This window comes from Zeus faber, assembly GCF_960531495.2.
Source record: "Zeus faber genome assembly, chromosome: 14".
NCBI classification, from domain to species: Eukaryota; Metazoa; Chordata; class Actinopteri; order Zeiformes; family Zeidae; genus Zeus; species Zeus faber.
Window position 1 is genome coordinate 27904301 of NC_137200.1, and position 130000 is coordinate 28034300.

General features: G+C 44.5%; 9 protein-coding genes across 13 annotated transcripts; 4 read left to right on the top strand and 5 right to left on the bottom strand.

The window, feature by feature from the left end:
* Positions 1 to 16: 16 nt before the first annotated feature.
* ripply1 (ripply transcriptional repressor 1) lies at positions 17 to 2272 on the top strand. The gene is made up of 4 exons (XM_080013161.1): positions 17 to 127; positions 604 to 682; positions 1596 to 1669; positions 1781 to 2272. The coding sequence occupies exons 1-4, from the start codon at positions 33 to 35 to the stop codon at positions 1983 to 1985; spliced, it is 453 nt and encodes a 150-aa protein (XP_079869287.1). The 5' UTR covers positions 17 to 32; the 3' UTR covers positions 1986 to 2272.
* A 3977-nt stretch (positions 2273 to 6249) lies between these two features.
* Positions 6250 to 13096, top strand: prrg3 (proline rich and Gla domain 3). 2 transcript variants are annotated; one of them, XM_080014359.1, is made up of 5 exons: positions 6250 to 6289; positions 8200 to 8248; positions 8726 to 8886; positions 9825 to 10118; positions 10841 to 13096. In XM_080014359.1, the coding sequence occupies exons 2-5, from the start codon at positions 8239 to 8241 to the stop codon at positions 11090 to 11092; spliced, it is 717 nt and encodes a 238-aa protein (XP_079870485.1). In that variant the 5' UTR covers positions 6250 to 6289; positions 8200 to 8238; the 3' UTR covers positions 11093 to 13096. The 2 variants fall into 2 exon arrangements, with proteins under 2 accessions (XP_079870485.1, XP_079870486.1); XM_080014360.1 differs by lacking the exon at positions 6250 to 6289 and adding an exon at positions 6620 to 6645.
* Positions 13097 to 13593: 497 nt separating this feature from the next.
* Positions 13594 to 23591, top strand: LOC307239747 (mitochondrial fission factor-like). Its single transcript, XM_080013297.1, has 8 exons — positions 13594 to 13808; positions 18386 to 18586; positions 18955 to 19076; positions 19677 to 19783; positions 21352 to 21480; positions 22457 to 22522; positions 22863 to 22932; positions 23023 to 23591. The coding sequence occupies exons 2-8, from the start codon at positions 18397 to 18399 to the stop codon at positions 23152 to 23154; spliced, it is 816 nt and encodes a 271-aa protein (XP_079869423.1). The 5' UTR covers positions 13594 to 13808; positions 18386 to 18396; the 3' UTR covers positions 23155 to 23591.
* A 143-nt stretch (positions 23592 to 23734) lies between these two features.
* Positions 23735 to 47288, bottom strand: amot (angiomotin; the record flags this gene model as incomplete). Of its 3 annotated transcripts, none has more annotated exons than XM_080014063.1 (14): positions 23735 to 26442; positions 26552 to 26785; positions 27009 to 27241; positions 28410 to 28538; positions 29072 to 29268; positions 29765 to 29911; positions 30229 to 30374; positions 30463 to 30555; positions 30649 to 30793; positions 32280 to 32901; positions 33307 to 33979; positions 34564 to 34758; positions 36530 to 36727; positions 47123 to 47288. In XM_080014063.1, 12 exons carry the CDS (start codon positions 34694 to 34696, stop codon positions 26321 to 26323), a joined length of 2874 nt encoding a protein of 957 aa, XP_079870189.1. In that variant the 3' UTR covers positions 23735 to 26320. The 3 variants fall into 3 exon arrangements, with proteins under 3 accessions (XP_079870189.1, XP_079870188.1, XP_079870187.1); XM_080014062.1 differs by lacking the exons at positions 36530 to 36727; positions 47123 to 47288 and adding an exon at positions 36007 to 36067 and having other exon boundaries at positions 32280 to 32747; positions 32829 to 32901; XM_080014061.1 differs by lacking the exons at positions 36530 to 36727; positions 47123 to 47288 and adding an exon at positions 36007 to 36067.
* A 3600-nt stretch (positions 47289 to 50888) lies between these two features.
* pgk1 (phosphoglycerate kinase 1) lies at positions 50889 to 63572 on the bottom strand. The gene is made up of 11 exons (XM_080014156.1): positions 63445 to 63572; positions 59413 to 59463; positions 59007 to 59162; positions 58370 to 58514; positions 56973 to 57076; positions 56693 to 56812; positions 55289 to 55403; positions 54171 to 54350; positions 53496 to 53673; positions 51780 to 51878; positions 50889 to 51628 (listed from the first exon to the last, which is right to left on the bottom strand). The coding sequence occupies exons 1-11, from the start codon at positions 63507 to 63509 to the stop codon at positions 51588 to 51590; spliced, it is 1254 nt and encodes a 417-aa protein (XP_079870282.1). The 5' UTR covers positions 63510 to 63572; the 3' UTR covers positions 50889 to 51587.
* Positions 63573 to 66559: 2987 nt separating this feature from the next.
* Positions 66560 to 75072, bottom strand: rab24 (RAB24, member RAS oncogene family). Of its 2 annotated transcripts, XM_080013284.1 has the most exons (10): positions 75008 to 75072; positions 73776 to 73842; positions 73504 to 73674; positions 72773 to 72841; positions 71168 to 71246; positions 70462 to 70529; positions 69892 to 69991; positions 69049 to 69099; positions 67729 to 67788; positions 66560 to 67587 (listed from the first exon to the last, which is right to left on the bottom strand). In XM_080013284.1, exons 3-10 carry the CDS (start codon positions 73618 to 73620, stop codon positions 67520 to 67522), a joined length of 612 nt encoding a protein of 203 aa, XP_079869410.1. In that variant the 5' UTR covers positions 73621 to 73674; positions 73776 to 73842; positions 75008 to 75072; the 3' UTR covers positions 66560 to 67519. The 2 variants fall into 2 exon arrangements, with proteins under 2 accessions (XP_079869410.1, XP_079869411.1); XM_080013285.1 differs by lacking the exons at positions 69049 to 69099; positions 75008 to 75072 and having other exon boundaries at positions 73776 to 73951.
* Positions 75073 to 75942: 870 nt separating this feature from the next.
* Positions 75943 to 82801, bottom strand: pgrmc1 (progesterone receptor membrane component 1). The gene is made up of 3 exons (XM_080014293.1): positions 82497 to 82801; positions 78856 to 79011; positions 75943 to 77257 (listed from the first exon to the last, which is right to left on the bottom strand). The coding sequence occupies exons 1-3, from the start codon at positions 82798 to 82800 to the stop codon at positions 77163 to 77165; spliced, it is 555 nt and encodes a 184-aa protein (XP_079870419.1). The 5' UTR covers position 82801; the 3' UTR covers positions 75943 to 77162.
* A 1942-nt stretch (positions 82802 to 84743) lies between these two features.
* On the top strand, positions 84744 to 86468 carry cox7b (cytochrome c oxidase subunit 7B). The gene is made up of 3 exons (XM_080014310.1): positions 84744 to 84888; positions 86100 to 86215; positions 86309 to 86468. Exons 1-3 carry the CDS (start codon positions 84852 to 84854, stop codon positions 86393 to 86395), a joined length of 240 nt encoding a protein of 79 aa, XP_079870436.1. The 5' UTR covers positions 84744 to 84851; the 3' UTR covers positions 86396 to 86468.
* A 3003-nt stretch (positions 86469 to 89471) lies between these two features.
* nsd1b (nuclear receptor binding SET domain protein 1b) lies at positions 89472 to 112505 on the bottom strand (the record flags this gene model as incomplete). Its single annotated transcript, XM_080013589.1, has 24 exons — positions 112369 to 112505; positions 111514 to 112107; positions 109768 to 109909; positions 109196 to 109368; positions 105790 to 108805; positions 104884 to 104996; positions 104315 to 104561; positions 102094 to 102212; positions 101759 to 101798; positions 101385 to 101611; positions 99956 to 100075; positions 99725 to 99848; positions 99074 to 99274; positions 98707 to 98886; positions 97931 to 98087; positions 96292 to 96497; positions 95602 to 95714; positions 95126 to 95272; positions 94654 to 94776; positions 93179 to 93295; positions 91133 to 91274; positions 90813 to 90919; positions 90499 to 90688; positions 89472 to 90055 (listed from the first exon to the last, which is right to left on the bottom strand). The coding sequence occupies exons 1-24, from the start codon at positions 112483 to 112485 to the stop codon at positions 89472 to 89474; spliced, it is 7299 nt and encodes a 2432-aa protein (XP_079869715.1). The 5' UTR covers positions 112486 to 112505.
* Positions 112506 to 130000: the final 17495 nt, after the last annotated feature.

The following is a 130000-nucleotide window of genomic DNA, read 5'->3' on the forward strand; positions in this document are numbered from 1 at the left end:
CAACCAGACAGACAGACAGACAGACAGACAGAATGAGCTCCGCCTGTCTCGTCGCGCACCAGACGCGCTTCGGCGTCGCTCCGAGCTCGTACCCGGGGACGCACTGCAGCCTGCGGGCCGAGCGCAGGTAGGAGCCGCGCACCGTGGGGCGGGCTGGGGGTGGAGGGTCGGGACGGGTCGGGACGGGTCGGGACGGGTCGGGACGGGTCGGGACGGGTCGGGGGGTTAGGTGTTACAGAACATGCACTTTAATCCAAAACCTCCGTGCGTGTCACCGCAGACAGTATTGGCGCGAGTCCGGCTTGAGAACAAATGAGATAAGAACACATTTCATGTCCCACTGGGAATAAACAAAACATTTGTCGTCGGATAAATTAAAAATAATGCATTATTTTGTTAAACCTGTATTTTTTTTCCTCAATTTAAAATGTGCATCTTAATTTCCAGCCGATAATTGTTATAATTGAGATAAAGATTTTAAAAATGTAAACATGCGGCAAAGTTGAGGGAATAAACCCACGTGTTCTGTTGAAGCGCTACGTGTCAGTGTTTTAGTAAAATTCACTTTTCTTCATTTTAACTCGTCTCTCCTCATTTTCGCAGTCGCGCGCCGCTCTGGAGACCGTGGCTGGGCACGCGCACGGACGCGCGGGGCGCGCGCGCAAGGAGCGCGCTCTCGCGGGTGAGTTCCCCCCCCCCCCCCCCCCCCCCCCGGGCTGCGGCCGTGCACTGCGCATGCGCGTGTCGGGAAGGCCCCTGGTGACCTCATCGATCACGTGGCGGCCTGACGCGGTGTTGAAGTACTTGTTACAAGTAGTACTTGTTACCTTTCATTTCTTGTACTTGTACTTAAAGGTGCAGTGTGTGGGATCTACGGTACGGACTTGGCAGAAACTGAATATAATATTCACAAGTGTGTTTTAATTAGTGTATGATCCCATGAAAATAAGTATTGTCTTGTTTTCGTTACCTTAGAATGAGCTGTTTTTATCTACACGGGGAGCGGGGGCGCTTCACGGAGGCCGCCATGTTGCGCCGCCATGTTTCTTCTACAGTGGCCCAGAAGGGACAAACCAAACACTTGGCTCTAGAGAGGGACTTTCGCGTTTTTTTGTTTTTGTTGCGGCCACCGTCTTCTCCACGGAGGCCGCTGCGTTGCACTGCCGTGGGGAGCCGGGGATTCAGCTGGTTGCGTCATCAGGCTGAGCCTGTGACCCGTCGGTCGCGGTGGCGGTCGCTGTGACAACAGTTGGTGTTTGGAGGTGACACGTGTACGGTGGCACCATATGGCCTCAGCCTATTAGCACCTAGCAGCTCATGTTAGCACCTAGCAGCTCATGTTAGCACCTAGCAGCTCATGTTAGCACCTGGCAGCTCATGTTAGCACCTAGCAGCTCATGTTAGCACCTAGCAGCTCGCGTTAGCGCCTGGCAGCATGCTAACACTTCACACCAGCGCAGGGAACCAGTTGAGACCCTTTGGCACTGAAACTGATTTTTAAGCAACTATTTCCAGCATCGAACCTTTGGGGTGAATCCATCTATGACTCCGTGAACTCCACACTGGTGCTAAACCCCCCCCCCCCCTGTCCACAGCCTTACTCCCGACCAGCGCCCCCTGGTGGAATCTCCTTCGACGGGAAGCTCCAAGCCTTCCAGCACCCCGTCAGGTCAGTACGGCCCCCTGGGAGGACCGTCCGCCATGGAAGTGCTCTGGCCTGAAGGCGGCGATCGATCGATTGATTAATTGATTGATTTCCTTCCTGCTTCTCCCCACGCAGGCTCTACTGGCCCAGGTCCAAGTCCTTCGACTACCTCTTCAGCGATGGAGAGGCGCTGCTGAGGAACTTCCCCGTCCAGGCCACCATCAGCTTCTACGACGAGTCCGACAGCGAGGACGAGGAGGAGGAGGAAGACGAGGAAGAGGAGGAGGAGCAGAAGGAGGACCTCGTCAAGCCCACGTCCCAGCTCACCTCCTACAACTGAAGGACCTGTTGGACCTTCTACGCCTTTCAATCCAAGGATCCAGCCTCGAAAGGGTTCACGGACAGACCAGAACGGAAATATTTTGGTGTAATTTAATTCTGCTGGAAAAGCGGTCGCGTGACTTCCAGACAAAGTATTGATTTTAACATTTTCAAATCAATACAGCGATGTCAACGATAGATTGAATAGTATCGGACTGTGTTTTCGTTGTTTTTAACCCCAGTCCTGCTAAGAAGACACGTGACTCGGGTCACATGACTCCAGTCCCATATTGGGATTCTTGCGGTGTTTACGGGACCTTCCGACGGTCACACCATGTGACACGTTGGCATTTCAATATCAATTATAACTCTGTAAAAACGCTGTACATAGAAACATATTTATATTTTTATACAGATTTTATACTTGTTTTCTGCAACGACACAGCACTGCCTGGAACAAGGTTGTTGTTTTTTTTTTTATTAAATATAATGATGTTATTAAATATATTTTGCCGAGTTTGTGTATTTTGGTCTTCCTGGTTTGAATTCTTCATTGAGGTGTTTGGATCCAGGCAGAACTATCCGTCTGCACACACACACACACACACACACACACACACACACACACACACACACACACACACACAGAATACAGAATTAAATAATCTTTTAGTCTTTGATTCCATCAATCTTTAACTTAAATTCAATCCATGTCATTTCGCACCCCCCCAAAAAATTATATAAATATATTGATAAATATATCGAAGTGTGGGAGTAAATATAAATAAATACATATATAAATAAATACATATGTAAATAGAGAATATGAAAACAAATATACCATAAGAAGAATAAATAAATCAAATACAAAAAACAACTGTATGAAAAGGTCAACTACAAAAATAAAGATAAATAAAAAAATACTTGTGTAATTATCTGATGGTCATGGTTCTTCCAAGTCTTCCGTATAGACAGTTTGGCAACGGCAAAACAAAAAACCAATAAGAACGCTGACCAACTTTCTAATTGCTGCGTACCTGTGGCGGAAAATTAAAGAACTACTGTGAAAAAAAACACACCTAGCCCTGACACCATCCCTGCAGCAACCTAAACATCCCTGCTAGCCTAGCACACCACAAGAAAAGGTGCTCCACAGTCTCTCTATCCTGGCAGAACGGACAGCCCTCTCCTCTACATGGATCCAGGTGCGCCACGTGCCTATTGGTGGCTATTATCCCATGCACCACCCTCCACTGGAGACACCGCGTCCTTTTACTGATGGGGGGCTAGTACATGGAACGGCAGCTGCTCATGGGGAAGAGTCCGGGCCGAATGAGTCTGTCCATCTGAGGCCTTCGCCCCTCAGAGAGAGCGCAGGTGTAGCACCTTGGTGCAGATGTGGTAGGCCGTTCTCTTTCCCACTGTCTCCAAGCCGTCCAGGTGTGGAGTTGTGAAGGACAGGAGTTGCCCCCTCTGTCCATCCCTCCGCAGCAGGCCAGACTGTCAGAGAGGGGAACATGTACTCATACTCATCATCCCAGCAGTCAGCTATGGTACAGTCCTCAATCATCACTCTCATTGGTCTGGTCAAGGCTACGCGCACCTCCTCCAGCAGTCTCTGCAGCATCCTCCCAGAATGGATCCCCGTTTGTTCTCCCAGCCTCGCTGTCGGTGTTGTAGTCTGGAAGATAACAGACTCTGGGCTCGCAGGCCGGCGTTAAAGAACAGTGGCTCCTTAATTCACGTTCTTGGTGTAGGGCTGGCCTCACGCTGGGCCTTGAACACCTGCCAGGACTGGAATACAGATTTGCAGAAAGGTGTCAACCCGGTCATGTTCATTTCTTGCTGCTGGAGGAGGAACAGGTGTTTGTCGTAACCCAGCTGGCCAGCCCTCCTCAGCAGTAGCCTAGCAGCGTCCAGCCAGCTCAGTCCTGGGGTGTAGAGGAGCTTTTGTACCAGGAGCCTGTAGCAATTGCTCGCCTGACCAGAACAAACGGGAATGGTGTTCTGGATCTTCTCTATCAGGCCCTTGGTGGAGTTAGGACCCACAGTTTATGCCACAGGGTTGTAGCCACCAGGTTGTTGGCCACCACAACTCTCCCCCTGTAGGGCAGCACCCATTCCCACCTGGAGAGTCGGGCTGTCACCTTCTCCAGCAGACCCTCCCAGTTTTTCTCCTGAAACTGCTCTGAGTTTAGATGCACCCCGAGCACTTCCATCCATGTCCTTCCCACCTGAGACGACCTTGCATTCCTCCACCTGCGGGGACCCCATTCTTCTCCCAGTTTACTTTTTTAGACGAGGCCCCTTGATAGATTTTAAGGCAGTCTGCGAGTGAGGTAACATCTCCCTGGCTCTGGACGAAGACGTTGATGTCATTGTCGTAGGCTGAAACTGTGATGGCCTTGCTATGTGGTAGTCCCGGTGGCGAGAGCCCCGTTAGTCTGTCCCTGATCTTGCACAGTAGGGGTTCTATGGCCGAGGAGTAGAGCTGGCCGGACATGGTGCAGCCCTGTCTAATCCCCCTCCCTACCGTTATGGGACAGCTCAGACACCCCCCCGCCCCCACCCATTGACCATACACGATGCCCCACTGTACAGAAGCCCTACAAGTGAAATAAAACCCTCACCAAAACCACTCAGAACAGAAAATAAATAACGGTGATCAATCCGATCAAAAGCCTTCTCCTGATCTAGTGAAAGTACACCCAGAGTGTTTACGTGTCAAAAATGTCCCTCATTAAAAATAAATTGTCTGTGATGGTCCTGTCAGGGATGCAGTAGGCCTGGTCTCTGTGCACCACCAGCCCCAGGCGTTCACTAAGCCTGTTGGCCAGCACATTGGAGAGCACCTTCTAGTCGGCGCAGAAGAGGACTACAGGCCTCAAGTTTTTGAGGAGCGCCAGGTCTCCCTTCTTGGGCAGGAGAGACAGGGCGACCTGACGATAGGAGGCTGTCAGGGAACTCCTCCCCACTCAGCACCAGAAGTGCCTGAGAAACTCAACGGGAAGCCGGTTCACTCCTGGCGCCTTGCCCACTGCCATCTGCCCCACTGCAGCGTTGAGTTCCTCCAGGGTGACGGGGGCATCCAGGGCGATCCACTCCTCCTCTCCTGGCTGAAGGAGCCCCTGAAGGAGCTATGCGGTGGATTCCTCCTCGCAGTCCTCCGCTCTGTAGAGCGGCCGCGTCCACCGCCCTGGTGGAGGGCAGCACCAGCGACGACACCTGCACGAACAGGCCGTCCACCGAGACGCCACTCTCCACCAGTTGGGCCGCGAGGCGCCCCTGCTTCACAAAAAACCACCACCGCCCCGCTCGTTCTAGCGGCGGGAGGCCCCGACCTCAGGGGCCACAGCCTCCAGGACCCGCTCCGCACTCACACCGGGGTCTGACTGGACCCACGCTCAGGGCGGCAACACCCGACGCCAGCAGACAACAAAACTAAACAATAAACTAAAACCGGACAATAAATTAAGACAAATGTTACACGACAACACACAGACTACTACGGCCTGAAGAAAGAAGAGAACAGACAGTGAACTGCTTTAAGTGTGTGGAACAAACACATTACCACGCTCCCAGCTCACATGTCCGACTCCTCAGGGAGAGAGAGGGAGAGAGGGGGGGGGGGTTGATGGAGGCTTCGGTGGTATATAAGGAGAGTTTTTAAGGAGGAAGGTAAAAAGGAAGAGAAGACAGAAAAGAGAAAGATTGTCTTACTGGAAAAGATAAAGAGAAGGAAACAAAACACCCCCAGTATAATAACAATGTAGTACAATAAGTATAGTATAAAAACAGTAAAATATTAATATGTATTACATTATTAATATACTGATATGGCAATAAAATCACGAATACGCCTAACATAACTTGACCTAGTAAAATCACTGGGACTCGCGCCAGGAACTCTGGGTAATGTAGTCTTATGGACCAAGGTGTGGCTTGGCGGACAATGGCCTGATTCTTCCAGCCTGTTGCTACCGACACAGCGGCTCTTGAAAAAGAACACCTAAATCGGATAGAAACGGGAAAGATTCATCGGTTTACGGTGGTATTATCTTCTCAACGCGGCGATTAATTCTTCAAAAAGCTTATATTCGTTTAGAGACCAACGGCGCCGGTCAGGACAACTACACTTCCCAGCGGCCTTTGCTCCCACGGGGGCGTTCCTCCGCGGGCTCTGACATCATATCTATGCTGTGATTGGTCAACCGGCGGGAATCCTCGCTCCGGATTGGCTGACCGCTCTGTCAGTAAAGAGTGACTCAGCGGCTCTCCCTCCGTTATGAAGCAGGGAGGCTGCTCTGCAGCGGGAGCCGCCAGGTAGGACCTTTTTCTGGGTTATCTTATGGGTTTAGCTCCGCTCCCGGTGGGTCCTCCGGGCCCTCGATGCCTTGATACTTCCAACACGTCTAGTCCTGTAAAAGATGATGAAAATTATACCAAAACGGCTCTCGGCAGAATCTCTGTCTGTGACTCCACATGAATATTGATTAATTGTTATATTCCGTTATAGAAGCAGGACAATCTGAGCTCATCAGGCCACTTCTTGCCTAATAAACTAGTTTATTACATTTTGTATGTGGTTAAAAATGTTACTGTGCCGTTTAGAAGTAACTGGAAACTATTTATTTGCTCCAATTATTTCCGAATGGGGGCATCAGATCCAAGCCGTGTTCGTGAGTCCAGACACAGTGGGGAAAAAAACCCAAAACAGTTTTAACATGTGCGATGGAGACTGTGTGGAAAGATGCGATTGATTAAGTGTTGACAAATAGAGGATACATAGAAAGAGAGGGGGTGTGTGTGTGTGTGTGTGTGTGTGTGTGTGTGTGTGTGTGTGTGTGTGCGTGTGTGTGTGTGTGTGTGTGTGTGCGTGTGTGTTCGCTCGCGTGTGCGTGTTTGCGTGTGTGTGTACGTGTGTGTGTACGTGTGTGTGAGCCCTCGGTCATCCTGATATCAGATCGATTACTCAATACTGCCGTCTCATCTTTTTTTATCATTATCATTTTTATCACATCGTCGTGACACAGTTTTATTGTAAAACCCGAAGGTTTCTCACAATATCAGCCGTATTACAGACGTAACATACATTTCATTGTAATATAATAACGTGTGACGTCATATGATCGCTGAGTATTTTGTGTTTTTTTTTGGGATAAATTGTAGTTTATTTTGGTCTGGATTCTCTCCGGCTCTCGCGCGAATCTCCAGTCTCTGTTGCCATGGAAACCCCCCCACCTCCATCTATATTTATAACTGGAATGTAGTTTCCATCTTACACTGGAGATAAAACCAAACAGTTGAGGGAGAGGAGGGGGGCAGGCAGGGACAGACAGACAGACAGACAGACAGACAGACAGACAGACAGACAGACAGACAGACAGTTGTTCTCCATCACGACTCTCATCACTCACTTCTGACTTGTTCATTAAACTCATAAATAATTCCTTTTCCATATACATAAGCATATTCCTTCTATCTATTCCATTTTATCTCATTTTATTTTATTGTATTTTATTTTATTCGATATATCTTTACTTTATTCTATAAGTATTCGACTTACTGTATTAAGTTTTAGGAGTCAGTTAGTTGGTCTATTAGAAATAAATTTTTCCTAGGACATATTGTGTGTTATCACCGGGTGCGTTGCATTACATTTCACTGCATATATGTATTAAAGTATGTATATGTATGTGACGAATAAACCTCTTGAATCTTGAATCTTAAAGGGGACCTGCTCCTTTTTACACAAGTAAATATAGGTCTCTGTTTTTAAAAAAATGTAAAAAACAAAAGATGTTTTTGAATTTTCTTTTTTGCTGACAATACCACTCAGATGATGCATTCCAGCCATTCTAACATGCTTCTAAAACCATCCTATTCCATAACGGGCTGTTTCAGTGGGTGGAGCCACGAGACCCCTAGTTCTGTGAGCCAATTGGGTTTGAGCACAACTTCAGGGTTTCGTGGTATTTACTCTGTAAAATTTGACTGATTTCACCTCATCCGTCCACCAAAATCAATTTCTGAACAAATTGGATGCGAGAAATAAACAATCCAGTTGCTGAATCTTCACTCATATTAGTTCTAAAAGGCCTCATGTAAAAGTTTGTTCCGAATTTCGCTGCTGTGCTCCAGGCTTGTGAGAGACACAGCACCGCAAGTGACACAAAATAGATTGATGAAAATCTGAATAATTCCTTCTTGTTCCTTCTGTTTTCTGCCTCCAGGTGCATTGTGGGACGGTTAGCGTGTAGCTGCACAGTAGTATGGCTGCAGGTGAGACGCCAACTCCAGATCATCAATCATAATAAATAACAATAATCATAAAACAACCAGCTGATAATGGTAGGTCCAAACCAGTAGCACCAGCAGTAGCCAGTAGTAAAACAGAGCTGTCTCTGTCATGAAATAATAGTTGATTTAAGTTTAAATTGTCATAAAAAATAATTACGATTGACAATTTAATTGTCTTTTTTGTTCATTTTATGCCATTCTCACAGTATAACGTCATAACAGTGGAATAATTCACATCCACCTCATGAAGAACAGACATAGTTTGACATGGACAGTTACATTTGGCATCTCATTCACTTCATTTTATTAGTTGCAGCATTTCTAATTGGTTTTTTTTCTAGTCAATTACAAAAGCATGACTACTTTGCCATTTGTTTAAAATTCCAAAAGTGTCATTATGGAATCTTGACAAATTTACAAAATGCTAATGTAATAATACCAATATATGTGGTGCTGCAGCCTTCCTGGACGTGCGGGACGCCCACTCCGTGCTGCGGCGCCTCCCAAGGGCCAACGGCTTCCTGGAGGAGCTGCGGCAGGGAGACATCGAGCGTGAGTGTGGCGAGGAGAGCTGCAGCTTCGAGGAGGCCAACGAGGTATTCGAAAACAAGGAGCGCACGGTGAGAGCACATACACGTGGCCGTGCACCCACCCAAGCGCACGCTCATCCAGTTGAATGTACATCAGTCTTAGAACTGTCCTTAAAGTCCAAAAGAAAACGTCAACACAGCATGACACAGTGAGATTCAGAGTGTCTGCATACTGGATGGTACACTGCATACTGGATAGTACACTGTACTGGTTAATACACTGTACTGGATAGTCCAGTGTGTACTGGATGGTACACAGTATACTGGATAGTACACTGCATACTGGATTGTACGTGGTGTGCTGGATAGTACATTGCATACTGGATAGTACACTGTAATGGATAGTACACTGCATACTGGATAGTCCACTGTATGTGATAGTCCAGTGTGTACTGGAAAGTACACTGCATACTGGAAAGTACACTCCATACTGGATAGTACACTGCACACATAGTATATGGTGCACTGGATAGTCCAGTGTGTGCTGGATAGCACACTGCGTACTGGATAGCACACCGTGTACTGGATAGTCCAGTGCGTACTGGATAGTACACTGCATGCTGGATAGCATAGTGTGTACTTGATAGCACACTGAATACTTGATACTACACTGTGTACTATGCATATTATATATTACCATGGAAACAGGTACAGTGTCAGTGAGTTCTGCTGCTGCAGCTATGATGACGCAAGTTAAAAGTTGAGGAAGTGCTTAAATTGGACGTACTGGTTATAAAATCATTTTAAATTCATATTCTGACTCAATGTATTATTTTATCTAGTAAGTAGTGTGTAATAGGTAGGAAAAGGTGCAGCCAGACGGTCATTATCACTAAATCACCCCCTTCGTAGTGATACCAGGCCTGATCACCCTGTCGGGGGTTATTTGGGGATAATGACCGGCTGGATGGCCGTTATCCCTGACTTATCGGTTTGCTTCAGAGGACTTAACCCAGTGTTCCTCTCAGATGGAGTTCTGGAAGACCCGCAGCATCTACACGGTGAGCAGCGGTGCTGACGGCCGCTCAGAGCGGGCCGACACAGTCTACATGGTGGTCCCTCTGCTGGGCGTGGCCCTGCTCGTCATCATCGCGCTCTTCCTCCTCTGGAGGTGTCACCTGCAGAAGGCCACGCGCCGCCGGCCCGCCTACACCCAGAACCGCTACCTGGGGGCGGGCCGCTGCCCCCACAGCCTGCCCCGGGTCCTGGTGCACCGTGAGGCCGATGCCACGCAGGACCACGTCTCCCGGCCCACTGTGGTGGTGAGTGGACGGGGCCTTCACCGTAGCTAGTTGGAGATAATAATAAATATAGCTGCAGACAGCAATACGCAGGATGAATTTTAGTTGTGTGAGTGAGGAATTACATTTTGAAGCGTTGATGTCTCTCTGTGACTAATTACAATTTCAAGGGTTCAAGTTTTCCGCATGTTCCTAGTACATGAACACATCATTCATTCCCACAATTTGGTGGACTCAACTCGACGTTGTCACGAGTTTCTGTGGATTCATGTTTTTTTGATGGGTTACTTTTCCATGAAACCGGAAAATAATTGACATTTTTACGTGACTATTTCAATCTTTAGGGTACTATTTTCTCTGATTCGATCCAAGAATAAAAAACCCATCATGCACTCGCTGATTTGTCCTGTTCCGGACACTTTTAGCCCAAAGAATTCTGTGAATAAAAAAATAAATACAAATATTAATAATATAAATACAATTGGGGATCCATCCCGTAGGACTAATAATAGTAATAATAATAATAATTCTTATTATAATAACAATAACATAAATAATAATAATACAGCCAATAATTTCACTGGTTTAAATTTTACATTGATTTAGCTCCATCACATTGATTTACGGTAAGTGCATGACAGTCATTTAGATATCAGCTGTATCAACACTCTTGGACTTTGTAACAGATAGTGGATTTCAGACAGGAAGTGATGTGTGTGTTTGGCATGTGTCTATCCCGACAGGTGAGTGGGGTGGAGCGGGGTGGTGGGGTGGGGCGATCGGGCGGTGCGCCCCCCCAGCAGAACCAGCGGTCCCTGTACGTGCAGGACCCGCCCCTCTCGGCGGCGTCCCGCCTCTCGGGCTCCACGCCGCCCCCTTCCTATGAGGAGGTGACAGGACGCCCTGAGAGCAGCGGCGATGAGAACTCCGCCCCCTCTGGCCCCGCCTACTGCGACGCCCCGCCCAAGTACGAGGAGATCATCAGGGGGACGTGAGTTTGAGGGTCCCGACCCGGCTCCTTTTCCTCCTCCTTTTCTTCCTCTTCCTCGTCCCCATCGTCTCTCTTCGCTCCTCCTCCCGCCTCCGGCCGGACCTGGAGTGCTTCCTAGCAACCAGCTGACGCCAGACCGCTTGCCCAGCATTGCCACGGAAACACAACAAGGCAAGGAGTGAAGAAGATCACTTTGCAGTGTTACTAGCTATCGGCTAACGGCAAGCTAACCAGGCAGGATGGAAGCAGGCGGAGCTTGGGGAGGTCACCGATGGATCCTATCGGATCGTTTCATTGGTCCATCCAGACGGCCTCTGCTGCATGGTCCAATCAGAAGCTGAAGTGGAGATCAGATCTACATTCCAGACGCAGCGTCCTGTGGGAGCTCCACCTTCCTGTAGGGGGAAATGGACCTCCACCATCTGCTGGGGGAGCTCCATCCACCTCCTGGGGGAACCTCACCCACCTGCAGAGGGAACTGGAGCTCCATGCACTTGCAGGGGGCGCTGGAGCTCCACCCACCTGCAGGCGGCACTCCCTCCAACTGCTCCACAAAAAAAGTAATGCGTGCCAGCGACGGCCTTATGGCAAAACCAGATCAGTGCCATGACGATGAAACCCAACTTGTTTGAACTGGTTGGAACTGGTTTGTGGCCAAACAGACTTTACCCACAATGCACTGTTCTGCTCCACCGCTGCACCGCTGCTGCTTTCTCCACCTGCCGACCAAGCGGCCTCTCCACCTTTAGATTTCTGCAAATGAATCCACTCAGAGAGAATGACGATGCACACATTCGCTCCGTCACCATCAGGACATTTAAGTTGATAGTTAATTTTAATACAAATAATTGTGATTATCAATTTAATTGTTTCTGTTTTATTTTATGGCACAACAACAACAACAAAAACAATTTAACAATAGAAACGGCTAAACACAGTTTACCATCGACGATCAAGTTTGAGGAAGAGTTGGTAGGCAGCAGAATTTACCACGATGACGTTTTACTGTTTTTTGTTTTTCTTTTGACGGGTAATGTGATCTGGTGATCTTGCAGTTTGTTTTCATTTATTTTCTATTTATTGCCTTTTGTGATGACTTGTCACTCGTTCACTCTGAAGCTTTTCCTTCCAGGTCGAGGGTCTGGACAATGTTTACCTCTTATCACTGTACAGCGACACACACTGCCAAAATCTACAGGAGCCCACATGTGCCAAACTGCCCAATCAGCTGAACTGAAATGTGTAAAAGCTGTTTACAGCTTCTACACACACACACACGCACGCACACACATATCAAATGCCTTTGTGTGAAAACTTTATTGTGTGTCTTTTTTATTAGGGGAAATTTAATTTTAGAATTTGATTGTGTTCAGAAACCATGACAAGCGCTTTGTGGGAGTTTGTGTCAGAAGTGTTCATGAGCAAGACGCTGGAGTTGAGTAGGTCTAGCAGGGCCACAGGGTTAATGAAGGCCCCGAGAGGTAACCAGGGCCCGACCTGTCGAGCAGCACCACAGCAGCAATCTGCCTGTTGGTACTGATTTATATAAATGTTTCTCCATCTTGTCTCACTGATACCTGATCCATACGCACTATAGTGTGTGTGTGTGTGTGTGTGTGTGTGTGTGTGGCATTGATATGTAATCATATACTGTCTGCATGCTAAATATAATGTAAGTTCACCTGCAAAACACCTCTATGCTCTATCTATCTATCTGTCTGGCATCTCTACACTATGTGCCTGTGTTAACTGTGTGTGTGTGTGTGTGTGTGCGTGCGTGCGTGCGTGGATGTGTGAGTGTAGTTCTATCTTCATTTATCTGGGAAGCAGCCACACCGTTTCTGCTTAAAGTCATTACTAACAATGATCTGGTTTTCTTTCGTCTTTATTGACCCCGTGTTCCGACTTGTGGTTCAGTCACCACTCCAACAAAGTGCCGCTTTCCTCGACTCCTCTGTTTGTAAAGCACTGATTATTACTTTGTAAACATATTAAATTGTGTTTTAAGGATAAATGAATGTGTACGGTGTAGTTAATTCATTCCTCATCTGACAACCCAAGCTGTGGAACGGAAACCTGTGGTCACAGTTTAAACCGATTAAATACAACGATGTTTGATGAATTTCGACTCACAGAGTGAGAGGACAATTAAAAACAAGATGTATCCACTTTGGATTTACAGAACAGACATAAGGATTTTTGATTTGTTTTGTTTCGACCGGAACGTTCAAATGCACAACATTTCAAAAGGCAAAAATCCAATTAAACCCAATACATGAATAAAAAAATGAAATGAAATGGCGTCAATAAAGTAGACGAATCCATCAGTCATTCTTCTCTCCATATTTACGAATTAGACTTTTCTTGATTACGTCAATGCACGTGACGTTTTCCTTCCTTTATTTCACGTGTTACATCTTCGTTAGTTTCCGGTGACGTCGAGTCACCGGCAGTTGACGCCGGATCGGCGTGCCTACGCGTTGACGTCACTTCCGCTTCGCCGGCGCCCGCCCCGGAGGAGCCGCGCACGTCGCCTCGAGGGCGTCGCTTGACTCGCTCCAAACGCTCTGACGCCTGGACCCGAGGCTCCGGCCAAGGAGCCGCTCGCAGCCCTCAAGTCCCGGCGCTTGTGGAACTTTTCCCGAATGTAAAGCGGCCTTCGAGCGGGTTTTCCTCCCCCCGCCCCCCGCGACACCTTGAGCTGATCCTCCGCCGCTCAGGTGAGATCGACCTGAGTAATTGGAACCGAATCCAACAGAATCGGCTGTTTGATGGCAACTGACCCTCATGAGGACGAACCAAACTGCAGGTTGTGGTGTCGGTGTTTTAGAGCCAAGACGGCTCATTTGGAACAGCTCTCAACGATATGATAAAGTCCACAACTTATGCTAATAAAGTTAATTAATCAGTCAAACTGTGTTCGTTTATGGGTTTAACATGTTTTCTACCGGGTGTCATTTCAGGAAACGCTGCTAACTTGACTGGCAAAAAGGAATTTGAATCATTTAATAATTGAGGGATAATATCCCATGTAATTATAATCCATTTTTCAATATTTAAGCTTTTCACACCATTTTTTTGAGTCAATCAGTGAACCAGGAAAACACATTTTGCTTGGTAATTTCTAAACATAGGGAGGTATACCCTGTTATTTATTTAACATAATACATATTTGGCTATTTCTGTTTTGCATTTTTGGGTATTTTTTTGCTTTGGTTTCATTATTTTATTTTTAGGACTTAATGTTTTTAATGCTAATTGTCTGTAGAGAAACGAACAAATCCAAGCGGAATAAACAGATTCTGATTCTGAAAAGTGTTTAAAAAAAAAACGATGGTTGAAAATAGCCCAAATGTGGTTTCCCATCCCAGGCAACTGTTATTTTTGAGCCCTGATTCAGGAGTAATGAGCAGCTGGTTAAAATGTCCCATTTTCCCCTATATTTTATAGGGTTTACATTTAGTCATTTAGCAGACGCTTTTATCCAAAGCGACTTACAATTGTTCAAAGACCGACGGACGCAGCCATCAGGAGCAATTAGGGGTTAAGTAGGGTTAATAGGGTAACTGGTATAACTAATAAGATATTTAAGGCCCCAGTATGAAATGAGGCAACCTTGTTGTTTTTGTGCAGGTTTTTATTATTAGGAGTCCACCCCTAATACAACTCATGTTATTGTTCGGGAAAATATTCTCTGAATTTTGAAGCCTAAAACTATCTGGAACACCAACTTCGGCAAATCCCACGAACACGGGTTGACGTCTTGTTTCATCGGCATCGATCCACATACGGAGCCGATATTAGCGAAAAACCGACCAAATTTTTAGCAATATTACACAGACGAGACAGTACACCTGACGCGGAAATATGTCCAACCGGGCTCAAACGATCTGGAACACATACTTGGGCATGAGCTTGAAACGTGGCTGAGATGTCACAAGCAGACATTCAAACCATGGGACCATGGTTTGAATTTCATCCAAATCGATACACGTACGGAGCAGATATTAGTGAAAAACCGAACAACTTTGACCCAAAATATTCAGTAGTTCTGGTTAACTGACACGTCATATGTCTCTCTAAAATGACAAAGATGACATTTACAGTAAGACTCTTTATGATCATATTATCATCATATTATTAAATATAAATGTACAGGTTCTGATTGAGAATGTCCAGTTGGACCGTGTCCAGTGTGCGGTCTAGGCTCGGTCACTCTGTAGTCTTTTTTTTTTAGATGTTAACAAACTATAGATTTATGTGTGTATTGATATAGCTTCTTACCTGGTAGATATTTTGAATCCCTGGTCCACATTTCTGTTCCGCATTAATGGAAAAAAGAATACAACCTAATTAGAACTAGCTAGAAAAGAATTCTTAAATTTGACAGTGCATCCCACAAACACTGAAATGTGCGACTGAGTGATGCGTTCAAGATCCAGCGAGGCGTCGGAAAAATAAAAGCTGGGCAGTGGTAATTATGTACAGGAATACCACAACGTTAATTGTATTTCATGAAAATTTAACTTGAAAATGTAATCCAAGGAAAAAACTCGACAAATAACGTGTTGGCCCAACACTGCACCAAACGGCCACCCGTCACTGAGAGTGCCCATACTGCGTTCAAGTAAACTCGGAAAATCGTACTGCGTTTCAGAGAACCCGGGAAACTAAAACAAACCCAACATGACCAAACTGGACCCTGTGTATTTCTGCCTGCACTTATTATTATAATTATTATTAGGGGTCCAGTATGAAGTGCAGGAAGATCCACATCGGACTATATCTGAAGGAGTAGTTTGTAAAAAAAATAAAATTAAAAATTAAAAATTTCTGTTAACTCCGTTGAGGTTCCAAGCTAGCTAATACCAAAAGGTCACATGAAAACCCTGCAGACTACTGATTGGTCACAGAGAATCTTCACTGTGTCATTGCATCACTGCGTCATCATTGCGTGACACGGGGCACTGTTTACCCTAGAGTTTTTTTCAGGCCTTGTGGTACATACCGAAAAACCTCCAAACAGATGAGGTGAATATTGGCGCGGTCAGCTGGCGCAGCAGAAGGCAGAAGGCAGAATGAGGAAGGTTTCTGCCAGACAAATTGAGTTTTTATTTTTGAAAAAAATACTGTTATCATTGGGAGGTTTGTTCAATAACATTCAAATTATGCCCTAACAGTTGATGACTTGAAAATTATACTGACTGTCATTTGCATCCACTATTTAGGAAAATCAGAGAAAAATATCATTTGCATAATAATTTGGAACGCAGTGTATATTCAAGACTTAAAACAAAGAAATCACAGGTAAAGGACGACTTAATAAGCTGCATTAACTGCATAAAAATAAGCTGTGTAACCAATGACCTTTGCAAAAACAATCGCACACATCATGAACATAGCGTGCATGATTCATTGCTGAACTTTATCTTCCTTGGCTTGGAGAAAAAGTTCACCATGGCATTAGGATATGGGCATTTTGCCACAGGAAGCCCATTTATTGAAATCTTCATTGTTTAGTAACTGAGTTGTAGCCCAATACCTTGTTGATGGTGGAGAAATCACGTTCACAGTTCACACTGCCCACAGGAACAGTGAGCGTAATTTAAAGTGACTCTGATCAGGGATACCGTGGTCACATGTGGTATAGAGCTGATTACCATGATAACCGCAAATAAAAATTAATATGCATGTATTATGCATTTTATCTTGCTGAACAAAATGTGTAAGTATCAAACTTTTGTTTTGTCACAGAGCTTATTTTCTGCAGTAATCCAAAATCCAATGGAAAAATCAATTGTCATTTTTGTCGAGGGAACCAGGGCAATTCTAACTTCTGGGTTGGCCTACAAAAATGTCATCCCTGCAGAACTCTATAACTTTCGAAACGCTGGTTGTAGAAACTCTAGAAATTCTGGCATCCATGAATCCCTTGGGATATGCCGTGTCTATTGCGCGTAGCGCCGGCCATTTGCGTCATGATAGATTGTCCGCTATTTCAAATTTTGTCCTAAACGGTTTTATCCTAACTCCTCCTACAGATACAGCCCAATTGAAACCAAACTTGGATGACAGCATGTCTGGACTACCTCAAATTCGATTTGTCCAATGGACCTTTGCTATGCCCCATAGTTTGGGCCCCATTTAATTTTCAAAGTTTATAAGAAATTTCGGGGCGGGGCCTATTTCACATATCTGCCTTAACTCATCAACACATTGTGCTATCATCATCCAATTTGGTAGTTTATTTCATCTATAGGTGGCACTATGGCAATCGTATAACTTTCAATGGCCATTTTTTTTGATTTGAATTTGGTCCAATGTTTACCAAAATTGGACCACAGCATGTCTGAACTTCCCCAAATACAATTTATCCAATGGACATTTGCTTAGTTTACAAAAGATGTCTGTACGGGGCCTATTTCACATAAACGGCATTGTGCTATCATTATCGACTTTGGTAGATATGTACAGGATATGACTCTGAGGCACTGTGAAAAATCTGGTGTACTTTGGTGAATAGGTGGCCCTACGACAAGCGTATAACTTTTAATCAATATCTCATTTGCCCACCATTTGCATAATTTTTCAGATTTTTCTTTATTTGGTCTGCAATTGATCCCATTGTTGGCATTGGTGCAATTGCTGGCGACTAAGCTGGACCCCATGCATTGCTGCCTGCAGTGATGTGTTTTCTTTCTCATTTTTAATGATTAACAAGAGTAAATAATGAAAACACCATTACAACAGTGATAAGCCATCTATGTTGCCTGTCTGCGTAAGATACTAGGATGGGTAAATGAACTCATTTTAAAATGTTGCCATAACTTTTGATGTAATTCTAGATTCAGGACTACATACATCTGGTCTAGGTATGTGGTTATGGTAATGTCATGTTATCGTTATTTAAACGCCTTTAAGGAGCAGTAAAGTAATGCAGTTTGCTGAACTTTTAAAGTTTCAGGCTGGGATATTGGCAACCCTATTATAATATTCCTACTGTTTAAATATCTTATGAGGGCACCGACGGTCATCCCCAAAATATTTTGAAATTATCAACATTGAGATATTTATCAAAATATGTTGTGATATTTGTTTTTGTCAGTATTGCCAACCCTATTCACTTGTAATTCAGGCGACTGACACATGATCGGCTTGGAGCTGCTTTAGCATCCTCACGTTGCTATGGAAACGTATCGGCTGACCTGCTTGAAGTTCTTCCACTTTGGAAAACGGTGTTTCCCTTTGTCTACTCTTCTGGGGATGTGTTTATTTATTTTATTTACCATGTTTAAAGGTCTGGTTGTCATGGCGTCCTTCCCCCCGCACCCGGAGAGAGGGTCCCGGATCCGAGACCCCACCTTCACCGAGGCCATCAGCAAGAACATGCGCATCCCCGAGCACCTGAGCGCCGGGCCGAGCCAGCGCTGGGGGGCGGAGCCTCGGGAGCCGCCGCCTGCCTACAGCATGCACGTCCCCGATAGGCTGACCTACACGGGTGGGTGTGGTGGGAAGTTTCTGGGCGCTGCCTCTTGTGTGGTGTCCCAATCTTGCTGATATTCTGCCTTTTCCATTTCATCCCACATTGACAGGCAAAAAAGATAAACATTTTAAGAGCAATCTTTATTATCGGGTCTGTTGGGAAATACTGCAATATCTCGGGTGGGTCCGGATCAGATCTCAGGAATTTCCCCGGGCGAATGGGGTTGTGGTCCGGATTTTGGGACCCTGAAGACCCATAGTTGACGGGCCAACGGAGGGGTCTGTAGGTTGTGATGCCACGACCTCAACAGCACTCGTCTGTATCATAACATTTGGTGTGTGTGGGTTGGTTGTGGGTTCTGAACCTGATCCTCCCCCGGTAAGGTGCTGACATGAGTCCCAGGCCGATGTTCTCCCCGGCTAAGGCGGCGCTCAGCCCCCCCTTTGCCCTGGAGCCGTGCTGGGAGTCCAGAGACCCAGAGCTCTTCCCCAGGGAATCCGTGCAGGTCAGAGTTCCCAGGAACTGAGGTTTTCACGTCGCAACTCGTACGCAATTCTACTGTCGATGTTAGGTTTCCAAAACCTCAACTCTGTGTTGCGCCCTGGTGGATCGGCCTGCGGCTCCATCTTGATGCGGAAGAAACAAAATGGAGGACCTTCCTGTTGAGCTTGGTCAACACTAGTGGTGAAGCTCTGGTTCTCATGTTTAAACGTTAATTCTGATTTCATTGTTTTTGTTGGTTATTCATAGTGACCAGCGATGGAGGGAAAATGTCTAATTTCTCGAGAACATAATTACAATGTTTTATCATTGAGAGTCTTGAGTAAAAAGGCAAACTAAATATATTCTGGAAACACGTTTATTCCTGTTGAAAATGAGATTCTGACACCGTCGTCAATCAGAAGTTTGAAATTTCTCAATGTATCGTCACTCGGTTGTCGTGGATACGCCGTCCACCAGGGGGCGCTGTGTCAGCGCTCCATCACAAAGCCAACAGACCAAACGTAGGATGATTGTGTACGAGGTGCATCAGCAGAGCAACTTTGTCATGATATATGTATTTATTATTATTAATAATAATTATTGTTCTGTCACTCGGTCTCAGAGCCCCATGAGGAGGTCCTACAGCGACCAGGGCTTCGGCAGGACTCCGCCTGGAACCCCCACCCACCCCAGAAACGCCCTGGTGGTGCAGAGCCCCCCACCCAGCTCGTAAGTAATGTAATACGACCCGCTGACCACTGAGCCACGCGGGGATTCGAACCCCCGACCCCGACCTCTTGCTGTGATGGTTTTGTCATCTGAGTGGATGAGGCGATCACAGGAGGAGAGCTGAGACTTAAAATATTTTTTTTTTATCACAGTGTTATCTTAAGTGAAGGAAATATTAAAAATAAAACATATTGAGATGAAAATATATGATGAAAACAAATTATGGGAAGCAAATAAAGAAATCTAATATAATTAGTATAATCCATGAACAGACTAGTGGTCATTGATAGTGAAATACTGACGTTAGGCAGCAGAGCAGGAAAAAACACTGAACGTGACTCAACGTGTACTTTGTGAGCAGAGCGCTGCAGTGGCAACTGGAACAGTTACTGATTTCCTTCCACACCGTAAGGCACTTCTCTTTGGACTTTTCTGTTTGGCATCTATTTGAGGGCAGGTAGTAGACCTTCTAAATTATTAGAATAAAATAATAATACGCAACAAGTGTGTGACCTCCTTTCTCAGAAAATAACCAGGCGTGGCTTGGCCAAGGCTCCCACATTACCCACAGTGCAATCTGTTAAAGCGACAGGCCCCCAAATCCAGCAACATGACATTCGCTTGACACCCGTGAACGACAGTTGGACACAGTCAAGTGGGCGGTGGCAAGACGGGGCCCACACCATCGGGCCCCCCAGCCTTCATAGAAAACCCGTCTGACGCGCACAGAGGGGCCCCTCTGAGCTACGTGGTGTTTGTACCTTAAGACTCATTTATGTCAATATCAAGAAAAAGTTGTTTCTCAAATCCTGAATGTTTTATTCCGTAGAGAAGAACTATGTAACAGCAATGCAATCTGATGTAGAGACGCCACACACACACACACAACCTTTATTACTGTCAGAAGGTCAGAAGAGAGGCCCAAAGTCCACTTCGTCATTGATGGCTGGATACAAAATTTGACTGTTTTAATTCTACCTTCTCTGATGGACGCTTTAATGTGTCCATCTTTTTTCTTTTTTTGAGATTATCATTACTAATCCTGGTTGTGCATTCTTATTTGAGACGCTGCCAGACAAGTCATGGTGTCAGAATTGACATTTCTCTGTGTGTTTATACGTCATGATGGTCTCGAAATCAGTGAAACCTTTGGTTTGTGGAACATTACAATGATTGCAATTAATGCACTTATATTTTCCTGTGAGTCTTTTTAAGCTGACTCTCTTGATTATCCAGCGGGAGATAATTGTGGTTTGAGTAGGTTTGAGTTATAATTTGTAAGATAATGATTTATAGTTATTTATAGTCATGACATCTGAAAAATCAGATGCATGCAGTACTGCGTGCTGCCTGCAGGGGGAGCAGCGTGTCCGTCGCCTACAGAGCAGCTTCCAATTGAGTCCTGATTGGTGGGAGGAGCTAGAAGCCCCAGGGGATTCTGGGTAAAGAAACCGAGTGATGGAAACTTGTTTTCTCTTCAGTATGAGATTGGTTTGATCTGGGTTTCCTGTCACATGACCCTCCCTTTCCTCTCTTCCTTCCTTCTCTTCCTTCCTTCCTTCCTCCAGTCTTGTTTCGGGTCTTCCTCGTCCTCCTCCCGCCCCGCCCGGCCTCCCCTCCGCTCACTCTGTTCTCCGTGCCGCCGTTCTGTTTGGCCTGCAGGCATCGCAGGGCCTGGTGCAGGCGGTCAGCGGCAGGTCAGGCTGCTGTTCGACCGGCTACACATTGGGAATGCAGACAGACAGAATGCATGCGGAGCTGTCTCTCTGCTTCTGAGTGCGGACCGGTGGTGATGGGTCCAGACTGCAGTGTTCAACACCCTGCACGCGGACGCTTCCTTGTTTCCTTCTTTCATCCGTCCATGGAGCGCTTCAGCGGCTACCTGACGTTGTGCTGCTGAGGTTCACGAGCACGAACGATGGCAAAAAGAGGGAAGGGCGAAGTTTTCCAAACCACACATGTGAAAATGTTTGAACAAACTGCCTCTGAAGTCTGTGCGACGAGAACCTCAGCAGATGAGTTGACGCTCATCTCATCCTGCCTGCAGCGCTGCACGCTGTCTGCCTGCTCTAAACATGCAGTCTGCCTGCTCTAAACATGCAGTCTGCCTGCTCTAAACATGCAGTCTGCCTGCTCTAAACATGCAGTCTGCCTGCTCTAAACATGCAGTCTGCCTGCTCTAAACACGCTGTCTGCCTGCTCTAAACACGCAGTCTGCCTGCTCTAAACACGCAGTCTGCCTGCGCTAAACACGCAGTCTGCCTGCGCTAAACACGCAGTCTGCCTGCTCTAAACACGCAGTCTGCCTGCGCTAAACACGCAGTCTGCCTGCGCTAAACACGCAGTCTGCCTGCGCTAAACACGCAGTCTGCCTGCGCTAAACACGCAGTCTGCCTGCGCTAAACACGCAGTCTGCCTGCGCTAAACACGCAGTCTGCCTGCGCTAAACACGCAGTCTGCCTGCGCTAAACACGCAGTCTGCCTGCGCTAAACACGCTGTCTGCCCGCTCTAAACACGCTGTCTGCCCGCTCTGAACACGCTGTCTGCCTGCTTCACTTGACGCGGAACGTCCAGCCTCTGCTGCGTCGCCCCCTGCTGGCAGCCTGCTGCACTCCGCCATGCAGTGGCAGGACGTGGGACAGACTGTTTGTCCTTCTGTCTCTGGAATGCAGGTTCGGTGCCCCGCCGACACCGGGGCCGCCCGCTGCTCCAGTCAACACGGAGTCGTCCAGGAAGAGGTGATGAGGGGGCGGAGCCTCTGAGGAATCTTTATTGATCGAACTTGAATTACTGCTGAGATAAAACTCCTCACTACCAGTTCTGAAATCTCCCTTTTGTTGTGAACACTGTGAGCTCTGACCTCATACTTTGTACTGTCGTATATTTATGGTACTTTGTGATTTGCTGCAAATATTATTAGTATTCCTTCTGTAATGAATCCTTCCATATAAGCTGTTCTGGAATCTGTGTGGATGTTCAACCGCACAGCGCCCCCTGTGGGTGAAACTCATACTGTTTTTTTTTTTTTATGGACCCCTTTCTCTCTCTCGCCCTCCCTCCCTGGCTCGCTCGCTGTAGGGGTGTAGACAGCTGGAATCAGGAGGATGAGGGTGGAGCTGCGGTGGAGATCATCATCCTCAGGAGACAGGTAGACCACTGTGTACCTTAATTACCCCCCCCCCCCCCGTGATGTAGTATCTCGTTGAAGTATTTGTCTGTTGTACCGTTCCCTCTCCAGGTGATGAAGATGAGCCGGCGTCTGGCCTCGCTGGAGCGACAGAACACGGAGCGGAGGAGCACGGAGCTCGCTCTCTTCTCCCTCCTGCTGTCGGCCGTCCTGCTCAACTGCTGGCTCTGGATCCGCAGATAACGCAGTACAACACACACTTCCGGACGTGATGGCAACCATTTCCCTTTTAAATTAAACTTGGACCCGGTCATACATGAATTGAAATGGAGAATCTCTGTATCGGATCGGAATTCGTTCCGTAAAATATTTTTTTACGATGACTCAGATGACTTTACTTAAAAGTTGGTACATTTCTCGTTATGTATAAAACGTCCGTACATTCTGAACAAGACCCAGCGCGACACGTCCTCCGTCTTTACTTCCTCGTCTTCTACGTTAGGTCAGGGGTTCTTAAACAATGTGAACAGAATAATAAACCCCCTGCAGCACCTCCAGGGACCCCAGTTTGGGACCCCTTGTGTTACGATCTTTAGGCTTCTTTTAAATCATTTAAATATGAAGTTACAAACAAACTCTGTTGCTGTGCAGTTTATTAATAAAAATATTTTCTATGTACCAAGTTAGAGCATCTGTTTGTTTTTTTAAACTGTTTAATGACTCTTTAACTTAAGTTAGTATTCAAAAGCAATATGAACACCATTGAGCAAGGCACCGGACCCGTGACAAAACATTGAATTGTGTAGAAATCAACAGCTCTGAATGTTGTCAAAAGTATTTTATTTAACAAAATAATTAAATTAACACTAACAGTCGACTCCTTTATGAAACAAACAATCGGAGACTGTTATTTTTTGGGGAACTTGTCAGATAAACAAAAAAAGATCTAAAGGACTTAAACCAAAAGGCCAAAAATCCTTTTTTTAACTGGAAATGTGTAAAAACTTGAAATCGGAACGAGGCACTGAGTGCTTAAAACCTTAGTCACAAATTCTTAACATTCAACTTCTTCTCACAAATTAAACAGGAATAAATGGACTTTGAGGAACAGGCGTGTAAATCCAGAACCTTAAAACAGTAACTCAATAGGAATTACAAATTCTGTCACAGAAACTTCCACTCAGATCAAATTCTAAAGTTATTGCTTGAGAAAAGGAATCACGTGTTAATAGGTCCAGCAGCAGAGATTCACACGTGAACGTACTTGTAAATCCATTTTCTGATCGTTAAATCAAGTCTCTTACTTTGAACAGAAAACGATTGAAAATGCAGACGTCTGGTGTTTGAAATGCGTTCGTCGCTACGGAAATGTTTTGTTTGGAACAAAATTGCATCAAATTCCTGCAAAGTGGAAGAGAAGTAAGACTGAACCAGTTGAACTGGCCACAAGGGGGAAATTCTGAACCACATTCAAGTCTTTGATCGATTAATTTCTACCAAAAAGGAATAAATACAAAATATACTTAGTATCAAAACGCTGGATATATGGGCACACCGGAAGATCGTCTGCTTCCAAATACGTAACATTAGAGCCCAATAATAATTAGAAAAACATTAAGAGTTAGTGAGAATATCATAAGTGTGCTCGCGGAGAACTCCGCTACAAAAGTAAAATACAAGTTGAAAGTTTGTACTGTTTGACATTCTCACTTTGTGTTTCCTCCAAACCAACAAACAAAAACCCTTCAAACCGTTTCATACAAAGCTGGAAAATCTGTCTCAAAAAGAGGTTTTTGATCTAAAAACGAAAAAAGTATCAAAATGTAAAAACGCTTTGAAAGCGGAACGCTCATCTCTGCAGAAGGTCACTTGGTTTGAATAAAAATCCTAAACCGTGTTTTAGGAATTCAGTAACGAATCCAACATGGCTGACCTACAACAACCACGTGGTACGACACGTAACAGGCTGCACTGCTGCTTTAACACTCACAGATTGACTTTTCGGCAATACGTTCAAAACGCTCCTAAAATAGTGGTTCATGTACAAACTTGTAGAAACGGTAGAGGAGCTTTAGGGACCAGAGCAGCGGCCGTGTTCCGGTCCTGAGGTTTCGGCTTTTTTTTTTTTTTTTTAAGCAACAAAGACTCTTGGTTTAACCGTGCAGGTCTGTTTGCAGGTGCCGGCGGAGTGCAGCAAGGGCTTCTGGGTGCGGGCGAGTTGTGAGACGACTTAACCTTGTTAAAATCCGGCCGGAGACGAGTCCAAAGAACACAGAAAACGCGACGGAATCAAGAACCGGGAAAGGAAACGATGAGTGGAGTTAGGGGGCTGATGTGGAACGGACACGCCGGGGAAACACCCGAGCGGTGAACGTGGGACCTTTTGGTTTGGAGAGGAAGGTGCCGGTTCGCGGCGGAAGCTTCGGAACCCGCCAAACGGACGCGCGTCCATCGGTGAAGTGTTTTGGGGCCGGGCCCGGATCGACCGTCCGTACGACGTGCTGACGCGAACACAACCGGGCCGAGGATCCCTCTACGGAGTGGGGGTGCAGAGTGTCTCAACAGGAAGTGGAGGAGTTGCCCACTTCACCGACACCTTCGGGACCGGCAGCCGGGGACGACACAGGGCAGAAGAGCCGGAGAAATGGTTCACGCCGCAACCGTTCGTAACACCGCCTCCACCCCCTGCGCAGCGAGCCTCACGACTCTTTCGCCAGACGCTGAAGCTGTGCTCGTCCGCTTGCAAAACCGCCTCCGCTCCCTTCGCCAACCCGGTCTCAAACGAGCGAGGACGCACTGCCGTTTACATTTTCACTTACCGAAATGTCCATGTCCAACTCTGGTAACAAATCACACATAAATACAAATATCTACGTCAGATGTGTGTAGTCATTGATAAAAACAAAAGGAACATTCTCTTAAAGTAGTGCAATGGATGCGATGAATAGTCGTCGGGTACGTTTGGTCAGAGAGGTCGACTGAACGACGCGCGAGATTTTAAAAACCTCCCGACAGGAAGTGGAACCTGCAGCGCTGCCTCTCTCCCGGTTGCCGTCCGCAGCCAGTCGCAGGCTCCGCTCCCAAAATATCCGTCCCGCCGCGGAAATGCGATCGGCCAACGGAGCAAAGTGGACGCCAACCACCCGAGCGGAAATGGTTTTAAGTATTTTTGAAAACATCTTGTCAAAGTAGTGCATTTTAACAGCCCCACCCTTCACAGAGAACCTCTCAACACCAAAACGTCATCCTTCACCTTGACTGAAGGTCGGTGCTATGTGCCGCCCGCCGGGAGGACACCGGCCCACCAGGAAGTGCCTACGTCTTTACCGTGCGGCGTCCAACATCTCTTTGAGTTCGTGTGATTGGCCCCGGAGAGAGAGGAGCCGCTTTTCCCTACTGTCCCGTGGACTCAGATGAGGATCTCCACCAAGTCGCTGTCCACTTCCTGCTGGGTGGGCGTGGCCTGGGGCTGCAGGTGGGAGTGGACTGGAGCTCGCCTCTCCAGGGTGCTGCTCTGAAACACGGCCACGTCTGGGGGGAGAGAGAGAGAGAGAGAGAGAGACCTGTGGTGAGACGGAGACTGTCGGTGGGTGGGTGGAACGGTCGGTCGGTGGGTGGAACAGACGGTCGGTCGGCTTGCCTGCCATGCGGTCGGGGATGTAGACCGGGCTGGTGCTGAGCCTCGCCGGCAGGGTCATGCTCTGCAGGGCGGAGGTCTTGCTGGCCTCCTGTCCCGTCTGGGTGCAGCTGTCCCGGCTCCCGGTTTTGGAGTGTCCCGCCGCCATGGGGGTGGAGGGCAGCACCGGGGAGGGGGACGAGGAGATGGACTCTGTCCTCAGGGAGTCTGTACGGAACTCTGGACCCAGAAGAACCCCTGGGAGACAAGGTCGGGTGAAGATTTTAGAACATCGGAAAAGTGGACGCTGATGCCGAGAACTTGACTCCTGCATCAGTCAGGCTGTTGAAATTAAGAGCTCAAATTTGAGCCAATCCCTTGAATTATGGCCTAATGATTTTAAAGCTCAATTTAGGACATTTTTAAGGACCTTCAGTCCAGTTGATAAACTCTACAAGTGCACGTGGAGCAGTGGACTCACCCAGACTGCCCTTCCAGCTGGTGTCCTTGCGCTCCTCGGTGATGGGGGAGGCGCTGAGGGCCAGGCTGTGCGACAGGAGCCCCAACCCGCCCGTGTTGGCGATGGACATCAGGGACTTGGAGGGTCTCATGGCGGAGGGGGGGTCCGACTTGTTGGGCTCCTTCCTGGAACGCTGGTGGAGAACCTTGATCATGGCGTCTTTCTCTATAATCTGAGCGTGGAGGTTCTTTATCCTGAGGAGGAAGAGGACGGGAGTTGATTCAGTCGGCAACGATCTCAACATGCTGCGCGATAACACGACAACAGGGAAACCAGAGATTCACAGGAGTGTATTTTGTTTTACTTCTTTCAGTTTTCCTCTCACGATGGAGGAACCTGGAGCGACGGCCCAATCTGAACTTGAGAGAGTGGTGTGTCTAGTGTCTAGTGGTGAGCGGGATCAGATGGTGAGGTCGCCGGGCAGACCCGGGAAGCTCAAATTGGGGTCGTGATGAGGTTAGAGCGAGGGGGAGGAGTTTGGATGGGCCCTGGAGAAGAGTTCTGGGCATCAGAGGTTCTGGTAAACCCTCCCTTGGCTCGGTAGGGGGAAAGCTTGACGCCACCTGGGCTGTTTTTAGCCTCGAGGTGTAACTTCTAATTTTTAAAAAGAGGGAGCGGAGGATACGTTCCAACAACAGTTCAATCACGCGGCCTGGAAATGAGGATCCACCGGGTGGTGGAGTCTCAGATGCAGGAGGAACAACACGGATCGAGTCCTGGCTGTGGAACAAACCCACTTTTTGGACTCTCACAAACCCTTGAGGGATCACTGGAATTTGCAAAAACAGTCCAGACAAACTGGCATTCAGCGAGAGGGAGCACAGGCTACAGGGGGCGCTGTTGCTCGTCGTTCGGTCCTTATGCAACGCAGCAGGAGCGTTGGCATCGTCCTTGTTGAGTCGAACCCGTTCCCCAGGGGCGTGGTGCGGTGGGGCTCTGGCAGGGCTGCGTCTGGCATCCTATTCTGTTGGTGGTTTTCATATAAATGACATCAAGCCGCAGCGATAGCGGGAGAAGCCGGGTGATCCAGGAGGACCAATAACTGCAGCTCCTCCTTGTGAGCCAAGTCCGTTCATGGGGTCAGGGTGTCCCCCTGGGGCCGACCCTGAAGCCGGGGGAGGGATCTCTCAGCTGCATGGTAACGCCTCTGAACCCCCCAGGAAACGCTTCAATGATTTGCTGGGAGAAGGGAAGACTGGAGCCGCTCCACCCAGATGACTTTCAAGAAAAAGGATTCACGGCCGTGAGAGCGTAAAGCAAGTGACACAACGTGTGTTGTCAAAGCGGGGCTTCCAGGAGGAGGAAACAACAACAACAACAACACTCAGAGTGGTGGTGGAAGGTTCTGGGGCCACAGCCGACCTGCTCTCCATGTCCAGGCAGCGTCTGTTGGCCATCAGGATCTCCTCCTCCTCCTTCTGGATTCGAGCCTCCACCGAGGTGTCGTAGCTGCTGCTGGGGGAGTGGCTTATCACCACCGCCGACGTGTCCCTGGAAATGGTGGCACGAGAGAACGATTAAGTCACCACACGGTTCCTAGAATCTTACTTTTAGATCGGCGACATCCGTTGAATTTTCTTATGATCTGGTCTAAAACTCTGATGTGGGAACAACTTCATTTTATTTAGGATTTATTTTTACATGTGTCCTTTCTTACAAGACTTTTGTTTTGTGACACTTTCTAGCTCACGATTAGTAAAGTTTATTGCTCTTATCATTAAGCTGTAGAACCAGTTGACCCGTTCAGCAGATTGTTTGTGGTTGCTGACAAACTAGGTCAGATTTGCCTCATGCGACCGGAGCGAGCGTCTGCGTTCACACGGTAAATGTTGAAGTACAACCGTACAACCGTGCAGGAGCAGAGTTAATGATAAAAATAAAACCACAGTCACCTGCTTCCCTTTGTACTCCTGGTCTAGAGAACCACCCAGGCTTCAAATGTCAGACTTGATTATTAATTACCAACCACTAATAAAATCCACTAATAGACACACACACACACACACACACACACACACACACACCTCTGGGTGGCGACGGAGGCGGCAGCGTCCAGGGCAAACTGCCTCATGACACTTTCCTCCAGATACTTCTGCTCCCACTTGGTCATATCGGCCTCCAGCGCCAGGATGCGCTCCTCTTTCTCCCGCAGGTGCTCCATCAGCGCCGCCGCGTTGTACTCGGAGGAAGCGGAGCCAGAGCTCTGGGCGGAGCTATGACGCTGGGGAGGGGGAGTGAGAAGTCCAAGTGAGGAAGAGGAGCCGTGACCACGAGAGCCTTTGATTTCAAGTCCTAATATTCATAATATTTATTTTTTAAATAGTTCAACTAAGGGGACTGATTATTTCTCTAATATTCAATAAAACATAAATCTACATGCCTTGATTTCATTCTATCAATTGTTTTTAAGCTCAATAAACACATAATATTTCTCCCATTTGTCTGGGACATTGAAATCTTCCAGGACACACACACACCCCTCTGTTCCCGGGGGTGGGAGGACAGGCTTTCTCCAGGATAATAACACGATTGGATCATTTTATTTTGCTATCCTTTTTAAAGGCCTAACTAAGCCATTGTTCTAACAGAACCTCCACTCTAGGGCCGGTATATTGACAGTCGCTGGGCTGAGGGTGGGAGCACCTTGGAGGTCCAGTAATGAGGGCGGAGTCAAGTTGAGCGCTCAGAGAAGCAGGGGGGAGGTGAGGCATCTGTACCTGCATCCTCAGGCTCTCCAGCTCCCTCTCCAGGCGGCTGCGGAGACGCAGCTCTAGCTGCTCTCTCTTGTCGCATGCAGCCTGCAGCTGCGCCAGCGCCTGCTGCATGCGCTCCACCTGCTGCACGTACACCTGCTTCTTCTTCAGCTGCACCGTACACACACACAGGAACCTTTTGTTAGTATTGATAGACACATTACATAAACGCAACGGTAATTCAGTATTATTCAGATTAGCTGTGAGCTGCAGATCCAAACGTCCGGTTTTAAAGCAAAACTTTAAAATTTCTAAGCTTGAGCCTGGATCTCATTTTAATAATAATAATAGATCCAATATTGCAATTTTTAGGTTGTTTCTTAGATCAGGTTTTTATTTAATTATCATTATTTTACCATCTTTGTTGTATGTTTTCTATTGTCAGGTTTAGGTCCATAACTACATTTATCTCTCAACCAGTCGCTCACCTCCTCCTCCAGTTTGACCACTCTGGCCTGGGCATTGTTCAGCGCTTGGTCTCGTATCTCTATGTGGCGACGCTGGTCATCCGTGGAGGAGCGCAGAGTGTGGAGCTCCAGATCCAGACGCTCCTTCTCACACAGCGTCTCCTTGTCTGAACACACAAACACACGGCGCAGATTGGTGAGTGTGTGTGCAGCGTGTTTTTGAACTGTCTTACTGCGCTTCAGTGCGATTCTCACTCTGCGCCAGGAGCTGAGAGATGGTCCTGCGGTGTTCCTCTGAGGTGTCGCACTCCTTCGCCGCCAGCTGCTTGTTGGCTGTCTCCATGCGCTCTGAAACGACATCAATACAAACATGTAAACGGCAGGTGTCGCGGGGTCGGCGTGAAGGCTTCTCTTCGGATCGATTCCAAGGCGTGCGCGCACCTCTGAGGTCGCGGTTGAAGTCGTGCAGGCGGCGGACCTCCAGCTCCAGCTTGGTCCTCATGGTTTTCTCCAGAGCTTCGCGCTTCGACGACGACTTCGCCAAGTTCTCGTAGGCCTCTGAAACCAACTGGATCTCTGTCTCCAGCTGGGGAGAGGGAGGGAGAACATGTACTTTTGTTTTCCACAGTTACCTTAACCGCATCTTCACTTACCTGAATATATATTTTGTATGTTTTACATTTCATGTATCATACATGTGACCCACCGCATCTCAACCCGGTGCATTTCGCCGTTCTGTACTGTCGGCTGTGTGTGAAAAACGTTGGAGATTCTCATTTTTGGTCCAAAATGAGATCATAGCAGATTTATGTTCCTCAAGTTGTTTTCAAAACTGAGTTTGATTTCTAAATATTAGATCAACATTAAGAAGTCGAGGCTATGAGGCTCGAGGCTCCATCAGCATTAGTTACTAGTAGTTAGTATTAGTTTAATGCAAACCTGCATATCCAGATCATGCTTCCGTATTCCGGGAAATCAGGTTATAAAGTGTATCGAACCGGGAGTGACAACCCCGCGTCCTGTTGGTGTAATAAATGCTGCGCTGACGTCAGTTCCGTAGACAATGTTTTGAAGAAACAACAACGAATAAACACCGGAAGCAAGAAATTTCACTCCTCCGTGAAAACGTCCTCTCCCTGTTGTTATGGAGGACGAGAAGAGGGCGGAGCAGGCTCTCAATCATATTGTGGAACTGGCAGCGGGAGGCGGCGGGGCAGGGTGCTCCCAGAATGAAGGACCCTGCCATTTGCATTCTGGCAGTTGCTGCCCCCTGGGGATAGGTTTTCATGTGTGGGATCTGAAATGGGCCACTTTCTTAAAACTATCATTGTTGGGAAACAATAAAGTCAGGAAATGGGAACGTTTAGAAGTTACAGAATAAGAGAGGACTCGTTATAGCACAGTGAGCATGAACTCGAAAAAAAAGTATTAACGTGAATTGTGCATTTTTTCAAATTTTGTTTTATAAATTCATGGAGGTAAGTTAAGGTAAGTTTCATTTAGGAGGATTGAATCATACAATTATATTATATAATTGTAGAACCCAGAAACGCGATTGTGGCACCGCCCCTCGCGAGCGCCTCGTGTCAGTTACATTTTACATACAGCACATTTTAGTATTTTTAGAGCTTATTGTGCGTACTCACCCGGTGTCATGACATTTCACTGCATATATGTATTTGTACACGTATGAATATGTATGTGACAAATAACCTCTTGAATCTTGATTCAAATATTTCAGAAAAACACATTCAACATGATCTCGTTGAAGGAGTTCAGCACTATCCAGATGTAAACATTTAAAGCACTTATTGTGTTTTTAAATGTGTATTTTGTGCAAAAGTTTGGAAATGTTTATAAAACTTTAAAGGTTGACTTCTCAGAACTTCTCTTTTCTAAACCTTCATCTTTAATAGGTCAAAGCTTCCAAAATATTTCCTTGATTCCCACAAGTGAAACCTTGTTTTCAAGCTCTGATTCTACACTTTCATATCATGTGAGAAAACAAAATTTTCCAATTTTCAAAATGTGACCCTAAAGTACACGGGCGTCACATATTTGAAGTCAGATACCTTGTGCAGCCTGGCGACCTTCTCCCGACACGCCTCCATCTCCTGGCGCAGCGCCTTGTTCTCCTCCGTCAGGGCCTCCACCACCTGGTGGGCGCGCGCCACAGCAGCGAAGGGATCCCCCTGAAGATGGGGGTGGTGGGGGTGCGGGTGAGGGAAGTGGGCTTGCTGCAGCTGGGGCGGGGGGAGGCCAGGGCCCTGTGGGTGGTGGTGGTGCTGCTGCTGCAGCTGCTGCTGCTGCTGCTGCTGCTGCTGTTGTTGCTGTTGCTGCTGCTGCTGCAGCAGCTGCTGCTGCTGCTGCTGCTGCTGCTGCTGCTGCATGACGTGGTGCTGCTGCATCCGGTGGGTGGAGCCGTACTGGTCGTGCGGGAGGAGGTTTGCCCTCTGCTGGTGGAACGGAACCATGCCGAACGGGGGCTCCCCCGGCTGGTGGGGGCCACGGGGGCCCATTGGGGGGTAGCAGGTCTCCATCTGCGGCGGGGGATACGGGGAGTGAGCGGAGCCAAGGAGGCTGCTGAGGGTGGAGGACTGGGTGCGCGACAGGGAGCCCACCGAGGTGACGGACGAGCAGGGACTGTGGTGGTGGAGAGGCCTCTGGGAGTGGAGAGAGAGGTCCTTACTGGACCTGGTGAGGGGGCGAGAGACAAGTCAGAGGGACGGGAGAGAGAGAGAGAGAGAGTATGATAAGAGCAGGAACTTTAATGTCACAAAAAAGTTTGTGATGAAACAGTTTGATTGATAAATAAAAACACATAATATAATATAATATCACATCATATAATATAATATATCACATATAAAATATAATATCATATAATATAATATAATAGCACATCATATAATATAATATAATATAATATCACATAATATAATATAATATAATATGATATAATATAAAATAATATCACATCATATAATATAATATGTATGTGACGAATAAACCTCTTGAATCTTGAATCTTGAATAATATAATATAATATAATATAATATGACATCATATAATATAATATTCCTGCAACTTGTGTCGCACCTGAAGGAGCCGTACTCCGGGGGGGGCTGGTATCGGACCTGGGGGACCTCACGGCCCCTCTGTTCCTGGTAGAACATTCCGGGGTCCTGGTGCTTAGGGGGGGAGCCCAGGGCCTTGAAGGGGTAGTCCGGAGGGGGCCCGCGGTGCTGGGGCTTGTAGTAGTCCCCCGGAGGGGTGAGGGGGGTGAGGGGGGCGCTGCAGACGGGGGCGTGGGCCTTGACGCCGCTGGTGGCGAGCGACAGCTGCATTAGCCTCTCGCTGAGCGAGCGCACGTGGCCCTGCTTCAGGTCCTTCAGGCCCTCGTCCTGGTGCACGCGCCCCCCCGCCCCCCCCGCACGCTGCACGGCGGGCCGGCCCTCCGTGCGCGGCTCCATGCGTGTCCCCGCCTTGGCCCCCGTTGCCCCTGTGACGTAGAAGGCGGGGAGGGGCTGCTGTTGCGGGGGAGGCGGGGGGCCATGGCCTCGGAAATACTGAGACTGCACCTTGGCCTCCTCATAGGTGGGGAGGTCCTCGGGCAGGGCCCCGCCCCCGCTGTTGGCCCTTCCCCGGGGCGGGGCCAGCTTCTCCGCCCCGCTGTCGGCCTGCAGCTCCTGGCCCTGTGGCTCCTGCCGGGCCACATGGGGGGTCCCCAAGTGGTCGTCCGGGGGTCCCGATGGCGGGCCGGGCCCTGGGCCTAGAGACACATGAGCACTGTTAGCTGTTGTCATGGAAACCAGGGGCCTCAAACCAGCAAAGGAACATATCAGTGAGATTCCCGTGTTTATCTGTTAGATCGGCACTGGTTCTCTATGTGCCACCGACAGTGAAGAGAAAGTGTTTGGCCCTACTGGCGGTGTCAGGTATTACAAGCTGCAGAAACTTTCTGTAGCTTTGGAGCCAAAACACCACATTCCATTCAAGGCGGGAATCTGGAAAGTCCGACCTCCTGCTGGGAAATGTGCAAAGGAACGGGCCTGAGTTTACCAAGATAACAGCTGTCGTCATGGCAACACGGCTGCGGCGAACTTAGTGCGCTTTGCAGCGTTTTTAAACTAAACACATTTGCTGCAGCGGCCATGTTTTCCTGAACAGAGGCTTCCAACGGAACAAGTCCATACAGGAAGTCAGTCTTGCTGCTGCCCCCTGCTGGAGCAGCTTTAAACTGCAGCTTCCTCTGTATACGCGAGTGGATACCAACTTACAACAAAATCTCAGGATGATCATTTTAATTTTTCAAATGTCCCTCTCAGTCCTTGCGCCCCCCCACGCTCCCGTCACCTCCTTGCTGCTGCTGCAGCAGGTAGCTGCGGTTCATCTGCTCCTGCAGGAGGCGCTGCAGCACCGTGCTGCCTCCTGCTGGACCTCCTGCGCTGCTGCCGCTCCCCGACGCCTCCTCCACCGCCGCCCTCATGTCTGCTTCCCGCTGGGCACGACCCTCATGGAAGGAGAGACTCCGAGCTCTGTCTATACTCCCTGGAGGAGAGACAGAGAGAGAGAGAGGGGGAGGAAAGTAGGAGAGTAAGGGGGAGAGAGGGAGAGCATCCAGGTGAGAGGTTGAACAAACAGCTTCCTCCACCAGAACCAAAACACACTGTGCCGCAGGAAGTGATGCATTGTGGGTCGTCAGGAACAGGACGACGTCGTCGGCGTAGAGAAGGATTTTCTGCTGAGGAATCAACACGTTTCACGGCAAACAAACCTCAAACCCCCGGGAGCTGTTTCGACGCTAACAACGCTAATTTGTAATTCAAGATGGCACTAGGCCGCGTGAAAACTCTGACATTTAAAGTCAAACTCAACAGACAATCAGTTTAAAATACTTTTACTTTTAAACAAACGTCCTCGTAATCTTGGGAAGAGTCCCACGGTTGTTTTGGTGCAGATCTGGGTTTCAAACGCTCATTCAGACCAAACCTGATTGATCCCAGAGTCGCCTGTCCCCACTCCCACACCAAGCAGAGCCTGAGTCAAACACGGATCATGCGAGCTGCGACCCAGGAAAGGAAAGCAGGAAACGCTCGAACCAGTTCCACTCGGATCAGAGTCGAAGGAAGGAGCAGATTTCAGCAAAACGTTCAAAGTCGTCAAAGACAGAGTTTTCTGAACCGACCGAATGTTGGGATTTTGATGTTTCGTCTCGGACTCATCAAGAATTTGTCCGGGTTGAGAAAAGAATAAGATCAGACTCCACGAAGATTGACTCTGATCTGGAAACACTTTGTTTACATTCAAGTAAATACCACCAGTCACATCTATTTAAATATTGAATTTCTATATTAGACCGAATTTGGTCTGTGAAATATTTTTGTAATATATATCAGGATAAAACGATACAACGATAAAAAACGATATGGAATTGAAATTGTGTCATTCAGCAAGACATTGAATTACATTACATTATATAATATAATATTAAATTACATTATATTCGATTATATTATATTACATTATATTAAATTACATTACATTGTATTATATTATATTACATTATATTAAATTACATTATATTATATTATATTATATTATCAAGTGAGGTGAATTAGTTTGCCTTTAAATATATGTGGACTGTTCTGCTGAAACGTAAAATCCCCTCAAAGCTATAAACTCTGCGCTTGACAACGTTGAAGGTTGGAACCCTGCAGATCTACGGAGGAGAGGAGGAGGAGGAGGAAGAGGAAGAGGAGGAGGAAGAGGAGGAGGAGGAGGAAGATGAGGTATTACATCTAGAGCTCTCTGTCATCCTTCTCATTCTCAAGGAGGAAGAGCCTTTTTTCCGAAACATCTGTTGGCAAACAGCGGGAAAAAAAAGGACATTAAAACCAGATCTCCACACTTCTCCTCAGGATCTTTTAGTTCATTACATTTATTCATAATCAATACAAATACAATAACAACAGGAGCCACATTTCCAAACAGTCAATTCATTCACAGAGAGGGGGAGAGGGAGCAGGAGAGCGAGGAAAAGAGGGAGAGAGCGGGGTAGAGCTGAGAGGGAGGGAGGGAGAGAGAAAGGGAGAGGGGGGAGGGAATGAGGGGGAGCGGGGGGAGTGAGAAAGACAGAGAGGGGGAGGGGGGTAGGAGGAGGGGGGAGAGAGAGACGAGGAGGGATGACAGTGTTTAAATGAGAAGACAGTGATTTATGTTTTGCGTGCACACTCACGTGCACACTCACGTGCACACACACACACACACACGTGAGACTAACCAGCTCCATGCTCTGGGTTGGCGTCCCGGCTCCCCCTACCTGTGCGGTCTCTCTCTCCGGGCGCTAGGGGGGTCAGTGCCGGCGAGGGGGGCTCATGGCAGGCAGCGAATCCAACGTGCGCTGGACGGGGGGGCGTGCGGTCCAAGTCCTGGCTCTGGGCCCCCTGGAGGCCCACAAGGCCCTCTGGACTGTCCAGAAGGTGGAGGCGCTGCTGGAAGTCCCCGACTCCAAACCGCTCTGCAAGCACAGGAGGTGTTTGGTTCAAAACCCAACAGTCGGGGGGTGTTTGGTTGAGCACGGAAACTTCACAATAAAAGCCCCCTCCCCCCTCTCGAGTGGCACTGTTACCTGGTTTCAAACCTGATTCTCAAACTTCTATGTGCTAGCTTGTTAGGAGGGCATCTTGTAATCACTCCCTGTTGTCAGACCTCATCTTTCAGCTTGTCATGGGTTTAATCACAGCAACTTGGGTTTGAGCTTCCTGTCACGACATGTTGGAGACGCCGATAAAAGTGAAAAGGTGTGAAGGTCGAGATCTAAATGATCTTTCAAACACATCTCGGTAGTAATCTTCAAGCATATGTTCATCATTTTTCACCCCGGGCCTTTTTGGAAAATGGGAAACGTACTTTATAGTCAAGTTTTTCAGGGTTTTATTGACTATTTTGCACGTTCACAAATCAGCTCTTCTGGCAACATGCTAACGGCAACATAAAAGACTGGAGAGAGGAAGGGCAAGACTAGAAACAGGAAGGGCAAGACTAGAAACAGGAAGCGTGAGACTAGTAATCAGAAGTAAGAGACAAAGAAACAGCAAGTAAATCTGCTTTCACACATGAACTCTGGACAACATCTGGATAGTCAGGTCCAGACCTGATTATCCAGATATTGTCCGGAGTTCCCCTTTCACACACGTAGCACACAACCGGAGATTGACGGGTCAAACGCGTTTACTCCACCTGGAAATACTCAGATTGGTTTAGACGAGGGGAGGAGCCTGGGTAGAGGGGGCAGGAGGCAGGACGTGGCGCAATGACTCTGCAAAGTTTTACAGCACACCCAAGACGGTGAAGAGGCTACCACCTTGTCTTTTTTGGAGTTGATACTCCACGTATTTGGACATAATATAAACAAAAGAGTGGAAAAGGAATATTAAGGAGAGCAGAAAGGATAGATAGACGATAGACGTGATAGAGACGTCATCAACACGCCCAATCACCTGCTCTGTTCACACAAACCGCTTAATCTGACATTACACTGACTTTGCACAAGGGGTGCTGGCTGGCTAAAGTCTGGGTAATGTCCAATCCAAATGATTCGGACATTTGCATTTACACATACAGCTCCTCCGGGTAATGTTCAGATAATTTCAGAGTTGCAGTACATGTCTGAAAGCAGCTTAAGAGACTAGAGACGGGAAGTAAGAGACTAGAAACTGGGGAGGGGGTCGACGGGGTGGGCCCCCTGACTGCTGTGTTTCGGCTCCTGGCGGCTTGCCCCTGGTGTGGTTTCTGGCCCACTGCGACATGGTGGGGCTGTGGAGAGTGCTGCCGGGTGCTTTCCCGGGGCCCCTTGGAGGCTGCTTGCCGTCGTGGATGTGGGCTGCGGCTGCGCTTGTGCCTGTACGCTGTGGTAGGTTGTTTGTGTGCGCCTCAGGGGTGCTCTCTGGGACTGGTTTGCGCACCTCGCATGGGTGTTGCTCCGCACAGTCCCGGCTTCTCTGTAGGTTGCAGGGTCTTCTGTGGCGGCGGTGCATTGTGCTCGGGGCTTTCTTGAGGTTGTGGGGTTTCTATACCAGTGCGAGACTCGTGGGTGGCTGCGAGGCCTTTTCCCCTGCCTGGAGGCTCTACAGGGGGGCAGGTGCAAGTCCCGTGCATTCACACACACACACACCTGACCCAAACACCCTCCTGATTCCATCTGCACATGTCTGGTACCTCAACTCGGAGCAGGGGGCCCCATCCTTTCCCGCGCCCCCCTCGCCCCCCGGAGCCGTGGACCGTGCAAAAGGCAAATACATGTTGTCATCTGACGTTTCTATGTTTATGTTTTGTCACGTTCATATTGTTGTTTGTTTGTATGTTTATTTGTCTCACCCGTAGTGATTCTCCCTCTTGGAGTAGTGATGATGATCATTTGTTTAAAGACCAAAACATGGTGAAATAGTTCTCCAAAGAGGGGGTTGGTGGTGGTTCTGTGCTCTGCTCGTCCCACAGCTCGTCCACAGGACAGACTTATTGCAGCAGTTGTTGATGATTAAAGAATGAAAACAGAGTCATTGCAGGTTGAGAAGTTGAACTCCACTTGCAGACTAACTCTGTCCTAGATGCAATGGAACAAATACTCTGTGTTGTACGTCCAGCATGATGACAGCACAGGTAAAAAAAATAAACAAAGAGATTTAATGTTGAGAAGTGATCCTTTAACGTGACAAAAGCAAAAGGTGAAGAACGAAGGATTCTCGATCGATCCGGGGAATCAATCAAAAGACGGAGTCAAAACGTTCTCACGTTGGTCCCACAAAACCTGAACCAAACCTTGGAATACAGATCTGTCTGTCTTCATCCATCCACCTGTCTGCCCCGCATCTCGAACATGAAGTGAAGTCAGACAGATCCAGACATCAGACAGCGATCTGTGATCCCGTTGGAATGTGACTCTTCAGGTTCTGACTCCACGGCGGTTAATCAGCCCACGCGCCGCTGGGGTATTTCCACTCGTTTTCACTTCCTTACGAGAATAGAGGGGTGGAGAGTTGCGCACCCCCCATCACCCACCCACCCCCACCCACAGCCATCAAACCGCTTTCCGTCGTTCAGACTCATTTTTAAACCCGATGCAGCTCATGGTTCCTCAGCTCTGCTCGTTGACAACATAAATCATTATTAATCAGGATAATAACATTAACTCACCTTCAGTCAGACGCTTCAACTTATTCCTGAGCGCGCGGCCGTCAGACAAACCTCGCTTCGAGAAAAGAAAAGAAAACACAAATAAACTCCCCCAAACTTCTCCTCCACCTTGGTTCCCGGATCACGTCGGCATCACGGCACAAATCAGATCCCTGCTGCCGCGATTCACACACCCCCCCACCGCCTCCCTGTCTGTCTCACCCCTCCCTGTCTCAACCCCCCCCCCACACACACACACACCCCATGACAGGTGGAACGGGGGGGGGGGGGGGGGGGGGGGGGGAGGGGAGACAGGTGACACTCCCTCATACCTGAGCGCTGCTGTAACCAACTGCCACACACACACACACACACTTGTAAACACAACAGCGTGTGTGTGTATATATATGTAAACAACTGTATGTAATGAAAATATATTTATCTTAATTGAAACATATTTATCTAAAGTATGGACGACGCTCAGTAATTGGAATTTAAACTGAACAAATGGGTCTTGTGCAATTTAGGGAACACCAAAACACCTGCTAGCCTCTGTAATGTGGGTAAAATGTCTCAGAAGACAAACAGGACACGCACTTCAGACAGACAAACACGTTTACTGCAGAGGCCATGTTTTCCTGAACAGACGATGGAGTGTTTAGCAGCAAGTGGGAACGAGCAACTCTGATCTACAAATTTCCGAGTTTCAATAAACGCATCACCGGCTTGTTTGGAGGAGAAAAGTAAGATAACAGGGATACGTAAGTGTTGACAAGCCTTTTAAATCACTGTGTTACTTGATGCGAACCTGATGTATCTGTATGAGGTTTATTAATCCCCGGAGGGAAATTCAGGCATTAGAGCAGCAAAAAAACTGTTCCGTCGAGAAAGATCCAAATTAAAATGAAATAAGAAATAAAAAGTATGTTCACATCCATCCCCCTACTCACGCTATCCTCCACTTCCAACCTAAAGCTGCCGGCTGGAAACGCCCCCGCGGTGCCCCCCGCACCCGATGGATTGATGCCGTCACAAGGGACCTACACCAAATGGACCTATCGCTTGTTGAAGCCGAGTCCCTAGCACTGGACCGACCCAAATGGAGAAGATTGGTGAAACGGATTGGATCTACGCATGGTGTCGCCCCCGTCGCCGAGCAAGAGACCTGATGATGATGTTCACATCTATCCAAACAAGTTAACATGCTAACTGATGCACTATGCTAACTATTGAGCCCAAGCCTGACATCGCCAGACCATTCGTAAATGCATATTAGTCTGGAACCTCATTTCCAAGAGGCCTGTTACCAACAGGTGCAGGCCACAATGTTTCTGGATGCAATTGGATACACCTACAACCAATCAGAGCATTGGAAAGACCTACAACCAATCAGAGCGTTGGAAAGACCTACAACCAATCAGAGCGTTGGAAAGACCCACAACCAATCAGAGCGTTGGAAAGACCTACAACCAATCAGAGCGTTTGATAGACCTACAACCAATCAGAGCATTAGAAAGACCTACAACCAATCAGAGCGTTTGATAGACCTACAACCAATCAGAGAGTTGGATAGATCTACAACCAATCAGAGCGTTGGATAGACCTACAACCAGTCAGAGCGTTGGAAAGACCTACAACCAATTAGAGCATCCAAACGTGTGACGTAGCAGTGAGTGGAGTTAAATTAAACTTTAACCAAATCCTGTGGGAAGTACAACAAACACATCTTTCTTATCAACAGAAGCTTTTTATAGAAAATAAAGCGTCCAGTTTGTTTGATACTGTCACCATAGCAGATACAACATGGTCATGGTATCAAACCCGGCCCATATTAGGTAAACGGTTGTGATTGGCCCAACGCTGGCAAGGTCGGGTGGAAACCTGTTTGAAGGGGAGGGTGGCTAGACGTATTCTGCAGAGCAAATGAAACATGAGCTGCAGGATGGTCTGGTTCCCGGGCTAAGTCAGCACCACATGGGCGAGAAAACTCAAACAAACCAAATATTACTGGACAAAAACATTTTTAACAGACCACACGATTTTCTTAATTTAGCGATAAGGCCAAAGGAATTCCCACGATGCATTGCTCCTCCTCCCCTTAACTGTTGAGCACTCAACCAGCAAGAGAAACATTCAATTGTGAGTCAAAACCATGAAAAACAGCCGGAAAGACGTCATTTATTAGGAACATCTATTATAACTAAAAATACTTTGCAGTCATTCCTCTTGCCAGCGACGCACGACACGGGATTCAAAGTGGTCAGATGGCTGCACTGTTCACGCCGCACAACTTTCTGTCTTGTGATGGGGAATCTTGCAGTCTTGTGGTTTCACACTACATGACTGATGGCGACAGGGGGTCACACGCTACAACATCTTTCACCAGGAGAAATCCAACTACGTTTTGTCATGAAAACACAAGCGAGAAGAAAACACAACAACTCGGGAAATGACACGATACTATGCGCTGGACAGGATTAGTTCTTTTTTTTTTTTTTATTATATTCTTGATCGCTGTGAAAAAGAAAATAAACCAATAGAAGCAGAATTTAAACAGGAAATATATTTAAAAAAAAAGAAAAGTAAAACAGGCATGTTGTGTGCTTCTGGCTGCGGCTCCGTGCACTCCCTGTCTCTCTTTGTTGGACTGATCAGAAGGAGAAACGCATTGTGGAGTAACGGTCTTTTCACAAGCTGAGAAAAAAAAAACACTCTCTCTCTCTCTCTCTCTCTACCGTTACAAGATAAGGACAGAGAGAGACAGAGACAGAGAGAGAGAGAGAGAGAGACAGAGAGAGAGAGAGAGAGAGAGAGCGAGAGAGAGAGAGAGAGACAGAGAGAGAGACAGAGAGAGACAGAGAGAGAGACAGGTCAGCAGAGAAGAAGGAAAGGGGAAATCTGAGACTTGGCTCCGCCCCCAACAGGAAGTGCAGCATTCCTTTCTCAGTTCATCCACACAGCAGAACGCAGCGTTGCCAGATCCACGGCTTCACCCCCTAAATCAGCCTTCAAACCGCAGCAAACACCACCGCAGACCGAGGGTTGCCATCTTTCGCACATACTTACCGCCCAAAAACTGCTCAAAAAACATCTTTGCTAACGTCTCATCAGCATCCATGTCCACTATCGGGTACATAACTCCACTATTTCCTTTCAGGGATGAAGAAAGTATCTATCGTATTATTTTACGTAATTGAACATCATATCAGACACTTTACACTCACTGAGCATTTTATTAGGAACACTACACTAATACCGGGCGGGGCCTCGCTTTGCTCTCAAAAAGGCCCCAATTCTCCTTGGCATGGATTCCACAAGATGTTGGAAACATTCCTTTGAGATTCTGGTCCATGTTGACATGATTCGTCAGCAGCACATTGATGCTGCCAATCACCCGTTCTATCACATCCCAAAGGTGTTCTATTGGATTCAGATCTGGTGACCAAGAAGGACACAAATTTAACTCATTGTCACGTTCCTGAAACCAGTTTGGACGACTTTTGCTTTGGGACACGGAGCATTATCATGCTGCAAGTAGGTATTAGAAGATGGTAAATTGTGGCCATGAAGGGATGCACATGGTCAGCAACAACACTCACATAGGCTGTGGCATTCAAGTGATGATGGATTGGTATTAACGGCCCCAAGTGTGCCAAGGACACATTCCGCACACTGTGACACCACCACCACCAGCCTGGACTGTTGACACAAGGCAGGTGGGGTTCATGGATTCATGCTGTTGGCACCAAGTTCTGAGCCTACGTCAGTGTGCCTCAGCAGGAACGGAGATTGATCAGACCAGGCTACGTGTTTCCAGTCTCTGACCGTCCAGTTTTGGGAGCCTGTGTCCACTGCAGCCTCAGCTTTATGTTCTTGGCTGACAGAAGTGGAACCTGACGTGGTTCTGCTGTTGTAGCCCATCAGCCCCAAGGTTCCATGTGTTGTGCATTCTTAGATGTTTCTCTGCTCATCACCGTTGTACAGAGTGGTTTTCTGAGTGACCGTGGCCTTTCTGTCAGCTCCAGCCAGTCTGGCCGTTCTCCGTTGACCTCTCTCGTCAACGAGGCGTTTCCATCCTCAGAACTGCCGCTCGATGGATGTTTTTTGTTTTTTCGTACCATTCTGAGTCAACTCTAGAGACTGTTGTGCGTGAAAACTCCCAGGAGACCAGCAGTTACAGAAATACTCAAACCAGCCCGTCTTGCACCAACCACCATGCCCCGGTGGAAAACACTGACATCACATTTACTCCCCTGTTTGATGGTGAACATGAAGTGAAGCTTCTGACCCCGATCTGCATGACTGTATGCATTGCACTGCTGCCACACGATTGGCTGACGAGATAATTGCATGAATAAGTATGTGTAGAGGTGTTCCTAATAAAGTGCTCACTGGGTGTATATTACGTGTAGCTCTAACCAGACACTGTGCTGTAAGCAGATCCAAATTATAAAGCGTTCTTTCATGCCAGCCTGCAGGGTTGCCAGATTCACCGTTTTCAGAGCAAAATGGGCTCTTTGGAAACACAACCATGGCTGAAAAACTGTGAAAAGGTGAGTTTTTGGCTGGTTTGTAAACTGCTACTACAGAAAACATGATTTAAAATGTTTTATATTATAACATAATTACAAATATAATACAATGTACAATATAACAGCATAATATGTAAAATAACACAATAAAAATATACATAATATAAATCAGCATAATACCATACAATGACAAATCCCTTGAACTTGAACCATATCTAGAACTAAGGATTAATCGTGAAACTGATTAGAATGTTTTTATAAATTTGACCTGTCGGTTTATTTGGAACACCTTAAGTGCTTGATATTTTCAGGACCTGGCAACCCGCACAAAGTGCTCCCTTGGTGGGGGAAAAAAAAAACGGTTTAACCAGAAGAATGTAATCCGTCTGTAACCAGTCAGTAACCACTAGAACAAACTATTACCAGTCTGACCTGTGGAATAAACTGGTACCAGTCTGCTACTACACAATGCATTGTGGGTGACGCTCCCTAAATTGGCTCGTTAGGAGGAAGAGTCAGTAATTCCAGGAAGGTTCCAGTAACTGGACTAGATTTAAAATAGTAAATCAGATTAATGAGAACAAATAAGAATCAGATTTAATGGAAAACTTTAACTTTAAACTTTTCCATGTGAAAGCTGCGCATGTGACCATAGAGATATATAGTCCAGTGTGTGTTTGTGTGTGTCTGCTTTGAACCGAGCATCCCGATTGGTTGGACATGCAGCGACCACAGTGATGATTCAGCGCTGTTGCTAGGATACCGCTAAGCTAACCAGCGAGCTAACCTCCATGCTGCAGTGTGAAGTTTGGATCATGTGTTCAGAGAGAGAGAGAGAAGGGAGGGAGAGAGAAATCAGAGGAATTCCAGGGTTCTTAGTCATTAGCAGAGGGCCTTGTAGAAACTAACAGACACACACACACTGTAAAAAAATACACAGCTCTTGCCGCGCTAATCTTAAATTAACATACTATTCCTGATTATTTATGTTTGTTATCTCCTTTTAAAATATTTTATCTTTATAAATCTTATTTCAGTTATTAGTTATTTTTATTTTATAGTTCATTTTTTTTATTTTCTTTCTTGGTATTTCCTGGTATTAGGAAGGTAGAGGACTACGTCCTGTTAGTAGGAAGATGGAGGAGTACTTCCTGGTAAGATGGAGGACTTCTTCCTGGTAGTAGGAAGATGGAGGACTACTTCCTATTAAGATCGCGGCCTACTTCCTGGTAAGATGGAGGACGCCTGCCTACTAGCATGAAGATGGAGTGCAGTGCAGTGTTTGCTGGGGGCACCATGCAGCAGCTGACCCTCGACCTCCGACCCCCTCACTGGGTGGAGGTTCCTGTTTTGGGAAGCACTTCCTGGTCCAGGTCACATGACCAGACATTTCCCTGCTCCACATTCCAGTGGAGAGAGCAACCAAATGGAAAGGAGCAAAAAGCTACACAGTACATACTGTGCACAACTGATCAGCCACAACATCAACACCAGTGACCGGTGAAGTGAATAACATTGATCATCTGGTTCCACTGGCACCTGTCAAGGGGTGGGATATATTATTTTATATATATATATATATATATGCACTATTATATATTATTATTATTATATATATATATAGTGTTATACATTATTATCATATGAGGCAGCAAGTGAAGAGTCAGTTGTTGAAGTTGATGTGTTGAAGCAGCGTAAGGATCTGAGCCACTTTGACAAGGAGCACATTGTGATGCTGGACGACTGGGTCAGAGCATCTCCACAAGCACAGGTCTGGTGGCTGTTCCCGCTGTGCAGTGGTTACTAGCGACCAAAAGTGTCCAAGGAAGGACGAGCGGTGAACCGGCGACAGGGTCATGGGGCCCAAGGCTCATTGATGCGTATGGGAGCAAAGTCCAGCTCGTCTGGTTCCATCCCACAGAAGAACTACTGCTGCACAAAGTGGTGAAAAATTGAATGATGCTATGATAGAAAGGTGTAGAACACACGGTGCATGGAAGCCTTCTACGTATGGGGCTGTGTAGCCACAGACCGCTCAGAGTGTCCATGCTGACCCCTGTCCACCACCCAAAGCACCTACAATGGACACGTGACCGTCACAACTGGACCATGCAGCAATAGAAGAAGGTGTCCTGTTCTTATGAATCATGCTTTCTTCTACATCATGTGGATGGACAGGTACGTGTGGTGCTTTACCTGGGGAAGAGATGGCACCAGGATGCACTATGGGAAGAAGGCAAGTTGCTGGAGGCAGTGTGACGCTCTGGACAATGTTCTGCTGGGAAACCTTGGCTCCTGGCATTCATGTGGATATTACTTTGACATGTACCACCTACCTGAACATTGTTTAGATGAGTCAGAGCTGTTTTGGCGGGACAAGAGGTATCTGCATGATATTGGGCAGACGGTTTTAATGTCGTGGCTGATTGATATTATTTATGATGTTATTGTTATTACTGTACTTAACTTGGTGATTTTACTTGATTTTTGCACGACCCACCATAGTTTTGATAACTTCAACTTTTTTAACTGTACTTATTAGTTTTTTTTACTTTAAGTTATTGTTTAGAAGTGAGTAATCACTCCACTGTACTTGTCACACACACACACACACACACACACACACACACACACACACACACACACACACACACACATCAATAAACCTGATCAGGTTGTCAGAGGGCTCTGATAACACGGTTGAAAGTACTACACACCTGGTACACAGTACTGCTCTGGAACAGTACTACTACTACTACAGTACTGTTTGGATCAATCATTCGAACATTATATATATGAATAAACTATAAATATTACATATATAGTTTGATATTAATCTTTGGAATCTGAAGCAGATGCCGTCTGATCTGATCTAAAACCGATCAGAGTCATCGATCAGCGGCATCTTTACCAATGCCACCATCCCCGCACGCACACATGCACACGCGCGGCAAAAACAAACGAGTCCCATTGATCGGAAGCAGCGAAGCCCGTCTCGGTGTTCCACAGCCACGACGCACCGCCCCGCGTTCCACTCTATTGGCGTCTGCGCGCACAGGAAACGGGGCGAACGGCCTGAAAAAGACGAACCGGCCCCGGACCCCGAACAGTCGGATCGGTCCGAGCAGCGCGCCGCGTTCCACCGGAGCCGTCCCCTGACGCGCGGGGCGAGACCTCCGCGACACTTTGGGAAACTCGAGAAACTTTACCTTCCAGTCACGGGAAGTCCCCTCAAACTCTCCCGTTACTCGCTCCGCGTTTCCATGACGCCCCGAAAGGTCTCGCTCCTGTCCGCGGCGCGTCTTAATCCGTCGAGCACGGAGTCAAGTTTCTTATTCTCCATGAAGTTCTGCGGAACACTTCGCCGCTATGAGAGGAATGCGTCAGAAGACTTTCCATGGAGGCAAAGTCCAGAGAGAGAAGGAGGAACCGACCCCCTCTCCCACACCCTCCTCCTCCTCCTCCTCCTCCTCCTCCTCCGCTTCTCCTGCAGGAAGTTTATTTTTCTGTGTTTCTCTTTTAGGGACCGTCGCTAAATTCTCTGCGTCTGAAAAGTGAAACAAAAGGAGCTTTTGTGTTTCTGCATCCCTTCATTCTCCCTGCACAAGTACTACTGCGAATAGCACCACTTCGTATACTGTAGTACTACTTCATATAGTGCTACTGCATACAGTACTACTTCATGTAGTACTACTGCATACCGGTACTACTTTACAGTGCCAATACTTTATTAACGCTCACTGTATCGTACAGCATGCACGTGTTGATCGATGGTATTGATTTATTGCCCCGCAGCGCAGCGGCTGAGGAGTGAAAGCGCAGTGGAGCAGTAATCAACCCTCAGTCGCTCAGGTTGGACACTTGGCACCAAATTACCCCATAAACACTAAACACACACACACGGCCTCAGAGCCTGCCCCCTGGTGGCTTCAGGTGGAGATACACACTCATCCATATACAGTACATACAACAGTTGAAGTTGAAGTTTAAGAGATTATTTGTCACATACATACACGAATACAGATTTAGATATAAACATTTTGATATATTGATTATATAAAGTTATATACACATACATATATATTCAGCTTTTATGTGTGAAAGAAGACAATGAGATAAACATTTCTTATACTTTAATGAATGATTTATCTGGATGATTATTATTTTTATTAAAATACAATATAAAACTTTCTCCTCATTAACCACGCCTAATTTACCTAACCTTAACCAATCTTACCTCAACAGACCATAATTGACTCTTGTAAATATTTACTGTAAATTAAAGGCAGAATATTTCACATCACTAAGACAAAGTAATACTGATGAACCTGCAGCGCAAATAGACCTACAGTGCATGTAGGCCTATGATGTGAATAGACCGACATGACTTGGTACCTACATTGCGTTCAGACCTACATGCATGTAGACCTACAGTATATACAGACCTACAGTACATTCAGGAGCAGTGGGCAGCATCTACGACGCGCCCGGGGACCTGGTTCCATATGTCCTTCGCTGGTCAGCCTTTGGTGGGGGCCCTTACTGACGTTAGGTGGAGGAAACCCCATGTGAGCATGGGGAGAACATGCCAACTCCACACAGAAAGGCTCCAAATTGGGAGACAGCCTGCGGGAGCACGGTGCCTACAGCGCCCCAGGCGGGAATCGATTTGAGGTGGTGAGTCAGTGCAATGCACTGTGCCACCGTACCACACCATGAACCCAGACCTACAATGAACCCAGACCTACAGTGCACCCACACCTACAGTGCACCCACACCTACATTGCATGTAGACCTACAGTGCACCACACCTACAGTGCATGTAGACCTACAGTGCACCCACACCTACAGTGCACCCAGACCTACAGTGCATGTAGACCTACAGTGCATGTAGACCTACAGTGCACCCACACCTACAGTGCATGTAGACCTACAGTGCATGTAGACCTACAGTGCACCACACCTACAGTGCATGTAGACCTACAGTGCACCCACACCTACAGTGCACCCAGACCTACAGTGCATGTAGACCTACAGTGCATGTAGACCTACAGTGCACCCACACCTACAGTGCACCCACACCTACAGTGCATGTAGACCTACAGTGCATTTAGACCCACAGTGCATCCAGACCTGGCAGCGCGTGGAGGTGGCACTCACCCAGCATGTGGTCGCTGAGCTCCAGCCGGTCAAGACCCGTCACTCCTCTCTCTGTGGAAACATCAGAGCAGTATCAGAGTTCTACTCTGACCTTCTGAGAACTTAAGTATTAGTCAAACTTATACATTAAAAAAACACATAAAGTATGTCTGATATCAAAGAATTCTAACTAATGGGAACAATTTTGACGGTGAAGCGTGAGTGAGTGAGTGAATGAGTGAGAAGGAAGGACGTCGAGCAGCTTCAGTTGAGAAGATCGACGAGAAGTTGTTGACTGAACATTCGAACAGACCACAGCGCGTCTGGATTCGATGGATTTAACTTTTGGAAAAATGTACCGACCAGCCACAGCATGTGCTGATCTCAGCCCCCTGCTGAGCTGGGCGACCGGACTCTGTTATTTTTAAGCAGCAGTCCTGAAGATACCCCCTGGGGGGGTTTCGTCTCATCACGTGAAGCCCCGAAAGCCCCCGCACACGAGCTTTGGAGCTTTAGGGTTAGAACTTTGCTTTAACTTGAAGAAGCAGAATCTCATCGCGAGGGTCGGCCCCGTCCGCCTCCAACCGGACACCGAATAACTGGTTGGACTCGTGACACTAAGGACGTCGAAGGGCGACGGTGAAACGGTCGGTTTTTTTTTCACGGATAGAACACTTAAAAGAAACAAACAAAAAACGGAAGGACACCGTAGCACCGCGGACGACTCCGTAGGGCAGTGCAGGACAACGGAGGACAGTGTCAGTATAAGACACACGGTAGGACGGTGGAGCAGTGTGTGGACACCGTGACTCTGTGGGGCGGTGCGGGACACGGTATTGACCCAGAAGGAGAGTGCAGGACAGCACTGGCCAGAGCGGAACATTGTAGGGCGGCGTACGGGCGGCAGGACAGCGTGCGCCCTCTGTAGACTGGTGCCGGCCCGTGTCGGACGCCACGCGGACTCACCCCGGAACGTCTCGGCGCACTCCGGCGGGCCGGTCTGCTGCGCCCGCCCCGCCGCCCCCTCCGGACCCCGCAGCTCAGCGGACATCGCGGAGAGGGGAACGGGACGCGGAGCTCCCACTGGAAAGACCTCTCTCCCGGATCTCCCGCGCGGGTGGGGGGTGTTCGTGGCCTCCTCCCAGGACACCGGAGCCGCCGGTGGCGCGTTCCCCACCGCCACGTGCGGACCCGGTCCCGACTTTCGGCTCCAGCAGCCTCCGGCGCCGAGACGTGAGAGTCTGCCTGCCTGTCTGTCTGCCTGCCTGCCTGTCTGTCTGTCTGTCTGTTTGTCCGCTTCGGCCAAAGTTTGGCTCCGTTTTCCCAGGCTGGAGCGCGCGCACGGCACCTCTCCAGGTGAGCGCGCCGCGGAAGAGCAACACTGCGGTGCATTGTGGGAAGCGGAGTTCGAGGCGGGAGGGAAGGTTTGCGCGCATGCGTAGATGGAAACGTGGCTTGCTGGCACTGTTGCTGTTGTTCTGAGGTTTTATTGGTTGATTTTTACTTTTTACAATTGTATATAAAAACAACGACAGTGTGTAGCCAAAACAACTGTTTTTGGTGAATTATGTTCCTAATAAAAATTTGACCAACAGGCCACCTCGAGTGGGGTTAAATAAAGTTAAATAATGTTAAATCAAGTAAATATATATTAGATGTAGATTAGATATTATCTAAACTATATCTAATATTCTGAATATAATGTAGAAATATATTTTTATTTCTTTTATGCTATAGAAGTCATTTCAGAAAGAGAGCTTTTAATTTTTCTCATAATTACTTATGCTTTCCTGAAATTAATATTTCACCAAAGGTATTGAAATAAACAAAACACAGTTGAAGTTCAACAGGAAATGCTCTTTATTGGACTTTCACAAATTGACTTTACTTCAGGCTGACCACGCCCACAATAACATCCTGCATCGTGATTGGCCGGAGAGACTAATAGGACAACACAGACAGGACAACAGACTGAACCGTCACAAATTAGAAATATAGATTCATATATTTGGATAATTAATATATTTATTCATTGTGATGGTGCAGGACAGCGCCGTCACAACACGCACAAACACACACACACACACGCGCGCACACACACACACACACACACACACACACACACACACTCAGTGCACTTGCTCTGATGTCACAACCCCCTTTGAAGGCTGGAAGCAACCATTAAAAAAAATAATAATAATAATAAATCTTTCTCATGACTGATCTTTCTTAAAATACTATCTTTTGTTGGGAATCAATGAAGTGTTGAGAAATTGTTGTATTGACAGTGAAACAACTTTCATCCAATGAATCAGATAATTGTGTGTGTGATTGGGATTAAGTGTGTGTGTGTGTGTGTGTGTGTGTGTGTGTGTGTGTGTGTGTGTGCGCGCTGGCTAGTTAAGCATGATGCTAATGAGGAAGTAGTTCTCTCCTGGAGAGGAAGGAGTGCGGAGGAGAGGAGAGTCAGTTTCCATGGTTATGGCACCCAGACCCCCCCCCCATCTCCTCGTCTCCGGGGGGCGACAAGGCCATTTAGACGCTGCTCAGAGCTTCCACGCCGGGAAGGACTTTACCTGATGGAGAGAAGGAGTGAGAGAGAGAGAGAAAGAGAGAGACAGACAGAGTCAGTGTTTCGGTTCATAAAGGGTCATTACACTGTTCGTCATTAGTTAAATACTGAGTGTGGGTGAGATCTCCCATGGTGCACTCTGGTTCCGCCCTCACCCTCCAACAGCTCCAGACTGGCTCCGCCCCCGGTGCTAACATGGCTGACCTTGTCCTCCGTGTTCCATTTGGCGCAGCAAGTGGCAGTGTCGCCCCCACCTGGTCAAGGGAGGAACCACACCCTGAGCGATAATGTCACAACAGCATTACCTATTATAGCTTATCTATAAAATGATTTAAGGGGACCTATCATGCACCTTTTCAACAAGTTAATATAAGTCTGAGTCCCAAAAACATGTTTCTGAAGGTTTTTTTTGCTGAAAATACCACTCAGATTATGCATTCAAGCCATTGTAACATGCCTCTAAACCCAGCCTGTTCCCGACGGGCTTTTTCAGTGGGTTGCGCCTCCCTCCTCAGGCCCCTCGTGAGACAACGGGGTTTGAGCACGAGTTCCTGATTCTGACAACTAACGGGGTTATACCTCGATTTCCGGGTTCCGTGTATTTAATCCATAAACTTTCACTGATCGCACCTCATCAGTCCGCCAAAATCTATTCCTGAACCAATTCTAGGCCAGAATTAAACAATCCAGTGGCTGAATCTTGACTCATTCGATTTTTCAAAGCCTCAATTAAAAGTTGTTCTGACTTTCGTTGCTGCGTTTCACGCTTGCGGGGGACAGCGCGCCGGCACAACGGCGCACGCGGGGATTTGTTTAATTCAATGAGTAAACGTCGGAAGATAAAATCAAACAAATAAAAATATAGCTGCAGCCAGCAGTACGCGGGGTCCAGGGCCGTCAGCCCTTCATTGAACTGTGACTGCAGAAGTTAATTCCTACCGGGCTGGTTACAGTGTCATTCTACCACCGGGTTGTCTCTGCGGCTGCGGGCGGGTTTCCTACGCGGCAGCGTACAGTAACATCGGTGAACGGTGATATGAAAAGTGTAAGGGACAAATCTTTGAGCACAGCAGAAGTTTTTTTTGTTTTTTTAATACTTACAGTAGTCGTCTGCATTTTTGTCACGGACAATTGGCATGAATTCCTCTTTTGTTATTTCTCCAGCTGTGGGTGGAGTTACTCAGATAGGGGGCGGTTCAAATTCTAAGGAGACCCAACGTGACGTGGGCTTGGGAGACAAATCTGAACGGCTTGTACGATCACGTTTTCTGACTGAGGCAGAAAAACTGAAAAACAAAAAAGAAACTCGGCTGTGTCGTCTGATTTTACAGTTTGCGTTAGTAGACCCACACGTATGTGCACAAGCACTCAAGAGTGAGTTTTTCATAATAGGTCCCATTTAAGGATGTATCGAATATAGTTACTTACTGCATTATCGCACAGTGCTGATGCTTTAAAGACTAATTGATTGATTATCGGTTGATTGTTTAAAAAAAAAATGTGAAAGAAAAGTTTAGAAGCAGAGAAGTTCCTGCCGCACTTATCTCTCCCCACCGCCATCTTGAACCTCGTTGATATCGTTGGCAGAGAGACAGCTTTGTGGGAAAACACTGAAGCCAATCGCATATTTCATCCAATCACTTTCCCATTAACAATCTAACGAACTGACCAATCAGCGCTCCTCAATCCAGACTTCTTAGTACGACGGATTACACCTGATCGAACCAATTAAATCAATGAAACCGACCGAACGGATCAAACGGTTCAGACCGACCGAACGGACTAAAGCGATTGAAACAATTTAACCCATCAAACTGATGGAGTGAATTTGGTTTCATCCGTCCGAGCGACCGACGGATCATTTCGGGTACCGATGATGGTGACGCAGCCCGTCTTGGTGACCTCCACCACTCGGTCCATCAGGTTCTTGGTTCCGCGGGAGAAGTTGTCCCACTCAAAGACCCCGACAGGACCGTTCCACACGATCTGCTTCGCCCTGGACACCGCCTCCGCAAAGGAGGTGGAGGAGGCGGGGCCACAGTCCAGACCCTGGGGAAGGGGGGGGGGGCGAGAGTCGAGGGGGGAAGAGAGAAAGAAGACGAGGGAAGAAGAGGTGTGCAGTTAGTTTGACGTTTAAGGCTTGAATGAACAAGGTTATCTGCCAAAGCAGAGAGAGAGTGTGTATGTGTGTGTGTGAGTGAGTGTGAACCACAAGTGTCTCAGTGGTGCCCCTCGTGGTCACAGATTCAAACTGCAGGTTTTTTTACATGGCAAGTCAATGAGAACAGAGAGTTCTAATATTTTACAATAATATTAATATTAATATCAATGCAGCAGAAGTAACAAATCACAACAACAACCAATGTACTTGCATTAGCATTTTGCATGCTCAGTGTTTTTCAAGTCTGTACTCTTACTCTTGAGTTTTCCGGAATAAAAATATTAATTACACTTTGTAATCTACTTCACTGCTTGTTAGAATTTCATACAAATATTTTATCTGCACTTTTCCTTCCTTCCCTCCTCCTCCTCCTCCTCCTCCTCACCATCCATCCTGCAGGGATCCCCTCTGCCACGGTGGCGGACCCCGTCGTCGCCTTCTCGTCAAACTTCTCCGCGGTGACGAAGTCGACGGGCAACGTGATCTTCACGCCGTTCTTCTCAGCCTTGGACATCAGGTCCTTCACGATCTTAGAGCCCTCCTCGTCGAAGAGGGAGGTGCCGATCTGGGGGGAGGAGGGGGAGCAGAAGAGGTTTAAAGGTTTGAAATGAACTTTTGAGTCTCAGTGGCACCCTCTGTTGGTCACAGGTTTGAACTGCAGCTTTTTACAAGCGGAGGGGAGAGAGAGAGAGAGAGAGAGGAAGGAGGAGAGGAGGGGGAGGGAGAGGATGAGAGGAGGAGGAAGGAAGAGAGGAGAGAGAGGGGAGGCGAGTATGAGGAGGGGAGAGAGAGAGAACGTTAGTCTTCGTTTAGATCTCACAACTGCGGTCATGTTATCTAACAGTTATATTGAATAGTTTCCTTCGAGGAGAAAATAGGAGAGGAGGGTGAGACAGGGAGGGGAGGAGAGGGAGGCAGGGAGGAGGAAAGAGGGGGAGGGAGAGGAGTAGGAGGCGTGCAGTTATATTAAATGTTTGTTTTTTGTTTTTTTCATTTCGTACAGAGGTTTTCTGAAAACGTGTCCCTTGCGAGGCTTAACTGCACTGATACGAATAAATAAAGGTTTCAAAACGTGCTTTTCTTTTTAAACAGGTGTTTGAACACCAGGACAAAGTCAACGCTCACGTTCCCGTGTTTACAGATTAAACATTTATTCTGCCCTGAAGAGGTGGGGAAAAAAAAGACGTGTTCAGAGATTATGTTGAATATACAAATAATATTTAAAAGATAATATTTAAAGAGCAGAAGTTGATTCCAGAGGAACGGTGAGGGGTCGTAGAAGGCTGCATGTCGTGGGTTACAGCTTCAATTTTCACGCAAACCAACACTGCACAGAAATATTTCTATACTCCACCGGAAAGCGGAGGTCGTGAGACACGCCCCATGGACGCCGACGTTTTGTTTTATCTGTGTGTGTGTTTATGGATGTTCAGACTGCTCGTGTGTCGGACGCCGTTTGGATAAAGTTGATTGGTGACGTCGTGTTGAATCCCCCGTCCTCACCTCCATGTTGTTGAGCACCTTGAGGAAGGTGAAGGCCATCCCTCCACCGATGATCATCTCATCCACCTGGTCCAGCATGTTGTTGATCAGCTGGATCTTATCCTTCACCTTCGCCCTGGGAGGGAGGGAGGGAGGGGGAGACAGAGGTCATTACAGTTGTTATGACATGTAGTTCATGTTATTTTCATTCATTCAAATTTTTCATTTTCCATTATTATTATTATTATTAATAACAACAACAACAACAACAACAATAATAATAAATAAAATATAGCAGCGATACACAGGATTCATTTAGTCATGTTTGGTACGTATTGCTTTCCCAATTTTTTTGTTAAAAATACTTAATTTCCTTTGTTCTGGTGAACCTTAGTGTGGGTGAATCACAAACGAATGAGCCAACAACCACCTAGTACACGGTACCGTTATGAACCTTAAATAAACCCAAAGGAACATATCATTAAGGAGGGAGACGACAAGAGGACTAACGTTTAACCAACATTTATGCAATAATAAATATATATAATGTACTTATAAAATACAAAATGGGGGTTCGGCATCAGTTCATCAGTAGTGGGTGCAGGGTCAGGGATGGGCCGGGGCTAAATAAATGGCCCTGGATTGTTTTACTCAGACCAGCCCCTGGATACTCCACCACCCCCGTCACATGGACGCACATACAGCCACACCAGCCCTGGATACCACCACTTATAAGCATGATGCATGGATACTCTAGGCTACTGTAACACCAAAACAGAGCATTTTAAGAGCAAAGGTTTGTTGCCAGCAGGCCACCACTATGAGGACACCATGGTAGATTCAGTCAGTGTTTGACAGATTTTCATTTGAACAGGCTGTATCGTCTATTACAACACACTAAATAAGTCAGATAATACCATCTTCAGGGTAGGTCTATATACAATCAATTATTACAAATATCAGGTACTGACTGTACACATTTGTACTTCTATAGTACAGTTAAACAATACATATTTAAATAAACAAACAAACTCTAAATAACATCTAAAATTAAGAACAAACATTAAGTACTGTACTTTTTTTGGCCTGCTGCTAAGGTACAGACCATTACTGCTGGCCTGGGTTATTAAACAATAAAATAATATTTTAATAAACAAGCACCAGCTTGTATATATTTGTGAGAGTGGTTGGGTATTGCTGGTCCATAAATTAAAAATACAAAGTGGTTGGCAAAGCGGGGCAACCAGAGGCCACAAAATGGTTGCCAAGTGACTCAATCTGGTTAATCTCGATAACTAGTAACTTTCCAGCCCTGATAACTACAGGAGCAGTGGATCAGAGCAGTGAAACTGGAGAGTGTGCACAAGGCATGTGCACGGTTACATGGTGTGTGTGTGTGTGTGTCTGTGCGCACGTGGGGCTCACCCCCCCAGGATGGCAAGGAATGGGCGCTGAGGTTTCTCCAGAGCCATCGCAAAGTAATCCAACTCCTTCTTCATCAGGAAACCTGCAGCCTTCTGAGGGAGGTTCACCCCCACCATGGAGCTGAGAGGGGGGGGGGGGGGGTAGGGGAGGAGAGAGGAGGGAGGGAGGGAGGAGGAGAGGAGGGTGAGACAGGGAGGAGGAGAGGGATACAAACGTGACGTGTCAGACAGGGTCTCACGAGCTGCAGTACGGGCCGTGGCCACCGGGGGCGCTGTCTCACCTGTGCGCTCGGTGTGCCGTGCCGAACGCATCGTTGACGTAGACGTCGCCGAGTTTAGAGAGAGACGCACGGAAACTGTCTGTCTGCTCCTGGGAGGCTTTGGTCTGGGGGAGAGACGGAGGGGGGGTATTTTATCCGTTGGTTTATTTTTTGTATTTTTATTTATTTATTATGACTTTTTGTTTCTCATTTCTTTTTATAATTGGCTGTAATTTTTTTTTTTTTTTTTTTAAACATCAAAACGCTTTTGTGTTCAATTAGAAATGAGATAAAAATAATGCTCATATATGTGTCACACAATCAACATTTTATTACATAAATAAAATGGTTTTATTTCACGACATAAAAACAACTAAAACCAAAAAAAATAAAATAACCAAAATATTACAACTGTTCTTTCCTCTTAAATATTTCTCTACAACCAGCTGATGTAGATATTGATATGTAGTTGAGCGTTTGGGAATAGTGTACAGTGTGTGTCTATTTATACAGTGTGTGCCCTCTGCTCTTTAGCAGCTGAAGGTCACACCGTGTGTCTGAGCAGGAGAAAGGTCAAAGGTCAAGGCGGGACATTAAAGGTCAGCACGTGTTCAAATAATAATCTGTAGCTCCTCCTGAACAAGGATATTTCATTTATATGGAGCTGTTTCACCGTACAAATAAGAATTCTACATTTATAATAATGTCGTTACGATAACTGTAAGAAATAATAAATGAGAGCTTCCACTGTGCTGATGGGAGCCCATGTGAAGTGGAGATGAAGAGCGTGGACAGACGAGGAGAGAGAGAGAAGGTCAGAGTGTCAACGTTCCAGACGGGAAAAGAAACGAAGAACAAATGTCAGCGGGTCGCACACACACACTCACACACTCACACACTCACACACACTCAGAGAGAGAGAAAGAGAGAACAAATTTCAAGAGAAACTAAACCGCCTCCATATTCCTGAAATGATCTGCATTTTAAATGTTTTGGGTTTTTTTTAAATTCAAATCTAATTCTCATGGTTGTTTCTAAATGAACGTAATCAGAATCCTGTCAAACGGCCGCTCTGCAGTCATACAGGGGCCACGTCCGGCCCCGTGGACCACCAGTTGGACAGCGCTGCTGTCAACTACAATATTTCATTCATTGTTTTCTGGCAGGAAGTGACTCAGCAGCAGATCCTGCTGCTGAGTCACTGTGTGTGTGTGTGTGTGTGTGTGTGTGTGTGTGTGTGTGTGTGTGTGTGAGAGAGCCTTTCGCCAAACCAAGAAGGATCCTATTAACAAAACCAGACACTGTTTGTTCGAGCTGCACAATGAATGGTAAACCCATCGCCGTCGATATTGTCCTCTATGATAAATTGAGTGTGTGAGAAACCTCTTTTTTGTCGGGGCGGTTGCCACGGCACCCACCTTGTTGCCGGCAGCGTCCTTGCCCTTGCCCTCCTCTGCCACGTGGAAGCGCAGGTTCTCCAGCAGGATGACGGAGCCGGGGGCGGGGTCAGCGCAGGCGGCCTCCACCTTGGGACCCACGCAGTCGCTCAGGAAGGTCACGTTCCTGTCGGACAGACGCCACTTTCAACTTCTTACTTATTCACGTCATGGCTGTAGAAGGACTCCATGCAACACGTTCCATTTGATGTGAAATCAGGGCCCCACAACTGCGGTTGCCCCGTAGAACCCGATTTGGGCCGTGGGCAACCATCCGGTGCGGTCTGGTTGCCGCGTTGGCTACCACTTTTCATATGTGGAAGAAACAGTATGAAAATAAGGATCATAATCAGAGACAGATACATTCACTCTCGCTCACTTGGAAAAATGATTGAAATTAGGCAACCACTTTGTCATTCTTAGCAACCAACAGCCCATGGGTGGTTGGCAACTCGGCAACCACTTCTAAAAGGTTGGTGCCGGGCCCTAGAATGCTTGTTTTTGTTTCATGTTATAAAATGAAAAGTTCCAATTATGTGTTTACCTTCATTTTTAACATATATTTTTTTAATTGCCTGTACTAAGGTGCTAATTGCTAAGCTAACATCCGGACCCCCACCTCCCGAGCAGCGTCTGCAGCTCCGCGGCCAGCGGCTCCAGGGAGAACTTTGCAGGCATGGGGGTCCCGTCGGGCCGTCCCAGGTGGCTCATCAGAACCACGGCTTTGGCCCCCTGGTCCAGACAGTGTTGGATGGAGGGAACGGCCGCCTTGATCCTGGGGAGAGGGGGAGGGTTAGAGGGAGAGACTGGACCACGCTGATGGAGGAGTGAGAGGAGGGGGATGGAGGGAGAGCAGGATGGAGAGAACACTCATTTTCTGGTTAAAATTCATGTGTTCATCGATCCAAATGACGGAGAGGGAGAAGAAAAAGAAGAAGACGGATCACTCGCTCATCCATCTTGTTCCACTTGAGAAGGATCAATCACAGCAAACAACAAAGAAAAAGACAACACGTGGCGTTTACCTCTGGTTGTTGGTGATGTGTTTGTCCTTCATGGGGACGTTGAAATCCACCCTGCGGAGGAAACAGTGGTTAGCATGTTTTTTTAGAACAAAATAAATTGTACACACTCGGTTTTCAGCTGCAGACTTTTTTAAAAATGTGTTTAGCAGTCTGAAATAAAGTGCTCGACCAATCAGATATGTTCAGCTGTGCAAGCCCCGCCCCCAGAGCCCCTGAACTACACAACTACAATTGACACCTTTCCCATTGCCGGGAGAAATGCATTTTTTTTTCTGGCACGTCACGGCCGTCTTTTCCCACCGCTGACAAATGCCGCATGTTTTCGGGTGTTTGGTGCAGTGGGAAGGGGGTACAGGGCTGGATGGGGGTGAGGTCAAATGAAGTTTAGTTAATCATCAGTTTTTAAGTTTCACAAGTTTTGAGTTTGTTTACTCTGTTTTATGCTGGATTTCATGAAAGCGTGAAACAGGAAACAGTTTTCTTCGTTTTTTTACTGCTCACAGAAGTGCGTTTGCTCTGAATTTCACAATATTTCCACACACACACACACACACACACACACACACACACACACACACACACACACACACACACACACACACACACACACACACACACACACACACACACACACACACACACACACACACACACACACACACGATACGTGAAGTGATAACTGTCTTTGGATGAATGGAAATTTCAACACTCCTCCAGAATAGCGCCACAGGATTCTGGGGAAATTCTCAAGACAATTGTTTTGCACAATGCTAAGATACATCACAATATCCGCTTATCAATTCCAAATACAAATTGATTAAAATAAATGAAAAGAAAATACAATGGGCGATATGATCATGTTAAGTGAGATATCAGGGTAAAAACAAGTATTTCTTCATTTTACCAGAACTTTTATTCATTCAATCGATGGAGGCATCCCCATACTATCCAGTACAGTGTACTGGATAGTACACTCAGAATCAGTAAAAGCTTCCATTTGGACTTGGCATAATTTTATATATTTTGAAATTATGTGAAATACTCCAAGAATCTAGATGTTAGATGTTTACATTTGACAATAAGGAAAATTGCAGTTGTAGCTTGAATAATAATGGTTGTGTGTGTAATAATCTAATCAGATAACAATCAGCCAATCAGAGCGCTCCTGTCAGACTGTCCTACAGTTACTGATTGATGGAGCACACACCATTCATTACGCCCCGTCAGCGTTGCTGTTAGTGCCTTGCTCCAGAGCAGGATGCTGTCTGGGAATAAAGTGCTGATCAGTGGTACGCTGCCCCACTCCTCCACCCACACCCACCCAAACAAAAAGCTGAACACTCAGCAGGTTTCAGGGTAAATGCCCTTCCCCCTGATTGGAAGCATTATTTTTTTTTTTGTATTTTGGTTTTTTGAAATCGTCTCAGTACATTACAGACCGCTCAAATACAAATTAAAAGATGATAAAAGACATTAGATGTAACAATTAAAACAAAACTTAACTACTGAGTAGGTGTAGTAGTGTAGTAGGTGAAAGAGTGACACCGTTTTTAGGCCAAGACCCCAAAGTTTCTATTCTGGTACAAGATGGGAATAAGCTTCTTTCCCCACAAGGGAAACCATGGAGGGAGACAGGAAACCAGGAAACCATCGCACCCAGACATCTTACGTATTTTGAACCAGGTTTGGGGCTGAGTGGAGAAATAAAAGGGTTATAGGTCATAGTTCTGATTGACCTTCCGTCCCATTTGTAGAAGATGTCAAACGGGACGACCTCGTTAAATTCTAGTCTCTCGATGTTCAGCCATGAGGTCGGAGCGGAAAACCCAGCATGTGCGGCCAAATAATACAGTTTAAAATGAGGACTTTTCAACCCTCCTTCTGCATAATCTAGGTTACGTTGATCTACAGCAAACCTTGGATGTTCGCCTCGCCAAATAAACCCCTGGTCAGTTTGCCCCCCAAAAGAAAAAGAAAAAAAGCAGAGGGGAAGGGATTGAAACATACAAAAATGTGGAGAAAAACGTTCATTTTCGTCACATTAATTCAGCCTATCAAAGTAAAGGGGGGGTTCATCGCCTTATTCAAGTCATCCTTCACTCTGCAACAAATTTAACAGGTTGATGCCAAATAAGTTCTAAGTCCTCATCCACCAATATATCCAAGTAGTGACGCCCGTTGGGGGACCACTTGAAGGGAAACTCGTGTGGAATTGGGTCGTAGTTGGATTCTAACGTTTTCACGCCGGTCGACGTTCAATCCTACAACCAGAAAAAGAGCTGCACGAGTTGGACATCATAGTTATCTACTATCTACGAAACGGGAGCGTTCAACGTTTGTCCAATCTAAGAGGAAATTGTTGTGTGATATGTTATGTGCGAAGAGTCAGATTTGAGAGCGGCATATATTAGGGTCGTGCAAAATTCCGATCGGCGACATGCGATTTTATCGGGGGCGCGCAAAAATAAATACAAGCGAAAACAAATACATCTTAAATAAAAACACAGGCAGGAGAGGAGGAGTGCCGCGCGTCTGGAGGAGAAACCAAAAACTCCACCCTAATTCCCTGAGTTAGGCTTATGTTTTTCATTTTCCATACCAGTAAGAAACCAAGGAAACTAAAAAATAAAGTATTTCTCTTTTGAGACTTTATTATATATTGCGAAATTATCATCACAAGCCCTTCTTATCAGGCGCGTTTCAAATTTTTTTTGTTTTTATTTTAAATGAATGGGTGTCGAGGTAGCGGGTCGTCTGGGCGAGACCCATCCATGAGGAACTCCTCATGGACCTCGCACCTCGTCGCCCCTGCGACGTGCGCACAGCGGAGGGCAGATCGCGGGCGGGCCCGTTGGGGCGTCTCCTCCCAGCGACCAGGCTCCACTGCGCAGCCCCGTTTGACCGGAGCGGGGGTCCATCTGCCTTTTCTTTTTATTAATTAAATGTATTATTATTATTTTTTTTTTGAGCTCCTTCCCCTCGCAGAGCCTCTGTACTGTGGCGGGGAAGTGAGACCCGATCACGACAGCGCTGAGCGGAGAGGGCGAGAGCCTCCTCCGCCCCCTGCCTCCCTCCCTCCGCGCTCCAGTTTCAGAACACGGTAAACTGCACGTACACCACCGTTTCAACTCTCGGATTTTTCCTGACGGAGAAAAAAAATAATAATAATAATCTCAACGTGATCCCATTAACCTCGATCCTAGTTTTGGGAGATGATGATGTCATTCTAAAGGCAAGTTGACCGTTAAAACCAAATGTTGTGAGGACTGGGAGGAGATGAGGAGATGAGGCCATCCCAGCGGGTCAAAGGGCTTTTCGACGTCGATTGAAGTGCAATGCGGGGTTTGTTAGTTTTCTGTGCAAAATGGATAATATTGAATAAACCAGGTCTTGGGTGATCAGATGGAAGCCCGATAGTTATAAACCCAGCTTTGGTCGGGGTTGACAGGACGGGGGAGGAATTCTTGGGGATCATTTTGGCAACTCATATCTGATCGGGGGGGTTTTGAGAAAGAAACAAACAAACAAAGAAGAATATTCCAAAACAAACCACGTCGACATGCCTTAAATATCAGCATTACTGGGGCTCAACTTCTATTTAAGGATTTGGTGGATCTGACGAGGCACAGGCCCGGGGGAGGGGGGCTGTGGACCTCCTGAACCCTCCACCCCCACGGGGCAAGGTCCGCTCCTGGTCTGTCCCTGGGAAGTCCTGCTTTGACCTTGAGAAGCGGCCTGGGTCCTGGGTCCTGGACCCCGGTCCTGCTGAAACCTGGCCTGGCCCATTCAACATGGCTGCTCCCTGCATGGCGCTCAGGGTGCTTATCTAATCCAGGCCGCATCTTCCTTGGAACGTCACCTTCACCAACCGGAACCGGGCACCGCGCACCACGCGTGTGCACCCCCGGCACCCCCGGCACCCCCACCCCAGCCCCAGCCCACCCCAGCCCACCCCACCGAACCGAACATCCGCATTTGGCCTCCCCCGCAGAGAGGCCCTGACCTGCGGTTTTAGAGCTCCGTGAGACTCACCTCATGATGACCCTCTTCCCTCGGACCTCCACCTTGTCCAGGGTCAGCTTGTTGGACAGCGACATCTTGTCTTTGCGTTTGTCTCTCGTTTCTCTCTCCCGGCGCCTGGTGCTGCTGCTCGGATCCTCCGCTTCGGACTGACGGAGCCTTCCGCGCCGCCTGGGGGCAGCTCGGGGGGGCGGGGCCTCGCTCGCCCCGTACCACTCATTGGTGGTGCTCCAGGGGTAGGGACCGACGTTGTGAGTCGCTATTGGCTTAGGCTGACGTCCGTCATATGACGCAGGCGCTCGTCTGGCGCAGTGGGACCGGAAACACACGCCCCTAAAACCGGACCTGTCATGGCACGTCAACTGCGCCACCATCTTGACGCGGGGTAATAAACGTGAATAATAATCCAGTAGCTGCAGGCAGCAATGCGTCCGTGTATTCAGCCTGTGATTGGTCAAACCTCCACATACAAACCTGTTGGTTGATGATGTCACAAAACGCTCTGCTCCAACACTTGCGGTCCGTTGGCTCGGTGACCTCTGGTGCCTTCCCTCAGGAAAACGTTTTGTTTTTTTTGACTAACCGCTGCGACAGGTTCACTTCAAACTCTTGCAAACATTTCAGAGCTTCACACTTGTTTTTATTTGAAATGTCACCAGAAATCCAGACAAATGTCAAATGATATTCATTTGTGTTTTAATGATCTATACTGGGATATGCCTGTAGTGTCCCTTTAAGGATGTAAGTGGCCACTTGATGTCACAAGGCGTCCCGCTCCACCACCCCCTGTAGTTTCGCTTGTCTACTTCCGGTACCTTGGCTCTGGTGAAACGCTTTTTTACTAACTCCTCCTCCAGATGGCATGCAGACAATGCGATGTGGATCAAACTTCGACCACAGCATGTGTGGACAGCCCCGAAAATAAATTTGCATGCGTGGGTTTGACGATTTCTGAGCGCCAGAAATTATTAAATGACATTAACGTGATAATGGCCAGAAGAATAAGAATCAGAGCAAAAAATATAGTGTTCCTGCCCTTTGGGCTGGACGCCTAATAACAATTATAATAAATAAAGCTGCAGGCAGCAATACACAGGGTCCATTTTTGACACCCAACTACTAATTTTCGAGTTCCCATGCAACGATGCATCAGCTCGTGCTGTGTCGCTCCTCTATACATCAATCAGCATTATGTCTCAAACAAGTTACATTTTCAAAGTTTCCAATGAACGCAGCATTGACTCACTTAATTATGCGGTGCGTCCCGGTGACACGTTGAATTACTACCTCAGGCTGATACACTTGTTGCATATTATGACTTTATCCTAAATATTAGAAGGTGTCTGTCAACTCCCTGTAGTCCTGCCTCACGGTGTCTGTGGAAGGAAATCACTCCGTGTGGAAGTTCCCAACAACACGCTTCCATTCAAACGGATTCAACCCTGCATGTCCCTCAGAGTCATGTCATCAATTCTTTTAACTTTTGGGACTAAAATAAAACAGACAGGATTCAGAGCTCCAGGCAAACTCTGTGTGTGAGGACACAAACATGGAATATGTTTTGGACTGTTTTGGACTCAGACAGTTTGCGTGTTAGGACTGGCTCCAATGCCGCAACAATAACAATAGGGTCCCATCCCTATGGGATGGACCCCTTAATATAACTCCAGGCAGCGATGCAGGGAGTCCAGGTAAGTCGTGTTAGTCACAAATAACAGTTTTCCGAGTTCCCATGAAACGCAGCATAATTTCCTATCGAACTGAATTACAATTTGCCAAGTTCCCATGAAATGCAGCATCAGTTCAAACATATTTTCTGAGTTCCCATGGAATGCAGCATTACATCCTACTAACACAAGTTACAATTTTCCGAGTTCCCATAGAACGCAGCATCGGCTCCTTCTGGTCTCCACCTGGTGGAGATCCATGCAAGAAGTGACCAATACATGACCAATGGAGTCGAAACCACAGCGCACCCACCCCATGCGAAAGCCCCCCCAGAGCCACAACCTGCACATATATAACCAATTGGATTATGATGTCACAAAGCGTGCCACTCCACCACCCCAGCAGGCTCCACCACCACAGCCAGCCCCGCTCTGCCAACGTTCGGCTACTTCCGGTAGATTGGCAACTGCTTTTCACTAATTCCTGCTCCAAATATAGATTGATGTGGATCAAACTTGGACCACAAAATGTCTGAACTGCCCTGGATCCAACAACACTTCATTCTTGTCCGTGGGTTCAGCGGTTGCTGTGCGCCAGTTGGTTGACACTCTGTCTGAGAAATTCCAAGGAGAAAAATAATAATCCGAACAAAAACGATCGGGTTCCAGGCCACAGGGCTGGACCTCTAATAATAATTTACATATTTAACTTTTTAATCAACGTTCTAATTTCACCCTGTAGCCCTTGCTATGGGCGATGATTAATGCCACATAGAGGACAAAACTGTGGCTTTGTTCAGACACTGCGGCATCTCTGCTTTTCATAGTATTGTATTTGATATTAGATTTTATATTATTATATTTCACAGGATTATATTTAATATGACCCCAGCTCTGCCTGTTGTAATCATCGCAGCGGGGGTCTGTTCGGGGGACGTGGATTCGACCTCTGGCTCCTCACGTCAGCCTCTGCACAGTGACCTCGCGGTTGGCTTTATCCTACTTTTCCAGGCTGTTAAGGCTGGACGTGGCGGACCGCACTCCCCTGGCGCAACCCAGCGTTCCTCGCAGTGTTGCCAGATTGGGTGGCTTCCCGCCAAATTGGGCTACTTTGGATCACATTGGGCGGGTAACATAAAATTTGGGCCGGTTTGTTGAATCATTTGGGCTGGCTCGTGAAATAACTAGGGGTTTTTTTCCCCTCTTCTCCCAAAAAACAAATAAATACTGTGTTATTATTTCAGTCGGGTTGTATTTTACTTGATTTCCTCACTGAATGAAACATAAGAAGCACCGTGCGTGTCAGGGACACTGTCAGTCACCCCCCGTTACCGTTACCGGGGCAACATTTAGGCTCGGTCAATCCGATCTGGCAACACTGGTTCCTGGTCGTCGTTTCATCGTCGACCATCACATTCACACGGGAGATGGAACTTTGAGTCACATCGTGAGCGAAGTGGTGATAGTTCATTTAAAAAAAAACAACGTTTTTTAATTGTCAAACACATTCGTACAGAACGCCATTCACTGTCATTTCATCGAAATCGCCTCCGAATGAACCAAAAAGTGCATCACACATCAACAAATGGCACAGAAACACAGACGCCGCGGCGCAGAAAATGTTCGGGCTTAGGCAGAAGTTTCCAGGTTCGACCCGGGGCAGCAGGTGCGTCATGGAAAAAACGGGCTACTGTTCACATGCTAAAGTTAAAAAACTTTTTAAAATGGCCGCTGCGTTAGCATGTGTTTAGAGGAAGTGGAAACACATTCTAAGAGGTCAGAGGGACAGCAGAACCAGGCCAGAGTGTGCTCACCAATCCATCATTCATCTATAGATCTAGAATAAGTCACGTCACTCCGTTCACCTCCCAAAACAAACACACTTTGAGTCAAGATCTCACAAAAGCAGGAGGTCATGCTAACAGCTAAGCTAGCTGAGGTTCTGTTCAAATACTTAGAACTTCCGTGGATTTAGTACTTACGATGGTGGTATACTAAAAAAAAAGTAACTTCCTGTGGTGGTGTACTATACTTTTTCTACTCCCTGTGGTGGTGTACTTAACTTTTTCTGCTTCCTGTGGTGGTGTACTATACTTTCCACAGAAGTTCAAATAGAGAAACAGAACCTTGATGATGTAAACATGAGTTTTGTGTAAAAAAACAAACAAAAAAAAAAAAACACACCAAAAAAACCCAAATCCTTAAATAAAAGATGAAACGTCTCGCAGGTTCAGGCTCCTCCTCCAACATCTGCCCGAGTCTTCGTTCGAACAGAGTTTATTTAACACTGCGAACTTAAAAAACAAAAAATCAAAAACAGAACCGCTCGGCTCGCTGTTCTCTCCTTTCTTTTCATCCCTCGTTCCAGCTTCGTCCCTCAGGTCGAACCTCCGTTTGACCTTGAGGCCTCTCGCTCCGGCTCAGTTGCTATGGCAACAGGAGTAGAAGTACGAATCCTTCTTCTGTCCCAAGTCGACGCCGCTCTCCTCTGCGGGGAAAACAAACTGTGAGAAGGAAACTCACTCACTGGAGCTAGGCTAGCTGATCCCATCCGCAGCCATGCATTAGGGTAACACAGTTAGCATGTAGCCCATCGCTACAAAAGTATCCCTCTGTACTGGAAACTCACCCGCCATGAACTGGAAGGCAGAGTCGTTATAATCCTCAGCGACTTTCTGAAACAGCTCATCTGCAACAAGAAACACAGCGGGTAAACACATCCTGTTTACACACTAACGTCACTTCCTGTTTACACACTGGAACGTCACTTCCTGTTTACACACTGTAATGTCACTTCCTGTTTACACACTAGAACGTCATTTCCTGTTTACACACTGTAATGTCACTTCCTGTTTACACACTGTAAAGTCACTTCCTGTTTACACACTGGAACGTCACTACCTTTTTACAAACTGCAACGTCACTTCCTGTTTACACATTGAAACGTCACTTCCCGTTTACACACTTTAACTTCACTTCCTGTTTGCACACTGTGATGTCACTTCTTGTTTACACACTGTGTAGTCACTTCCTGTTTACACACATGATGTCACTTCCTGTTTATGATGCAATGTCACTTCCTGTTTATACACTGTAACATCACTTCCTATTTGCACACTGTGATGTTACTTCCTGTTTACACACTGATATGTCACTTCCTGTTTACACACTGTAACGTCACTTCCTGTTTACAGACATGTCACTTCCTGTTTACACTGTAATGTCACTTCCTCTTTACACACTAATGTCACTTCCTGTTTGGGCAATAAATGGGATATGATAAGTCAGGGTCACAGGAAACAATCTATTTCCACTTCTGTTACAATGTTTAAGTGAACTGACTGTAAATCCTGGATGTTTACATCCTGGTCCTTTGCATGTGTGAAGTACTACAGTTTTATTACTGTACTACTGTACTTTATTACGTCATTAGTACAGTGTGTTGTGCAGGGTTTCCCCTGGGATGGAGCTGTAGCAGCGGAGGTGATTATTATTATTTTTTTCTTAGTGCACATTCTCCAGGAAGAATAATCTGTGCATTTGGAATACACCCGCAATCTTTGGGAATACTTTTAATGAAACGAAACCTGTCAAATGCTGATCATTTCACACATATGTAGGGATGGGTATCGTTAAGTTCTGAACAGTACCAATACTCTTATATGGTAGCGCTTATCGGTCCGGTACTTTAACGGTACTCTTACCGGTTATTTTTTTCCATTTTTTAAGAGAAAAAAAACGAAAAATGAAGAACAGAACGAGCCCCCGCGGGAAAAAAGCAGAGGGAGAGGGAGACAGGTGCAGAGGGAAACACTGACAATGTTCCTATATTGTGTATTCCTGTAAAACACACACACACACACACACACACGCACACACACGCACACACACGCACACACACGCACACGCACACACACACACACACACACACACACACACACACACTCACCGACGTTGTTTCCTGTTTTACTGGACGTCTCAAAGTGCTGTGCTCCGATCTCTGCAACACAACACACAACACATTTGCCTCCCTTCGTTCGTTCATAACAGTCGTCGCGTCCACAGCTGAGAACGACAGCTGAGAACGACAGCTTAGAACGACAGCTTAGAACGACAGCTTAGAACGACAGCTGAGAACGACAGCTGAGAACGACAGCTTAGAACGACAGCTGAGAACGACAGCTTAGAACGACAGCTGAGAACGACAGCTTAGAACGACAGCTTAGAACGACAGCTTAGAACGACAGCTTAGAACGACAGCTGAGAACGACAGCTTAGAACGACAGCTTAGAACGACAGTTTAGAACGACAGCTTAGAACGACATCTTAGAACGACAGCTGAGAACGACAGCTTAGAACGACAGCTTAGAACGACAGTTTAGAACGACAGCTTAGAACGACAGCTTAGAACGACAGTTTAGAACGACAGCTTAGAACGACAGCTTAGAACGACAGTTTAGAACGACAGCTTAGAACGACAGTTTAGAACGACATCTTAGAACGACAGCTTAGAACGACAGCTGAGAACGACAGCTTAGAACGACAGTTTAGAACGACATCTTAGAACGACAGCTTAGAACGACAGCTTAGAACGGCTGAATGTGTGAAGCGCTACCAGCTGGGAAAGGTTTGGGAACCGCTGTGAGGTAAATGGGGCGGCATCTAGTGGCCGCGTCAGGAACTTCAAGACAGGAGCTTCCCGCAGCAGAAGTTAGTTAGTTAGTTAGTTAGTTAGTTAGTTAGCTTGTGAATTAGAATCTGTCTGTCTGTGAATCTGTCTGAGTTGAGTCACCGTCAGTGAAGTCCTGCGCGTCGTGGAAGTCCACCTGACGGAGGCTCCGCTGCGCCACCACCAGGTCGTTCTTGGTGCCACACAGGTAGATCTTGCAGTACTACGGAAGTTACACACAAATAATATAAACATCAACATGACTATTTATTGTAATACAGGTACTCCTCACTTGGCGACCGAGTTCCATTCCTACAACCAGGTCGTTAAGCGAGGACCTGTGTTATTTCATGGTAAGGGGGCATGGCTGGTATATATAGTCTATATAGTATATATAGTGTATATAGTGTATCTTTACTGTATATAGTAGATATAGTGTATATAGTAGATATAGTATATAGAGTATATATAGTGTATATAGTGTATTTAGTATATATAGTGTATAAAGTATATATAGTGTAAATAGTATATATAGTGTATATAGTATATATAGTGTATCCGCGTTTACATGTATTTACGAGATAAATATGTTTATATATAGTTCTATGTGTATAAATATGTTTATATATAGTTCTATGTGTATAAATATGTTTATATATAGTTCTTTAAACACAGTACTGGATATAAACGTACCTCCTCGCAGTTCTGAAGCTCTTTCACCCAGAACTGAGCTCGTTGGAAGCTGCTGCTGTCGGTCAAATCTAAAAATAAATATATATTATTATACATATATACTGAGTTTTTGTTTATGTTATCTCTCGCTCGCGCGCACACGCACACACACACACAAAATTTACTTGCTACCAGTGTACTATCTAGTACATAGTCTATCCGGTTCAGTTCCTGTGTATTTATATTTCAGGGTATCAGTGAGTTGAATATAATACATTTTAAGACCTTTTTACGAGAGGTGGTCGCCCGTGACGACGATCATTACTAACATTCAGAAATAACTGACCACTGGATGCCGCTAGTGACCAATCAGAATCCAGTATTCCACATCGCTGTGGAATAAGACTATTTAACCACTTTTAACTAGTGATGTGTTATCATCAAACGTGTGTGCATGTTGCATTTCTTACAATTTACAGTGTGTGTGTGGGTGTGTTACAGTGTGTTTGTTACAACATGTGTGGATAGTGTGTAGTGTGTGTGTGTGTGTGTGTGTGTGTGTGTGTGTGTGTGTGTGTGTTACCCCGGCTCTGCGGGGCATACATACATACATACATACATACATACATACATACATACATACATACATACAAGGGATGGAGAGAAGGAGAGAGAAGAACAGACAAAAAGGAAAGAAAAGAAGGGAGGGATGGAACGGGAGAGGGACCGTAGCAGACGACAGCAGCTCGAGCTCCTCTGTAGTAGATTCTACTCATGGCTTCATAACGCTCTGAACCAGCCGTGTCCTGGGGGGAGAGTTAATCACTCTGTTTAATCAGAGTGTGAAGTCACATGAAGTACAAGATGACTGCCACCGTTTCATCTATTTAAGGTTTTATTGGCACAAAATAAAATAAATAAACACTGTTTTACAAAAGCAGGGAGAACAATAATAATAATAATAATAATAATAATATTAATAATAATAATAATAATATTTGTTATGTTTTTTATATTTATACAGATTAATATTTATTTTTATCTCCATCTTACTTGTTATTCTTTTCTCCACTTGTATCATTTTTTGCTGCTGTAGCATCTGCATTTCCCCACAAGGATTAATAATGTATCTGATCATCTTTATAATACAATTATTATTAATAATAATAATAATAATAATAATAATAATAATAATAATAATAATAATAATAATAATAAAGTAAAATATTATAAAATATAACATAAAATGATAATGGTTTGGTTTGAAATCTTTAGTAAAAAGTGAGTTTCTAAAGTCTCATCAGCAGACTTCAATATCTATAACCATAACATAGCTAAACATAACCATATCTATAACCATAACTCTACACAGAATTAATCATAACCATATCTATAACCAGAACTCACTATAACCATATATATAACAGAACCATATCTATAACCAGAACTATCCATAACCACATCTATAAACAGAACTAACCAGAACCATGTCTATAACCAGAACCATATCTATAACCATATTTATAACGAGAACCATATCTATAACCAGAATTAACCATATCTATAACCAGAACCAAATCTATAAACAGAACTAACCAGAACCATGTCTATAACCAGAACCATATCTATAACCATAACTAACCATAACCATATTTATAACCAGAACCATATCTATAACCAGAATTAACCATATCTATAACCAGAACCAAATCTATAACCAGAACTAACCAGAACAGATCGATAATCCGAACCATATCTTTAAACAGAACTAACCATAACCATATCCAGAACGAACCAGAACCATATCTATAACCAGAACCATGACCATATTTATAACCAGAACCATATCTTTAACCAGAACCAAATCTATAAACAGAACTAACCATAACTATATCTACAACCAGAACTAATCAGAACCATATCTATATCCAGAACCAACTCTATAACCAGAGCTAACCATAATCATTTCTATATCCAGAACCATATCTATAACCAGAACCATATCTCTTAACATAATTAATCATAACCATATCTATCGAAGAACCATATCTACAACCAGAACTAACCATAACCATATCTACAACCAGAACTATATCTATAACCAGAACCATATCTCTGAACAGAACGAATCATAACCATATCTATAACCAGAACCATGTCTATTAACAGAAATAACCATATATATATGACCCGAACCATATCTTTAACCAGAACTTACCAGAACCATAACCATATCTATAACCATAACCATATATATATAAACAGAACTAACCATGACCATATCTATAACCATAACCATATCTATAACCAGAACATGTCCTGTTACACTCACCCAGATCCCCAGAGTCACCACCTTCTCGCCGACCTGGATCGGTTTGGCCACGAACGCAGCTCCGATGGTCTGGAGCGACAAGATGAAGGTGGTAAAATAAGATAAAGATAAGACTTTACTAAGCCCCGTGGGGAAGTTCAGGGGGAGAAGAAGTTCAGATGTGTCAGAGAAGGTCTGGATGGAAAAACAAACACTTTTTTTGAGACGTGTGAGTTTAATCAGAGCCTGACAATAACAGTTGCCGGGTTGCCCAGGGCAACCAGCATGGGGCCCCATTGTCAGCCATGCTGTCAGTGCCAACCACTTTTCCTATTTAAAAAAAGGTAAAATGGTAAGATGAGTCAGAATATTTGAAACATGGATTATAGTCATAGAAGGTCATCGTCACCCAATTGTAACATGACTCAAATTCAGCAACCATTTTGTCGGTCCTGGCAAACAGCGGCTGATGCATGGTTGCCAAGTTGGGCAACCACTTCTAAAAGTTAGTGTCGGGCTCTGTTCGTTCCCACTTTATGAACCAGAGGCAGAAAAGAGAAATACATTAACACTTACTTTCTTTAATCTTTAGGATAAAGTAATCTACATCCATAATGTGCGAAACTGTAAATAACAATGAAATACAATAACATATAAAGACATGATGATAAGAGTGTCTCCCGCTGCATTTTACTGTAGTTCTTATGTTATTTTTGCTCATTACTCCATCGCTGCCAGCGCCAGACACCCACGTTCTGATAGGGTCCGAGCAGGAACCGGTGGTGGACGAACCGCTCCACCAGGCTGGTTTTCCCCACGCTCTCCTTCCCCAGCATCACCACCTTGGCGTCCACACGCAGCGCACTCATGGCCGCTGCCCGGGGGGAGGAGGTGCCGCTGGCCGGCTGGAGCCCCACGGTGAGCTGCGGAGAACAGGGCAATCACAGAGCCGGGGTCAGAGGGACCTCCTGTCGGGGAGAGAGAGACTGTGGAGCCTGGCCCGGGGAGCGGAGCTGGAGCTGACCTGGAAGAGGCTCCGGTTCCAGGGGATATCACTGCGCGGTGTTGGAACCAGACGAGCCGCAAACGTCCTGAAACGACAGCGGGACAAACTAGAACATTGTCCGCCACACGGAGGACCAGCGGGCCCGGAGAGGAGCCGGGGAGGAGCCGGGGAATGCGACCGTGGTGCGGTGTCGCCCAGTGGAAACAGTGGAGTTTGGTCCGGGAGGAACCAAGAGGTTTCGGTGGCGGTTTCCAAAACAGGAAGCACCGAGTTGCAAGAGACACAAACCGGAGGTTACTGTCGTTTCATAATAAATGTTGCATAAGTGCGGTGGAGGGAGCGTCTCAAATCCAGTGTATTATTATTCTTAATCCATTCTGGACCTAAACAGAAACTACAAAAACTACTTGTTTTTCAGTTACTTAAAATAACTACAATATAATTTTGTAAATTATTCAACCCGACTTTGATACCGCATAAAATATGTATTATTTTACTTTATCCAATATTCAGAAATGCACAAATGTCCAAGCCAAAATATTTTCATTTTATGCGGTAATTATTTATATACAATAATAATAATAATAACTATATTATGTATTTGATTGGAACAATCTAATTCAACTGACATGTTATTTTTTTGTTTGTCTGATTTATGACTAGTTTTAATTTTTCTTTATAAACAAACGTTTTTTAAATGTGTAACTTTAATCTCCAAATTACCTTAAAATATATTTTGAATACATTGATTTTTTTTCAGAAGGCTCTTTAAATAAGGAATCGTGTTTGTGTTGCCAAGGTGAGTTAAAAACAATATTCACGTCTTTCTCCAGGTTTATTGACAAACGCTCGTCGCGCCCATTCTTCGCAAAGGAGAGCTGAGTTAATGACTTCCGGAGGGAGGGACCAGACCGGAAGTGGGCAAAACTCATTAAAACCAATGGAACGTTTTCACTTCTCTCCCCGTTTATATTATTTTCTTGAAACAAGCCGCAGCGCCGTTTAAAAACCCTTCTCCCCAGAACATTTTTGAAATAATCTGGTCATTTTAAATAGAACTAGATCACAACCGGAGGTTTGTTCACGGTTACCTCGATGTAAAAAACAAAAAAAACAAACAAAACCAAAACAATATTATGCGCTCAGGTCACTCGATGGACGCTTCGCTGAGAAAACCGTTTGTGGTGATAAAAAAAGCAAAAGCAAAGCAGATGTTTGTGAGTTTGTCTGCCGCGTTCCGGTTCCAGCACCTTGCAGCTCCACAGTTCGGACCGGAGATGAAGCCCGGCGCCTCCGCCGCGGGGCCGCGCTGCGTCGACTCCACCCCGCGACGGAGCGGGAGTGGAACCAGCGGCGAAACGTCACTGTGACGTCACTGGTGACACCGGAACCGGATGTGCATTGAAAGTTCCCGCGCCGTCGACCTCTAGTCACATGTGATGGAAGCAGGAAGCTGTAGATTTAACACGCGTAATAGAAAGCTCTTGTCTGTTATTATATCTACATATCTACTTCATCCTTTTTTCATCTGTGCTGTTCGTCTGTTTTTATATCATGTCGGTGTATGAAATGCGCTGTGTGAATAAGCGTTTTTACATTTATTAAAATTTTATTCAAGATGGATTTCACCAGGCTATTCTGTCATTTTATTTATTCTTAAATTCACATTTACCATTATTGCATATTAATTCATATATTATTTCTAAAATAACCAGAATCCCAATCAATTATCAATCAGCTGATTGCGGAGAGAAAGAAAAGTAAAACAAATCAATACACTCAGGTCGTCTCCGGGTGTCAAGGAGAAAACAGAAGAACTTGGAGACAAATTCAAATTGACGTCCATTTATTAATCAAAGATAATTATTTTACAAGAATATTTTTGTTACTAATTGAATACAAACAGTTGGAAAGAATCCCGGCTTTCCAGCACAATCAACCAACTTTCCTGAGTGGATTTTTTTTCAGACATGGAAGACCTTATCACCCAGATGTGGAATTTAACACACACACACACACATATAATATTATATATATTATATATATATATATATATATATATATATATACATATATATACATATATATATATATATACATATATATATATATATATACATATATATATATATATATATATACATATATATATATATATATATATATACATATATATATACATACACACACACACATACATACATACACACACATATACAGTGTTAAATTCCCCATCTGGGTCTGTCTCTGCTTCCCTTTCTGCTTTTAAATTCATCGTCCCACGTCACAGAACCCAGCAGCTTCATCACAGTGAATAAGATGATAAAATACACTTTGATATCTAGATAAACTACAGTTTTTATCATGAAGCTCCCTTTAATACGTCCACCCTCGAGCCGCATCTTTAGACTACAGATATTAAACTATCTCTTGGAACTAGATGATAAAAAGGAAAAAACTTCCACTTCAAACTTCAAACTTTTGAACAGAATGTTTAAAATCATTTCAGATAGAGGAGGTACCTTGATGGTGTCACTAGGTGGCGCTGTGCTCTACCTAAGTGGGTATAAAATCATTAAGAGACATTTTGTCGTTGTCAGTTTAACTATGGGTACAAGAGGTTCAACAGACCAGGGGCCTAATAACCGGGAATATAATACACAATATAAAATGGAAGATAATCAGACGCGGCGCCGACGGTTTTTCAATGCTACGCACTGATCTGCAGCGGGTGCTGGTCTCCACGACAACGCAGCCCATCGCCATCTCCACCCGTCTATCATCAAACTTCTTATCCGCCGCTGGATTTTGGTACAATCTCAGATTCTAGGATGCATATTAAAACCATTCATCGTGTTCTATGATCCAGACGCAGAACATCTGTTTTTCTCTTAGAGGCTCGAAAGGCTGCTTTATAGTTCTGCGTCCAACAGCCGCCGTGGGCGTCCAGGCCGGTGCTTGTATTCATGGTTCAGCGTCGCTGATTACGCAGGTAGACGCCGAAACACCAGATGGCAGCGTCGAGCCTATTCCGGCACGGACGTCTGAAAAAACGGATCGCGGGTATTTTGCGCTACAAATTGAGTGTCATTTGTTGGTCTCTAGAATTGGAAGTCGATGCGTCGTATAAATGTACATATTTAGGAGCCTCCTCCGCCAGCCCCCCTCCATCTGCTCCACCCTGTCTTTCCTCGTTCGCGATGTGAACCGGAAAACACTGGAAACACCGAGCGGGGAAAAAGGTGGACCAATCACAGCTCTGGCGCTCTTGCGGCGCCCCGACGTGTGGTTACGTTCCAGGATAGGTGCGTGCCAGCTACGGAGGGGACCTCTGCGAGACCCACGGCGGCTACACCACGCAGAACTATAAAGCAGCCTTTAGGGTCATTGAGGAGAAATTTTGTTTTATTCAGCCTTTTTGTCTCGCCCTTCTTCGTCGTCCGTGTATTCTGTTGCTTCCTCGCCCGGTTTCAGCAGTTTGCCGATGTAGTCATACTTTTCTGTTGAGAAAATGGAAAAAATATATATATAAATGTTCAGACCAAACAGAGCGGGAGAATGAGCATGCCTACTTCCTGTTTGTTTAATCACACACACACACACACACACACACACACACACACACACACACACACACACACACACACACACACACACACACACACACACACACACACACACACACACACACACACACCCAAAATCGTTAGAATATAGTTATATTATAACTCTCACGTAACCCTCATACAACCCCCATTTTACCCTAACTTAATCCCAATGAAAGCTTCATCCTAATTCAGGCTAATCTAACACAACCAAATGAAACACCAATCTAACCTTACTCTAAAATAATGAAACCCAAATGTAATCCAACCCTTGTGAAGCCGTCATCTAACGCTTATACGATGTCACCATAATCTCACCCGAATCAAATCCTAATGGAATTCTAATCCAAACAGCCCTCACCATAATATAAGACTAATTTAATTAACCCATCTGGCCAAAAACAGGGAAAGTCTATGAAAGTGAAGGTTCATGGTGCGTTCATGTGTAGCAGCATGGAGTCAGGGGGATGGGATGTAGGTGGCAGCTCAAGACGGTAAATCGAAAGCAAAAACTGCGCGACTGGTGCGACGAGTGCTGCGTGCCACCAGGGGGCGTGTGGGGGTCCGTTGGGACTCAAAAGAAAAAAACTTAAGGATTTTAGATTTTGGTTTCAGCACCTGCATCCCCCATGAGGAAAAAAATAAGATAAGAAATAAGATTGTGTATCGACCCAAATATAAGACGGCTCCGGTGATACGACGGCCCACCTTTTTGGAAAAGGACTTAAAAATCTGGTTTCAACAAAGAAAATAATTGACAATGAGTCTGACACACGGGAGCTACAAGACCCGCCTGCTTCTGTGGGAAACATCTGGGGTCCCCAGGGAACGACGACAGCAACGGAGAGCGAGTGGTGGACGGGACGAGGACGCTGTGTCGGCGTTGTTCCACAGGCGGAGGGCACTGTGTGTGTGTGTGTGTGTGTGTGTGTGTGTGTGTGTGCGCGCGCGCCTGCCGTGGTGTTTTTCTTACCGACTGTTCAGGGTCAGAGCAACAGAAAGAAAAAAACAGTAGAAAACAAGCTGAGCATATCTGTTTATATCTGTTTGATGTTTTATTATATTAACTTTTTGTCTGTGATAAAAATTTAGGGATAAAACCAAAGATTATTATTTGGTTCAAGAAATACAACAAACCGTTCCAACTGAAAATATTCAAAACAGTTAAAAGACAAACAGCACAACGAGGCTGGAGGCCGTTTTTTACCCACCAGGTGGCGGGTAAGAAAATAAAAATAAATACATCCAAAATCAGCCCCAAATAAAATATATTGGCTATGATTTCACAAAAATAATAAAAATGAAACATTATTATATTATTTATAAAAAAAAAAAAAAAAAGAAAATTTTGAATCCAAAACTTTATTCCAAACTAAGTTTTAGATTAATTTTTTTCCACATACTATTTATTCAAAATTACTGTTAAATATCTATTTCAAAGTTGATATTTTCCCCACACTATTTATTCCAAATTATTTTCCAGAGGAACTCACGGTCAAACTGCGTCTCCCACTCCCCCAGGCTCTCCTGCTGCATGGAGCTCAGGTCCGACAGGTCGTCGTGCTCCTCCTTCAGCGCCTCCTTCTCCAGGCAGAACGTGGCCAGACCCCGGGAGGAGTCACGGCCCGCAAACACCCCGTACGGGCCCTCTGGAAGACAACCGCAACAGCCAGATTAACACCGGGACGACGGCCAAACTACAGCACAACATCCATATTAATACCAGAACCAGTAAACCAGTAAACATAGTACATAGTACCAGTAACACATTTTTAAAAGTTGGGCCTGACCGATATTATCGGGAGGCGGAAAATATCTGCCGATATTTGATTTCCGGGGAACTATCGACAACGGTTACATCCTATCAGTTGTTGTACCAGGCATGAACAGATTTAGAAGCCACGAGTAGAAGTCAAGCTCTTTTAACTTTCCATTGCTTAACAAAATAGTGAATTAAGTCAACATTTGTTCGTTGACATTTCTTTTTAGAGAAGATTTAATGTCACCTTGGAGAATTTTAAATAACCATTAAAGGATCGTCAGTGTCAATAGTGGGCGAGCTCCGCTAAACGAACAGCGAGCATAGGACCACTGTAACATTATATCCATCCCTGCTGGGGTTAAGCCCTAACGTTTAAATGAAGATATTCCTTACTTAAACCCAAGTCAGTCGAAGACATATTGTGTGTGTTTGTGTCTTCACACGTGGAGCTTGGTTGCAGCTCAAACGGGTCTGAAATTTTGTCTGTTTTATTTTAGTCCCAAAGGTTTATAAACTGGATGAAATATCTCTTGAGGGCTTTCACACGCAGTGTTTAGTCTGTTTGAACGGAACCGTGTTGTTGGGAACTTCCACAGTGTGTGTGTGCGTGTTCCACAGTGTGTGTGTGTGTGTGTTCCACAGAGTCAACGTGAGGCAGTACTCTTTGGACCTGCATGTATTTGAGGACAGGTAGTAAACGACCACGTCCATGCGCCAGCGGGGCTCCTACGTTACCCACAATGCAATCTGTTAAGGCGACAGGCCGTGTCACCATCTCATCTGTTCCCTCCTACAGGGTCTGTTCTTGAATTGTTTTGTAAAAGACGGACAAAAAGAAACCAGTGACAAATTGAGGTGCGGGATTTTAAAAACGTTTTTGGAATAAAATACTATTTTTATTTTGGATTTGTTGAGTAAATGCTGTCATTTGAGTTCATTATTTAAATGTTTCAAGCTTATTTTATTTGAGTTAAGTTAATATAGAAAATACTTTTGTTATCTTGTGTGTATGTCATTCATACACATTGATTTTTTTTCCCCAATAAAGCAATGTTTTCCTAAAACCCTTTATTTTCTGCCAAATGCAGAAAAAAAAAATGGCATTAGTTATGGGATTTTTTTTGCCCCTTAAAATCGTATCTGTGACAAAAAAATAATAAACAGTCCCTATCGGTCGGGCCCTATTAATAAGCCAACAAAAAAGCAAGATCATAAAATCTCCAAGGTCAATGAAAAAAACATGTATATTGTTGTATATTCTTGATTTAATGTTGGTGTTTCATCAGCTGCTTTGCTCAGCCTCTAAATCTGCATTTTATATACTGAGTTGCGTCACAGTGAGCTTGGTGGTCAAAGTAGAAGCAGATTCAGCAGGTTAAATCATATCCACGGTCTCCAGCGCGGGGTCAAAAAGAAGTAAATGTCATTGAGTAAAATCAATATTCATATTCAACTTCTGAATCGATTTGAAAATGTTAAAATTGGTACATTGTTTTTTGTTTTGCAACCATTTCACACTTGAATTAAATACTTTTTTCCTTCATTTGAGATGGAATTTTACCTAATTTAACTAAGAATTCTGGACCCCTATTGTTTTTGTTCCGATTTTTTTTTTTTTTTTTAATCATTCTTCTATCCATTCTCAGCTGAAAGTGCCTGGCGCCAAGAAACCGTTAGAAACCCACGTACACTCAACTACTGAAGCTCAATGAATTGTATTCAGGGCAGTCCAGACACGCTGTGGTCCAAGTTTACGTTTGTTCTGAATAAGCGGACACCGGAAGTAGTGGAGCAGACTTTGTGACATCATCCAATTTTGGTAGATAGGGAATACAGATCGGTGTCGAGCACGGCGCTGGTGTGCCCCTGCCCACACAATCAAAAGTTAAGAAAGCGCTCCAAATTTGTAAACTGTGACTCAAGCAGGAAGTTGCGTCAGTTGGAGGCGATGCTGTGTTCCACGGGAACTCTGTAAACTGTAATTCGTGCCAGTAGGCCCCAGGTCTGTTACCTTTGTAAACTGCCCGCCCCCCGTTCCTACGAAGCTGTGAAATGTTTGCAAGAGTTTGAGTAAGTGAACGTATAATTAGTGGTTAATGGGGGGTTTCCAGTTCACGTTATTTATTTATCGTTTATTTACGTTTTTTGGCTTTGTTTCAATTGATGCAATTGCTACGACTCACCTGCACAGGCCTGACCCTATTGTTTTTGTTCAGATTCTTTTTACTATTGTTTATATTATTTTTATTATAATTCTCCATGGCATTTTTCCAGCTAAATGTTTCTGGTGCACGGCAACCGCCGACTCCATGGACATGGTTGATGTGTCGTCGGAACCGGGGTGTTTCAGACATCTTGTGGTTCAACTTTGATCCAGATCGGTCTACATTTAGAGCAGGAATTGGTGAAGAGCCGGTGGAAATTTAACGGAAGTTAGGAACGTTGGCATACTGTGATTAGTTTGTGGAGCGGGGCGAACCTGGACCCCATGCATTACTGCCTGCATCTATATTTATTATTGTAATTATTATTTTTAGATCTTCTTCCTTCGGCTGCTCCCGTTAGAGGTCGCCACAGCGGATCATCTGCCTCCAATACCTTCTGATAATTATTATTATTGCATGCACGCATATTATTGTGTTATTATTTTTAGTTAAGTAAAGTAAAACAGTGTTTATCTCTAAGGAGATATTGAATCGATATATGAAATTCCAGTATCAGACTGAGTTTGTTTGGTGACATATCTTTGAAATGCAAACTGAGAAGTTGGTCGAAATGTCGACAAAGGGATACAGGATCGAATTCTGGGATCCTGATCAATATCCCAAACAGCTCAATCTGTTCAGCCGGACACTCGAACGTGAGCGGTTTTAGTGTCCAAATTGGGAGTATTGAAATGTAGTTTACACGTGTTGATCTGGATAAACAAACAGAGAATAAACAAACAGAGAATAAACAAACAGAGAATAAACAAACAGAGAATAAACAAACAGAGAATAAACAAACAGACTGGATTCCCTCCGGTCCCCCAGTGAACAAACAGTGTTTTACAGCCCGAGGTGAACTTCCACACAGTGGAGTGGGCGTGGCGTCGCCTGGGACTTGTGGTGACTTTACACTTTTTTTTTTTTTTTTTTTTAAACAAGTCAGACAAAAACAAAATCAACTAAAACGACTAAAAATGAAGGAAAACAAACATAAAGTCCTGCAAAAATCACACCAAACTATGAAGTATTTCCCACTACAGCACGGAGCAGCCTGGTTCTCCGTCTCTGGGACTGGGGCGTACGAGTGTATTTCAAACATCGAAACAATAAAGTACATTATACTTAATAATTTTAAAAGTATTGAAATGCATATTATTGGAGTTACCGGGGCCGTAGAACTTCTTCCCCCGGGTCACGTCGAACACCCTGCCGTTGACGGCCATCAGGATGCGGGGGTCCTGCGTCCCGTCGAAGATCCGGAGCTGGGACAGGGTGAAGTCCCTCCGCTTCATGCGGGGCAGGGGCTTCTCCACCTCGCCCAGGTCGGCGGGCTTGTCCCCGCGGATGATCCGGTAGAGGAGGAAGAGGCAGAGCCCCAGCAAGCTGAGGTTCAGCGGGGATGTGAAGATCTCCTGCAGGACTCCGGGCTGCGGCTCCACGGGCAGCTGCTGCTCTCCCTCCGCCGCCATGTTTGAACTGAGCTGCTCCCAAGACCCGGAAGAGGGAGGAGCCCGGCGGAGTGGACGCCTCATTTATTTTATTTTTAATTGTTCATTTTTACACGTACTGTTCATTGCCAAATTGTTCTTATTTATGTTTAGTATTGTTTATTTTAGGGTTAATTTCTTGTCATTGTTTACTTTTATTCGCAATTGCTCATTTTTAGGGTTATTTAGTATATTGCTAAATTGTATGTAATTTTTGTTCATTTCAGTTGCATCTCTCTTGTATTTGTTTCTGTCCTGAATTCTATGATTATTTTTCTCCTTGGCATTCTTCCGGCTGAAAGTGCCTGGCACACAGCAACCGCCGAACCCACGGACACGAATGAAGCGTCGGTGTATTTAGGGCAGTCCAGACATTTTGTGGTCAAAGTTTGATCCACATTGATCTATATTTGGAGCAGGAATTAGGGGAGGGGGGGGGGGGGGGCATTTCAACGTACCAGAAGTAGCCGAATGAAGGGACCTGGGTTGGTGGAGCCGGGCGCTTTGTGACATCATCATCCATTCTGTTTAACAATTGTTCTTTGCTATACAAGACAGCAGGAGCTGATGCTGCGTTCCACGGGAACTCTGAGAATTAGTTTGAACCAATGCTGCCTTCCACGGGAACTCGAAAAATTTGAATTCGGCTCGATAGAAGATTATGCTGCATTTCATGGGGGGGAAACTCAGGAAATTGTAATCCGTGCCAAACGCGACTATCCTGGACCCGTGCATTGCTGCCTCACTATATTTGTGAATTGTTTTTTTTATGAGAGTTACTGTAACGCTACTATATCCCTCCAGAGATTAATCAAGTATCTATCTATGTATCTATCTATCTATCTATCTATGTATCTATCTATCTATCTATCTATCTATGTATCTATCTATCTATCTATCTATCTATCTATCTATCTATCTATCTATCTATCTATCTATCTATCTATCTATCTATCTATCTATCTATCTATCTATGGACATCATGTTACTCAACTTAAACAATGAATAATTACATTTGTTGGACGTTTCAGTCAAACTAGTGAACATTTATATAAAAAACAAAAATAATTCTTATTTCCAACAATAATCATATCAATTATTTCACAGATGGCCATTTATATCAATTAAACTCCAGAAGGTAATGCAAATAACAACAAAAAAAAGTACTAAATTGTTCAATTTTGTCCCCTAAATCCTATATCCTCTGGTGCGACACAATATTGCTGTTTAAAAACGGGCCTTTACTTCAACAGCCATTTTGATTGAAAGGACCCAATCTTGTAGTAGGACGCGCGGGAGACGTTTGAAAGGAGAAGAGCACGTTGTCATCCCGGAATTAACAACCGTTTTACACCAGCATCAAGATTCAAGAGGTTTATTCGTCACATACATATACATACGTTCATACATATATGCAGTGAACCACCGGAGGGGCCTTTTTTGTGTCACCCTTAAAACGTGGATATAAAAAAAGCTCCATCTTCTCAAACATGACATTACGTCATCCGTTTGAACAATCCCAGGCGAGGCCCCGGGAACAGCTGAGTCCTGACAGCGAGGCCTAAAAACGAACATGACTGTCAGTCAAAACAGAACAGTGTTATCTGACTTTACACAACTTTAAACTGAAATAATTGCAATTAGTTTAATGTAAGATTTCGGTACAATACTTACAGTAATACAATGTTAAGGAATCACCCATATCTATTAGTGGAAAAACAAAAACCCCACAGAGGTTATTTCGTTTAGACTCTTGAATACAATAAAGTATAACAAAATACATCATAGGGAAGCACAACACCAACAATCAGCGGCTTTTCCCGGGCGTGTATTCATAGTGCGTTTATAAAGGTGTTGCTTTCCTTGTTGGTCACGTCAGAACTGCATTACGTTAAACCTGATGCTGACGTCACGGTGACGTACACACGAGAACGCGCGCTCTGCGCCCGTCTCCTGGCATTTTGGTCCCGCTCGCTCCCCGTAGCTTCCGCGGCGCCATCTTGTCTCCAGTGTGAGGTGTCCCGAGCAGCAACATGTTCCGTTTCGCTAAAGCTGCTGCAAACATGTCTGGTAAGAAGCTCTACGCGTCCATCACGGTTGAATTCAACACCCTGAATGTTTATTATGTGACTCTTTAATAGCAGCGACGTTTGAACGATGCTAAATCGCTGCTAAACACTAGTTCCGCTCGGTGACCTCACAGTCTGCGGTGACAAGGACAAGATGCAGTTCGTTGACATTCATTTCACTCAACTTTGGCTTCGATGCTCTTGTTCGTCCTCCGTCGTCCTTTTGGAAACAAACGTCAACAATCCGCGGTTTAATTGACCGCGTAAACCACTGATGTGTGTGACAGCAGAAGATTGGCAGATAGGGCAGCTGGGTGTGTGACGCTAATGGTTGGTCCGTTGCCCTTCCGCTGGGGAAACAAACACCTTTTTTTTTTTTAAAAACACGGAACCACCCGCGAGGCCATGACGCACGAACAAGGTGCAACGTTATATGTTGTCATTGCCGCCGCTGCGAAATACTCAGACGCAGAGGCGCAGCGCTGTGAAATAGCAGGGACGTGGCGCTGGGTGGTCGCGTCGAAACGTCGGCTCGTTTACAGCCAAACAGCAGCTTCTCTCGCAGATCAGAGCTGTGTTTTTAAATGTTATTTACGGGCAGCGGGTCGACAAGTCATCGGCCGGTTGCCGGTTCGATCCCCGGCTCCTCCTGGTAGCGCGCTGATGTGTCCCTGAGCAAGACACTTAACCCCCGAACTGCTCCCCGGGCGCCGCTGTATGGCAGCCCACCGCTCCTAGATACGTCACTTACCAGGATGGCAAAAATGCATTTGGTTGCCTCAGTACTTGTGCGATCACAGTTAGTTGAATCTAATCTAAAAAGTATAAGACAGCAGCCAAGGACTGAAACACCCAGACACTGTCCGTTTTACATGGATCACTTTGATTAATGATCCGTCTGGCCGCCCGTTTCACCCCTCAGATGAACTCGTTTACTGGTGTATTGATTCGCTTGCGTTGGAATGGGATGTTGAGATCCATGGAAGTTTCTGTTTATAAAGGAGAGGGATGTGCAGCATACGCTTTTACAATTCAGATTCTCCATTCCATTAGTTTGAATTCAATATTTTCATGTTATGAATAATAATGATATATATATAATTTTTTTTTTGTTTGTCTAACAACAGACCAAATACCCGAATACTGTCGTCTTCGCGGGTATTTGATCCGTCATCCTTCCTGTTTGTAAAAGCTGTGCCCCCCTCCCCGCAGGCCAGGCGGCCCGCCAGGTCCGTCATGTGTCCACGGTCCCCGAGAGCTTCCACGCCAAGTACGGCACCGGACTCATGGTGGGAGGAGCCGTCTTCTGCACGGCCGTGTGGACCTACGTAAGTACCGCGGTACTACTACAGTACTGTACTTGGGCCATGAAGGGCCAGGGAGCAAGGCACTCGCAAGGTTATGGGTTCTATTCCCTGCAGGTGGTCACTCAGACTGGAATCACCTGGAACCTGTCTCCGGTCGGGAAAGTGATGCCCAAGCCGTGGCGGCAGCAGGAGGAGGAGTGAAGCGCCCGTCCCTCCGTCATCCTTCCTCTTGTACAGCTGCTGCTCCCTAGTAAATTAAACTGGTCTGACCGAGTCTGCTGTGGGTTGATTCATTTACACGATAAACTGCATCTACGTCATCACACATTGGTAGCACCTCGCCTGAGGGCTGAGTTTAAGTAATGTTTGAATGTCAGAGCAGCACTGTTATCTGAACGTTAGCTCAGACATGCGAACAGACGGGAATCTGACACACAGCCTGCCCATTCAAATCCTGTCTTCTAGAATCCATCTGAGGGTCATCACACTGAACCTGTATAAGGATGTAAACTTTAACATCAAACAAAACAATCTTTTTATTAATTCTCTCTCTCTCTATCTCAGACCTCATCATGGGAGGTTTGGGAGGCCCCTCACATCCGCCTCGCCCAACTCATCTAAGGCGGTCCGCCACATGTTTATGATGTGTCGTTGAATTGGGCCCGCAAATAAATTTTATAATCACAATGCTAAATCCATATAATCCATTTTATGTTGTGTTTTCAGAATATGAAACAGAATTAAATAGAATAAAACCATTTAAAACAAATGGGTCACCTTTCAGTATCAGTATAACCTGTCACAAGCTCTGTGAGAACTTTACATTTCAGTACAGTTCAGGGTCAGAAAATACAAATCCTGTTTCCATGTTTTAGCTCCAGCTGCAGTGATCTGTAAATACACACCACTCTAAATCCTGAAGTGGAGTTACTTTCTGAATCTGGATTTTCTTCAGCAAAACGTCAGCAAAACCATTTTGTTTTTCTCAATATTTTTACTTTACAGGCTATTGATGGAGATTTTCCTGTCAACACTGGCACTGGACTTTACATTTCGTGTTGTTAAAAAAAATAAAATAAAAAAATAGTCCAACAGAAAACAAAGCACCCAAACACAATAAATCCCAATAATTTAGCAGTTATATTGAAGTAAAATCAAGATGATATGAGACTAGATCGGTCGTCATTGTGGTTCTGGCCACATGGCGATGCAGTTAAATGTTGTCTTCAAGGAGCGTTACAGTGAAGTCATGCAATTTTCTGAACATATGTTCAAGCTGTTCTAATCAATGCTCATAATATCCACATGAATAAGGTTTGGGGTCAGATATTCCTTTCTTGTAAATATCTCATGAAAGCACCAGTAACCCAAAATACCATTAAATTAGAGGTGGGAAAACTCCGGGTTCAGAAAGTAAAAACCCCATTTTTATGTTTTATCTCCAGCTGCACTAAATCTCTGGTTGACTGTAAATCCCGCAGCGGAGTTTTACCTTATGAACCGTGATTTGTCCAAAAAAACAAATATCTGATTTAGGGTGCATGGCCCAGCCCGAGCTGGTGGAGCAGCAGGGCATTAGCGTGACAGAAACACTGCACCATTCATTCTGTTTTCACGTCAGCATTTAAATAAAAAGGTCTTATATAAATAATGAATTGACACCATTTTATACACAGAGTGATCTGAGTGCCAACTGTGTTCCAACTGAGAGAGACCTTCAATCTAATGTTACACTTAATTTAGCTCCATTAAATGTCTAAAATTAAATAAATCCTCCAAAAACATGAAATAAATTGAGATTATTCCACTGACAAGAACAGGAACTGAAACAAAGCAGGTGAGACACGTTCTCAATGTTTCTGAAACTTTTAGCTTCTTTTACTATCACGTTGCCATGGAGACTGCTACTCCGCTTCCGAAACATTTGCAAGGCGGCCAACAGTCTCAACGCTTGGCTTAAAATATCTGAATCTCCATCTCAAGCTCTTTTTGCATTTATTGTCTACATACAATGTTGTTCGTACATTTCAATGTAATTTGAACAAAAATCATGAAAAACCTGTGGAAAACTACTTTTAGTGGTATTTATAGTGGGTATTGAGTATTTATAGAGAGTTTTGAGTATTAGAATTTAAAAGATAGTATTTGAAGAGTGTTTGCATGAGTCACTTGGAGGCTGTTTAGCGTTGCCCGTGGCAACGTGATGTGACACTGTCGCACTCAAGTATTTTGTGTCAATATGTAAAAAAAGTATCTCGGGCAACTTGCATGCCGTCTCCATAGCAACGTACACTGCAGAGGCTCTAACGTGGGTGAGGAGAAGCGTGACACAGCGAAGGGAAGTGGAGGCTGAAACCCGTCGACCGGTTCAGAATCAGTGACGTTTTGTCGGAGGTCATGGGACCTTCCTCCCAGCGTGAACAGCACTGAAACACAGAAACAGCAGACGGTGGTTTGTGGTGTCGCCCCCACAGGACACCTGGAGCACTACAGCACAGCAGCAGCGATGACACACTGATCCACATATCAAAAAAACACAAAGGAGTGATTATGAGAACACGTTTCCTCTCATCTCCATTCCCCACACACACACACACACACACACACACACACACACACACACACACACACACACACACACACACACACACACACACACACATCAGTGTTTCCCCTGATTATATTTCCTTACATTGATGAAAGCTGTCATTAAAAAACCTGTTAGCTACCTATTTTAGAATTTCACCCCCAGGAGTCAATACATTTTCATCTTATTTTGTACAGTTGTTTTTTTTATATAGATATTATATTATATTGTTACTATATACTATACTATATTATATTATATGTGAGGCTACTTGATCATTACTCTACAGTTTGGCCAAGTCAAGTCATTCAAAAATAATACTCACATAACGTTCTGTTAGAACATATAAAGGGAAAACACTGATATAAACTGTATACACAGCATGTATTTACATCATATATATATATATATATATATTTATATATATATGCATATATGATAGAACATCTCTCCATATCAAGGTGCAGTCAGCATCATTCTGTGCAAATTCACTTCTTCACTTCCTGTTTTAAAGTTTGTTTGTTTAGTCTTCAGAGACAGGACAGCTATATATATATATATATATATATATATATATATATATATATATATATATATATATATTACAATATAATATCATATATATATATATATAAAACCTAAAGCGTTGTTTTTCACTGTGTGACGTGATTGGCCAGTCCTGCTATGATGTCATGGCTCCGCCTCTTCCTCCTCCTCCTCCTCCTCCTCCTCCTCCAGGTCTCCATCCTCCTCGTACGAGGATACAGGGGAGTACTGTGGAGGAGGGGTACGCCTGGCGTCCTCTGGACCTGCTGGGACCCTGGGGGGCATCGGGATGCGGAGCAGCAGGGGGGAGGGTTGGGTGGAGGTGGAGGCACGGGGGGGTCCGGAGCCGAGGGTCCGGGCAGGACAGGGGACGTCCAAGGGGGGTTTGTCAGGCCGGGGGGTGTTTAGGGGGGGCGCGGCAGTCCAGGAATAGCATGGTGCGTCCGGGGGGGGCCGGGAGGTCTGGCGGGCATCCAGAGTCGGGGGTCCGGAGTTGTCCAGGGGGGGTACCGGGGGCTGGGGGGGGGCGTAGTCCCGGATCTCGCCGGGCTCCAGCGGTTCGGGGCCACAGGGGTCGTGCTCGCTGCAGCACAGTTTCCCGTCCAGCTTGGAGATGAAGAGCAGCCCCTCACGGTGCTGAGCGCAGAAGGAGCTGGGACACAGCTCGCAGAACGAGGCCGAGTCAGAACCACACTGGTCACACTGGTGCCACGGACACACCCAGCGGCCTGCACACAGAGACACGGTATGCACACACATATACACACACGCACACATACACACAGTAGAGACAGAGACACACACACACACACACACGTACACAGTATAGACACACACGTTATAAAAACACAAAGTATAGGATACAGTAGACACAGTAGACACACACACACGCACACACACACACAATAAAAGTCTGTATTTCACATAATTTACAGTACATTTTTCTTCCTTGTCTTATATTATTATTATTATTATTATTATTATTATTATTATTATTAATAATAATAATAATAATAATAATAATATCCAACATTTTCCCCAGGAGGTTAATAAAGTGTTATCTTATATTGTCTTCTTTCACAGAGGTGGTGCTGTCGTATGCTGTATTAAGGTGGTATAGGTAGGTGTTGCATAAGGTTAGTGGCGCAGTATTAGGGTGGTGCTGTCTGACCTGCCGGTCTCTTGGTGAGGTTCAGGCAGTCTGCATGGTAGACCTTGGGACAGCCTGGCTTCTTGCAGGACACCAGCTGACCTCCGTCACCACAGCTGAAGCACTCGTCCTCCCGCTGCTTTGTAAGCACCACCTTCCTCCTCTTCCTCCTCCGTAGCCTGCGACTCTTATCCTCCGACGGAGGGTTGTTCTATGGACAGGAGGATTATGGGTTAAGTCACACAGACAACACTGGTTCCTACCCAGTACTGATATAATAAAATATATATATACACATACACACACATACATACAATACAATACAATATTCTGACCTTGGGCCGGACGCCCAGGAAGCCGCTGCAGTTTGAAGCTCCACATTTACAAACTGTCTTCCCATTACCAAGACACTCCAGGTTGTAGTTGAAGGTCAGCTCTGTTCCTGAGAGAGAGAACAGAGACACACACACACACACACACGCAGACAGACGGTTTTATTGTAAACACTGTAGTTTAGGATTTACATCAGATTTGGGGATTCCGAATATATAAGTGCACATTGTAATGTTTATTGTCACCTTTGAAAATTCCCTATTATAAATAATGATAATTAATTAAAATAACTATAATAATAAATCCCTTTCCGCCAGCTGACCTGCGTTGATGTCCACCAGTGCGAACAGTCCCACTCGGGTGTCTCCGGACACCGTCCACTTCTGGGTCTCGCAGTTGGGCTGGCAGCAGTGGTTCATGAAGCGCGCCTCGTTGCCTTTGGGCCCTGCATCGATGATGCGGTCCTGGAGCACAGAGGGGGGTCAGGGTGGGGCTTATTAACGATTGATTTGAAGATGTACGATCAATCAATACTTTCACAAGTCATCTTCCAGAATTTTTGTATTGTACCATTACAATCATCGACATTAATAATAAGAAGATAAGACAAACACCCGGACCAAGCCCACACCACACGAGGACCACCCTTGAACTACACCGAAACCACACCCAGATCACACCCGCCCCTGCGGGTCAAATAGACTCATGGGGTCCAGGCAGAGGGGTGAAAACACCAACTTTAAATCAATAAATAAATCTTCCAATATAATTTAATACTTTGGAACAAAATATAAGAATAGAATCAAACTATATTTCAATTCAGATCGTAAAGGAGTAGGACTGGAGTTCACATTTTTTTACTAGAGCTGGCCTTCAAACTAAGTATATAAGGCTATGTTCACACTGCAAGCCTTAGTGCTCAATTCGCATTAATTGCTCAGATCCGATTTTTTTGTTTGGCTGTTCACATTATTTTTTCAATGTGGCCAATATCAGATTCCAGTGTGAACGGGTCACGGTCCTGAACTGACCCGCAGAAGTAACAAAGACATCACAGGCTGCACGCTGTCTTACGGAAGTAAACATGGCGGGCAAATGCAGCCTGGGCCGCGGCCCGGTGGTTGTCGCGCGGCTCGGGACCGTGTACCTTGGCTCAAGATCGTGGCTTAAATCTCTAAATCTAGACAGGGGCACGGTGCTTTTTTGTTTCATTCTATAAGTTAGTAAAATAACTATTTAGTCAAATATAAAATCTAAAATAAAAACACAATGTGTGCAAATTGCAACCTAATTGCTCTCTCAAAGGACACACACACGCACGCACGCATGCACACGCACGCACACACACACACACTAAAGTGGTGCAATTCATAAACCGCGGTGAGCGTGGGTGCTCCCTCGCAGGGTTGGTCTATTTACCTATTTATCGTTCTATTATTTATTTTCCCTCACCGAGCTGTACATGCTGCTAAACAGTGGCGGGCGGCTGTGGTGTAGGTTGCCTTGGTGGGGGGGCCGCGGTGCACCTCGCTCTGCTAGCCAGTCCCAAAGTCGAGGGCAGAATTCGAGAGTATTTTCTCGAAACACAGGGGGACTTTTTTGCGTGACCCTAATACTCATTTCTTGTGAATGTACTTAATGTATTTATTTTCCTCGGAAAATTGGATTTGGACCACTTGGCCTGCAGTGTGAACATTGCGTAAGCTGTGTATATAAAATAAGGACATTATCAAGCCTGCTTCACATCAAAAACAACAAGTGAGTAGAACAAACCGGAAGTCCATTCATTCCTACAGTATGGAGAGTCGGATTCCGCACGGGAAAAGCTATGACACACTGCGGTGCGGAATTACTGTGTGCGATCGAGGCTTCGGGATGCATTCAAATTTTTCAGTTAATGCAAAGTTTTGGTCTGACAGTACCACTGGCAGTTATGTCAGTCACGTTCATTATTGGAACTGGGCTTAAAAAAACCCGAAAAAAATAAGTCAGGAGTATAAAATAATGACGTTACTAACGTTAGATGTCACCGTGTTTACTATCAATGAATCTCTTTTTGTATAAGTGAATACCCCCCCATTTTCTACAACAAATTTTGTGATGTGCAATCACAAAGACTAATGCACCACAACGGCCTGTTTTCGGATTCAGTGTAAAACCAGCAAAGCACTCACTTAACCCTCTTTTCAAAATAAATGCTTGCTCCATCCAATATATAAATATTTGTGGCTCTGTGGCAAGAGGTAATGGGCTCATGGGAAATGTAATCTTACTGTCAAAATATCTGAAAATAGTACGTTAGTCTCCCCATACTCGTGAAAACGGACATTACATGGGCGGTGCTGGGCTAAGAGGGGCAGAGCTTCACCTTGTCCAGAGTCAGCATGTAGAAGTTGAAGATGTCCTTCTCCTGAGCCTTCCTGATCCGGGACCTGCACTCCTCCTCGTCGATCACCTCCCCAACATACTCACTCACAAACGCACCCTGTTACAGAACACAATAAAAATAATAATAATATGATAATACATTTTATGGATATAGCACCTTTCATACATGAAATGTAGCTCAAAGTGCTTCATAAAAAAAAGCCATAAAGGGATTAGATGACGAGCCAATATACGATAGTAGGGGTGGACTGATATGTATTTTTTTTTCTTGTTTTGTTTTGGGGTTTTTATTCAGGGCCGATACCGATACCCATTATTAAGTAATCAAGGAGAGCGATAACTGATATTTGGGGCTGATAAACAGTACATTTTTCAGTAAAAATGAAAATTTTAGCGTCAAAACTTACAGTAACACAAACTCCAACACAAAAATTCCTTTACATGCCTTTAAACACTAACATTAACATTAAATACAAGAAAACATTTCAACATTAAATTTTGAGACAGTCTCTCCCCTAGCTGCCACTGTATCCACAGCTCATTCATGACATGTCGTAAATTAGGGCTGCCCCCTGAAAGTCGACGAGTCGAATCATCAGTCGGAAACCCGTCAGTAGACTGAGATTCTATCAAGTCAAGCAGTCATTGTTTTTGTTTTTTTGTTTTTTGTTTTTCCCCAGTCAGTGTGCATTACAATAACATGATATAACAGATGAAAGCTTACAAAATGCACAGGGATAACATTTCAATGAGGATTTATAAATAATCCTAAATATATTTATATATTTGTGAGTCGTCCGCACCCGGACACGGGCGCGAACATGGCTCTCCGTGCACCCCGATCGCAGAGAGGAACACGGAGAGTCGTGCCCCGTTCCTCCAAACAAAACAACTATAAACAGTGTGGGGACGGGACACGGAGGAACAGGGCACCACTCATAGACTCTTAAGATTCTTTTCTGCGCATCACGCATGGAGAGGGGGTGATCGAGGAGAGAATCAGGGAGAAAGTGTCCCTGTTAGGCGCGGTTTCATTCAATACGCACATGTTTTGTTCCATAGGGAGATGTAAAATAAAATAACCTACATCTAAAATAAAAACACACTGTTTTGCCGGCTGATCGCGGGCACCGCATCGCTGGCGTGCATTGCAATATATGCAACGTGAGCATTTCGAGGGGTGGCGGAGTCGTTGGAACATGGAACATTTGGCGTTTGCTACCAATCCGATAATGCTATGGGTGGGACATTTAGACAGACTACAAGCAGAAACCTTTCAGTGAGAGGCAGCTGCATCAGAGCCAGAGGAGCACATTTAGAAAATTTATTTATTTTATCGGCAATCATATCAGACAAAATAACGTCTCAGATAATTGTAAAAATGATGAATATCGGATACCATTATCGGGTATCCGATAACTGGTCGACCCTAACACGATGGTGCACAAAATTAACCTTTTTGATGTCGTGCACGCAGCGGAGGCCCCAGCCACGTGACAGCGTCCTGAAGATCTCCACTTGGCTGTACTGCCGCTTGGTGAAGGCCTGGTTCAGGCAGCGCTCCCCTGCCGGACACACCTGGGTGGGGGGTAAGAGATCCCTCTTATAATTTATCTTACTTGCAAAAGCACATTAGTGCAGAGTCCCACACTAAGTATTGTCTTTTGTGTCTTCTCATATATATATATATATATATATATATATATATATATATATATATATATACACACACACATACATACATACATATATATATATACATATATACATATATACATATATATATATATATATATATATATATATATATATATATATATATATATAATTATTATTAACAACAATAATAATAATAATCAATAACATGTTGCCAAATTTGTTTTAGAGGCCCACATTTTAATAGGCGTAATTCTAATTGGGGGGTTACCTGGGGGTGGCACTCGTACAGCAACATGCGGTTCAGACACTCTGAATCCACTCCACACGGACTCTCGTCTGTGGCCTTGCAGTTGCAGCGTGGGATCTCTGATAGGTCAGCTGTGATGATCTGCACCTTCCCGATTGGACGATTTACCTGAAGGGGGTGGGGAAAACAATTTAAAAATAAATAACTCTTTTTTTATTTGTTTCTATTGAAACCCCGAAGTCTTTATTTTGTTTCTGGCCTTGCTTCACAATACACCTTCCTAGCAACTGTACTGACACCGCTCTGCAGTGTTAGTCCATCGGATGGTATGCACTACACATTCTAACGAAATTCAAGACAAAGTTAGATCGTATGAGGTTCAGAGGTAGGTTTTAGAACATCAGAAATGTTAACTCATTTTGAGAAAAAATTCAGTCTATTATAAAGATTTAACATACTCAGGGAATCGAAACCAAACCTGGCAGTGCCTTGCTCACCTTGATGTGTCTATACGGGGGAGGTTTCCTGTCGTTCTTTTTGTCCTCCTGAAGCTGCCGTAGTTCCTTCTCTGCTTGCAGCTCACGGAAACGAACAGCGGCTTCCTCCAACGCTGCACCGACATATAAACATGTTTTAGTTTCCACTGACGGAGCAGACAGTAAACAGTAAAAATAATAACAAAAACAAACTTTATGTGTAAACAAACAAATCAAATACTTCAACAGTCTACTGCAAATGTACTGTATATCGGGCCTGAGATATCGGTTATCGCGCTCCTTGATTACTTAATAATCGGTATCAGCCCTGACAAAAACATATCGGTCGACCCCACCAAATAATACTTCAAACACCTTACAAGTCTTCTTCAAACCTCAAACATTATTTAAAGCCCTGTAGAGCCATTATTCAAACCTCAAACTGAATCTTAACACTTTAACAAGTCTTCTTCAAGTTAGAAAACTTTATTTAAAAAACCTTTACAGCTGTTCTTCAAACTGAAAACTTTATTGGAACACCTTTACAACTGTTCTTCAAACTGAAAAAAAAACATAATTAAAAACACCTTTACAGCTCTTCTTTAAATCTCAAGCTTTATTTTAACACTTTTACAGCAGTTCTTCAAATTGAAAAATGTAAACAGATAAGTGTAAGCCAGGCTTTTCTCTACAGGACTCCAGACATCGTACCTTTCTTATAGACGGCGTCAACACCCTTGCCCATCTTGTCCCGGCTGTTAGCGTCCACGTCCATGTAGGGAAAGACTCGGGCCTGGTAGGTCCACAGGTAGTCGTTGGAGCCGAAGAAGTGCACTGGGAACTCCCCCACGTCATGACGCATGCGTTGGATGTTCTCTGGGATCGTTCTGGGATGACTGACCTCCGCCGGCCACCACCTGGACATGGGAGGAACAGAAACCACAGGTTTAAAAGAAAGCTTCAAAATAAAGCAGTGCAATATATGTATCTACTGTATATTACTTCCATGAGGGAAGGAAAAACTTGCCAACTTGCAAGGTGCAAGTGAACAGTCAGTTCTTGAAGTTGATGTGTTGGAAGCAGGAAAAATGGGCAAGCGTAAGGATCTGAGCGACTTTGACAAGGGCCAAATTGAGATGGCTAGACGACTGGTTCAGAGTATCTCCAAAACGGCTGGTCTTGTGGGGTGTTCTTGGTATGCAATGGTTAGTACCTAACAAAAGTGGTCCAAGGAAGGACAACCGGTGAAGCGGCGACAGGGTCATGGGGACCAATGCTCATTGATGCACGTGGCGAGCCAAGTCCAGCCCGTCTGGTCTGATCCAACAGCCCATGATGACCCCTGTCCACCGCCGAAAGAGCCTTCAATGGGCATGTCCAATTAAGCATCTATTGGGTTGTGCCGGAACAACAAGCCTGATCCATGGGAGCCCCACCTCCCAACTTAAAGGACTTAAAGGATCTGCTATAACTTCTTGGTGCCAGATACCACAGGACCCCTTCAGAGAAAGGTCAACGGGTGGGGGCACAAGGGGGAGCTTCACAATATTAGTGGTTATTAGTGGTGGTTTATATATACAATATTACGATATTTTCTTATTTACGTGAACACAATTGACTAGCCGATTGATGAAGGAGCTGCGTTCCTCGTAGAATAGACCCATTTAGGGTCCCAGAATATTCGATGTGGGTTTGATGTCAATCTCCGACGGTACAGACAATGCGTGTGCTAGCGATGTGCGAGCAAGCGATGGGATGCCCCCGATCGGTGCGCCAGAACAGTGTGTTTTCATTTAATTTTATGTCTCCTGATGGAACAAAACAAGTGCTTATGGAACTAAACCGTGTGTAATGGGGACACTTTCTTCCTGACTCTCTCTTAAAGACACGGCCATCTGAGGGGGTTATTTTCCGATTGGACACCTTGATTGATTGCACTCTTTACAAAAAACATTTCTATGTGGTTTTGAAAAGGCTCATATAGCCGCGATCAGTTGGAAAAAAAATGTGTTTCTATTGGCCCAGCAAGTTATTGAACTTTTGTGCAGAGCAGCGTGGCATTGCGCACCGCTGTGCCTGCACTTTGCTCTGTGCAGATTCTGCACTGTGAATAAATACACAATAATGATGTTAAGAGCGCAGTGCAGGGCAGCGTACACCGTGTCTTATGTGAGGGCCCTTCATACTGGTTTCGTTCCAAGAGGTGTTTAGAGATCCCGCTGAGTAGAGTTGTTGGAGCCTAATCCTAACGACCTTTAGAGAATACCACCCAGGTGTGTAGTGTGAAACGAGTGTTCTTTTGTGGTGTGTAGCATATAGTATGTGGTAGGACATCCGTGCAGCCACTGACCTGAAGCGGCCCACTTTGACCCACAGGAGGTCCTTGTAGTGCGGCTTCTTGCTGGCCTTGCAGTCGTTGCAGTACCAGCTGCCTTTGGGCATATCGATGTTCAGGCACTCTCGGTGAAAGGCAGCGGGACAGGACTCGCAGCACAGTAGACTTCCCCCTGTATTGCAGGAGGACCAACAGCAGGGTACAATTCATTTATAATGCAATAAATACATCTGGATTCGTAATCCAGAGAAGTAGACTTTCAAATTAGCTATTTAAAGTTATTAGAGAAAAGGCTGAAAAACTTCAGCTGGAAGCCAAACAAATCATTATAAAATTGCTTGATTCAAATTAATTTAGGTATGGACAACTCTAAATAATACAAAAAATTATGATAAAAGATGATAATCATCAATAATAACTGATTGGAGTGTAATGATACACTCAGCCCACAATTCAGTACGTGATTCGGTTCGGTACTGTATCAAACCATGAACCAGGGTTCATGGTTTGATACAGTCACAATATGTTTAACAGAGTTTGAATGAAACTTTTACAACTGCAGAAGATTCCTTAAGCATTAACAAATGAATTGTTACTATTTATCCTATATTCTTCTAATAGATTTTGGTGGTGATTCTGCTCTCTGATGGTTAAAGTCAATAAAGAATTTGTATGTGTGTCATCACATTTCATTCCACGATATATACTGGTACATATTTTGTTCCTATATATTATTCATAATAACAACAACAACAACAATAATACTAATAATAATAATAATATAATCGGACCCTCTGTGCAGACGAAGCACCAACTGACGTTGACGTGTTCGTGGTTCTTGACACCGCGTCGTGGGCTGAAGTGGTTGGGACACACGATGCTGCTGCGGGACAGAACCACGCTGCCGGCCGCCATGCACAGCTCTGTGGCATGGTACGCCACGGGACATCGCACACAACGGACCAAGTGACCTGCAGACAGACAGGAAGAGCGAGAGAGAGAAGCAGGTAGAGACCGACAGAAAGACAGGAAGAGAGATGGGCAGACAGTGAGATAGGCAGAGAGAGAGACAGACAGGCGGGGAGACGGTCAGAGAGCGAGACAGGTGGGGAGACAGACAGTCAGAGGGACAGACAGACAGAAAGGCAGTGAGAGTACCTTTGGAGGCGGAGGGGCTGCTGGGGTTGCTGATGAAGCATGCGAGGCAGACGTGCAGTGAGCAGCGAAAGCCGCGCTGCAGCGGCGCCGTGGGGGCGTGGCCTGCAGCGCAGGCGCCGTGGTAGAACTTCCCGCAGACTGGAAGCATGCAGCGCCGCACGTCCTCACCACGCTTCTTACACACGAAGCAGGTGTGCACACCTGCAGCAGAACACCTTCTTAGCAACTGTACTGACACCGCTCTGCAGTGTTAGTCCATCAGATGGTATGCACTACACATTCTAACGAAATTCAAGACAGATTTTTGGACAAAGTTAGATCGTATGAGGTTCAGAGGTAGGTTTTAGAACATCAGAAATGTTAACTCATTTTGAGAAAAAATTAATAGATTAATTAAATGAAATAATTAAATGAAATAAATAAATACAATCAGACAAAATGTTTATGTTGAAATTTAGACCATTTCAATTCAAATTTTAAAGTATTAAATGGCTTTTAAGGCCTAATATTTTTAAAATTGAATTTAAGACATTTTAAGACTTTTTAAGGCCCTGCAGACATCCTGGGACCTGCATAGTTTTTTCAACATTGTTACAGTGCTCAGAGAACAGAATGAGAGAATTAATAAAGTCTTATCTTATCTTATCTTACCAGACTTGCACTCGGGGCAGATGAACTTCCCTTTAGGAGCCTGAGCCAGAGAGATGCAGGCGAGGTGGAAGGCTCCGCAGCACTGACCCTCACACAGCAGCAGCTCCCCCGGCATCTCACACACCTGGACACAAGGGTAGTGAGCAAGGCACGGGCACTGCAAGGTGGTGGGTTCTATTCTCTATGTTTTTGCTTTTTTTCAAGGTAGAACTTGATGGAACGTAAAGTCACCTGGCAGACATTCTCCTTCATGGAGGCGGGGCCTCCTCGCTCTCCGATGACCTTCCTGGTCGGAGAGGACCGGTCATTGCTCGGCAGAGAGTCATCTGTCTCCAGGAAGCCCAGTTCCTCCTGAGCATATCCAGGAAATAAGGTCCCATGGCCTTTGATTTAAATCGTTTTAAAGCATTCTGTTCAGGGGTTGACACTACCTCACATTACATCATTGATTAGACATATCTCACAGTCACAGACAAACCTTCTATAGTAAGACGTGACATTAGTTAGTTGGAGTCAGAGATTTATTTTTTAAGCAAAGTATGTTAGATAGTTAAGATGAGTAGGCAGTGTTGTAGAGTTCAGGTGTATGTAGTCTGAAGAAATTGGTCTTCGTCTGCGACTAAAGTTAGGAAGCGCTTCAGCCGTTCTGTCATTAAGGGGAGCTGCTTCCACCATTGTGGCGCCAGGGATGAGAAGAGTGCGACTGGGTGAGTTAAGGCCGAGACATGGCTCAGGGTTAACTACGCTTGTATTCCCACGGCAGTGTCTGCCGCGGTGGTGAGCTATTTATAGTTCTGCCACGCTGACTGCAGACGCCGCCAGAAGCCTGCTGGCAGTGCCTCCCTCTTTTACTATTATCGTGCACCTTATCACTATTATTGCACATTATTATTTTACCCAAATTCCACCTCACTGCTCATCCCAGTTTTCGATTCCGAGCAAAATATTTATTGACAAAACAAAAATGGAGTCGCTTGATCCCCACGGATGCTATAATTCACATTATTTCCTGCATATATGTATGACCGTATGTATATGTATGTGACAAATAATCTCTTGAACTTGAACTTGAACTATTTAATGTCCAACCCAATGTTCTGTGATATTTTCTGCCATCAGTTCTGAATCTTTGTATTTTTGTTAGTAATGTAGTAATGTATAAAAAAATATATAGTTACAAAGTTTCACTTTGTAATTTCGCTACCAAGTCAAATACGGAAATGCAGAGGAAATGACATGGTGGAGATGAGGACCAAAACAAGCGAGCCAAATCACAGCACTAGCGGTGTTGCCGTCTCTACATCCTACATAAGGACCAGAAGTAGCTCTGCGGTCTTTTGACGTGGAACTATAAATCGGCCTTTACTCTCCATATTCTCCATAGTAATGGAGAAAATGGAGGGCAGTGTTTCTCAGGAGAAAGAGGAGCTCCATCTTGTCAATATTGAGCTTCAGGTGTTGCCCAGACATCCATGTGTCAATGTCTTGACGACATGCAGAGATGCGCCTCTCGACATGTGCTTCCGAGAGGTGAAGGGAGAGAAATAATGAGTGTAATAAAATAAATAAAAACACTCAAGTGCAATATGCCTTGTGGCTGCCTGGTAAGGAAAATGTTTGTATTCAAATGAGGACCCTCACTAACAGAGTAGTGTCTGACCTCTGGCTGTGGGCCATTCGTACTGACGTCCTTCAGCTTGGTTTGAGTGGTGTCAAGACTCGGGTAGGGGCCGTCTGACTCCTCCAGCAGCTCTGCAGGCCGAGGGCTGGGTGGAGGCAGCACTGGGACGGGGGCGCAGGGCGTGGAGGAGGAAGTAGCTTCACAGGTGGAGCTTGGTGGGGAGCCAGTCCTTACTGCCTGCTTGACCTTAGAGAAACCTCCAGAAACTGGGACAGAGACATTGAGAAACAGTCCACCAGGGGGCGAACCACACAGCTAGTTGTAAAACATCTATCAAGCAAATCTATCATATTTCATAATACTTCTAAATTAATGTCTCCAAAAACCCCCCAGTGATTTTTCAGTGAACTCACCAGAGGCAGCAGCTGCAGCGACATTCCTTATGGATCTTACCTGTAATTGAAAAACACAAACATCACATAGACGTCAGTATCACACATAACACCGAATATCTCCTTCGGAATTACAAAACATCATGTCAAAACATTCAAATGTTAAGTACGAGATCAGACCACAATTAAAATGTTTATTATAAACCTCCGATATTCCAGAACTCAAATCAAGATGATCCTTCTCATCACTAATAATTTAGATTAAAACAAGGGAAGCACAATCTGACAACGTCTTTCATTTTATGAAAATATCATTCCATTGAAAGGTGATACATAATATAGCATCACACACGCACAGTGTTGCCTTTTCCCGCCTTCCTCTTGGGTCCTGGAGCAGCCTCTGCCTCCAGGCAGTATTCCAGGATCTTCTGAGTTGGTTTCCTCTTCCTCTTCCTCTCGCCCAGTGGAGCCTCCACTGAAACACATCATAACAGACCATTAGTAACCGGCTGGAGGCAGAGGAGGCATCCCGGTTAGCAGCATTACATTAAATTGCATTACCCAATCAAGTTCATTTTCAAGTATACATTAGGTGTTCTCACACCTTTTCATAGTTCTAAGAACTTTTGGGGGCACAGTCCCTTTTTTTGTGTGTCCGCACTGCAGGAACTAGGAACATACGTAGTTCTTAGAACGTTGTTTTGAGGGGCCTGTTTAGCTCCTACTCCACGGCATAAAGAGGAACCTTCAGTGATTTATGTGCACAGTGATGTTCCAGACGTAAGACCACGGTCCCTCGCGGATACCTCGAACTGAGGGCATTCCGCCCGACCAAGTTGCGTCGCACATACACTCGGCTGTAATAAAAGATAACCAATACAAATTAAAACAATATTTTTATTTTAGATGTATTTATTTCATTTTATTTTCTGATGTAAATTGAATGAAACAAAATATACGCGCGCGCTATCCCGATGCTAGCCCTTACAAAAGTCGGAACAAACTTTTAAATTACAACTTGATCTAATAAGAGTGAAGATTCAGCAACTGGATTGCTTATTTTTCATCTCATATTTGTTGAGAAACATATTTTGGCAGACTGATAAGGTGAAATCACTGAAAGTTACGGAGTAAATACACGGAACTCATGCTGAAACCCCGTTGGCTGACGTCACTTCAGACTTCCTACAGGCTGAAGGCTGAATACAACCAGAAGAAAATCCCTTGAAGGTACAGTATCTAACCCCCAGTTCCTAGTTCCCCCCAGGGAGTCCCCAGAGCTGTTCTGTGCCTAATAAGTATATTTTACACATACTGTAGTATCAAACCCTCACAGTCACAGCTAAACCTTCTAAAGGAATAAGCTGGACATGGATGAGCGACTTCTGAGTCTGCGTAGTGATGGATGAGTAAGGGTAGAGTAGTAGAGTAGAGTAGCAGTTTGATGTACAACGCTGAAGAAGAGACCCAACGTCTTATCAGCCGGTGAAGTGATGGGAGGAAGGAAGCCACATGAGAGAATTTTCGGTGGTTGAACAGTGAGATGCAGCAGATCCTGTATAGCTCTGTAGATGCCTGTAGAAGTCAGTAGAGGTCAGCAGCGTTCTGTTGAGGTCTGTAGAGGTCAGTATAGGTCTGTAGATGTCAGTATAGCTCCGTAGAGGTCAGTAGAGGTCAATAACAGACTGTAGAGGTCAGTAGAGGTCTGTAGAGTTCAGTAGCGGTATGTAGGGGCCAGTATTTGTCTGTAGTCTGATATGGTTGGTATAGGTCTGTAGAGGTCAGTATAGCTCTGTAGAGGTCATTATAGATCTGTAGAGGTCAGTAGTGGTCGTAGAGGTCAGCATAGTTCTGTAGAGGTCAGTAAAGGTTGGTAGAGGTCACGTGAGTTTAGTGGAGGTCAGTGGAGTCTGTATCTTCAGATAACTCAACTTCATCCATTATTCAAATTGGTCAATTCCAAAACTAATAGCAATTATAATTACTAGTTAATATTCAAATACAAAAAGGTTGTGTATTACTTTTAAATTATTGATGTTCATCTAGCGCTGTAACTCCTTAGATACTTGAAGAAAAAACAGATGATTCAGATGATGTGATGTATGTGAAATTATTTGTATTATATATATTTATACTAGTGCCCGTTCAAAGCCTGCCTGTTCATGAAAGAAGTGGCGACACACGGTGAAAGACACCAGGGAAATACACTCTTTCTCATGGGAAAAAACACACCCAATGCACACTTTTGGATAAACTCCCTGTTCGCTTGTTAATTCAGAGTTTATTAATATTACACGTGTTGCGCGTCTGGACCAAACATGCCGGTTCGGAACTGGCCGATTGCTTTCACAGGAAGCCCCGCCCCCGGCTGGCCCACTGTTTATTGAAAGTTTATTAATATTACACGTGTCGCCCGTCCAAATTCGACGCTGCACATCCTTGGGTCCCCAGCAATACACCCGCCAAGTATGAAGTAGATCCGATGAACGACGGTTGTCAAGATAATGGATAAAGGACAAACATACATACAGAGATTCCTTCCTTTACAGTTAGATGTAGTTGAAACAAACTCCTCACCATGATCTCTGGTGCCTTCTGCTGACTGTACAGCTTCAGCCTCAGGTGGAGGGGTCAGTGTGTCCACGGAAAGCATTGGTGCTTCATGGGAAGATGAGTTTTCAGTCCTGGAAACCTCTACTTCTGACAGCACTGATGAAATGATTTCCTCAGGAGGCGGAGTCTGTATTTCTGTAAGTGAGTTCGGAGGGACGGAGTCATCCACGTTCTTATCCAACAGCGCTGAATCAGACTGCGGGTTGATCTGCTGAGGAATCGAAAAAGATAAACAATTAGGGCTTAGTGTTTTTAGGATTGCCCCAAATCCACACTGGCTCTGCAATGAAACAGAACGGTGTCCCCTGGGGCTGATGGTGAGGACAGGTCAACATTTTAATTTAAATGTGTGCCAGTACAAGAATGTGTGCGCAAGTACAAGAATGTGTTGTTTACTCAATAGAGTATGTACTGTAATAACTGACATCTGCAGTGATTTTAGTGCATCGATATACCACATGAAATTGAACTTGAACATATAAAACCAAGGTTTGTTTTCAGGATGCTATGTCAGGTTGGGAGGTGACATCTACCTTTCCTGCTGACTGGAATGCCTTTTTGGTTTTCTTCCTGCTGCAGAAAATCTGATCGTATTCTTCAGTCCACTCGATGAGCCTTTTGCTTGGTTTTCTGATGCGTTTTTGCACTAGGAAAGATGAGTGAGGGAGCACAGAGGCTGGTAAAGGTGCCAATATACTCACAAAGAAGCTTTTTTTTTTTAATCAAAGAGGTGCACAAAGAACTAGTAAGAAACAGGTGCAAAGTGTTTTCACTGTGTATGTGTCGGCGTGTTAAAGCCCCCAGAGTGAACTGATCCCCAGTTCACAAACAGCGTGCTCATCTGTGATTGGTCCAAGTATCAACCCCAATGTGTTGTAGTTGATTGGTGGGTGGGTTCATTTCCTCACAGTATTGACACGTCCCACTAAATATATAATTACCGAGGATCAAATTAACATGGGGAAAAGGCCATGGCATTTTGCTTAATTCATATTTAATGTGACCGATTTACACTTTGCATTCCACAAAAATGAAATCTTTTGACAGGATTAATAATTCCTGTGAGTATTCCATTCATAGCTCAGAGCCAAACCGACTCCTCTGACTCTCGTTCAGTGTTCAGGAAGTCCTCCCTCGCTCACATTACACCAACTGAAACACAAGACCCAAGAGTCGGACAAATCAAATGATGTTGTTTTTACTGAGTGACCCGTCAAGAACCGAGTCTCCAAAAGAGCCAAACATTTCATCACTACTTTCACTGGTGGAGGGACTTAAGATTGCAGCTGTTAAAACAATCTTAGAGATCTGGATTTAGAATACTGCAGAATATAGTATGTTGGTGTGTGTTTGTTGATTTAGCATTAAATCCTGACTAAATCTAGCCAGGCCTTTCCCAACTTCACCTAAAGGAAATGAAACCCAATGGAAGTCCTTACCCAGAGAAGCCTCCTGGTTCTGGGATGTTCCGGCTTTCATTGTAGTGCAGTGTGCAGGGTGACCCATAGATGGCAGTCGAGACGGCAGCGGGGCGTCAGAGCTCTTTTCGTGCAAAGGCACCTGGTTTTGTCTTTTTACCTTTACTCTTCGACAATCCTCTCCAATTGCTGAACCACCAACCCCATCCCAGGCCTGGACCCCTGCCTGGGAGTTACCTCTGGGTGACAAGTCTTTCCCTGGGAACCCGGGTCCTGAGCTAGCCGGACGACAAGGCAGGTGAGCTTTCCTTCTTCTCCCAAAGGCGTTGCTCTTCCTGTTGCAGGGCCTCTTGGAGGTCTGAAAGGAGGAACGTCTGATGCGTATGCGGTCTTTCTGAGGCTTCAGTTTGTCATGTTCATCTGTACAGGGGGCAGTTGGGCCTTGATGTTGGTCTTTCCCCGACGCTTCCCCAGACAAAGCGGGCATCACTAAGGGCTCCTCCTTGACGTGTGCACTTGGCAGCCCAATCTCCAGCTCTAGCAAGGCCCCATCTCGTTCCCTTGTGTCATGCAAATCCTTTAGCAGCATGAGGAAAGTACTGAACTTGTAGTTTGTGTCTGGTTTAAACAAGACAGGTTTCCCAAGATTATCATCAGTCAGGGACTGGAATGTCACCTCTTCTTCTACGTTTTTGAAGGCGTTTAGGAAAGAAAATTGTGAGTGAGGTGAAGAGGAGGTAGTGATGTCAGATAAAGTGTTTTCCTTCTTTGCTTTAACATGGGAGGTCAGGGGTATGAAGTCCATCGGTGGAGTGGGAGCTAGAGAAAGATCTTCATCCTCGCTCTTTACCTCAGCTTCAAAATGGTTCACATCTGAAGCCGTCTGGGGGCAAGAGGAAGGTCTGCTGCCAGATAAGGTTTCATCCCCTTCACTGTAACTGCTATCATTAGTCCTGACTGACTCCAGTTTTGTGCAATGGTTCCGTTTGGTCTCTGGTCTGGAATAGGACTGAGCTGCAGTTTGCCGCTGACAAAGACTTTCTGTTTTTCTCTGTTGTTTTGAACGGGCCTTTTCATGCTTTTTCTGTTCCATCTCCTGCATGGCTTTCAGGGCTCTAGTCATCAGCCGGGTGCTCGCAGGGAGGTGTACGGGCTGCTCCTCTAGAACTTTCTGTGATTCATCAAGACCCGTTTTTGATTCATCTGAAGCTTTGGAGGAAAGTGCTAATGTCTCTGGAGAGACTTCAGTTGTTCTAGCAGCAGATGTGTGCTGTTGTTGAGAAAGTGGGTCACGCATACTATTGATTACATTAATAACAGGAGTGTTTTGGAGTATGGAGGTGTCAAATTGGTCAACAGGGGTGCTTTTAACAGAAGACGCTGGGACCTGTTGGTTGTTCAACTTCTCAGATTGGCTTGATTTTGAGAAGGTCCCGCTGGGTATTAGACGTACAGCTGGGTTCCTTTTGACTGCTGGGCCGTTTAATTGGTTAGATGTCAGCTTTGTCACACTGTTCAATTGGTTAGTGATGAGCTTTGTCACATAGGAAACTGGCAAACTACCCCTTTCTAACCATCCTGTGTTGTGAAAAGGTGTGACACCAATAGCTGATGATGTAGAAACAGAGGGTTTTTTAAAATCTGAATTTACTAATTGCTTGAAGGAGTCCCATGCCACATCTTTCTTCCATTCTGCTTGCTTAGGGGTTGTTGAACCTGGTGTTTCTAGATTGTCTGAACTTCTTAACTGGTCAATGGTCCCAGGATCCTCGGTCTTCTTATCACTGACATCACAGAACACTGATTTTACAAAAGGACTCACACTGTCACTAGATACTGGAGCTTGCTGCTTCTCTAGCCTTTCTGTCTGGTTGATGGATTGAATGGTAAAGTTTGACACCTTGGACCTTTTTCTCCCTCTAGCGGGTATTTGGTCAGAAAACATGGCAGTCGGATGTACCTTTTTATCACCTGGGTTTTGTGATTGGTCAGAAGGTTCAGCCATTCTACCTTCTGAAACTCCTGATTGGTCATTGGAACTTACTGCTATGTTGGGGACTGGAGGTTTTTTACTGTCCAAGCTGGGACTCTGTGCAGAGGCCATTTCCGAAGTTACACTATCAGCCTGAGTACTTTTAGCTTTCAAAGATGCTGATTGGTTAGGGGGTATTTCTGTCTGAGTGGAGTGTTGGGTCTTTTGCTTGTCATTAAATCCTGAATGGTCACTGGTCCTGCCAGTCATACCGTCTATACCTTCATCCTTTGAATATGCAGACTGCTTTGAGAAAGTGCTGCTTTCGGCAGAGAACTTGGTCTTAATTTTGTCTTGCACTACAGTTTGGTCAATGGGGTCTTCAGTCACACTGAGGCTGCTAATGGGGATAGAAGTCCTTCTAATGACAACAGATGGGTTCTTCTTCTTACAGGGAACCTTGCTAAACAGACTGCGGTCTGGTATGGGACCGGTAGTTTTGGGTCGTCTGTCTTTGCCTGCTTTACTGAACCACAGCCCCCCCTGGACTTCCGGCTGCTTGTCCACCTCTTTGACAGTAGAAGTAGAAAGAGTCTGAGAAACCGAAGGCGCAGAATGAACCGGTTTGGACTGGCGTTCAAGGGCTTTAGGACACAGGATCTTTGGGACAGAGTCCAGGTCTGAGTATGGGCATTTCCCCATTTGGTCTGACGGATTCTGGCTGCTACAACAAGTCTGTCTGGAGCTTTTACAGCTGGTGTCCACTTTTGTTGACCTTCTGGAGTTTTTCTTGCGTACAATATTTTTTAAAGCGCTTGGCTTAGCTGGGTTTGTTTTGCTTGGGAAGGCGGTTCCGTTGATCCCCTCCATTTCAGGAGTGGTAAAGACAGGTGGAGCAGATAGAGAGGTTGGTCTGTACTCATCCTCTCTCACAGGGATGGAGGTGTCGTTTAAGGCTGTTTCCTCGGACGATGGTGAGGGCAGAACCGTTGTAGTTCTTTCCTGGAAAACGGCCTCTGCTTCTGCCACACTGGATTTCCAGGACTCCTGAAAACGCTTAGCGATCTGAGACAGAGACAGCAAGACCTTCACCAAACACTGTTACATAAATTACACACTCACAGAGGAGAAAATACGTTAAGTTCCATGGGCTCCCTGGGCTCCATGGTAACGATGGTAGAGTGATAAATATACAATTAATGTAAAAAAATATATAGTACAATGGTGTTGTGCATTGTTGTAAAAATGTAAGCGATATGTAGAGGTTGATGTATTCACATATTACTTATATATTATATATTACTACATATTACTCAATTAAAATCCAGCATGCACACAAAAGCAAGACCCCTTCAGTTCTAGTCACAAGGACAGTGATCAAGAGCAATAACATTAAAAACTATTTAATAACAGAACATTTATTACAATCACTGTCCATCAGAGTCATGTACTTACAGAGTATTTGTAGTTCTTTTCTTTCTGTTTCCCCCTCCGCTGCAGTAGGGGGAGCTGTTCAAATTCAAAGCCCCCCTTAAATGGGTGAGTGGCTTTTCCTTCCACCCAGGCCAGCTCTTCTGGCTTTCCAAAGCTCCTGACATGGTACAGTCGACAGGGTCGGTCACTGGGCTCTAGAAGGACAAACAGGAGGTCCTTATTGATTATTCAGAATGTCTCCAAGTATGCTCTGGTTTTCCTTCATGGTTTGGAAGGTCCTTGGTAAGGTACACTGCGGTATCCATCCAAGACCCTGACACTGAATGCAGAAATGTACTTCCCAATTACTATTTATGTAATTTAGTTTTTATAGATTATTTGGTTTATTGTTATGCATGTATTCTTAAATTTTATACATGAGGCTTTTTGTCAGTTCAGACTTCCATAACCCATCGTGTTTATGAATACCAATGCGCTTTACTTCTGGACATGTTGGAATAAAGACCTGTGACTCAATGAAAGAGACAATTATGCATTCAGTTCACTGGAATAAATAAAGTGTGTCAGCAATGATTTAGGCCTAGATGAGTTACCTTTCGTCCTGTGATAGATTCCCTGTGTCGCTTCTACGATCACCTCACAAGGCCACCACGGTCTTCGGTTAAACTTTGCCCAAATTATTTCACCCTCTGAAAACTTAACCGCTGGGACGGACTTCTTCTTTGGATTGCTCGGCTGTAGACAATTTGGCAGGAAATCAACAATTAGTAAATGCAGAAAGATGTCCAGACCGTTACTGGTAAGACTTAAATAATTTCATCAAATTATCGAATCATGAAAAGATCTGAAAGACTGAAGTTATTTCCAAAATCTCTGAATCCTGATGGAAACACATAAACACAAACATTTTATCAAAAGGTTTAAAAAAATATCCCTAATTGTGTAAACCTCATTGTCAGGCAAATGCAGTGAATCTGTTTAAACTGGATCTTCAAAACTTCATCAATCATGCATCACAGTTTACGCTTTCAAGGTGCGTGAAATCCAAAGCCAAGGGACTAAAACTGTTATACCTGGAAAGAAGATCAACAAACCTCTCCCCACCCCTGCTTGTAGTGGAGGGTCTTAATAACTTTATAATATCTTATAAATGACCAGACTGAAACTACTCCTATCTGTTAAGAGTTTTCAATGATACATTTTGTACACATTATTTTCTATTTCTTTTGATTGTAAATTTAATAAAATAAAATAAAATCACAATAAATAAAATTGGTTCAACTGGATGTATGTAATCCCGTTGCTGCCAATTTTCTGGTCAAAGTGCTGCGCTCTTTTTACAGCACATAATTTTCATGCTGACATGAGTCCACAAAGTCCACATTTTGTAAACTCACACTCTTTAAACTTACACTTTTCTAAACTAACCTCCAAATTCTAACATGTTGCTGCATGCAGCTTATGTGACTGTGTGCACATTTGTAATATTATTATTATTATTATTATTGTCATTAATAGTATTGTGGTCTGGGGCTGGTCTGGCTGAGCAGCCACACCTGACCCGGATCTAGGTGATTGGGTCAGGGTGGCTGCATACCTGTTGCTCGTTGGTTGGTCTGACGAGCAGCAGGTAAAACCCCCATCCCCACACACACTCAGGATAGAGGATCCCTGTCATGACATATGTCTATCTGCTCCTGGCTAATTCCAGCTGTCCCACTCTCTACAATAAACAAGTGTTTACAACCCACCGTCTTCTGTGTCTCTGCACCACTTTGGTGGCATGTGATTAGAGAAACTGCCAGATTGGTGCTGCAAAGAGTGACTAGTTTCATCTCACTTGCACCAGGACAGCATTTAGTGTTACAATATCCGAAACCAACTTCTTCGGGACAGTTGGGGCTATCAAGAAAATAAATTATTTGATTGTAATTTGAGAATAAACTTGAACTACTAACTACTGGGTCAATACCCATTTCACCCTGCTCTGAATGTAGCTGCATTTAATCATTCATGTATCTCTTCAATAACTAAAGCTTCTGAGATGCTGGAAAGTGAATTTCACTAATTTCACAGGAGCTAGGATAGCTGAACCCCTCCACACCCATGCATTGAGATAACACAGTTAGCATGTAGCTTGTCGCAATCTCTATACTGGACACACTGGGATGAAACTGGTATCGAGCTTCTTGTCTGAATCCGGGACGGACAAAGAAGCAGATTTCCCCCAAAAAGTGGAGTATCTTTTTAATGTGTGTTTACCAGGAATGTTGCCATGGAATGAACACCCTGCGGCTCTAAAAACCACAAGCAGTTTAAAAGCTTTAAAAGAAACTTGCCACTGGCAATGCTGCGCTGCTCCGGCTGAACACGGCAAGCTCCTCGTCGCTGTCCCAGCCATCCAGCTCCTCCCAGTAGCGCCGCCGCAGACCAGAGTGCTGGGACCGTGTCACCACCTTGGCCGGGGACGCGGTCACCACAGGAACCTCCGAGGGGCCCCTGAACAACTCCTGGGTACCAGGGGTAGACCCTGCAGCGGCCCTAGCTTGCTCATCTTCATCGGCCGGAGTGCATCCCTTCTCCTGGTGGCTACGAACATCATCATAGCTATGGATTATTTCAGCGTCCTGGTCGATGTCGTCATCCTCAAACAGAGAGGATTCAAAATGGAGGAAGCCATTGGCGAAGGGACTGTTGCTGTTCAGGGAGAAGGCCGGACTCGGAGGGATAGAGCAACATCCAGACTCGTCCTGATTGGCTGCGGATGTGTTTCTACTTCCTGGAACGGGACAAACGCTTTCAAAGTCGTTTTTCACACTCACATTTTGTGTGTCGCTGTACTCCACCGAGGTCTGATCCGTCCAAGGGGAGGCTGGGGCTTCCTCCGTCACCTCGCCCCAGTCCCATACCCTCTCTCCCCCTGTGTCTCCCTTCTGTCTAGCCCCCCTCTCTCTCCCTGTGTCCTCCCTCTGTCTCATGTCCCTCTCTCTCCTTGTGCCCCCCCTGTGTCTCCCACCCCCCCCTCTCTCTGAGCCCCCCCTGGGTCTCTCTCCCCTCTCTCTCTCTGTGTCCCCCCTGTGTCCCTCGCCCTTCTCTCTCTCTGTGTCCCCCCTGTGTCTCTCGCCCTTCTCTCTCCCTGTGTCCCCCCTGTGTCTCTCGCCCCTCTTGGGTACGCCCAGATCAGATGTTGTTACCATGGTAGTGAGATGCTGCAGCCTCCTTAATGGGCTGTAGGTGGAGGAGGAGGAGGGCAGGGAGGAGGAGGAGGAGCGTTCCCTCTTGGTGACGCCGTAGGAGGAAGGACGTTTCATTGAGGAGGAGCTTCCGGCAGACATGGCCGCCCTGGTCCTAGGATACGAGGAGAGGCGGTCACTGCCGGGGGGCAGCTAGCCTCTCTGCTGGGGCAAACGCAAGGCCATGGCTGCTTCCTGGAAATTAAAGCCACATCTTTAGTATAATTAGAAATGTGTTTTATCGGTGCAAAACCTTAGAGAATAGAATAGACTAGCATAAACTGTAAACAGTAACACAAATATGGGAAAACATTGTTGATACTCAATTCAAATTCAATATGGATGCCAGTTGTGAGTTGTTTTATAACCAGGATAACCACAGAAAAATTTAATCTCTTTTCCAGGAAAAGCCCAAAATAAAACCACATAGACATTTAAAGAGCAAAACACAAACAATGTGAAAACCATTAGAAAGATGGCCATTCAAACTGAAACTGGTCACCAGTTCTGTGTTCAAAATCTGAAATGGAAACGAAATACTTAAGTTTTAGTTCTTCCTGTTATTCAGTGAATTAATTGGGACCATGTATGCTGTGCATACAGAGTTCTCCATCTTTAAACCAGCTACGTGCACCGTGAGTCCCTCCAGTGTGGACACAAACAGGATTAAACTCCCAGTTGTGCTCCACTGGTCTCAAACCAGCACACCGTAAGGTGGAGTCGTTCACCGTGCGTCATGTCAATATGCGGCGCGTCACGGGGCGGCCACGCCGGGCTGTCCGTGCACGGGGCGCAAAGGGTTAAAAGCCCAACGTGAAACGCCTGAAACGCGCACAGTTCCATTTGGATTAAAATGAAGAAAAACGCTCATGACGGCTTGTCGTGCACGCTGCCACTAGTGTCTGTACAGACCAAGCGGTGCATGCAGGAATGACACACACACACACACACACACACACACACACACACACAGACACACACACACAGACACACACACACACACACACACACACACACACACACACACGAACACACGGGCTTCTGTCCGACGGATGTTCGGGCACTGACCAGAACCCGGATCAGAGTCCGGTGAGCTGGGTCTTACCATCCCGGGATCAGCCACCGCGGCGGCGGCAATCAGCCCTCCACTCCTGCCTCCAGACGGGATGAATTCCAGGTTTTTGGAAGCGGTTGAGGAGATCCGGCGGCAATACTACTAGGCCTGGATCCTGGACTCACCCCCTCCTCCCTCTGTCTCTCTGTCTCTCTGTCTCTCTCTCTCTCTCTCTCCCTCCCTCCCTCCCTCTCTCTCCGTGCGCTATAGCCCACTCCGCGGCCCCTTGTCCAGCAGATCCACCAACACGCACTTTCCCTTCAGTCCGTCACAACTTTATTCTCCCTGGCTGTCAATGTGTGGAAAATCCACTGTTCTGTCTCTCAAATACTAATTTCTCCCTTAAAGGTCTATTTCTCTATTAAACATCTATTTCACTGGGCGTCCTGGTGGCTCCACCACTCACCAGGCAGACCAAGCAGAAATGTAGGCTCGAATCCGAATTCAAACCTGCTCCTGGGTCCAAATCCGAATCTGCAGCGTGCCCCCTCCCCTCCCACAACATGCCCTGTCTCTCTAAACTGATATATACAATTAAAGACAAAAAAATAACCCCCACCCCCCCCCAAAAAATATTACAAAAATAGAAACAAATCTATTTCCTGTTTTTAGCCCCTTGTAACTGTTCCACTCTTCCACCCACCCACCCACCCCCCTGCCCCAGGTCCTGGTACCGGACTAAAGGTGAGTAGATCACACCCGGATCAGGGGTGACAGCACTAAACGCGCCGACAGCCACTGACGACCCTTACACATGCCCCGCCCCCTTTTTTAATTATAGCAACTATTATTCCCTAAAATACCCCAAAGTTGCTGCTGCCAGCAACCAAAACCGCCACACACACACACACACACACACACACACACACACACACACCCGCACCCAGAAGCGGTGAAATGGAGGAAGGCGACCCGGAACACGGAGCTCTGCTTCTGCTCTGCCGGTCCTTCAAAATGGAGTCCCAGCCCTGAGAGGCAGGCCACAAAGTGTTAACAGCACGCACGGTGACAAGTTCACACACACACGCACGGGCACACACGGACACACACACGCACGGACACACACACACACGGACCCACACGCGCGCGCGCACACACACGCAAGCACGCACACACACACACACACACACACGCACGCACCAAACCCTGCGCTGTATTTAACATGTCCATCGAAACGCATCGATACGCTTTCCCACACACACTGCGTGGACGCACTGTGTGAATTATTAGTGAAAGCTCCACATGAAGCTGCTTCATTCAGCTTCCACCCGCACAGGGCGGCAGGCAGCTCGGTGCCTGGTTCTGCTTCTGTTCTGATGGGGATGGAACGTTTCAGATGGTAAAATGGAAGCGGGGGGGGGGGAACTCCTCTCCGCGCGTTTAACTGCTCTTTACTATGAACGGCAGACGGTGCCCGCGCACAGCGCTTCATCCCGCGGTGTGGAAACGGAGAGGAAACTGTAACACCGCCTAACCCACTGGTGGGTGGAGGAGTCCATGTCGAAATTCACTGAGCACCCCCTCCCCTTGCAGGCTGTTTCTGGTGCTTTCAGACAGTCAGTAAAACAGGGAGCTGCGGCCTGCAGCGCCCCGTCAGCACGGTGCGTGTCCACACCACCGCGTTCAGTCACACTGAATATTCACGTGTTGATATTCAGATATTGAATATCAGATTGCAATAACAGTATCGGATTTTAGGTCGAACTTTAGGGACCGCGAGTCACAAGCGGCAGTGGCTGCTGAGTTTGCCCGGAACGAGCGCCTGCTCCATGGACAGCGGCAGCGCTGAGAGCCGCTGTTTCCACGGCTTGGAGGGACCGTCTACAAAGTTACGCCACCCGGTTTTAAATTGCACTCTTTGACCACAGCTCCCTTTGAAGCTACAATCACATTTGAAACGTTTAAATATGATTGGGCTCATGTTATACCAGCCCCCATTTTATCCAGCCTTTCAGTTTCAAAATGAAAGTTCTGTCCCATTTTAAAGAAGAAGAAGAAGAAGAATCTAAAGTTTTTAAATATTCAATGTATGTTTTTTGACATGTTAACGCTTAAACAGATGTATACTTTTAGGCCCTAATCTATACATTGCCTTTTGTTATTGAAAATAAAAGTTCAACTTTTTTTGTTCATATATAGATATGCCTACACACACACACACACACACACACACACACACACACACACACACACACACACACACACACACACACACACACAGACACACATATATATATATCGGTCAGTCAGACAGGTATATAACCAGTCAAAAGGGCATATAACCAGACAGACAGGTGTATAACCTGACAGACATGTATAGAACCAGCTTATAGCATATACTAGTATGCTCACACAGCACTACCCATGAAAAAGACATGTTAAATGTTCCACTACTTTAATGAAAAGTAAATGTTAAACGTTCCACTACTTTAAGGAGAAGTAAATGTTAAATGTTCCACTACTTTAATGAAAAGTAAATGTTAAACGTTCCACTGCTTTAATGAAAAGTAAATGTTAAACGTTCCACTGCTTTAATGAAAAGTAAATGTTAAACGTTCCACTACTTTAATGAAAAGTAAATGTTAAACGTTCCACTACTTTAATGAGAAGTAATTGTTAAACGTTCCACTACTTTAAGGAGAAGTAAATGTTAAACGTTCCACTACTTTAATAAGAAGTAAATGTTAAACGTTTCACTGCTTTAATGAGAAGTAAATGTTAAACGTTCCACTACTTTAATGAAAAGTAAATGTTAAACGTTCCACTACTTTAATGAAAAGTAAATGTTAAGCGTTCCACTACTTTAATGAAAAGTAATTGTCAAACGTTCCACTACTTTAATAAGAAGTAAATGTTAAACGTTCCACTACTTTAATGAGAAGTAATTGTTAAACGTTCCACTACTTTAATGAAAAGTAATTGTTAAACGTTCCACTACTTTAATGAAAATAATTGTTAAACGTTCCACTACTTTAAGGAGAAGTAATTGTTAAACGTTCCACTACTTTAAGGAGAAGTAATTGTTAAACGTTCCACTACTTTAATGAAATGTAAATGTTAAACGTTCCACTACTTTAATGAGAAGTAAATGTTAAACGTTCCACTACTTTAATGAAAAGTAAATGTTAAACGTTCCACTACTTTAATGAGAAGTAAATGTTAAACGTTCCACTACTTTAATGAAAAGTAAATGTTAAACGTTCCACTACTTTAATGAGAAGTAATTGTTAAACGTTCCACTACTTTAAGGAGAAGTAAATGTTAAACGTTCCACTACTTTAATAAGAAGTAAATGTTAAACGTTCCACTACTTTAATGAAAAGTAAATGTTAAATGTTCCACTACTTTAATGAAAAGTAAATGTTAAACGTTCCACTACTTTAATGAGAAGTAATTGTTAAATGTTCCACTACTTTAATGAAATGTAAATGTTAAACGTTCCACTACTTTAATGAAAAGTAAATGTTAAACGTTCCACTACTTTAATGAGAAGTAATTGTTAAACGTTCCACTACTTTAATGAAATGTAAATGTTAAACGTTCCACTACTTTAAGGAGAAGTAATTGTTAAACGTTCCACTACTTTAATGAAATGTAAATGTTAAACGTTCCACTACTTTAATGAGAAGTAAATGTTAAACGTTCCACTACTTTAATGAAAAGTAATTGTTAAACGTTCCACTACTTTAAGGAGAAGTAAATGTTAAACGTTCCACTACTTTAATGAGAAGTAAATGTTAAACGTTCCACTACTTTAATGAAAAGTAATTGTTAAACGTTCCACTACTTTAATGAAATGTAAATGTTAAACGTTCCACTACTTTAAGGAGAAGTAATTGTTAAACGTTCCACTACTTTAATGAAATGTAAATGTTAAACGTTCCACTACTTTAATGAGAAGTAAATGTTAAACGTTCCACTACTTTAATGAAAAGTAATTGTTAAACGTTCCACTACTTTAAGGAGAAGTAAATGTTAAACGTTCCACTACTTTAATGAAAAGTAATTGTTAAACGTTCCACTACTTTAAGGAGAAGTAAATGTTAAACGTTCCACTACTTTAATGAGAAGTAATTGTTAAACGTTCCACTACTTTAATGGAAAGTAAATGTTAAACGTTCCACTACTTTAATGAGAAGTAATGTTAAACGTTCCACTACTTTAATAAGAAGTAAATGTTAAACGTTCCACTACTTTAGTGAAAAGTAAATGTTAAACGTTCCACTACTTTAATGAAAAGTAAATGTTAAACGTTCCACTACTTTAATGAAAAGCAATTGTTAAACGTTCCACTACTTTAATGAAAAGTAAATGTTAAACGTTCCACTACTTTAATGAGAAGTAATTGTTAAACGTTCCACTACTTTAATGAAAAGTAATTGTTAAACGTTCCACTACTTTAAGGAGAAGTAATTGTTAAACGTTCCACTACTTTAAGGAGAAGTAATTGTTAAACGTTCCACTACTTTAATGGAAAGTAAATGTTAAATGTTCCACTACTTTAATGAGAAGTAAATGTTAAACGTTCCACTACTTTAATGAGAAGTAATTGTTAAACGTTCCACTACTTTAATGAAATGTAAATGTTAAACGTTCCACTACTTTAGGGAGAAGTAATTGTTAAACGTTCCACTTCTTTAATGAAATGTAAATGTTAAACGTTCCACTACTTTAATGAAAAGTAATTGTTAAACGTTCCACTACTTTAAGGAGAAGTAAATGTTAAACGTTCCACTACTTTAATGAGAAGTAATTGTTAAACGTTCCACTACTTTAATGAAAAGTAAATGTTAAACGTTCCACTACTTTAATGAAAAGTAAATGTTAAACGTTCCACTACTTTAAGGAGAAGTAAATGTTAAACGTTCCACTACTTTAATAAGAAGTAAATGTTAAACGTTCCACTACTTTAATGAGAAGTAAATGTTGAACTTTCCACTACTTTAAGGAGAAGTAAATGTTAAACGTTCCACTACTTTAATGAACAGTAAATGTTAAACGTTCCACTACTTTAATGAAAAGTAATTGTTAAACGTTCCACTACTTTAAGGAGAAGTAATTGTTAAACGTTCCACTACTTTAATGAGAAGTAAATGTTAAACGTTCCACTACTTTAATGAAAAGTAAATGTTAAACGTTCCACTACTTTAAGGAGAAGTAAATGTTAAATGTTCCACTACTTTAATGAAAAGTAAATGTTAAACATTTCACTGCTAATGAAAAGTAAATGTTAAACGTTCCACTACTTTAATGAAAAGTAAATGTTAAACGTTCCACTACTTTAATGAGAAGTAAATGTTGAACTTTCCACTACTTTAATGAAAAGTAAATGTAAAACGTTCCACTACTTTAATAAGAAGTAAATGTTAAACGTTCCACTACTTTAATAAGAAGTAAATGTTAAACGTTCCACTACTTTAATAAGAAGTAAATGTTAAACGTTCCACTACTTTAATGAGAAGTAAATGTTAAACGTTCCACTACTTTAATGAGAAGTAAATGTTGAACTTTCCACTACTTTAATGAAAAGTAAATGTAAAACGTTCCACTACTTTAATAAGAAGTAAATGTTAAACGTTCCACTACTTTAATAAGAAGTAAATGTTAAACTTTCCACTACTTTAATAAGAAGTAAATGTTAAACGTTCCACTACTTTAATAAGAAGTAAATGTTAAACGTTCCACTACTTTAATGAAAAGTAAATGTTAAACGTTCCACTACTTTAATAAGAAGTAAATGTTAAACGTTCCACTACTTTAAGAAGTAAATGTTAAACGTTCCACTACTTTCAGGAGAAGTAAATGTTAAACATTTCACTGCTTTAATAAGAAGTAAATGTTAAACGTTCCACTACTTTAAGAAGTAAATGTTTAACGTTCCACTACTTTAATGAAAAGTAATTGTTAAACGTTCCACTACTTTAATGAGAAGTAAATGTTAAACGTTCCACTACTTTAAGAAGTAAATGTTAAACGTTCCACTACTTTAATGAAAAGTAATTGTTAAACGTTCCAATACTTTAATGAGAAGTAAATGTTAAACGTTCCACTACTTTAATGAAAAGTAAATGTTAAACGTTCTACTACTTTAATGAGAAGTAAATGTTAAACGTTCCACTACTTTAATGAAAAGTAAATGTTAAACGTTCCACTACTTTAATGAGAAGTAAATGTTAAATGTTCCACTACTTTAATGAAAAGTAAATGTTAAACGTTCCACTACTTTAATGAAAAGTAAATGTTAAACGTTCCGCTACTTTAATAAGAAGTAAATGTTAAACGTTCCACTACTTTAAGAAGTAAATGTTAAACGTTCCACTACTTTCAGGAGAAGTAAATGTTAAACATTTCACTGCTTTAATAAGAAGTACATGTTAAACGTTCCACTACTTTAAGAAGTAAATGTTTAACGTTCCACTACTTTAATGAAAAGTAATTGTTAAACGTTCCACTACTTTAATGAGAAGTAAATGTTAAACGTTCCACTACTTTAAGAAGTAAATGTTAAACGTTCCACTACTTTAATGAAAAGTAAATGTTAAACGTTCCACTACTTTAATGAAAAGTAAATGTTAAACGTTCCACTACTTTAATGAAAAGTAAATGTTAAACGTTCCACTACTTTAATGAAAAGTAAATGTAAAACGTTCCACTACTTTAATGAGAAGTAATTGTTAAACGTTCCACTACTTTAATGAAAAGTAAATGTTAAATGTTCCACTACTTTAATGAGAAGTAAATGTTAAACGTTCCACTGCTTTAATGAGAAGTAATTGTTAAACGTTCCACTACTTTAATGAGAAGTAAATGTTAAACGTTTCACTACTTTAATGAAAAGTAAATGTTAAACGTTTCACTACTTTAATGAGAAGTAAATGTTGAACGTTTCACTACTTTAATGAGAAGTAATTGTTAAACGTTTCACTACTTTAATGGGAAGTAAATGTTAAACGTTCCACTACTTTAAGAAGTAAATGTTTAACGTTCCACTACTTTAATGAAAAGTAATTGTTAAACGTTCCACTACTTTAATGAGAAGTAAATGTTAAACGTTCCACTACTTTAAGAAGTAAATGTTAAACGTTCCACTACTTTAATGAAAAGTAATTGTTAAACGTTCCACTACTTTAATGAGAAGTAAATGTTAAACGTTCCACTACTTTAAGAAGTAAATGTTAAACGTTCCACTACTTTAATGAAAAGTAATTGTTAAACGTTCCACTACTTTAATGAAAAGTAAATGTTAAACGTTCCACTACTTTAATGAGAAGTAAATGTTAAACGTTCCACTACTTTAATGAGAAGTAATGTTAAACGTTCCACTATTTTAATGAGAAGTAAATGTTAAATGTTCCACTACTTTAATGAAAAGTAAATGTTAAACGTTCCACTACTTTAATGAAAAGTAAATGTTAAACGTTCCACTACTTTAATAAGAAGTAAATGTTAAACGTTCCACTACTTTAAGAAGTAAATGTTAAACGTTCCACTACTTTCAGGAGAAGTAAATGTTAAACATTTCACTGCTTTAATAAGAAGTAAATGTTAAACGTTCCACTACTTTAAGAAGTAAATGTTTAACGTTCCACTACTTTAATGAAAAGTAATTGTTAAACGTTCCACTACTTTAATGAGAAGTAAATGTTAAACGTTCCACTACTTTAAGAAGTAAATGTTAAACGTTCCACTACTTTAATGAAAAGTAAATGTTAAACGTTCCACTACTTTAATGAAAAGTAAATGTTAAACGTTCCACTACTTTAATGAGAAGTAAATGTTAAACGTTCCACTACTTTAATGAAAAGTAAATGTAAAACGTTCCACTACTTTAATGAGAAGTAATTGTTAAACGTTCCACTACTTTAATGAAAAGTAAATGTTAAATGTTCCACTACTTTAATGAGAAGTAATTGTTAAACGTTCCACTACTTTAATGAAAAGTAAATGTTAAACGTTCCACTACTTTAATGAGAAGTAAATGTTAAACGTTCCACTACTTTAAGAAGTAAATGTTAAACGTTCCACTACTTTAATGAAAAGTAAATGTTAAACGTTCCACTACTTTAATGAAAAGTAAATGTTAAACGTTCCACTACTTTAATGAAAAGTAAATGTTAAACGTTCCACTACTTTAATGAAAAGTAAATGTAAAACGTTCCACTACTTTAATGAGAAGTAATTGTTAAACGTTCCACTACTTTAATGAAAAGTAAATGTTAAATGTTCCACTACTTTAATGAGAAGTAAATGTTAAACGTTCCACTGCTTTAATGAGAAGTAATTGTTAAACGTTCCACTACTTTAATGAGAAGTAAATGTTAAACGTTTCACTACTTTAATGAAAAGTAAATGTTAAACGTTTCACTACTTTAATGAGAAGTAAATGTTGAACGTTTCACTACTTTAATGAGAAGTAATTGTTAAACGTTTCACTACTTTAATGGGAAGTAAATGTTAAACGTTCCACTACTTTAAGAAGTAAATGTTTAACGTTCCACTACTTTAATGAAAAGTAATTGTTAAACGTTCCACTACTTTAATGAGAAGTAAATGTTAAACGTTCCACTACTTTAAGAAGTAAATGTTAAACGTTCCACTACTTTAATGAAAAGTAATTGTTAAACGTTCCACTACTTTAATGAGAAGTAAATGTTAAACGTTCCACTACTTTAAGAAGTAAATGTTAAACGTTCCACTACTTTAATGAAAAGTAATTGTTAAACGTTCCACTACTTTAATGAAAAGTAAATGTTAAACGTTCCACTACTTTAATGAGAAGTAAATGTTAAACGTTCCACTACTTTAATGAGAAGTAATGTTAAACGTTCCACTATTTTAATGAGAAGTAAATGTTAAATGTTCCACTACTTTAATGAAAAGTAAATGTTAAACGTTCCACTACTTTAATGAAAAGTAAATGTTAAACGTTCCACTACTTTAATAAGAAGTAAATGTTAAACGTTCCACTACTTTAAGAAGTAAATGTTAAACGTTCCACTACTTTCAGGAGAAGTAAATGTTAAACATTTCACTGCTTTAATAAGAAGTAAATGTTAAACGTTCCACTACTTTAAGAAGTAAATGTTTAACGTTCCACTACTTTAATGAAAAGTAATTGTTAAACGTTCCACTACTTTAATGAGAAGTAAATGTTAAACGTTCCACTACTTTAAGAAGTAAATGTTAAACGTTCCACTACTTTAATGAAAAGTAAATGTTAAACGTTCCACTACTTTAATGAAAAGTAAATGTTAAACGTTCCACTACTTTAATGAGAAGTAAATGTTAAACGTTCCACTACTTTAATGAAAAGTAAATGTAAAACGTTCCACTACTTTAATGAGAAGTAATTGTTAAACGTTCCACTACTTTAATGAAAAGTAAATGTTAAATGTTCCACTACTTTAATGAGAAGTAATTGTTAAACGTTCCACTACTTTAATGAAAAGTAAATGTTAAACGTTCCACTACTTTAATGAGAAGTAAATGTTAAACGTTCCACTACTTTAATGAAAAGTAAATGTAAAACGTTCCACTACTTTAATGAGAAGTAATTGTTAAACGTTCCACTGCTTTAATGAAAAGTAAATGTTAAATGTTCCACTACTTTAATGAGAAGTAAATGTTAAACGTTCCACTGCTTTAATGAGAAGTAAATGTTAAACGTTTCACTACTTTAATGAAAAGTAAATGTTAAACGTTTCACTACTTTAATGAGAAGTAAATGTTGAACGTTTCACTACTTTAATGAGAAGTAATTGTTAAACGTTCCACTACTTTAATGAAAAGTAAATGTTAAACGTTCCACTACTTTCATGAGAAGTAAATGTTAAACGTTCCACTACTTTAAGGAGAAGTAAATGTTAAACGTTCCACTACTTTAATGAGAAGTAAATGTTAAACGTTCCACTACTTTAATAAGAAGTAAATGTTAAACGTCCCACTACTTTAATGAGAAGTAAATGTTAAACGTTCCACTACTTTAATGAGAAGTAAATGTTAAACGTTCCACTACTTTAATGAGAAGTAAATGTTAAACGTTCCACTACTTTAATGAGAAGTAAATGTTAAACGTTCCACTACTTTAAGGAGAGCCGACCCTGCTACCACTTGTTTAGCTAACAAAATTGGAAAAACACTGTAGGTCCTAATAGTTATTCATACATTATAATTATATTATTGATATTATTATAAATATGAAAGCAGTTTTACCCCAGACAGTGAAATATGACTTTAAATTGGACTTTAACCTGAAGGCCTCAATCCTCTTGTTGTTATGTTTTCACACATGACGTCCGCAAAACATCATCTGCACGTGCCGTGGGGAAGCCCGCCGGCGGGAAAACTGCGGGCGGCGCGAGGACCCGCTGGATGAGTTTTATTGAAATTAATGTAATTTAATGTAATTTAATTTAATTTAATTTAATTTAATTTAATTTAATTTAATTTAATTTAATGTTATTTCATGTAATTTAATTTAATTTAATTTAATTTAATTTAATTTAATTTAATTTAATTTAATTTAATTTAATTCGTTACTGTTGTATTTCTACATATCTTTATAACAATAATAATAATTTGCGTGTGTGTGTGTGTGTATATATATGTATATATATATATATATAGTAGTAGTATAGTAGTATATGTAATAGTATTTTTTGTATATTTTTTCAACCCAAAGTTTTAAAGTGTGTTAAAATACGTTCTAATTCTTCATAACGTTGTCATGGATTTACACAATTTTACCCTCATTTATTATAATTGATTGTAATTGATTGTGTGATGCATGGGTCTAACTCTCTGACGATGTTATTTGCTCCAAAAAAAAAAGGAGGAAAAGTTGTTGTGTGAATAATTTGATCGTTTGTCATTAATCAATATCTATCCTAAACGGATGTTTTCGAATGGTATTTTAAAACCATCTTCATATCAATACCTAGAAATGTATTAACGCCAATAAATACTACTGAGCGCAGCTTTAATTGCATGTTGCAATGAGCGGATGCGGCCAGCAGGGGGCGGCAGCACACACTGTACGAGCCGCAGCACAGCGGTTATCGATCAGAACCAATAACCTGATCATAAGAGAGAGCGGGAGTACGAGCGCTAACATCTGGATTACCAATACTCGCACTACTACAGAGAACTGCCGCATTACTACCATGTCGTGCTATAATATTTGCAAAATACGCGACAAACCCTACATATATAATATTGCCGGCGGTGAGCGCCACTAGAGGGAAGCACAGCGACGTGTTGTGTTGTTTTAAACTGATCGTTGTCGTCGAACCGTGATGATTTTACCTGATCGTTAACCGAGCTGCGAGTTGTGACTCTACCCGGGACAACAAGTAAACAGCAGCTCTCCGATCAGGTGAAGGGCATCAATCATGAATATTATGAATCAACGCTGCGACAGTGAAATCATTGGTCATCCCGTTCAGTTCGATTGTAGTGTTTTTGAACTGTGGACGCGTCCAATTCATCTGTGCGCAAAACAAAAGAGACGTGATGAACGATTAAAGCTGGAAACCTACACACACACACACACACACACACACACACGCACGCACGCACACACACACGCACACACACACACACACACGCACGCACGCACGCACGCACGCACACGCACACGCACACGCGCGTGCGCACACAGACCTAGTGGGTTAGGGAAGGAAGGAGTGTAGACAGATGAAGTTGTAACTGTCTTTCTGCCAGTCTGTCTGTCTCTGCCTTTTTTTCTGTCTGTCTGTCTGCCTGTTTCCCTGTCTGTCTGTCTGTCTGTCTGTCTGCCTGTCTGCCAGTCTCTCTGTTTCTCTGTCCGCCTGTCTGTCTGTCTGTCCGCCTGTCTGTCTGTCTGTCTGTCTGTCTGCCAGTCCGTCTGTTTCCCTGTCTGTCTGTCTGTCTCTCTGCCTGCCTGTCTATCTGTCTGTCTGTCTGTCTCTGTCTGTCTGTCTCTCCGCCTGCCTGTCTGTCCGTTATTCACTTCACAAAGGAGACAAAGACAGACCGCGAGAGCTTCCGGAGGCCTCCTGGAACTGTGTGTGTGTGTGTGTGTGTGTGTGTGTGTGGGGCCTACGTTCACTTTCTCTCTGTCCTTTACTGACGCTCGCTGGCCGCTGGTGTTGGTGAGAATCTACTTTGTTTACCACCGGTTGCCACGGCAATGAACAAATAGATTCAAAATACGGCAAAATCAAGAGACTACGCCCGTGTCGGCGTAGTCGACCACATTTTATTGTTCCAATTTTACATTTTCCAAAATGGAATAAATGGGGGGTGGAAAGACGACATATAAAATATTTAATCTGTCTTAGAAATGGTTTGATGCTTTGAACCAGACGTCATGACGTCCTTTGTCGAAAACAACTTTTCTCATTTAATTCTTTTTAATTTTTCTTGATTTAAGTTTTCTTGATTTTTCCGTCCTGACCATTCAGAGCCCCGAGAAACACATGCAAACTCCACCAAAAGAAGATGGAGAACATGATCAATAATGCATGGATGTGCATACTATCCCTCCATCCTCCCTCAGTCGATCGTTCCCTCCATCACTCCCTCCCCTCTCCTTTCACCCTCCCTCCCTTGATCCTTCATCCTTCCTTCCCTCCATCCTCCCTCCCTCAGTCCTTTCTTTATCATTCCCTCCATCCTCCCTCCCCATCCTCCCTCCGTCGAACCTCCCTCAGTCGATCCCTTCCCTCCATCCTTCCCTCCATCCTACCCCAACCTTTCCCTCCCACCTTACCATCATCCTTCCCTCTACGCTCACTCCATCCTCCCTCCCTCACTCCCCCCTCAGTCGATCCTTCCCTCCATCCTCCCTCCACCCTTCCCTCCATCCTCCCTCAATCTTCCCTCCATCCTCCCTCCATCCTTCCCTCCTCCCTACATTCTCCCTCGGTCGATCCTTCCCCATCTTTTCCTCCATCCTTCCCTCTATCCCCTTGCTATCCTTCCGATAATCTTTCCTCCATCCTCCCTCCATCCTTCCCCCCATTCTCCCCCTGATGATCCTCCCCCATCTTTCCCTCCACCCTCCCTCCATCCTTCTCTCCATCCTATCTCCATCTTTCCCTCCCTCCTTCAATCTCCCCTCCATCCTTCCCTTCTCCCTCCATGCTCCCTCCCTCAATCCTCCCACAGTCGATCCTGCCTCCATCTTTCCCTCCCTCCTTTCCTGTATTCTTTCCTCCATTCTCCCCCAATCATTCCCTCCCTCCCTCCCTCCCCCCTACACCCCCATCATCAATCTCTCCTCATCCATCCTCCCTCTCTCAAACCTCCCTCTGTTGATCCTCCCTCCATCCTTCCCTGCATCCTACCTCCATCTTTCTCTCCCTCCTTCATCCCTTCCTTCATCCTCCCTCCATCCTTCCCTCCCTCCTCCCTCCCTCAATCCTGCCTCAGTCAGTCCTTCCCTCCATCCTACCTCCATCTTTCCCTCCCTCGCTCCCTTCATCCTTCTCACCATTCTCTCTGCATCCTCTTTCTATTCTCCCTCCATCCTCCCATCCAGCCACCCACCCTCCCTCCATCTTCCCGCCATCCTCCCTCTATTATCAAGTCAGACGTGGTGCTGAGCGACACCGGCGCACCTCAGGGAACTGTCCTGTCGCCCTTCCTGTTCCCTGTCTACAGCTCTGCCCTCAGCTCCACTCCAGTGGGGAAGTGAGGAAGGTCAGTTCTGTTCCCGGGGGCTCGAACCGGACAGTCTGTCGGTGAGAGGAGGACGTACCTCCACGGTGCACGACGGAATGCTTCAGGCGATCTTTTGTGTCAATGGCCAACAGACTGTTATAATATAATGTAACATAATATATTATATTATATTATATTATATTATATTATATTATATTATATTATATTATAGCTATGTTGTACGGTTTAGAGGCAGTGGCACTGACAAAAAGGCAGGTGGCTGAACTGGAGGTGGCAGAGTTGAGTGAGGATGGTGAGATTTTCATTGGTAGTGACGAGGATGGACAGGATTAAGAATGAGTACATTAGAGGGACAGCTCAGGTTGGACAGTTTGGTGGAAAAGTGAGAGAGGCCAGATTGAGATGGTTTGGACACGTGTGTAGGAGAGATGAGAGTTACGTTGGGAGAAGGAGGCTGAGGATGGAGCTGCCAGGCAAGAGGAAAAGAGGAAGCCAAAGAGAAGCTTTATGGACGTGCTGAGGGAGGACATGCAGGCGGTTGGTGTAAGGGAGGAAGATGCACACAACACACGGTATTGGAGGCAGATGATCCGCTGTGGCCACCCCTAACAGGAGCAATAATATATAATATAATATAATATAATATAATATAATATTATATAATATAATATAATATAATATAATATAATGCTTGCATATATTGGGCTACTAGTTAACAATGTACATAGATAGATAGTGTACACATGTTATTTCTTTGTTATATCTAAATTGAAACTGTTTCTTATGCTACTGCTGCTACGCCTGAAGCTCCCTCCAGGATTAATAAATCTTGGACTAAATCTAAGGAAAATCGTAACTTATTCTTCCCTCCATCCTCCTCCTCAGATGTTTTCACACAAGTGTCTCCTCATCACCACTCATTACGGCTCCTCGTGCACACAATAAGTTAGAGAGCACTAATCCTCCCCTCGAGAGAGAGAGAGAGAGAGAGAGAGAGAGAGAGAGAGAGAGAGAGAGAGAGAGAGAGAGAGAGAGGGAGAGAGAGAGAGAGAGAGAGAGAAGGAGAAAGTCCTTCCGGATGAGAAGAATCTGTTCATTCACAGAATATCACACAAGAGCTTATGGATTCCCATTCAATCACACCTTTCATGCCAAGTGTGTATGTGTGTGTGTGTGTGTGTGTGTGTGTGTGTGTGTGTGTGTGTGTGTGTGTTTGTGTGCGTCTGTGCGTGTGTGTGTGCATGCGCGTGTGCACACACACACACACAGTCAAACAGCGATAACAAACATAGGCAGAGGAAGTGATCGTAAGAAAGGAAAGACCAATAACACACATGCACGCTCACGTGCACCCACACACACACCCAGGAGTGGAGGGGTGGAGGGTGCTCCATTCTTTGCGTGTAGTGCTTGAAGGGGGGTCCGGGTGTCGGAGGTGCCCATGGGCCCCTCCAGCTTAATGAGAAATTCCTGTAGGGGGTGGGGGTGGGGGTGGGGGAGGGCAGAGGTCTTCATTTTCTCACTGTGCCTCCCCCCCCCCCCATCGAGGGAGGCTTTCTCCCCCTTTCAGACCCTCGAAAAGAAGAGAGAGAGGCATCCCATCACACACACACACACACACACACACACACTCACACACTCACACACACACCCACATGCATGCTGCATTATAGCCCCACCTGTTGCTTTATGCAAATGAGATGGAAGGAGCGTCCACGCTGCGAAAAAAAAACGAGAAAAACAAGAAGGAAAAAAGTTGGGATTCTATTTGTTGTGATTTAATTTTGTGCACGTGGAATTTAAGGTGTTTGTGTTGGACGTGCACAGACATGCACCAGGGTCCCTAGAGTGTGTACAGGTAGGAGAGTTATTCTTTGTATTTTTCATATATATTTAATGGTGTGTTTGTTTTATATACTGTATATCTCAAATAAGATCAAATATTTAGAAATAAATATTATGAATAAATAATTAGGAATGAATAATAAATACAAGAGATAAATATATATAATCATAAATTAAACATAAAAAACTAATATGTATTTACGAAATATATGAATATATATTAAAGATTTTATTAATCAATATATCAAAGTTTTGAGTAAAAAAGAAGTGAAAAAAAGGTGATTTTAAACTCTCCTCCTCTCACTTTTCACCTTTTTCGTGATTATTGCTTTTAAAACGTCTTTATTTTTCGTTTCCTTTCGTTATGTTTTCATCCTTTTTGTCCACCTCACAAGAGGCCTTTCCGAAATGGAGACGGAGCGAGAGAGTGATGGAGGGGGAGAGGGACGGAGGGGGAGAGGGACGGAGGGGGAGAGGGACAGAGGGCCGGAGGGAGGGGGAGAGGGACAGTGGGCCGGAGGGAGGGAGGGGGAGAGGGAGGGAGGACGTGGTGGGGTCTGGGGGGGAGGGGGGTCGTTTTAAGCGGGAGTGGTCAGACAAAGAGCGAAGGCGTGAAATGGAGCGTCGCTGCCTTGCTCATTGAGATGTCAATCTGCCTGGAGGACCTGTGGAGAGCAGGGTGACACCTCACTGTGAGGTGGAGGTGGGGGTGGAGAGAGCGAGGGAGAGAGGGATGAGCTAATACCAAACATCTCCTCCATTATCTCCATCCAGCCTCCATCTTTACAGACTCATTCATCTCTGATTTGATATGTTTTGTTTTGTTTAAAAAAGATGAAACTTTGTTCCAAAAGACTTTAAAACCATTTGAAAGTGTTCCGACCCTCTGCTATAAGACTGGAAATGGATTTCGGGCGCTCTGCGTTTCCATTGATCGTCCAGGGTTGTTTCTGCAAAATGATCCATTCT

Coding starts and splice junctions, on each gene's coding strand:
- ripply1 (XM_080013161.1), top strand. CDS start 33: ATGAGCTCCGCCTGTCTCGTCGCGCACCAGACGCGCTTCGGCGTCGCT. Junction 683..1,595: donor CAAGGAGCGCGCTCTCGCGG/GTGAGTTCCCCC, acceptor CCCTGTCCACAG/CCTTACTCCCGACCAGCGCC. Junction 1,670..1,780: donor GCCTTCCAGCACCCCGTCAG/GTCAGTACGGCC, acceptor CTCCCCACGCAG/GCTCTACTGGCCCAGGTCCA.
- prrg3 (XM_080014359.1), top strand. Junction 8,887..9,824: donor TCGAAAACAAGGAGCGCACG/GTGAGAGCACAT, acceptor TGTTCCTCTCAG/ATGGAGTTCTGGAAGACCCG. Junction 10,119..10,840: donor TCTCCCGGCCCACTGTGGTG/GTGAGTGGACGG, acceptor CTATCCCGACAG/GTGAGTGGGGTGGAGCGGGG.
- LOC307239747 (XM_080013297.1), top strand. CDS start 18,397: ATGGCGTCCTTCCCCCCGCACCCGGAGAGAGGGTCCCGGATCCGAGAC. Junction 19,784..21,351: donor CAGAGCCCCCCACCCAGCTC/GTAAGTAATGTA, acceptor TCCTTCCTCCAG/TCTTGTTTCGGGTCTTCCTC. Junction 22,933..23,022: donor TCATCATCCTCAGGAGACAG/GTAGACCACTGT, acceptor TTCCCTCTCCAG/GTGATGAAGATGAGCCGGCG.
- pgk1 (XM_080014156.1), bottom strand. CDS start 63,509: ATGTCGCTGTCCAACAAGCTGACCCTGGACAAGGTGGAGGTCCGAGGG. Junction 55,404..56,692: donor TTCCTTGCCATCCTGGGGGG/GTGAGCCCCACG, acceptor CCTCCCTCCCAG/GGCGAAGGTGAAGGATAAGA. Junction 54,351..55,288: donor AGGTGCTCAACAACATGGAG/GTGAGGACGGGG, acceptor TCCTCCCCCCAG/ATCGGCACCTCCCTCTTCGA.
- rab24 (XM_080013284.1), bottom strand. CDS start 73,620: ATGAGTGCGCTGCGTGTGGACGCCAAGGTGGTGATGCTGGGGAAGGAG. Junction 69,100..69,891: donor CGCGCAGGACTTCACTGACG/GTGACTCAACTC, acceptor GTTGTGTTGCAG/AGATCGGAGCACAGCACTTT. Junction 67,588..67,728: donor TGCCTTCCAGTTCATGGCGG/GTGAGTTTCCAG, acceptor TTTTCCCCGCAG/AGGAGAGCGGCGTCGACTTG.
- pgrmc1 (XM_080014293.1), bottom strand. CDS start 82,800: ATGGCGGCGGAGGGAGAGCAGCAGCTGCCCGTGGAGCCGCAGCCCGGA. Junction 79,012..82,496: donor GAAGAAGTTCTACGGCCCCG/GTAACTCCAATA, acceptor GTTGTCTTCCAG/AGGGCCCGTACGGGGTGTTT. Junction 77,258..78,855: donor GTGGGAGACGCAGTTTGACC/GTGAGTTCCTCT, acceptor TTTTCTCAACAG/AAAAGTATGACTACATCGGC.
- cox7b (XM_080014310.1), top strand. CDS start 84,852: ATGTTCCGTTTCGCTAAAGCTGCTGCAAACATGTCTG. Junction 84,889..86,099: donor AGCTGCTGCAAACATGTCTG/GTAAGAAGCTCT, acceptor CCCTCCCCGCAG/GCCAGGCGGCCCGCCAGGTC. Junction 86,216..86,308: donor GCACGGCCGTGTGGACCTAC/GTAAGTACCGCG, acceptor TATTCCCTGCAG/GTGGTCACTCAGACTGGAAT.